The sequence below is a fragment of the Arachis hypogaea genome, chromosome 13, assembly GCF_003086295.3.
Source record: "Arachis hypogaea cultivar Tifrunner chromosome 13, arahy.Tifrunner.gnm2.J5K5, whole genome shotgun sequence".
In the NCBI taxonomy this organism is placed as follows: Eukaryota; Viridiplantae; Streptophyta; class Magnoliopsida; order Fabales; family Fabaceae; genus Arachis; species Arachis hypogaea.
In genome coordinates this window covers 12584935-12711261 of record NC_092048.1, presented here as the reverse complement: position 1 = coordinate 12711261, position 126327 = coordinate 12584935, and the positions used below count along the sequence as shown (strand labels likewise).

General features: G+C 32.9%; 14 protein-coding genes across 30 annotated transcripts; 7 read left to right on the top strand and 7 right to left on the bottom strand.

Annotated features, from left to right (window-relative positions):
* Positions 1-10908: 10908 nt before the first annotated feature.
* Positions 10909-13727, bottom strand: LOC112737288 (cell number regulator 6). The gene is made up of 5 exons (XM_025787121.3): positions 13550-13727; positions 13317-13429; positions 12546-12660; positions 11860-12137; positions 10909-11411 (listed from the first exon to the last, which is right to left on the bottom strand). The coding sequence occupies exons 2-5, from the start codon at positions 13419-13421 to the stop codon at positions 11163-11165; spliced, it is 747 nt and encodes a 248-aa protein (XP_025642906.1). The 5' UTR covers positions 13422-13429; positions 13550-13727; the 3' UTR covers positions 10909-11162.
* A 2747-nt stretch (positions 13728-16474) lies between these two features.
* On the bottom strand, positions 16475-17642 carry LOC112737287 (peroxisomal membrane protein 11B). Its single transcript, XM_025787120.3, has one exon. The coding sequence runs from the start codon at positions 17261-17263 to the stop codon at positions 16541-16543; it is 723 nt and encodes a 240-aa protein (XP_025642905.1). The 5' UTR covers positions 17264-17642; the 3' UTR covers positions 16475-16540.
* Positions 17643-18315: 673 nt separating this feature from the next.
* On the bottom strand, positions 18316-22341 carry LOC112737285 (uncharacterized). 4 transcript variants are annotated; one of them, XR_003168930.3, is made up of 9 exons: positions 22109-22341; positions 21844-21972; positions 21276-21315; positions 21021-21096; positions 20734-20934; positions 20357-20566; positions 19872-20274; positions 19712-19775; positions 18316-18511 (listed from the first exon to the last, which is right to left on the bottom strand). XR_003168930.3 is itself a non-coding variant. In XM_025787117.3 (7 exons), exons 1-7 carry the CDS (start codon positions 22314-22316, stop codon positions 19933-19935), a joined length of 1206 nt encoding a protein of 401 aa, XP_025642902.2. In that variant the 5' UTR covers positions 22317-22341; the 3' UTR covers positions 18316-19932. The 4 variants fall into 4 exon arrangements, 1 of the variants encoding a protein (XP_025642902.2); XR_003168929.3 differs by lacking the exon at positions 18316-18511 and adding an exon at positions 19460-19596; XR_003168928.3 differs by having other exon boundaries at positions 18316-19775.
* A 2818-nt stretch (positions 22342-25159) lies between these two features.
* LOC112737284 (conserved oligomeric Golgi complex subunit 7) lies at positions 25160-30915 on the bottom strand. The gene is made up of 10 exons (XM_025787116.3): positions 30423-30915; positions 29646-29735; positions 29426-29545; positions 29220-29321; positions 28849-29129; positions 28444-28589; positions 28156-28354; positions 27168-27840; positions 26139-26468; positions 25160-25701 (listed from the first exon to the last, which is right to left on the bottom strand). Exons 1-10 carry the CDS (start codon positions 30705-30707, stop codon positions 25429-25431), a joined length of 2499 nt encoding a protein of 832 aa, XP_025642901.1. The 5' UTR covers positions 30708-30915; the 3' UTR covers positions 25160-25428.
* A 6545-nt stretch (positions 30916-37460) lies between these two features.
* On the bottom strand, positions 37461-38726 carry LOC112732684 (uncharacterized). The gene is made up of 2 exons (XM_025781431.1): positions 38595-38726; positions 37461-38390 (listed from the first exon to the last, which is right to left on the bottom strand). The coding sequence occupies exons 1-2, from the start codon at positions 38724-38726 to the stop codon at positions 37461-37463; spliced, it is 1062 nt and encodes a 353-aa protein (XP_025637216.1).
* Positions 38727-41154: 2428 nt separating this feature from the next.
* Positions 41155-43200, top strand: LOC112737283 (heat shock 22 kDa protein, mitochondrial). 2 transcript variants are annotated; one of them, XM_025787115.2, is made up of 2 exons: positions 41155-42225; positions 42375-43200. In XM_025787115.2, exons 1-2 carry the CDS (start codon positions 42015-42017, stop codon positions 42791-42793), a joined length of 630 nt encoding a protein of 209 aa, XP_025642900.1. In that variant the 5' UTR covers positions 41155-42014; the 3' UTR covers positions 42794-43200. The 2 variants fall into 2 exon arrangements, with proteins under 2 accessions (XP_025642900.1, XP_025642899.1); XM_025787114.3 differs by having other exon boundaries at positions 41849-42228.
* An 18575-nt stretch (positions 43201-61775) lies between these two features.
* On the top strand, positions 61776-65057 carry LOC112737282 (putative glycerol-3-phosphate transporter 1). 2 transcript variants are annotated; one of them, XM_025787112.3, is made up of 3 exons: positions 61776-62166; positions 62714-63767; positions 63933-65057. In XM_025787112.3, the coding sequence occupies exons 2-3, from the start codon at positions 62789-62791 to the stop codon at positions 64481-64483; spliced, it is 1530 nt and encodes a 509-aa protein (XP_025642897.1). In that variant the 5' UTR covers positions 61776-62166; positions 62714-62788; the 3' UTR covers positions 64484-65057. The 2 variants fall into 2 exon arrangements, with proteins under 2 accessions (XP_025642897.1, XP_025642898.1); XM_025787113.3 differs by having other exon boundaries at positions 62164-62535.
* A 12763-nt stretch (positions 65058-77820) lies between these two features.
* On the top strand, positions 77821-82765 carry LOC112737281 (RNA polymerase sigma factor sigA). Of its 8 annotated transcripts, none has more exons than XM_025787109.3 (10): positions 77821-78365; positions 78756-79460; positions 80291-80489; positions 80576-80668; positions 81075-81203; positions 81292-81345; positions 81440-81517; positions 81622-81684; positions 81980-82092; positions 82491-82765. In XM_025787109.3, the coding sequence occupies exons 2-10, from the start codon at positions 78763-78765 to the stop codon at positions 82597-82599; spliced, it is 1536 nt and encodes a 511-aa protein (XP_025642894.1). In that variant the 5' UTR covers positions 77821-78365; positions 78756-78762; the 3' UTR covers positions 82600-82765. The 8 variants fall into 8 exon arrangements, 4 of the variants coding, with proteins under 4 accessions (XP_025642894.1, XP_025642891.1, XP_025642893.1 ...); XM_025787106.3 differs by having other exon boundaries at positions 78041-78365; positions 78686-79460; XR_011870223.1 differs by having other exon boundaries at positions 78048-78365; positions 78718-79460; positions 81622-81823.
* A 948-nt stretch (positions 82766-83713) lies between these two features.
* LOC112737280 (maltose excess protein 1, chloroplastic) lies at positions 83714-87956 on the top strand. Of its 2 annotated transcripts, none has more exons than XM_025787105.3 (9): positions 83714-84366; positions 84582-84748; positions 85382-85672; positions 85895-85984; positions 86386-86487; positions 86571-86689; positions 87099-87161; positions 87246-87307; positions 87548-87956. In XM_025787105.3, exons 2-9 carry the CDS (start codon positions 84674-84676, stop codon positions 87628-87630), a joined length of 885 nt encoding a protein of 294 aa, XP_025642890.1. In that variant the 5' UTR covers positions 83714-84366; positions 84582-84673; the 3' UTR covers positions 87631-87956. The 2 variants fall into 2 exon arrangements, with proteins under 2 accessions (XP_025642890.1, XP_025642888.1); XM_025787103.3 differs by having other exon boundaries at positions 83792-84366; positions 84575-84748.
* An 11770-nt stretch (positions 87957-99726) lies between these two features.
* Positions 99727-107750, top strand: LOC112737277 (DNA topoisomerase 1). Of its 2 annotated transcripts, none has more exons than XM_072213146.1 (16): positions 99727-100119; positions 100940-102374; positions 102512-102706; positions 103214-103294; positions 103967-104026; positions 104169-104263; positions 104342-104498; positions 104609-104734; positions 105229-105309; positions 105442-105532; positions 105649-105782; positions 106227-106295; positions 106399-106488; positions 106597-106700; positions 106779-106947; positions 107408-107750. In XM_072213146.1, exons 2-16 carry the CDS (start codon positions 100983-100985, stop codon positions 107474-107476), a joined length of 2913 nt encoding a protein of 970 aa, XP_072069247.1. In that variant the 5' UTR covers positions 99727-100119; positions 100940-100982; the 3' UTR covers positions 107477-107750. The 2 variants fall into 2 exon arrangements, with proteins under 2 accessions (XP_072069247.1, XP_025642884.1); XM_025787099.3 differs by having other exon boundaries at positions 100937-102374.
* Positions 107751-108616: 866 nt separating this feature from the next.
* LOC112737278 (cytochrome P450 89A2) lies at positions 108617-111523 on the top strand. Its single transcript, XM_025787101.3, has one exon. The coding sequence runs from the start codon at positions 109905-109907 to the stop codon at positions 111456-111458; it is 1554 nt and encodes a 517-aa protein (XP_025642886.1). The 5' UTR covers positions 108617-109904; the 3' UTR covers positions 111459-111523.
* Positions 111524-111625: 102 nt separating this feature from the next.
* Positions 111626-114953, bottom strand: LOC112737279 (embryogenesis-associated protein EMB8). The gene is made up of 8 exons (XM_025787102.3): positions 114368-114953; positions 114022-114150; positions 113769-113900; positions 113367-113509; positions 113159-113256; positions 112973-113067; positions 112598-112651; positions 111626-112141 (listed from the first exon to the last, which is right to left on the bottom strand). The coding sequence occupies exons 1-8, from the start codon at positions 114794-114796 to the stop codon at positions 111938-111940; spliced, it is 1284 nt and encodes a 427-aa protein (XP_025642887.1). The 5' UTR covers positions 114797-114953; the 3' UTR covers positions 111626-111937.
* Positions 114954-115341: 388 nt separating this feature from the next.
* On the top strand, positions 115342-120978 carry LOC112737276 (uncharacterized). The gene is made up of 2 exons (XM_025787098.3): positions 115342-117039; positions 119805-120978. The coding sequence occupies exons 1-2, from the start codon at positions 116513-116515 to the stop codon at positions 120442-120444; spliced, it is 1167 nt and encodes a 388-aa protein (XP_025642883.1). The 5' UTR covers positions 115342-116512; the 3' UTR covers positions 120445-120978.
* A 1684-nt stretch (positions 120979-122662) lies between these two features.
* Positions 122663-125924, bottom strand: LOC112737275 (uncharacterized). 3 transcript variants are annotated; one of them, XM_025787097.3, is made up of 5 exons: positions 125536-125916; positions 125240-125387; positions 124621-124865; positions 124314-124418; positions 122663-123540 (listed from the first exon to the last, which is right to left on the bottom strand). In XM_025787097.3, exons 3-5 carry the CDS (start codon positions 124805-124807, stop codon positions 122804-122806), a joined length of 1029 nt encoding a protein of 342 aa, XP_025642882.1. In that variant the 5' UTR covers positions 124808-124865; positions 125240-125387; positions 125536-125916; the 3' UTR covers positions 122663-122803. The 3 variants fall into 3 exon arrangements, with proteins under 3 accessions (XP_025642882.1, XP_025642881.1, XP_025642880.1); XM_025787096.3 differs by having other exon boundaries at positions 125240-125409; positions 125536-125762; XM_025787095.2 differs by lacking the exon at positions 125240-125387 and having other exon boundaries at positions 125536-125924.
* Positions 125925-126327: the final 403 nt, after the last annotated feature.

Here is a 126327-nt window from a genome sequence, read left to right as displayed (position 1 = left end):
TTTAAAATTTATAGTGGGATTTAATTTTATTCTTAAAATTTTAATAGATTCAAATTGGATCTCGAAATTGACAATCGCAACTCACATTAACTCTTGAGTTAATCTCTATTAACAATGTGTTGATTTAATACATTAACCTGTTGCGATTTGAATTCCTCACTTAGATTCTATGTGATCAAGATTTATTAGAATTCTAAAAGTTTAATTGTTGTTTTTAAAACCGCAAAATTTTCAAATTAAACTTATTATTGTCATCTTTGTGAGAATATTAAAAAAAAATCAAATTTTTAAAAAAATTTAGTAAGTTTTAGTCATATAAAATCTAGACAAAAAAATCTAAATTTTAATAAATTAATGTGCAAAATCAATACATTATTACAAAAATTAACTTAAAAACTAACAGGAGTTATTATTGTACATTTTAAAAACTGAATTAAGTCAATTTGAGTCAAATTTTAAATTTTAGAGACTAACTTAAGTATTAATTCTGTACTTTACAACCTTATATATTTTTATATTTTTATATTTACTTTTTTTTATTAAAATTTTATATATAATTATAATATTATATATTATATTTATTTATATTATATATATACCAAAGATGATAGAAGCAGATGCATACTGCCATACTCACCATCCGACTCCACTCCCATAATGATAGGAATACTATTTAAATCTAAACCAATTAAATTAAAATTATTCATCCAATCAAATTCAAAATTAAGAACCGATTAAAACAATACTAATTTATATTATATTAAATTTTATTTTTGACAAATTATATAAAATATATAAAATTTTAAATTTATTTTTTAAAATCGATCCAATTCAATTCCTACCACATAAATAATATAATATTATTATTAAATTTAAAATTTTACTTATAATATATTTAATTTATCTATTTTTATTTTATTTATATATTATTATTATTTAATAAATATTTTATGAATATAAATTAAAATTTATTTATTTATTTATTTTATCAACCTAAAATTATTTTTATTTTTTAATAATAAAATCTTGACTGAATATAATCTCTAATATTTACGATTTTTATTATTTTAGTCTTTTAAATTTAAAATTTATTATATTGGTATCTGAAATCTAGCTTTTAATTTATTATATTGACACACTAAACACATAACTAAATGACATCGTTTTATTTTAGAGAATAAAATAAAATAAAATTATTTATATATCATATAAATTATACATTATATAAATTCTTATTCGTCTGTTCGTTATTACTATTTAATCTTATGTATAATATGACTTAAAAAGAGTTTAGAGATCAATATAATGTCTAAAATTAAATTTCAAAAGTAAAATTTAAATTAACAAAATTAAAATAATAAAAATTATAAATCTGACCAACTATTTTGTGATTTAATCTAAAATCTTAATTTTTTAAAAAAAATGGAATAAATCCAAATTCTATTCAAATCTTAATAATTTTGATTGGACTAAACTAAATAAAAAAAAATAAAATCAAATTTAAATCACAACAAATAATATACTTTAAATTAAATTAATTTTTCTTTCAGAATTGATCTCAACCGCCAGGCGAACACCGTGCACAAAAATCCGACACAGACACAATCGACTCCAACGGTGTCAATCAATTATCCATCCTAATCACATTTGGCAGAGTGAATAGCCACAGGTTCTTCTTCTATTGCCATGCCCAAAGGACATTTATATATTATCAATTTTTTTTTTCGGAAAAAGTTCTACATCCATGTAAAAATTATATAGATGATATTCAAATAACTTTTACTCCACGTCATTTGCTTTACATGCGCCTCTTATAACGTATATAACGTATATAACGAATCCTTATTTTGCGTTATCAACGTTTTTCAACGTAAACCTCTCTCGCGTTCTTCTTCTTATTCTTATTCTTATTCTTCTTCAACCTAATTAAATTCGTTGTTCTCCTCTTTCGCGTTTTTCTTCTCTGCATTATGGATCTGGATTGATTCAACACAATTAGCTTCGTCGTTCATCTTCTTCGTTTTCTTCTTCGATCTGCACTTTTGAATTGAAACAATGAATGAATCAACTTCAAATCATTTGAATGAGTGCGATTTTGATGATTCTTCTGAAACGCATCAACTTGATGAGGTTTGGATTATTGAATTTTGAATCGAATTTAATGGAATGAAATTGCTAATTTTATTTGAAGTAAATTGAATAGAATAAGGTGATCTACATTTAAATTGAATTGAATTGAATTGAATTGATAATATGTAACTGTGAGTAACTCTGAGTAAATGTGAGTAATTTTTCGGTTCGGTAAGTACTAAAGAGGTGGTTCATCACGTGCATGTTTTCAGTTCGGTCCGCAAAAAGGAGTCTAAAAAAAATTAGACGAATATGTTCTGTTTTCTTCCCTAAACACTATATAATTATTTCACCGTAATTAAGATTTCGGTTCACCGTGCAGAACAGATGTGTTGTGGATGAAAAATTTGTCCCAAAGGTGGGAATGATTTTCAAGACACTAGAAGAAGCTAGAAAGTTCTACAAACATTATTCCAAACTTGTCGATTTTTCTACGAAAATAAGGAACACGACTCGAGACGGAGACAAGATTAAAAATCAACTAATTGTATGCACCAGAGAGGGGAGGTGAAAATCCAAGATATCTTCAACTTTGAAGACAAACCCTTCAGCTGGGTTAAATTGTCCGGATCATCGATTCAGTCAAGCTCCACTCTTTACAATACACCATATATGAATTATCCAAGAGAGGATTGTACAAGTTTTAGTTTTTATTAATGTAAATTTTTGTTCACCCATGAGCAAAATTCGGTTCACCATGGTTATAGCAGGTTTAATTTCTGAATGTTGATAGTCTTTAATGAATAGTCACTTTTTTTTTTGAGAAATTCTATATTGATATATGCAGTTTTTCGATTCGTCTAGTGTATTAATTTCTAAGTTGAATAATTAAAATTTGTTTTTTGGTTCATGGTTCAGAGTTCAGAGTTCAGGGTTTAGGGTTTAAGGTTTAAGGTTTAGGGTTTAGCGTTTAGGATTTAGGGTTTATGGGTTTAGGGTTCAGTTTATAGGGTTCAGTGTGTTTCAAACTTTCGACTCGCCCCGTGTATTAATTTCAGTTCACCGTGTTCATGTTTGAGGGTTTAAGGTTTAGGGATCTAGGGTTTAGGGTTCAGGGTTCAGGATTTAGGGTTTAGGGTTTAGCATTCAGGGTTCAGAGTTCAGTGTTTAGGGTTCAGAGTTCAGGGTTCGGGTTCAGGGTTTAGGGTTTAAGATTGAATCGAATTAAGTGGAATGCAATTGCTAATTTGAATTGAATTAAATGGACGGATGTGTACTGAATTGAATTGAATTGATAATATGTAAATTGTAGGCAGAGTTATTTGAATTTGATTTTATATAATGGATTATGTTTCATTCACTCAGTACTATACAATTGTTTCACCATGAGTACTGTGTTCGGTTCATTCTGCAGAAAGTTGTTTGAATTTGATTTTATACAATGGATTATGTTTCGTTTACTCAGTACTATACAATTATATTGTGTTCGGTTCACCATGAGTACTATGTTCGGTTCACCATGAGTACTGTGTTCGGCTTATTCTGCACTATTCAAAACTATTCTTCCTCACCTTCTACTGCTTCTTCACTAGAGATAAGGAGGAAAAGACAAAAAAATACAGCAGCAACAACAAAAGAACGACGATAAGGAGAAAACACGTGAAGAAGAAGGAACGCGAAAGCTATTTGAATTTGATTTTATATAATGGATTATGTTTCGTTCACTCAGTACTATACAATTGTATTGTATTCGGTTCACTATGAGTACTGTGTTCGGTTCACCATGAATACTGTGTTCGGTTCATTTTGCACTATTTAAAACTCTTCTTCCTCACCTTTTACTGCTTCTTCCTTCCTCACCTTCTACTACTTCTTCACCAGAGAGAAGGAGGAAATGACAAAAAAATACAGCAGCAATAACAACAAAAGAATGGCGACAAGGAGAAAACACATGAAGAAGAAGGAACGCGAAAAAGGAGGAGAAGGAGGAACACGAAAAAGAAGCGTGGAGAGAAAAAGCGTTGAGTAAGAGCGATTTTCGTGTATGTTAAACGCGTGTATTTCACGTTTCATTTAATGGTATTGAGTTTTTTTAGTGTTGAGCCAACTTAATTACATGGTTACGTGAATGTGTAGCGTCACCGTTTTTTCCTAAGAGAGGAGCTTATAACAAATGGCTTTAAAATTAAAATTAAGCGTGAAAAAAAAAAAAATAGTTCGATAATACATATGCAAACATATAAATGTGTCCACAAATTCTATTAAACAAGAGTAATCACACACCATCCGAATAAATAATACAGTAAGTTATAGAAATAAACGTCCCACTGTTTTGCAGCCATTAAATTTAATTTAAAAAATGAGCCACCCCTTAGTGTTTTTTTTTTTTTTTAATTATTTTTTTGCTAGCTAGAACCTACCAGTCATCATCGAATCATTGTCTACGTCAAAATAATCCACCTGGCACTTATCAAAACCGCAACCAGAATTTTCAATGGAACGCCAATCATATCATATAAAAATAAATTATCACGTTTCTAATGAAAAAAAAGCTCTAAACCATGAATTGACTCTGACAACAACCACAATAATATTCACATGTTATGTTACTATCACACACGTATCAATTAGCAAATCAGTAACTAGCAATTAAACAAGCAAATAATTATTAGCAAACTTTAGGCACCGACTATGATATATCTAATCTAATCTAATCTAATTTAATTTTCCCTATGCATCAATCTCTGTGATCTGTAACAATGAGTTAATTACTTAAGAAGCATGTGTGTTCAATTTAGCTAAATTAAATGCAATATGATGCTTGAAAAAAAAAATTGTATATACAATTCGATTGAATTATAATAATAATCCCTAATTAAATTCACTAATTAAAAAACTAATCACATTAGAAAACATGCTGATGAACTAACTAACCCAGAATCCTCAAGAACTCAAAGCAAGACTGAAAAAAGCTCCAAAACATGTTCTGCTTCTTCTTCATCTTCCTTTTCAACTCTTTGGATTCTCTTTCACTTCTCATGGACTCAACCACATCCCCCTTGTACACGTAACTATTGTTGAATTCTTGATGGTCTTCTTTGCCATAAAGCACGTCTTCCATGGATCCTTTCTTATTATCATTGGAGAACCTTATTAGCTCTGACATGGAGATGCTACGATTCATGCCGCCGCCGCCGCCACCGTCGACGCCAGAATAAAATCTTCTATCCATGGAATCCTTTAAAGGAAAAAAAAATGGAATGAAACTGAAACTATATAAGCTATTATTGTGCTTCGTTCAGTTTTTACTTTTTATCGCTCCTATTTATATGCTTGCGAGAAAGTTAGGTCTTTGAGGGACCCGATTTTTGTTGTTGTTTGAGTGAAAGAATCAAATGGCTTGGTTCTTTAAAATAATGAAAATTTAAAAATTCGTTAAATTAAATATGTATATATGACAAATCTTTAAATAAGCATTATCTTTTGGATAAGAACAACCATATAAAAAGATAGAGACAATATTCTATGGCTACATAGCTGGTGATAATCAACTTTTATATTTCAGTGGCACCGAGCTATGCAACAGTTCCATCTAATTTTCCAGATTGATTAGGTTTTTATTTTTATTCGTATAGTATATGAGTTTAATTTGAAATTAGATTGAATACAAAATTTAAAATAATTGGTCAATTTTTTTATTAAAGAATAAGTAAAAGTAATTTTATTTATATTTTAAAAATTCAATTTTGATATGATATCAATTATTAAATAAGTCATATACAATTAATTATAATTTATTTGTTAACCAAAAAAAGGTTGCAATTTGATTTCATGAATTGAATCCATGAAACTTTAAATAGAACATTCATAGTGTATATATTAATTTTGAATTTGAGTACACGCCACCATAAATAATACTTGCTTTTTCATAATTAACCATCAAACCCTGCATTATCATTTATGTCATTGATAGATCAGTTTCTTTAGCAAGTTAATTTAATTTCTAAATATGCAAGTAGGTGTTTCATTGCTCTTTGTACGTTCTGAAATAGCTGATAAAGACAGCATAATTTCCTTCATAACAATAGGCAAGTATGAAAGTGAACACTTCCAATCTTTCAATCTAAGAAATAATTAGGGAAGTAGATGGTTCAGTTTGGATAAACAGTTTAATTAAGTTACTTTTAAAAAAATAATTTAAATAATAAATGATTATATTAAAAGTAGCTAATAAATAAATTATTTTGTGTTTGAATTTTTAATTCTAAAAGTGCTTATTTTATAAAAATGTAATAAAAATAATAGTATTATGAGAGAAATCATTTTTTTAACTTCTTTATGAGCTCCTAAATAACTTTTTAGAAAGCTGTGTTTTTATTTTGAAAATTGCATTAGATATTAATACTACTACTTTTCATAAATTAAAAGTTCAAAAAAATTACTTTTTTGAAACTTCTCAAATAGACCCTAAATGAGATAGGATAAATTCTGAATTTGATAATATTGAATGCCGATGTAGTATACAAATATTTTTAAAAAATATATATAAATTTATGTAGCCAATGAGTTATAGCTCAAATGGCATAGATTCTCCATACTCAATTAAGAGGTCGCGAGTTCGAGTCACATATCTTTCCAAATTTTGTCAATGAGTAATAGCTCAAATGGCATAGTCTCTCTATACTCAATTAAGAGGTTGCGCAGTCTCCTATCTTTGGAACTATATTTCTTAACTAATAAAGTATGTTTTTTTATTAAATTTAATTATTTTTAGAATAAAATATAAATATTTAAGTAATTTAAATAGATAATCTGATATCTTAAACTAGACATTTAAATAAAAAATAAAATTTATTTAAAATGACCTAATTTTACCAAAAAAAAAAATACTCAATGTATACTCAACTATATTTTGATGTAAAACAATTTTTTTTTTTTAAATACGAATACTATGGACAATATTCATCAATACAATAAGATGAGATTGTCAAATATTATTACGTATTTTTTATTTAAAAATATATTTTTAATTAAAAATTATTATTTTAAAATTTTAATAATTTAATATTTGACATTTTTTAAATAATAAATAAAATTACTTAAAAAATAATAATTTTGTATAAAACTAACGATGTAGCCATTTAAAAAAGTTTTATTATTTTTTCAATGTCTATTTAAATTTATTGGACACATTAAATTAACAAATATCATTTTAAAAATTCATTATCTAATCCCATTTTTTTATAGGATTTTATTGAATATTAACCAATAAATACGAAAATCGGGTTGAATAATTCAGGTCAAGTAGATACATGCTTGTATATACCTAAACATTACATAATTAGGTAACTAATAAAATTAAGTCTTTATTTAATCAAGGGTGAATACCTATTTTAATTTCTGATAATTTTTTTTTAAGGACTACGAGCTTTTAATAAAAAATAATCCATTTTAAGTATTTCTAAGTCATATTTATGTAACACGTTAATCACTAATATATCTTTTATTTAATTTTTATAAGTAAAAATAATTTAAAAATTATTAATATTTTTAAATTTTTTATACAATAAATTTAGTTCATATATTTAAAAAAATAACAAAAAAACTAAATGTTTTGACAATTATTTAAAAAAAATAACAAGACTCCTAATAAAAAAGAAATTGTCAATTTTACTCAACTCGTAAGAAATAAATCAATAGTTTAATTTATCATATAGACTTATTCTATTGATATAAAAAAATATTAATAAAAAAATTAATCAGTCTCATAAAAATAAAATTTAAAAACTAAAAAAATATTTTTATTAAAAACCTCATTCCTTTCGAAGTAATTATAAAAAACAATATATAATTTTTCTCTGAAGCTAATGACAATTAAAATAATCTTTTTAAATGAATGTCCAAAACACACGTTTAGATTTAATATATCATACCTTTTTTTTTTTACTCTTTCCCATGGTTGAAATACAAAATCAATCCCCCACCGATCAATACATTTTAATTTAAAACAAATAATCTAAACAAAAATAATAAATCCGATCTTAAATCCCAAATTCAAAATTTCAAATTTTAAAGGCTTAAACTTAAATCTTAATTATAAATATTAAATTTTAAATCTCAAATTTTAAATTTTAAATCTTAAACATTAAACAGTTTGCCCTTAAACTCGAATTCTAAACTCTATATTTTTTATTTTAATATTTTAGTTTTAATAACATGTTTAATAATAATAATAACATTATTATTATTATTATTATTATTATTATTATTATTATTATTATTATTATTATTATTATTATTATTATTATTATTATATCTTGATATCAAACATGCTGATATAACATATTTTAGCAATAGTTTGTTTATATTTCTCCTTTACAATTATTTTTTAATATAAATATTATGTAATTAATCATACCTAAATTAATATTTAATAATTATTTATATTTAAATTTTTCAATAATTTTAATATTTGATTATATATCTTTTTAATAATTATTATGATTCTTTCTTATATTTTAATGAGTCAATCATCAATAATCAATAATCAATAATTTAATTATTTTAATTTTATAACAGGTTATATTTTGATACCAAACATATTGACCTGGTATATCCTGGTGTTAGTTTAGAAGTATTATGTAATCACTCATATTAACATTTACGCTGTGAATATTTGGAAGGAAAGAAATAGAAAAAAAAAAAGGAAAGAAAAAAAAAAAGAAGTTGAGTGAATTTTTATTATTTTTAGATATATTTAGATAGAAGAAAAATAAGAAGAAAAGAAATGTTATAAAAAAATAATTTTATTCTTATATTAAAAAATATTAAAAAAATAAAGAGATAAAATTGAAAGTAGAGAGAAAAATTAGTTTTTTCTCTATTTTCTTTTCAATGTTAAAGAAAAAAAAAATTAGTGGGTCATCCAATTTTTTCTATCTTTTTTTTCTCTCTCTAATTTCTTTTATTAACCAAAGAATGAAAAATATTTTTTTTTTCTTTTTTTTTTTATTTTCCTTTCAAACAAACATAACCTTAATAATGGATTATGTTGAGATTTGTTAATAATTCTAATATTTTATTTCATATTTTTTAGTAATTATCATCATTCTTTTCTATATTTACGTGAATCAATAATTTTAATATTTTTTTATATCTTTTTAAAAATTATTACGATTCTTTCTTTTATTTATGTGAATTTTAAATACAGTGTAAGTTTTAGAGTAAAGTATATTGATATGGTGCACTCTGATGCTCGTCTATATGTTAATGCTATTTTTGAAAAATATTATGTACTAAATAATTAGATTTGTTAATATTTAATAATTAATTATGATAAAATTTGTCAATCATCATTATATTATTCTAAAACAGATGTCACCAAAAAAAAATCACCAAAAAAAAAACAGATTGTATTATAGCACCAAATATGCTGATACGACGCATTTCATATTTTGGTGAGCGTTTGCATAAATTTTTTTTCTCAACTTTTTTTAAGAAAGTATTATAAAATCAATCATATACAAAGTAACATTTAATGATTATTTATGTTGAAATTTTTCAATAATTTTAATATTTTATTTCATATCTTTTTAATAATTATTATTACGATTCTTTCTTATATTTTAGTGAGTGAATCATCATATTAATCATTAATAATTCTAATTCTATAATAGGTTATATTTTGACACCAAACATACTAATGTAATGCATTTTGTTGCCAGTTTGAATACCTACCTCTTCTCATTTATTTTTAGAAAAATATTTGATAAATTAACATTTAATGATTAATTTTAAATTTGTTAATAATTATAATATTTTATTTTATGTCTTTTTAATAATGATTGTTATTTTTTTTATATTTTCATGAATTAATAATTTTACTATTTTATTTTATATTCTTTTAAAAATTATCACGCTTCTTTCTTATATTTTTGTAAATATTATATATAGTATTTCATTTTATTATTCATGAACATAAGTTTTAGATTCAAATTTAGTGACATGACGTATTTTGGTATCAGTTTACTAATAGCATTTTTAAAAAATATTATGTATTAAAAATTAATTTTTATTAATATTTAATGATTAGTTATGATAAATTTATAACTAATTATATTATTTTATATATTTTTTAATAATTATCTTGAGTTTTTTTTATATCTTTATAAATAATATATATCTTTTAAATAATTTTTTATTTTTTTTATAGAATATTTTAAATATAGTATATTATTATTTTTGTCTATTAAATATATCTAAATAGTTAGAGATTTGTTAATGCCTTTTAATAATATATTATTATTTTTTACTACTCAAATTATTATTATTATTATTATTATTTTGACAACATTTAGTGAATACATATAAATTCATTTTAAAATATTTTAGTTCATTTTTTTTATAAATATCAATTTATTTATTTACTGGATACAACAACTTTTCTTTATTAAATACAGGTACTTTGTGAATTTCTTTATTTTATAGATTGTTTGGTATTAATATAAATAATAAAAAAAATTATAAAATTATTTTATATAAGATAAATATATTTATGATAATTTATTTTAAAAATATATTTCAAATATAATTGTAAAAAAAGTAAATATATCTTATACGTAGTACGGTACATACACTAGTAATAGAATTTCGATGATATGAAACGTTAGAGGGATTTGGTGAGTAAGAGAGCTTTAGAAAATGATCAAATTTAACTTGTGTTCCCTAAAACGTTGGAAAACAAATATATAAAAAATTAGCATTTTTATTTCTAAAAATCATTGGTGAAAACTGAAAACTAAAGGAAGAGACTTGAAGATTGCTCGAAGCCCCAAAACAGATTCCGAAAACAAGGATTTTGATATAATCTGGCTTTTTAAACCATGAATGAGTTGTGTATATATGATAAAGAGAAAGCTCCTCCAAAGGGAACTTGTATGTATACTGAAAAAATGAAGCCATATCCACTTTAAGCTCCCTCACATGTTTTCTTCCAACCCAAGGGACAAACCTACTTCAGAGAATTCTCACAAAATGTGGTGAAAAACTCAAGGCAAATGTTCCAAAAGCCATGCTATCAACAATACTATATCCTATATAGCCTGCATTTCTAAATGAGTATGCTCGTGCTCGCCATTGTTAGCCGAAGATGCTTCGGGATTTTCCTTGTGATCATCATCGGTATGAGTAGAAGTGGTCATCTCTTGCGCTGGAGGAGGGTTTACGATGGTCATCTCCGAGAAAAGATCATCCGAGAGCCGGCCTTTCATCTCCCTGTGCTCCTGACACAAGGCGCACCAGTGCAAGCAGCAGTGCACGCAACATGCATTGCAAGGCGAGTCCTGCACTCACAGAAAATGTAAAAAACGGAGTAAAGACTCAAAGATATCAACATGTAGAAGTACCCTCTGCTTGGAACCACAAGGGGATTTGTCAACATGCCAGATTCAAACATTATCAAGTTTTTTGTGATGGGCAGTGCCTATCCTCCAAGTTTGTGAATCAACCATGGTATGTGTACACAGAATATTGGCTACCAAATCAGCCATCCATATAGAATACATATTGAAATACAAAATATACATTGAAAATGAGTTAAACAACACATGTATTTATATACAAATACATGGTAGCTGATTTTTGGTGTATACAACATTTTTTATTCTCCATTATTAATCGTAATTCTAAAGCAAGCAGAATACAGCAGCCATATTTCTCAGTAAATGGATATTTGTTATATGCCAGTTCAGCTTGGATTTCGACTAGTTTTACATAGTGACAAAGAATTACCTTCAAGTGATATTTCTTCTGCAAGGTTTGCCGAACTTGACCAGTGTAAATGCCACACATCCACCATGTAAAGAATAAACCCTCGCAAACAAGGAATACTGTCCCTGGATCAATACCAGGAACGAGGGAATTTGCAGCTAAAGTTGCTATGGCCAACGAAATGCCACCTTCAACAAAAATGGCATGACACAAGCATGGCCCAGTCCAAGGCGTGTCTTCCCTCAAGCTTTCTACATTGCGCCCAAATAACACACAAGGACAAAACAGCCCTGTCAAGCCTGCAATGAAGGTCGAAAGAATATAAACAGGAAGCAACTCTCCACTACAGTATGTCTAACCACGTCACTGCAAAGTACAAACTTCTACCATAACCATACATATCAATCCTTTGTGTTGAAAGAAGCATGGGCTGATCATAATTGATGAAACAAAGTATGACTGCGTTTTGCAAGAAGGACAACAAAGTGATCAAAGAAAGTGTTCGGTTAATTTTTATGTTACAATGATGCTGTCAAATGTCTATGCAACTCAGTTTCTGCCAACTAGTCAGTACTCAATGAATTCATGGTCATGGATCCACTCTAGCCTATATAGACTTAGTTTAGATTATATCAAACTGAAGGCAATTACAGCATAAAAAAAAATATTAACAGACTATTAACATTGACCATTAATGCATTACTTACAACTTTCCTTATCTTCAGTGCATCCAAAGATCCCAGTCGTCCAAGGTTCATCTGCCGGAGGCGAATAGCTTTCGGGTAGTGGCTGTCTACATTCAGGGCACTTGCGAACAGCCAACTGCACAATACCGAAAATCCATGACCAAAATATATATCTACATATTAGCAAACACACTAGTCGCCAAAAAAAAAATATATATATATATTAGCAAACACACTCAAAGCGCCCAAAGCAACGCCAACACAAGTTCTCAAACAGTTTCTTGCTGCTTCCACTTGGAAATCCCTAAAAATAGAGTGACATTTTCTTTAAAAAAAATAATACAGAAACATGATAACTAATCCTTCTGAGTCAAATCTAAAGCATTATCGTAAATCAGCCAGAAAATTCACCGTCCACAACAAGATAAACCCCACCCACATTCACATTTTGATAATCAACCTAATCACTGTAGAATTAGGTTTAGATTGCGAATAAGAAGTTGATACACCTCCAAATGTTTTCAAATCACGCTCCGCAACCGCAATTCAGCATCAATTGCAGCTGCACCAGATGCATTTATGATTTACCCATGATTTTCCAAAACTATAACTAGAACTGCAAAATTCAAAACCTTGATTTACACGATTTACCCCCTCTGGGAAGAAAATAACATAACAGAAACCCAATAATCAAGAAGGAAAATGCAACAATAGCAAATGTGAAAGAAATAACTGATTCAAAAGTAACATATAATGGAAAGGGGAAAGAAAAATTAAAATCTGAAATCTGACCTGAGGAACCTCAATTGGCTGATTGAGCTCGCCAGGAGTGATATCAACGAGAGGCCCATGATCTTTTCCCAGCTTCACATAACTCGATTGCTTCCTTTCCGCCATCAACTTATCTAACCTCACCCAAAAGAAAAAAGAAAATTGAGTGCGTTTGATGGCGAGAAAATGCAAGAAAATTGGAAAATGAAAAAAGAAAATGAGATAGATCTGAGGGATTGGGGAAACAAGGGAACCTTGTTAATCGAGAGCGAAGGAAGGGAATGAAGCAGCTTTTCTCTTGTTTTGTTTCAAGGCACTGCCTTTGACTTAACCGCCCTTATTGTTACGCCTCCTTCGTCCTTAGCTAAGAAGACTTTGCAGACTAGAAGACTTTGCAGTTTGGAGTATTATAGATTTTGTTTTCACTTTTTTTTTATCATAAAAAAAGAAGAAAATTTTTTTAAAAATTGCGCTTGTATTTTTTTTTATTTTGTAAAATAAAAAAAATTGTTTTTATTTTATATTTTTTTATTTTTCACAATTTAAAAGATAAATAATACTAAAAATAAAAAATAAAAGCACAAAAACACAAATTTTTAAAAAAGGAAATTGAGAATTTAATCAATTCGGCCAAGGCAATGTATAATTTATATGGATTTAATTTTAATACAGTGATAATATAAATGTCTAATAATGTATTGTTTCTTTTATTAAAGATAGGAGATTCGAACCCGCAACTTCTTAATTGAGTATGGAAACATTATGCCATTTGAGGTATAATTCATTGGCTAACAATATATTGTTGTGCTAATTAAAAATAAAAAATTTATTTTTATATTATTTAAATGTTTTATTTAACAACATTTTGATGAAAGAATTGTGTATGATATTTTACACGAATATATAAGTGTACCAAAAGTTCAAAATTAAAGTAAAGGTTTTTCTTTTTTAAAGTTAGAGTGAGGCTGGAATTCAAGATGTTTAGTTTATGATATTGTATATAAATATATATTATATTATATTTTATTTAGTATTAGTAATATATTTATAGTATATTTTAGTGTAAAGATATTAAATAGAATTATTAATTTAGTTTAAAAAGATAAAAAAATTAAATTTGTTATTACTCAAAAAAATTTTACTATATATCAAATAATGTGTTCATTTATTTTTATTTTATTGTAAAAATTATCTAGATCATAATACTAATAGTATATCATAGGGTTATTATTATTAATGTGTTAACTGAATTTTAATATTTATTATTTATATATTTAAAATAATGAGAATTGTTTATTTAATTTCATAATAAATGATATTTTTAAATTTAAATAATTTATTAATTAGTTTGTACTTATTATACCATATATTTAATAATTTATTGAAAAAATATTAATATAATAAATAAAAAATAAAAAAATATATTATTTAAAAAAAGACACAAATAAATTCCTAACCAATTTTAATTTAGAAATAATTAGGTCCCTGTCTATTTCTGAACCTGAGTATTTTTCGTTTAAAGTTGACGGAGAAATATCTGCAAAAACTATATTGTGTCACGAAAATAGTAGATAAAAATTAAAATGAATCGTTTTTATTTTGAGTGGTGGCATTATCATTATGATCAAGAGCCGGATTAATAGTTCACTCTTTTTATTTTTTTTATATAATGATGATACTATAGTCAATTCAATAGAAAATAGAAACCTTGACCAATGGCTAGCAAAACCCATTTTTAATTTATGTGGAAAGCGCCAGGATTTTGTTTCTGTCTAATGCAAAAGAATCGTGCATCTGTAGTTGACAATATTCCATGTAGGGATTCGTACAGAATATTTTTTTTTTTTTTTTATGGGTTGGTAGAATATCTTTTACTTAAAAAATACGATTATTGTGTTTAATTGCCAAACAAATTTATTGTTTAAACTAGTACTTTGTTCAGACTTTAGAGTGTCCGTTTTAAAAGATTTTATCTTATGATTATTATCAGGCGATTAAAAAATTTTCGGCAAAGTTCTAAGTAAAATAAAGAATGCAGTATCTTCTTTAGAAAATTATCTACCATAAAAGGTATTATGAACTTTATTTTTTAAAAAATAAATATAAATCCAAAAAAATTGGTTAACTTGATTAATAAGTTATGGAAAAGTCTACGTTACCAACAGCATATCTGCCAACTTCTTATAATTGTGTTTTATAGAAGTGTGTTTGTGGATGTGTCTAATAATTAATATATTTTAAATACATATATAAAGAGACACATCCAGAAAATATATCTATAAAAACACTTCTATTAAACACAGCTATAAAAAAGACATTTTTATTAGACACATCCACGAACACACTTCCATAAAACATAATTATAATTAAGAGTTGGCAGAAGTTGGCAGATATGCTGTTGGTAACGTAGCGGAACCGATAAGTTATCTTCTTAAATTTTAATTATTATATACAACATAATAAAATAAAAAAATTTTAAAAATTTTTAAAACATTAATTCTAATAATTTTAACTGTCAATCTCAATTAAAATATATATATAATATATATTAATTAAAATAAATAATTTAAAATATCAAAATACTGTAAATTATCTTCTTAAATTTTAATTATTATATACAACATAATAAAATAAAAAATTTTTAAATATTTCTAGAACATTGATGTTTTAATAATTTTAACTGTCAATCTTAATTATAAAAAAAAATATATAATATATATTAGTTAAAATAAATAATTAAAATTATTAAAATATTGGTGTTTTAAGAACATTTGAAAATTTTCTAATAAAATAAAGAATTAAAATTTATTTATTTAGTAAAAAGTTCTTAATTAATAAAGAGTGTATTATTCATTATTTAATAGTGTGTGTTTAATGATGAGTCAAAGATTTTGTCTCATTTTCTATTAAGTATTTTGTAAGGGAAAAAAAAAGAGTATTTTTGAAAGAAATAAGTAATTAAAAAGCATACTTTTCATTGGTGCAAACAACGAAAACTGAACCATACATAACCTATCCCCCACCCCAACATCACTACCAAAAAAAAAAAAAAATTCATACAAAAACATAACATTATGCTTGGTGATTTTAGTAGTCACTAGTCAGGGGAACTTTTGCAGAGAATTGCATTGAAAACCAGTATAATAAAAGAGTAGAACAAAATTATGAACAAATTAAGATAAATAAACATCCATATTATTATTAAAACTTTGAAAAATTACAGTAAAACTGGGAAATATTCGTGTTTATGAAGGCCAATTTCTATACCAACCAGCCCAAGCAGAAACCAAACCACTAATACCAAGTGTGATTGTGTGATTACAAAATGGATTTGGTTCAATTTCAGCAACTGCTATGAACAAATCTGCAACATTTGCTGCCACTGCCATTAGCCTCATTACTCTGTCACCTTTTATCTTCTGAACCCTTTTCTTCAATTCTTCTACTTCTTCTTTTGATTCTTTATCATCATTCTTACTATTATCATTGCTGTTTCTTATTCTCCTCTTCAGCTTCATCTCTTCCTTCAAACCTTGTCTCATCAAAATGAAGTCACCAATGATGAAGAATATGTACCCTACTGATTCACCAAATGCTGAAATGAAACTCATCTTCTTTGCCAACTTTGCATCAATGGTTCCAATCCTTGAAAGCCAAAGAAAATGGTCAAAGAAGAAGTAAACCATCTCACCAGCATTTCCAAGAACTGCTAGTAGCCTTAGAGTGTTTGATGAACCTGGATTTCGCCGTAGAGCGTTGAAGCCGGTTAAGAACCTTCCGGTTCGAAAGGCTTTTCGGCTTAGTCCTGATGCAACTTCCCAGTTCTTGAACCTCTTAGCCATGTCAGAGTCTGTGGATTCAACATGGTAGTTTACAAGCTTTGAGACATATTGGAATGTCTTCACAAGCTTGTCTATGCCATCTCTCTTTGCTAGGAAGATCACAAGTTTGTCTACTGTGTCATTCATGGTTGGAGGACCAAAATGGTAATAGAAATGGTTTTAATCATAGATAACTGAATTGGTTTCTTCAAAGAGGGATAATAATATTTAGAGAAGTTTAATTTAACTAGAGTCACAGAAGCTGGTTTTGTTTTTGGATAAGAGATGCTTGTAGTTAGACCATTCATTTTTTTTGTGTCACTAGAATTTTGTTGCATATTTGAGGACTTGATTTTGTTGTTATCTGCTGCTTAATGGTGCGTGTAAAGCTGGGATTCAATTTTTTTGTATTTGTCATTATTCAAAGAAAAAGATAGTAAATTCGAGCACCAATTCTAGATATAAAAGATAAAACTAACTTTTTAGTATTGAAGATTCAGTTTGTTCAACAAAACTATCTGAAATGAATAATTTATTGGGTAGTTTTACTAAACATTTTAAGTAATTAATTTTGTCAAACTAAGTCAATCTTTGCTGTATATCAAATTCAAATTAATTTTTATGTTTTTTTCCAAACTTTGGAATGAGGCTCAAATTCGCAACTTCTAGGTGAATATGAAGAGATTATGCCATTTGAGTTATAACTCATTGACAAATTAATTTATATTTTTAATGGTTAGAAATGCATAATTAAAAATAATACTTTAGTCACACCTAAATGATAGTTTATATTTTTTTCACCCAAAAAAAAAACGGTTACACCTAAAAAGATAAAGCTTTTATTTGGTTTAGAATAATAGAGTACAAGCTTCTAATTTTGTAAGGAATTCAGGAAAATATTTGCTTGTCCCTTAATCCGTAATTAATGTAAATTTTAACCCTCTTTAGTGAGGTTGTACTTTTTCCAGGCTTGCCTTAGCAAAAACTTAAATTTAATAACACACAAGTCAAGAAACAATGATTTTACTTTCATTGCTGCTCATAGTCATAGAGTAGTTTAAATTTCATTTTTATTTTTTACCCAACTAATTAAAATTTAGGAAACTATGAAATCATTAGACATTCAAGTGTGACGGAAGGTAACAGAATATAATCTAAGTTGTGAGATTCTAAGAAAAGGGAAGAAAAGCTTGCATCGCTTCCAAAATGCCAGTTTTATTAGCTTGAATATTACAATTATTCAAGACTGAAGAATGTACCAAAGTAACAACAAATTTGGACATTATATTCAGATTATTCTCCAGATAAGCCTTATTTTCGACTTGCTCCCGTTCTTCCAACAAGAGGCATCATACATCCCAATCCCATCTCATTGATAGTTTTCCATGCAAATGGCTACATAGAAAATCCAAAAATTAAAACAAAAAAAATCATGTGTTTCCGGTTCTACGAATCTTCAACTGAAGCGGCTCCCCGGCAAATCTTCAACAGAAGCATTATTTCTAACAAGGTTGTAGTCTAACAACCTAATTGATTCTATGCCAGATCCAACAACCTAATGGATTCCATACCAGATCCAAATTCGTCAAAATAGCTTCTTAATTGTACAACTACAACAACATAGATTTTCCTATTAAGTCAAATTGGATACAGGATAAGTCATTGCATCTTATGGTAAATCATTAGGATCAACTACTTATGGTGTACCAAAAACTTATATTTTCTCCATAGGCCAAGCTTGGACCATTATAGGCTCAGCATAGTGAAGGTTATCAATTTGCACTATGGCATATTTTCTTTTTATATATATATATATATAATAATTCAACTTTAAAAATATTTTTTTTCCCCAATAATTTACTTAATTAACATGTACTAAAAGTAAAATTACATTGTGAAATAAGATTTGAAATTAGAGTGCTTTAAAATGAGTTAACACCCAAAAGAAAAATCTTTAACTTTCACAATTAGTTTTGATATTGTTTTTCCTCTTAAAGGCCAATTTGGCTAAATCAAACCAAGTTTAGCAAAAAATCAGCTTTTGCTTCAACTCTATCAACATAGCCTACCTATTCAGCACCTCCAGCAATAGGAAACTCATCTACAATGATACCAGGGGTTTAGGGAATATAGAGTTAATTTATGTTATCATGACAGATATATTATAAATAGGACACCATGGATTTGGGAGATTACTAACAACAGATTCGGTATGTTACCCATATCTTCTAAACTGGTGCCTTTGGTATGTAGCTCAATGTCAAATGCATGTCAACAAGCAGCATTTTTAAACCCTGTGCTGGTTTATATCAACTTAAGAAGCAAAGTAATGAAACAAAAGGATTACGGGAAACCAAACATGATTTCTACTATGAACAAATATCATATTTTTCTCAGGATATAAGATTCACAGGTTACCTCAAAACATGAGAAAACCATCCCCCTCAGCAGCAATGACAACCATGCATGTAATTTTGTGTCTGACATCTTAAACCGATCAAATGACTTCTAGAAAATGCGAGTAAAGAAAGACTGGACTACACTTTCAGAGATCAGTCATGCAAGAGGAAAAAATTACAACAGTAAAATACCTACCTCAACCCTTTTTTCTCCATAAATAATATTGATGGAAGGGAGATTGTATAGTCTCAACAAAGCTCTGACATAAGAAACAAAATAAATTCACCCTTGATGATGAGAAAACTCAGGACTCCAAAACACATATTTATCTAAGTCTTGGGATATTAAGATCTACCTCTTTTTAATTCAAATTCCGACATCTATCAAGAAATTCCCCAAATTTGAGAAACCAGATTTCAGGAGTGCCGCCTGTAGTTGTGCCTAACGGGGGAGCGTGACCTGCTTTTGTTGTGGTACCTGTCTCTGCCTCCATTTCTTCCATTCCTCAACCTAGAATCCATGCCCCTTCCCCCATCTCGATTACCTCTACCATCCAGCTCCCGAGACCTTTCACGATCTAGGTCTCTATCTCTGTACCTATCCCTGTCCCTATCTCGATCTTTATCCCGATGCCTGTCCCTATCACTTGAATCACTTCGTCGTCTTCTCTCATGATCCTTCTCCCTCTGTTTCCTTCGCTCTTCTGCCTCTTTTTCCCGGGCTAATCTTTCTTCTTCAACAGCCTTCTCTTTGGCAGCCTGAATTATGATATCAATATATAAACATAAAAAACATTTCATGTATTTTAATTAGAATATGAGTTTAGACAACAAAATTGACCTTGTATTCGGATATGAAATCGCGAACCATGCCATAACCAACATGTTGCTTCCCAGTAATATGGGACTGAGTCCTTTCTGCAGCATCATTTGCCACAAGAAAAGAACCACATATCTCACATAGTGCCATCTTCTTCTCCTGACCAAGCATCAACACCTTATCATTTTGAGGCTGTGTTAATGCCGTTTTCTCAACATTGAGTGCATCCACCTATAACAGACAATTAAAAGCAATGTGAAGCTCAAAGTGAAAGTTGTTGAGATCCTCCCAAGATAAATATTTATAAGTGCTCTTATGCAATAGAGACCATCGAAACTTAAAAAAAAAAGATCAATAGTAAATGCATGCAAAGAAAGGTGTTGAATCATATTCAGTACCTTCCTCATAAGAGCTTCAGCTTCATCAACCTTCCCAGCTTCACCTAAAGATTCAACTTGTTCCAGAAGATTCTTTATCTTCTCCTCCAGCACGGATAGCTGTTCAGACTTTTCAGTTGTCAATGGAGGCGCTGGTGCTGGCTCCACCTCTTGAGCAAGACGTTCTCGCCCACGTCTTACTCTTCTATCCAAGTCCATTACCTGTAATTATAAAAATTGAAATTATTCATTAACATATAGAAGAGAATAAACTTAATTGACTGTCAGCAAACATGTAGGTAGCTTACCAATTTCTCACAGAACTGAGCAAGGTCAGCTTCAAATTTGGGTACGAATGCATCATGTCTTGGGGAATTCTCAAAGCTGATGAGAATCAAGTCAACAATGTTTAACATCAGAGACACAATGATTTTCTTACATATTCATTTAGGAAATAATGACAGCAAGAGGATTCATAGTATGCAGTCCACTATTAGAAATTTGACACGGTTCCTTAACAAAACACAAAACCTTATATGAATAGAATAGATCTACTTGTTCACCTTTCTTTCAACTTCGGATCATGTATTCTTGGGCAAGGTCCTGCAGCAATTTTATGCAAATATAAATAAAAATCAAATAAGTAATAAATAAAATATTACGAGCAAATAAAATCCATAAAGAAAGGGCACAACAGCGCACAAGGATCCTGCTTGATGGGCTCAAGGGAGAATGTACACAGCTTTATATTTAAAATCAAACTATTTGCACTAAGGCTCACCCACCCTCTTGTAAAATTGAGAACGTTCCTATAAATAAACTTCTAAAGAATTAATTAACTAACCTCATATAAAGCTAATTATGATGCAAAGCATAACATTACAAAATCAAGTCATTACTTCTTTACCTTTATTAACTAGGATTTCATTCAAGTGTGCCCTTAGGATGACAGATATGAAGATATAAGAATATAAACAAAGTTTCTAAAATTTCTTCACAAGAGAGCAACAATCTAGATTACAACAAATAACTCAAATTTCATCATCTGTCATAGAATCCATTAGTTATGGTCAACTCTCATCAATTCTCAATTCTCAGCAAGAAGCAACATAATCAACAAATAAAACTCACCAAGATCGCTGCGAGTGTTGACAAAGAGATCGTGAGGGCAAAACCGCACCATGTAGAATCCACACACTTCCTTATCGTCCCACGTCACTTCTTTGTATCCTTTCCTCTCTTCCTCCGTCAAGTTGCGAGCTTTTTCCACACAGGAACAAGAAACACACACCAAATTCATCAACTTGGAAGCATCAAATATCGAATTTTTATTTTCCTCAGTTTAGAAACAACGAGGAAGTAAATGTTTTGGGGAATGAGAGAATGGAAGAAGTACCTGAACCCATGAGTTCGTCAAGAAGAGCTCTCTGAGCATCCATGGCTGCAAGATGAGTGAGAAAGTGGCGATTGGGAAACCCTAATCCGAATCCCAAACGAAGGATGACTCTCTGTAGATGAGCAGAGAAAGATTGGCCGATTGGGGAAATTGTTAGGGTTGGCAAAAGACTGATTACGTAAAGACAAGTTAAAGAACCAAGACTCATGGGTACGTTATTCTAGTATTTTACTGGGCACGTAAATAATATATATATATTTTTTAGCAAAAACTAAAAAAAAATTATGAGAGGAGGATAAAAATTGAAAACAGAATTTTGATTTAAATGAAATATACAAAATACTAATTAGTAAACTGTATATTTTATGGGCCAATAAATTATAATTTAAATAATATAGTCGCGAGTTCGAACCTTCTTATTTTTAGAAAAAAAAAGGTAAATTTTATGGTAAAAATAATACTTTTTACTGTAAAATTTTAAATTTTTTTTAACAAAATTTATCATTTTAATAACTTGAAGATATCACTATAAATACTTTGACCTGAATAGACAAAATAAAATAAATGATAACAAATGCTTATTTAAAATCTTTTTTTGGTATCAACCCGAAAAAAAAAAGTTTTTTTAGTAAAAATGAGAAACAAACCTAAATTCTTTATTTACTTTCAAAATCTTATAAAAACACTAAAGATTAGAATCAGAATATTGTTTAAACACACCATTAAAGAATTATCTTGTATTATCATGTTTTTTTTTTTTTTTTTTTTTTTTGCAAATATCATAGTATATATTATTTTCAATGTCCACCTATGCATCCAAGTTTTGTTTACAATCAAATTTAATTGAGTTAGTCTAAATCTAACAAAAACTATTTTAATTACATGCAGCGTGTGTGCGCTTCACTAACGTAAATTAAACATCCGCTTCATAGACATTTTGCGTGCTGTGCTCAAAGAATATGAAAAACGGCTCCAACCTTCGTGCCTTTTCCTCAATCTTCTATTGGTGCTATTATTACGTTGCTGCATTTTGTTTTTGTTTTTTCTTTTCCTCCTCTTTTTTCATGTTATTGCAGTTACTTATTTTTTTTTCTTTTTTATTTTTTCTTCTCTTTTTTTTGGTTTTATTTTTCTTAAAAGAGTAAAACAAAAAGAATTATAATAAAATAAAATAAGAAGAAGATGAAAAAGAATAGAAAAATGAAGTAGAAGATGAGGAGAAAGAGGAAGAAAAATTTTGAATCGTGCCGAATTTATTAGAAAGATAACATTAAATTTCTTAACAATAGCATATATTTTGCTACAAAAGTCTAAAATTGTCTTCTTTAATGTCACATTTTTTTCTTCTTTTTATTCTTCCTTTTTTTTTCTTTTTTTTTTTCTGTTGCTCTTACTTCATCTTTTAGTAGCATTGCTTTTTATATTAAACTTATGAACATATTTGTACTGTATTACAATCTTATTTAGTTGAATAAATATAGGTTTACACTTATTGGATTGAATTTTTAGCGAAAATGAATCGAAATTTATTTTTTTTTCTTTTCTTTTTCTTGGTTTTATTCCTCTCAAGAAAGTAAAACAAGAATAATTATGAAAAAATAAAATGAAAAGCAGAAAATGAAGGAAAAAAAAAAAGATGAAAAAGAAGAAGATGACAAAATAGAAGATAAGAGAAGGAAGAGGATAAGAGAAGGAAGAGGAAGAAGAATTTTGAATTGTGTGCATCTTATTTAAATCCAAAATGTATCGAAATTTCTTAATGATGACGACACACAAACAAACTCATACCAAAATGCACCGAAATTATTACGATACACAAACAAACTCTGTTCAAAATAAATACAGACCAAGTGCACGTTATTTAAATTCAAAATGCACCAAAATTACTTAATGATGATGACACACAAACAAATTCGGTTCAAAACAAACCTTATTTCAATCCAAAATGTACTGAAATTATTTAATAATGACGACGCACAAGCAAATTCCTCCTCCTCCTCCGTCTTCTTCTCCATCATTATCATCTTTTTCTTTTCTTGTTCATTTTCTCCTTATTTTACTTTCTCATGATTCTTCTTCTTGTTTTATTTTCTTAACAACAATAAAAATAAGAAAAAATCAAATAAAGAAGAAGAAGAAGAAACACATAATACTGCAAAATCACTCGAAAGAGGAAGAGAAAAAGAAAAAAAATACAATAATGAATAGCAACAATAAAAGAACGACGATGAGAAAAAAACACGAGATAACGATAACAATAACAATAATAACGATGATGATGATGATAATGGTGGTGGTGGAGGTGGAGGAGGAAGTAGTGATGACCACAATAACAAAAGAAAAAGATGCCGAAGGAGGAGGAAGAGAATGTGCGTGACAAGGGTGAAGAAGAAGAAGAAGAGCGACAACCGACAGGAGGTGAAGAACGTGCGCGCGTGAATTTTGAAACACTTGGTTGGACTTGGTTAAGTATTTTGTTTGGTTGTAGAACTTTCTTGTTATCTTTTAGTATCTATTTAGCAGTAATTCATTCGTAACGTTTTAAAAAAAATTTTCCTCGCTATTTTATTACAGAAATTTTGAATAATTTGGAATCATGCTCCTTAGTCTTATGCTTTTAAGACATTAACGTTCATTCCAAACATATGTAAATGGTAAATACTATTACAATCTACCCCAACGTTGTATAAATATCATACACCACGGCTCCATCCTAAGCAGATAGCTTTTAACATGTTACCCAAAGTTTAGATCCATGATAAACCTAATGAATGTTAGTTCTTATATTTTATTTATAAATATTGCATTTCAAACTTTTGCATATAAATTATTCTGGTTCCACAATATCAGGATTGAAAGAAAGGGATTGCATATCCAGATATTGAGTTGGTTTATAAAATGAGGGGATTGAAAGAAGGGATTTGATGAAGCCATATAAAGCTTTAGTTGAGGTGGTGAAGTTGATTGCCTCGCAATGTGTATTTTGTGTAAATGAACAAAAACAGTAACGGAATCGGTTACATCCTCAGATTAGCATCGAGCACAAACGCGTTACTAAAAAAGCAATGATATACATTATTTGCTGAAAGACTAATCTTTTTTTCCAATATACACTATAACCATTATGCAGATTGTAAGCTTTATCTGACTAGTTACTAATTCAATATGCAAGTAGAGTCACATGCTCACCCTAAAACTAAAAAAGAATGCTAATAGTAGGTATTGCCGAAGTAAAAGAATGTTCTCTGCAAATCAAGAATACATTTCAAAAAGAAGAGGAGGGGGTGCAACTCAACTACATAAGGTTTGCAAGCAAACACTCATGAATCTAAATTCACTCGCCGCATCTTGCACACAAGGTTTGCTGTTGGCATATCTACTGAATCTGACTTGAGAAGATCTTTTAACTGGTCCCTTGACGCAGAGAGACAACTTTGGAATGTGGCCAAAACAGCGGGGATTGGCATCGACAAAGCGGATAGCACATTACTAAGATACTCAATATCAACTGACAGCTGTTGCGCTCCACGATCCGAAATGTGCTGAATCCCACGCAATTGCTCTATGTACAGTGCTGTTGCCCCTTCTGCGACCTAATAATATTTTAGTCCAAAAAAAAAAGTAGGTCATTATCTGTTTTTCATATGAAAAGAGGACGAATAGCCTGAGAAAGACATGATAATTGCAATAATTTCAAATAATCTGTATATTTGTGTTGTTTGCAACGGCAAAGAGGTAAACTTTAAAACCTAGTCATATCTTTCTAACTTTAGGGAATAAATTCAACTGCATTGCCAGAAAGGGAAGTTTTTACTCAAAAGAGGTGTTCTAAGCTAGTTGAGAGGCCAATTGAGTCAAGACTTGTATATCTAGGCAGAAGCTGAATTAAATGTGTTAATCAAGAATATTAACCTCAAACTGAAGCATCCACAAAACTGTAGGAAGAAATGCCACTCCTTATCCTATATTAAACAAAAGGGAAAATTGATTCTTCCTAACTTTTAAGCATCCATCAAAGTATGAGTTATACCTTGAACATCCATTCAGTTGCAAAGAACTGAGCTTCATCATTGTTTTCACTGCTAGAGATTCCCTCAGCAAGTGGCTCCAATTGTTGGGGTAGAGTAAGAAGGTATTCACCAACACTGGTCACATAGGACTGTGGATATGCACTGAAGGTAGGAAGATGAAAAGCACTTTGCTCCTCTACTGATGACCAAATTGGCAATCGGGACACATCACTGAGGCGTTGCCGTACTTTAGATATGAGGACGTCGTATACAAGTTCATTCACTGTATCAGCAAATGCTGCAACTCTTTGAGATGCATGAGGAAGTGCATGAAATCGGGGATCTTTAGACTGCAAAAACCAGAGATATTTTTACATAATGACAGAGACCAACAGAAGAAGTATATAAACTGAGAAGACAAAGTACGTAGGCGCATAGCAAAAGAATACCAACACAACTAAAAACAGATGAACTTAGAAACAAATTCACATTCATTGATTTTAACCTTTTTTGGATAAAATGGGGGTGAATTTGAAATTTTCAAGAATAACATTTTTAGTAATTGTTGTAGAACGCTCAAGTCAAATGAAAGAAAATCATTTTCTTTTTCCTTTTAGGTTCTCTTCTTCAGACAAATCAATTCATAGGCATAGAGGGGTGGAAACTCTGCACATAACAGAGGAAATAGAGATTAATGAGCCTGGGCAAAGGCACCAATTCCACATGAACATTGCCTAAACCTTGAGTCTCCTGTTGATATGTTTTCGTCAAATTATATATTTACCAATGTCAATAATTAGCATTTTTGTTGGAGGTAAACTATATTGGGGAAATTGAATCACTGCTACATTAAAGCACGCTGCTAGGGGATTTTAATGTGGACTGGAGAAGAATGTGTTAGAAGGGCAAGTGTGGAATTAGGCAGTATATTTCGAGGCTCCTCCAGATCTAGATATTGAAATTGAATCCCATATCCTTTTGTATCTATTTCTAAACCAAAACATATACTTAAGAAAATGAGATTGCAATAAAGTTAGTCTTATTTATACCTGATTCAAAAGGTTAAGGAGTTTCCTAGCCTTTTCCGGCACATCAACAAGCCGCAGAGCTGCCATATCCAAGGCAGCCCTTCCACCAAAATATGGCTCCCCATCTTCATTACTACTTCTTATTGTCTGGTTTTGGTCTAAACTTGAACCAAATACTGAAAAGGATAGACTCGTGCTCAATCTAGCAAGTGTAGCTCTCAAAGATGCTTCAAATACAGAAGACCTGCTTGTCAAACTATCTGCAACTGTCAGGATTTGCAATGCCCCTTGAACTATGGACCACTCCTCTTCATTTGAGATCAAATCAACTCTTCGAGCATTTGGGTTTCCATCCTTCTTCTCCGTTTCCTTCTTTATTGTACCATCACTACCATAATCGACACCACATACAGTTCTTAGTGACTTGAGAGTGTCTTGCAGAGTAGCAATGTACTGTAACATTATGTCATCAAGAGCAAGAATTAGCTCATCTGCCTCAGAACCTCCAGTGAAGTTGATGCATCTCTCCACAGCTGCTTCAAGAAGTATAATAACTTGCGGAATAGACTCCTCCATCCTGCGAACTGTTTCGCTGAGTTCTACTCCTTGGGCTCCCACACCTCGAATAACAGCTCCTCTTAAATCTACTCCTCCAATCTCTGAGGAAAGGATGGCACGCTCCATTTGTCCATACCTGTAAGATATGCCCATAAATAATGATAAAGTAATTAAAGGAATAATTCAAAGAATTGGAGAAAAAATTTATGTGTACAATGAGCCAAAAGATCAGTAAGGACGCCCCACTATTCATTTAGATTTACTTTTCTATGCCTCTTTTGTTTTTCTATGTTTTGAGGAACAAATCTGAGAAATATGTTAATACTCTTTCTCAGGCCCCTCTAATTTGTCAATAATAATGAGGCCACTACCAAAGCACTAGCAAACAAACTTCATTTATCAAAATTTCAATTATGCCTTTCTTATTATACATTAAAGAAAAAAAAAATACCTCTGTTTAAATGATTCATATGGCAAGTACACAGCTTTCAGGACATCTATTAAAACTCGGACATCAGAATCCGAAAATAAGTGTTGAATATTCCTTGCAAATGTACCCGTCATGTTGTGTAATTCAATCAATGCCTCTAGATGCTTAGTCTGAATCTTAATGCCCTTTTGCATATCTCCAGATAATATATCCAATAAGCCTGCAAGGATTAAAGAGTTGAAATGTCAGTTTGTATAAATTATACCAGTTTTCTCAGACAGCAAATTGTGTAAAACATCTAAGAACAACCTTTAGCAAGTGCTTTCGTTTCAGGAACAGCATCTCCAATGGCAACATTGATATGAGATACGAAACTGGAACCTATAGACATCATAGTCTCACTTAGTAGCCTTGGGACTAGAGTTTTATAATCTTCTGGAAAAGCAATCATACACCTGCAAGCAATAGTTAGTACTTAGTACCATTTTATTCTTGCTATTTTTTAAATAGAAAGATATGGTGAAAGAAAATCCAATAGCATCAAGGTTTGAGTATGATTTTATTCTTAATCTAATCCAGTTTGCTTTAAGAACTTAAAAAGTAAATGGCCAAAATTAACATATGACTGAGATGTTAACCCAAAAAGTACTTAATATTATTAGTAGCATTCCAACTATTTGCTTTATGGGTAAAAATTATCTCTAAAAACAATACCATTTCCATTCTTGTTCAAGATAAAGTAATAGTTCATCATAAAAGTTTGGCAACCAACTGGAGAACGATATTGTTGGCAAAGCTGACTGAAAATCACCACTACTTGATATCCTCTCCATTTCGTTCTTCTCATTTGCAGACTTATTGGCTCGGTCTTTTGAGTCAAAATCTTCCCAGAGCTTCTTTATTGGTTTTAAGTGAACCTTTGTGTATTGCGATTCTAAAGACTTAAATCTCCCAATTCTGATTAGAATTTCCCGCAAATCTTGGGCAGCATCAACCTGATTGACAATGATACAATCTAAAGTTACTACAGATTATATTTATAAGGCATAAGTGCATGGTTTCACAAAAATAAAATTAATAATAACCTTGCGATTCGATAATGCATCAGTAAGGCGGGGCTGCACCATCATGTCTAGCCTATCTTCCAAGACTTCAAGTTGCTTTCTTATGTTGGCAAATTCAGCAACCTACATACAAGAAGTGATGGTAAGTCAAAAACAACCCCCACAACATCTTCTGATAAAAATCAAATCACATGCACATAAAACATAACCAATGTGGAAATCAGTACCTCCCCAACAGCAGACAAGCAATGTCTCATATTAGCCAGAGTTTCTGCAGCATGAGGGAGATCACCACTAGCAAATACATCCTCCACAGTCGAACTTAATTGAGTTAATCCAGCAGCATCCTGTCATTACAATGCAATTAAAGATAGTTTGCTTTGTTATCTCATTGAGCTACATCAATGTGAACTTTTGACTCAAAATATGAAAATTAACAATCTTTACCTGCAATGTCTCATAAGCAGCTTCCATCCTCTGCTTGACATTGTCAACTTTAGCAAGGGCTGCTATAGATTCAGCGGACAATCCCTCTGCCTATAAGAAATAAAAAAGTTGAGCATGAGGAAAAGGTCAGGGTGGGTCTTCAGACGTATATAAATCGAACATTTCAACCATGAGTCAGCAGGAAGATTAAAAAGAACTCTTAGAATTAGAATGAAAAAGAAAGCACAGAACTAAAATAAAAGTGACATCAATGCAACAAAACTAACAATCCCATTGAGCTGATATAGAACCCGAATTTGAAACATGTGTTGCCTAAGCACCACGAAACCAAAGTAACAACTCTATTCCACGGAAAAGGAAAAAAAGAGAGGGAGGGGGGGGGTGCGATGAAAACTACAAGAAGTGTTATCTTAAACAAATATAAAGCAGCATAGAGTAAGCTTATAGCAACTATATTCAGAAAAAGGAATACACGGTTTCCCCTTAATGCATTCACATAACCAATCCAACACAAGCTTGCTCCGAGTTAGCCAGTTAGATCTCAGTGCAAATATTATGGTGCATAGTTCGTTACAAGTAACCACGTTTAAAGATCTATAACTTAGCACAACAAAATTCAAAATTAGATTAACAAATAACACTATGCATTGACTATAATCAACAATTCATTCTTCAGCACGAGAGATTGGAAAAGCTCAAAGCAAGACAAATATGAAATTCCCGATTTGATCTCAAATCTAGGCATAGCGAATCGCACATTATAGCAGACACACGTACCTTCTTGAGCTTCTGGAGGATGGCGGAGACGGCGGAGCGGAGAGAAACGGCATCGTCACGGAGTCGGATGACGTCACGGGTGGCGCGGGGGACTCGGAGGAGAGCGCCGGCGCTCTGTTCCTCGAGGGAGGCGGCGATCTCCTCGGAGACCATCTGGATTTTCATCTCCATGTCGACAAAGTGCTTGTCGACTGGCTCCTGCTGGTGACGGCTCTGGCAAGCGGCGTTGATCCATTTCTTAGAGTCGAAGTTCTCGCTTGAGAACGGACCCAAATCCAGCATCATCCTTTTCTCCTGGAAACACGAACGAGTTCACTCACTGAGCTGAAGATTGCGTTGGTAGATCCATGAACTATGTGTGGTTATGGAGGTTATGTTGTGTGCAGGAGTGGAAATGGGTAAAGTCGAGCCGTTTTTAACTGTTTTTAACGAGGCTGGCTTATATCCAGGATGTTTGGATACGGTTAGGATTATTTCTATGAAAATTTAATTTAATTTTAGGGTTGAAAATAATTAAATTACTTTAAATAGAATTTAATTTAATTTTATTATTTTTTTAAGTAATGTTGTGTCAATTATAACTGTTTAATTTATGGTTTGCATTGACTTGTGCCTTATCTCAGCTTTGTATCTGTCCTCTTCTATTGTATCCAGTTCTGCTTGTCTGATGGTATCATTGTTGGTTGTTGATATGTGTGCTGCTCTTCCTGATGCGAGAGCAATCTCGACTGGGATCATTGCATCGGCGCCATAGATAAGTCGGTAAGGGGTCTCTTTAGTGGTTGTTTGTTTTGTTGTATTGTAACTCCACATTATTTTTGGTATTAGTTCTGCCCATTCTCCCTTAGCGTCGCCGAACTTTTTTTTAAGTGCAATAAGAATTACTTTGTTGGCTGCCTCGGCGAGTCCGTTTGTTTGCGGGTGTTCTACTGATGAAAAATGATGTTTAATTTTGAAACCCTGCAAGAATTCTGCCAGGCTTTGATCGGTAAACTGTCGACTATTGTCAGTTATGATAGCATGTGGTATACCAAAACGGCAAATAATGTTCTTCCAAATAAAAGCTCGGACCTTTTCAACCCTTATTTTTGCTAAAGGTATGCCTTCTATCCATTTTGAAAAATAGTCAATTGCTACAAGTAAATATTTTACCTGCCCAAGGGCTTTAGGAAAAGGGCCGAGAATATCTAGCCCCCATTTGTGAAATGGTCAGCTTACCTCCGAGGTGTGTAGGTTCTCGGCCGGGTTGTGTATTAGTGGTGCGTGCTTTTGGCAGCTGTCGCATCTTCTTACCTTCTCGATGCAATCATTCTTCATTGTTGGCCAATAGTAACCTGCTCGGGCTACTTTTGATGCCAGGCTTATTCCTCCAATATGGTTGCCGCATACCCCTTCATGGGCCTCATTCATGGCGATCTTAGCTTCGTTCGTGCTTAGACATCGCAGTAGTGGTTGAGAGAAACCTCATTTGTATAGTTCTGTTCCTATGAGTGTAAAAGATGCTGCTCTTCTTTTGAATGCTCTGTCGTCCTTGATAATTGTTGGTATAGTCCCAGCTTGTAGGTATTGTTTGTATGTTGCTCTCCAGTCTTGTTCCTGTGATATAGAGAATATTCTTTTGTTGCTAAAGCTTGGTTCAGCTAGGGTTAGCTGAGATATAACGGAATCATGCATATATTTTCTAGTTGTTGCTAGCTTTGATAAAGCATTAGCTCGGGTGTTTTGTTCCTGAGCTATGTGTGTGATTTGTATTGAGGTAAATTGAGGGATGAGTTCTCTTACCAGTGTGTGATATTTTTCTAACAATTGGTCCTTTACCTGAAAATTTTCGGTTACCTGTTGTAGGACCAGTTGTGAGTCACAATATACTTGCAGGTGTGTTACATTTAGTGACTGTGCAAGTCGAAGGCCGGCGAGTAAAGCTTCATACTCGGCTTGGTTGTTGCTTGTTTGGAAGGAGAATCTGATTGATTGTTCCGCTTGGAGGTCGGATTTGTTCGTTAGGTATACACCTGCTCCAGATCCTTCTGAGTTTGAAGCCCCATCTACATATAGCTCCCAAGTATGTTCCTGATTTGTTTGGTCTGTTAACTCGGCTAGAAAATCTACTAGGAATTGCGCCTTTATTGTTGTCCGCGGCTCGTATGTTATATCAAATTTGGATAATTCTATCGACCATTTGGTGAGTCTTCCTAATACCTCGGGTCTGGTGAGGATCTTCCGCAGGGGCTGGTTTGTTTTAACGATGATTTTGTTGCTTTGGAAGTAGTGCCTTAATCTCCTTGCTGTGAGTATTAGTGCATACGCCAGCTTCTCCATGGGTGGGTATATGAGCTCGGCATTCTGCAATGTTTTGCTGACGAAGTAGACTGGCTCTTGCTTATCTTTTATCTCTGTGACAAGTACGAAACTAATAGCCTTTGGGGATACCGATAAGTATAGGAACAGTGGTTTTTCTAAGTTCGGTTTCTGTAAGATCGGTGGAGACGATATCATTGACTTCAACTTTTGAAAGGTTGTTTCACACTCCGTGCTCCAGTTGAACTTCGTTTGCCTTCTGAGTATGTTGAAGAAATGCTGAGAATGTGTTGATACAGTTGGTAGGAATCGAGAAAGTGTGGCTAGTCTTCCATTCAATTGCTGGACCTCCTTTACTGTTCAGGGACTCCTCATGTTTACGATCGCTTCACATTTTTCGGGATTGGCCTCAATGCCTCTTAATGTCAGCATGAATCCCATAAATTTTCCTCCTTTAACCTCGAAGGCGCACTTTTCTGGGTTGATTCGCATGTTATGTTTTCTTAACTGACCGAACACTTCTTCTAGGTCGGCATCATGGGTGTGTTCTTGTTGGGTTTTGACGACCATATCGTCAACGTATACTTCCAGATTCCTTCTTATTTGCTTATTAAAAACCTTGTCCATGAGTCGTTGTTAGGTAGCCCCTGCATTCTTAAGTCCAAAAGGCATAACAGTATAACAATAATTTCCTAATTCAGTTATGAAAGCTGTCTTGTCCTTATCTTTTGGATGCATTAATATCTGGTTATATCCAGAATATGCGTCTAGAAAGCTTAAAACGTTGTATCCTGATGCATTATCTATGAGTTTATCTATGCATGGGAGTGGATAAGCGTATTTAGGGCATGCTTTATTCAAGTTAGTAAAATCGACGCACATTCGCCACTTACCTGAGGCTTTTCTTACCATAACCACGTTTGATAGCCATGTTGTGAATCGAAGCTCTTCTATGAATTCTACTCGGAGGAGCTTATGGGTTTCTTCGAGGCATGCTGCGCGTTTCTCGTCTCCCATGTTGCGCTTCTTTTGGGACACTCTTGGGTCGATTTGTAATTTGTGGCATATAAGGCTCGGGTCGATACCGGGCATATCTGCTGGTGTCCAGGCAAAAAGGTTGGCATTCTGCCGGAGTAGGTTCGTTATCTTCTGTTTTGTTCTTGAAAGAAGAGAAGAGCTGATGTGAGTGTAATGGTTAATGTTGTCATCTAATTGTACCTTTTCAAGGTTGTCTGTTGGTGTTGGTTTGTCATGGAAGTCTCCTCTTGGGTCAAGTTCGGCGGTACCCGAGATGTTAGCGATGTTATATGTTCCTTGAGTCAGCTCGGCTCTTTGTCGGATGTCTGTTCTTATTTTTAAGTTCTCATTGTAACACTTGCGAGCTTCAATGTGGTCGGAATGTATGGTGGTTATCTGGTCCTCTTGTACCTGAAATTTGACACACAAGTGGAGCGTGGAAACAATGGCACCAAAAGAATTTAGGAAGGGTCTGCCCAGAATGATATTATAAGGGCTAGTGCAATCGACTACTAGGAACTGCACATCCTTTGTTTTGCTCATGGGATGTTCTCCTAAGGTCGTTTTCAGCCAGATGCTGCCGAGGATGGATACGCGTTCTCCCGAGAATCCTATTAGTTCTCCTGAGGATGGTAGCAGAGTTCGTTCGTGGAGCTTCATCCTTTTGAAAGTTGAATAGAAGAGGACGTCGGCACTACTGCCGAGGTCGAGGAGAGCTTTCTTTACTAGGAGGTCCCCTGCTTGAATAGAGATTACTACTGGGTCATCCAGATTATCAGAGTTTGTTTGATAGTCTGACTGTTTGAAAGATATGTTGGGTATTCTTGGTTTGATGGTCAACACGTCGGCTGTCCGCTGGAGTGTTAGCATGTCCCTATATCGGCGCTTTCGTGCCGAACTTGTTTGACCGCCGCTTACGAATCCTCCTGAGATGCAATTGATAATTCCCCTGGTTGGTGGGGGTTGGGGTCTGGCTTTTTCTGAGGTGTGTGGAGCTCGCTCTTGGCGTCAGTCGTTAGAGTTGTCTGAAGTCGTCCTCGCTTTGCTACTGATGTATTTGTCCAGGTGCCCTTGTCTTGCTAGTCTCTCCAATAGGTCTTTGGCGACCACACATTCATCAGTTGTGTGGCCGAACTTTTGGTAAAAGGCGCAGTGTTTAGATTTGTCCACAAATCACTGGTCTTGATATGAGCCGGCTCTGCTCGGTGGCTTTATTAGTTTGTTGTGTAGTATCTCCTTGATGATGTCTTCTCTCCTGGTGTTGAATCTCGTGTACGAATCATACTTCGGCGTTAGCTTGAAAGGTTTTTTAGTGTCTCTGGCAATTGGTTTATCCTCATCCTTTCTGTTCGACTGCCTTTCATTCCGCCGAGTTTCTCGCAACTCTTCTATTTCAATCTGTCCGGTTGCCTTTTCTCGGAACTCCTCCAGTGCCTTTGGCTTCGCCACTGCTATGGCTTCCTGGAATTTTCCCGGTCGTAAGCCACTTTTTATGGCGTGCAGTTGTACTTTGAGATTGAGGTCGGGAATCTCCATAGCTGCCATTGTAAAGCGGGTCATATAGTCTTTTAGGCTCTCATGTGGTCCTTGTTTAATAGTGCTGAGGTAGTCTGAGTCTCGTACATAAATTTTGGAGGCCGCGAACTGATTAATGAACAACTTGGAGAAATCATCAAAGCTCGTTATCGAACCTGTAGGAAAATTGGAAAACCACAACAGCGCAGCACCATCTAAAAAAGTAGGAAAAGAATGACATAATATGGGATCGGAATCACTATTGAAGAACATCATAGATTCAAATTTGGTAACATGAATCTTAGGATCTCCGATCGCTTTATAAGGTACCAGAGTCATAGGGAGTGTGAAGTTTTTGAGGCATTTTAAAACTCATAATTTCTTCAGAAAAGGGGTTAGCTCGCCGCCTCCCTGTTTTCGGAGTTTTCTCCTCTGTCTTGGCATTGGATTCTGATTGGTGTTCTTCTTGTTGGTCGGCGTTCACTTCCTTGTTGACATTTTTCCTTTTGCCTTTATTTTGCAGAGTGGCTAATAGCTCGGCCATCCGCTGATTTTCTGCAAGCAGTGCGGCGTTTGCTGCCATGAGGTCGAGACCAGCATGGGGATGCTGTTGAGTGCCCGATTGATCCGTCATGCTTCAGTTCCTAAAAGGCAAAAAAGAGTACAAGGCATATGGGAGTAAACTTGTGAATGAGAAAATCGAGGCCCATGGTGGGCGCCAAATGCTCCTGTCTAGTAATCTGAACCGAGGTACAACTTCTTCTTCAGTGTGTATGGAGCTTTCTGTCATACTTCAGCCGTCAAGGAACACCGGAGGAGGTTGGGACCTGCAAAGAGACTCCAACGCTCAAGTTAGTAAGAGTAGAAGATGAATATTAAATTACTCAGAATGAATAGTGTACCTCTTTCATGTCATGTCAGGAGTGGATGTATTTATAGGATTGTTGTGGTTACTTAGTGGGTCTAATATTGTGGTAACTGCTCTTTAGTGAGATTGTTTAGAGAGATTTACGGATAGATTCTTATGCCAATTTGGGTTGGCACGTAGTTGTTTGATTTGATAGGATAAGTCTGTTAAAAGACTAAAATACGTACTCTCCACATACTCTTGATATATCACGTGTTTATTTAGTTTTAATCATATTCCGATTTATAGTTTTACCTGAGCCGAATTATAGCCAATGAACGGATCAATAACATTAATTAAAAGTGATATAATTTTATTCTATTTTAATTATATTAATTAGTTGCTATAATTTGCTATTAATAATTTTTTTTTTTACTTGTTATGTTATTTGACCTCACACTAAATTAGTTCTTAATAGTTAATGTTTGTTTTTTGTTGTTGGTTTATCATCTATTCTATCTATTCAATCTATTCTATCTTATAAAAATCAAATTTTTGCACTTAATAATGGAGCTGACATGGCATGCTTTTGAGAGTGTTTCGGTGTTTTCCGATTCATTTGTTTTAACTCATTAAATACATGTTATTACGATAAACTAATTATATCAACTAATTAATTTAATTAGATATTTAAATATCATATAATTTATTATAATTTATATTAATTTGATTTGGTAATATTTTTAAATTTATTTCTTTTAATATTATGTTAATATTTTTAATTTATTAAACCAAATTTATTGTGTGTACTAATTAATTAATTAGTCATTAAATAATAAACCTTTGAATAAAATAAGCAATTGAGATCTTTTTAAGGCATAAGTATTGTTTTGGTCCCTAACGTTGATGGTCAAAATCGAAATCGTCCCCAACGTAATTTCCGATTTAAAATCATCCTTAACTTTTTTTTCATATTAAAATCATCATTTTTAATAAAATTTTTAATTTTATTCCTAAACTACCCCTACTTTAATAAAAAATTATAAAATAAAAAAAAATAAAACAACGCATGTGGGAGGGGAGGACGCGGGGGTGGGGTCGGGGGAAGGGGAAAGGGGGGAGGGAGATGGCGGCGGCGAAGCTTGGAGCTGCCGTCGTCGTGGCCGTCGGCGTTGGGGAACGCGAGGGAGAGAGGAGACGCGAGCCACTACCGCCGCCTCGCCGCCTCGCAACCTCGCCGCCTCTCCGCCTCTGGTTCTCTTCCTAGCAGCTTGACTAAAATTTTGGTCCTGAAACACATTAAAGAATGCAGTTGATGAATAAATGATAATGTAACCCTAACATACATGAAATACACACACTTACATCCAGGGATGGCTTCTTGCATCCTCCCCCCTTGTGTCCAGATTCACCACAGTTTGAGCATCTCTGGATTTGTCCCCTCCTAGACAAGTGGGACTGGCTGCTGTCCGGAGCTTCATCTGGTCCTTTCTTCCTCTTCTTGACTGGTCTGTGGCTAGGATTTCGATAGGGAGGGGCATGACATCATCAAAGTTGGTTATCTCCCATAAATCTGAGTCATTTAGATGATTGATGACTGAATCATAGCACTTGACATATGCAGCCTTCTTGTAGCAGTCATCAACAAATGCATCTATGTCAAGGCTCTTAAAATTGATGCAGCTTATAGCATGTGTGCAGGGTATACCACTAAGCTGCCACTTCCTACAAGAGCACTCATGAGCAGAAAGATCAACAGCAAATTTATTCAGTCCATTAACAACCTCATACGTTTGTGCAGCAGACCAGTAAGGCCTCCACTCACCAGCAGATCTGCCTCTCCTCTCTAGTTTCATCCTAATGCGAGGTAGAAGGGTACCATTAAAGTTTTTAATTCTTTCTCTATTAACATCCCATCTAGTCATCAAATAAACCCTGATATCCTCCAACATTGTCACTATAGGTTTCTCCCTAAACTCTACTATTCCACCATTAAAGCTTTCACACATGTTGTTTACAAGAGTGTCATATTTAGAATGAAAATTAAACCTGGACCTGCTCCAAAATCTTGGAGGAATAGCATTCAGATGTTTGTGTGCATCCACATTGATCTGCCTGATGATTTGCATCTCTTTCTCCCATTCCTTCCAATGTGTAGCCTTTGCACACTTCCACATCAGCTGTTTCAACTGTAGTCCAGAAAATTTCTTCCTGAAGTTGCTGTAAAGATGGTAGACATAGAACCTATGGTCTACTCCAGGGATGACTTCATCGAATGCAGGCAAGAGTCCCTAAGAGAGCAGGTAAATCCCATTTATCAAACAATGTAATCATACGTCAATGCATTTAGTAACCAATATTTTTATCAACCAATCTACTCAATCAATCAATTTACATATCAAACAATTTATTTATCAATCAATATATTTATCAAACAACATATTTATCAAGCAACATATTTATCAATCAATCAATATATTTATCAAGCAATTTACCTTCTGATGATCAGACATGAAGGTTATTTTCCTAATGATCTCAACTCCAAAATCATCAATTAGCAACCGGAGAAACCATGTCCAGGTGTTTTTGGTCTCTGCCTCCACAACAGCGTACGCGATTGGAAGCATTTGATCATTGGGATCCCACCCAACGGCTGTCAACAACTACCCTCCTTGAAGTGTCTTTAGAAAACACCCATCCAATCCCATAAACTTTCTACACTGCATGAAGCTCTTCTTACAAGTAGCTAGACACACATATACCCTTTGAAAGATGTAATAATTGTTTAACCCCTGGTGCTGGTCCTCAACCTCGAAATCAGGGGATCGCTGGACCTTGAGTGTGACTGATGACCCTGGATTAGCCCGTAGCAGCTCCGAGCAGTAGTCAGCAATCCTTTTATACTACTTTCGGTAAGCTTCCTGCATCTCCTCCAATGCAGCTTGTCTAGACCTAGCTGCCATCGAAGTTGTCACTGTCAAATTCCATTTCCTTTGTGCCTTGTTGACCAGGTCCTTTATCTTTACCTTTGGGTTACCTTCCACTTTCTTCCTAAAAACCCTACTCAACCAACCAGTATAGAGTATCCCTACCCTGTGTGACTGGCCACAGGTATGCTTAAGGTTCATTGACCTGAGCTGCCAAGTCTCTTCCTCACTCATTTTTGCTGCGTACAACCAAAACGGACACCCCTCTTGACAAACAGCCCTCACTCTCACCAAGTCAAGCTTTGCATACCTAAGTCCCCTTCTTGTTTGCACTGCATAAGCTGTAACAGTGTCCTTGAATTCCTCCCTTGAAGCATATACAGTTCCAACTTCCCATTTGTAAGTTGTCATGTCTTTCACATCTCTATGTATTGGATACCGACTAGCTTCATGGTTATCATCATCCTCACTATCCTCTTTCTTTGAACCACCACCAACTTCATATTCCAAATCAACTTCATCACTATTGAACCCTTCCTCATCACTGAAATCACCTCCTGCTACCCCTTTTCCTTTATCAACCCGATTACCATCAGTCCCACCTCGTACTTCATCAAATCCACTCTCATCATCGTACTCCTATTCACTGTCAGTAAACACAACATCATCTGCACTGTCAACCTCATCACCAGATGGAATGAAATCCTCATCATCGCTATCCTTGTCACTGTTTGATTTGCCCTGCTCCTCAACATACTTATCTCCCTCATCAACCTTCTCCACATTGTCCATTTTCCCCTTCTGACCCAGTTCACCCTGAAATATCACCAACTGCTTCTCATTATGTACCTCTTCATCATTGCCCCTCTCCACCTCCTGATTATGTTCACTCTGGCCTCCAACATCAAGAAACCCTACTTCGAAAAAATCTTCAGCATCCTCAACCTTATGGACCACATAGAGCTCAATGTGACCACTATTCCCCGCTATTTTACACATCTCAATGGCATCTCTGTCTCCCTCAAATAACTTCAGATCCTTCTCTAACCATTTAGAACTTGGGTCCTTATACCAAAAACCTGCAATGTTTTCCTTTGTGTACCCAAACTGTCCTACCTCAACATATGCCTCAAAAACAGACCAGCAACCCATATCGATATCTTCGATCACTGTCCTTTCTCCACCTATATACTCCAATGTACCATTGTCATATCCAAATCTACCACCATGGTAGACACTCAGGTTAAAGGTTTCCATCACCTAAACCCTGCAAACAAAAGTCACACCCAAATCCCATTTGTAAACTAACGAATACCCATGAGTGATTATGTAGTCCAAGCTCAAAAAAACCGAACCAAATGCAGCACACATACCTGATTCGAGATGACTAACACGAGAATGAGCTCCTCTCCCAGTCTTTCCCACGCAATGCAAATGCAGTGACGCTACTACTTCAGGCGAGCTATCACTCTGTTAGGGTATCATTGAAGGTGAAGGATCAGTTTTCCTTGGGGTAACGTTACTCAGAGAAGGAACCTCTTTCGCGGGAATATAACCCCAACCGTCAATTGGGTCAGGGGCAAAATTGGAATTAAATTTTTTTAATGTACTTGAGGATGATTTTAAAGTGTTTCTGAACGTTCGAGATGATTTTAATAGCAAAAAAACGTCAGGGACGAATTTGATTTTATCCCCTTACCTTAGGGACGATTTTAGTACTTAACCCTTCAAATTATTATTTAATCATAATATTACCATTAAAAATGCTTACTTAATTAGAGGAGAATACAAATGGACTAATAAATAGTAAGAAAATATTTAAAAAAATAAATCATTAAAATCACTTCCTTTTATGATATGTTATATGTATATATAATCACATTTAACTGTCTGTAACACACATTTACCGTACAAATAGTTATCAAGTTAATCATCTTCAGCGTTACTATCAAGTAATATCAACTATCACACCTAAGTTCTCCTTTCAGTCAATTTGATTAGCTCCAAATCTTAATCTAATCAGAACTCTCTTGAATTGTATCATTTACATGGCATAACTTGTTCTTAAAGATTATCATATTCCTTGCTAACTAAATCGGATAAATAATAAACATGAAACTGATACATAATACTCTTTTGTCTTTGTATCTCCTTGATCTTATCCAGCTTATTAAGTAGTCTTCTTTTAAGGTCAACAGCCATATTCACATTGTTCGTAGCTGTTGTTACCAAGAAGTCCACACACCTCACACGTTCTCAGGCTCGATAAACGGGTGTGAGAACTTTGTTGTTTTTCATCAAAAGCAATTAGAAGGCACCACCAAAAGATGTTAAATGCTATCCTTCTAGATCTTTTGCTTCGCTACAGTGAAATCTCCTTCTCTCTTGTCGTAGCAGTAGCAGATAATCATCTGAGCATTAGCATTCAAGTGTCCTTTCTGGTTTTGTAGTTCTTGTGATTTTGGATTAAGCTAATGTCTCCTTTAGATTAAAGTATGTCTAGATCTAATTTAAAGCATTAAAATTGAAACTTATATGTTTTCGGAAGAATTATTCTTCCCTCTTTTGTTTTGGTATTAATCTTGCAAGATGCGATGCTTTTGGATATTTTGGATATAATTCTTCAACTGAGGAAAGAAGGCCCGTCATACCAAAAAGCCCCTTTTTCTTTATCCATACCAAAAAGGGCCCAATTACATTTGGCATCCGGCTAGTGTGACCACGTGCTTTGGTACAGAATCACGACCTATTAACAGATTTGCTTGTTCCCCAAGTCTGCCACCTTCGCGAAAACGTTGCAAGCTCTGGAACCTTCTAGACTCGTTTCTGGCACCTTCTAATCACTCCTACTCCTCCCCCTCAAATACCCCCGACTCTCCTATTCCACTCTCGCAGTTACACACTGGTTGTTCCTGACCTCAATTCCAAGCCATATTCTTCAATTCTCTCCAAATTACAGTTTCAGCTCTCACTTCGTTTCCAACTCCAATGGCGTCCTCTCTTGCAGTGAAGCGTTTCCTCTCCTCTCCCCTCATTTCCAAGTCTTTGCTTCGTCCAGCTGCTGCTTCCGCTTCCCGCTCCTTCAACACCAATGCCATGCGCAACTACGACGACTCCGCAGATGACCGCAACCTCGACGTCGACCGTCGCTCCGATCGCACTCTCCCTCGCACTCCTCGCCGCGACGATTTCCTCTCAGGTAGTTGTCTTCGCTCTTAAAATCCACACCAATTCATACCAGCATAACTCTGATTTTACAAAACTCGAACTCAATTAGATGAATTAGTCAAGAATTTTTAGTGAAGAGGTTCGATTTCTAAATCGTTTTTCTTTTTTTTTTTTTTTCAGATGTGTTCGATCCATTTTCTCCGACTAGGAGCTTGAGCCAGGTTCTGAATATGATGGATCAGTTCATGGAGAATCCGTTCCTCTCTGCTTCTCGTGGAGCGGGAGCTGGACTTCGTCGTGGTTGGGACGCGCGTGAGACGGAAGATGCACTGCTTCTGCGCGTGGACATGCCTGGTCTCGGAAAGGAGGATGTCAAAGTTTCCGTGGAGCAGAACACCCTGACCATAAGAGGTGAAGGTGGTAAAGAAGGCGAAGACGAAGAAAGCGCGCGTAGGTACACCGGGAGGATCGACTTACCTGATAGGCTTTTCAAGATTGACCAGATCAAAGCTGAGATGAAGAACGGCGTGCTTAAGGTCGTTGTGCCTAAGATGAAGGAGGAAGAGAGGAGTGACGTGTTCAGTGTCAAGGTTGATTAGGAAAACAGAGTTAAAAAAATGTAGCCGAATAAGTTTGTTAGTTGTTTTGGTTACTTGCAAATATGCACCTTCTCTTTTGGAGTTCCCTTTTTCTAACTGTTTCCCATGGTGTGCATGGGTTGTTATGGAGTTGTCTCTTTTTTGTAAAAATTTCAGTGTAACGGAGGAAGCCTTTATAAGGCTATGTTTTTGTTATGAATATCTTCTGATATAAATCTACGTATTTTGTATTCAAGCCATCATTTGATTTTAGGGTGATATAGTTTGTTGATGGTATTGTGATGCTTGGAGATTAATGTAACAATTATTAAGATTCATGAGTCTATAGCTGATGGCTTGTTTAGAGTAACAAAAATTGGGAGGAAATGATAAAAACCTGAATAGAAACACGGCCTGATTCGTGGAAATCTGGTGGAGGTGTGTGCTTTGTTTTTTTTTATTTATTTACTAATATGTGTGGGGTTTTCTGGTTTTTGTTTCAGCCCGCAGAGCAATAGGAAAAAGCAAAATGATGTGGTTGCTCTGAAATGTTGTGCTAGTCTTTCGTCTCGTTTAGGATTTAAGGTTTACAAAAATATAAATTAAGATTATAAATTGAAAAAGTTTTTATTAAAAATATAAAAAGATAAATTTTTAATATATTTATTTTATATTTATTCAATAATAAAATTTAAATTTTTTTATTAATAATAAATTTATCACATATTAACTAAATTCCTTCTAGAATATAAAATATACTCAATAACATGAAAAGATTTTCCCTTTTAAATATTAGTTTATATATGCTTACGTATATTACAATATGTTTTGCAACTTTGCACGTATAGATCATTCAAACTCACGAGCTTAGACTTCTCTCTGTATTATCCTACATTTAAAAAGATGTGTCAAACGATCATCCGGTAGATTTTTTGTTTTTAACTAGAGCAGCATTACACAAACAAGAAAGAAAAGAAAAGCAGAACTCTTTGTCTCAACATTTTGAAAAATTGCCTCTTCAAGCTCTCTACCTGGCTCTAACCACTCTGAGTAATTTACTTTACTAGTAATCCGTTTATCAACAATGGTATTAGCTTCTCTTAGTATTAAAAGCTAAAATTGACAACTCAATTTCTGCTCACCATGTCTTTAATTCTCAAAATTAGATACTCATCCTTCAGAGTCCAGCCAGTCATTCCTAACTCTTTGGGCAGCAAGAACGGCATTTTTCGAATTAGTCTCGCAAGTAATCAATTTGTCTCTTCAAATGACAACACTTGCCAACTGACCAAAGAAGCGGCAATCCTGAGCAATTCTTGATTCATCTCCTTTTATCATCCCCCACCACACACCCAAATCTAGCTATAACTCTCTTTCTGCATAAATACTAGTATCACAATTTGTCTTGGCCTTACCAAAAAGAATATTTTTTTCTAAATTATTCTAAAAATTTGAGCTTGTAGGAACCAGTACTTATGATCATCATGTATGCAATAATAGCAATAATAATATAACATGCTTGCCGAATAATACAAATAATTAGGCATGTTTCTTTTAAATACTTTTTATTGAATTTTTAACCAATAAATGATATTTTTTTATGTTTATTGTATTACACAAAAATAAGAGTGCATTATATCTTTTGTTCTTACTATTTGCTAAAATTTTAAAATTATTTTTAATGTTTAATTTGCATGCATTTTATATTTAATACTTTAAAAATGATTAATTTTTTTCTTTTATTTAAGTTATTAAATTTTATTTTCAAGCTCTCTTTTCATTATTCTCGATATTAGAATAGTAGTTGATATAAAATAAAGAGAAAATTAGGTCTTTGACGATACGAAAATCGAACTAATTAGTCTTTAAAGAAAAGAAAATTACTAATTAAGCCATCTACGACACCAAACAATAGACATATTATATCTTTTTATAATTTATCATGTAAAATTTAACAGCGATATTCATATGCATTATTAACTACAGTTACGTATTGTTGAGTTTGGTAACGTAAATCATCACATAAACAACAAATTTGATAGCAAAATTAGTTTCGATAGAGTTTGCAAAAAATAGAAAATAAGAGTTATATAAAAACTTAGAAGATAACAAATGCTTGTTTGTCTAAAATGGTATTGTTTTTATGTTCATACAGTAATAACACATTGGTAAACTACATTTCGTTTTGCATTATTTGTTGACAAAGGAAATTCATTAGTATTTATTTTTGCCCACTAATTAATCCGAGACCCAAATCCTCAGAAATTTAATTATTACTCTACTCTGTTTATATTTTATAATTATTAATAGTTAATCTCACTTTAATAATATGAATTTTTCTCCATCTCCAAAAAACCGTTCATCCTTCGGAAAAAAAAATAGTAAATCACCCAAAAAATATCTTTAAATTTTGCAATTATTAACAAAAGTATTTTTAATTTATTACCACGATAAGAAACCTTTAAAATATTTAAAAAAGTGCTAAAATTATCTTATGAAAAAAATTATCTCTATTAGTGCTAAATATTAAGAATGAATGCTAATACGAACAGAACACGATACGACATAAAATACGTGAATACACGAATTTAGAATACATATTTATAAAATATAAAGTATTTTTTTGATAAATTGTAATAATATTTTGGTATTTTATTGATATTAAATATTAATTAATTATTTAATTCTTTGTAATGTTTTTTAATTATATAAAATATTTAAAATATTTTTTGTTTTAATAATTAATAATATATATTATTTCTAGACTTATTTCAGTAATACCTGTTAAGAATAAGGCTGAACACGCTGACATATGATGGTATTTAGGTGTGTCCAAATATGTTTAAATTTTTTTTATTTTTTATTAAGACACGGTTGGACATAAAAAATATGTGTGTCAGATGAATTTCGTGTCTAAAATATGTTCGATATACAGATAACACAAATTAAAAAGTGTCTGTGATTCATAGGTGCTAAGAATTAATACATTTTGAATTTAAAGACTATTTAAAAGTTTGTTGTTAAGTAGCCAATAAGTAATAACTCAAATGACATAGTCTTCTCATACTCAATTAAGAGGTTGCGAATTCGAGTCTTTTATTTTTGGTAAAAAAAAAAGTTTGTTGTTAAGTAATAAATTGATGTACATATAAAATAAAATTTGAATTTTCGTAAGTAAATTAGGGATTTAACGAATCTGCCACCTTAAATTGGAGGTTTTTTTTTTTTTTGGGTTCGAGCCAACTCAAGTTAGTTAATTAGAGAGATAATTTAAAAGTATATTTTGTGGTGTATTCTTAAAAAAAAAAAAAAAACGTTGACCTAAACGGCGCTGAAACAATATGGATATGGGCTTTGATTACTTCTAGTCCACAATGACGGCGACAATACAAAATTTCAAATCACAGAAAACAATAAAAGATTTGGACCTTATACAACACCTTAACCAAAAAGAGTAACTAGGATTGAACTTAAAAAAAAAAAAAGATTGAGTGGAATGATACGTGGAATCCTAGTGTTCTAGGTGGTGTCAATAGCCACTAGTTTAGCCACGTCATCTCGCAAAAAAGACTCCACGTTGGAAGGTGGGGCCCATATTTTCCCTGAGCGGATATCCGCTTCACGTAAGGAATTATACCTAACGGATATTCGCATATACTTTCCTTTTTCTTTTTTTTTTTCTAAATTTTAGTCGGTCAGGGCTGCCATCACATGACCATTATACCCCTATTAGCTTTTGTTGATTTTGCAATGCATGCCGTACTTGGTTGATGTCTATTTACCAAAATATCCTCCATATATTGATGGCACCCCGCAGTATATGGGAAATTTTTTTTCCGCTTTTTATTTTCCCTTGAACCCCCAACTTTTATGCATCAAGTAGAGTTGTTCGGCAACTTGCACTATCTATAAAAAGTGGTAGTATGTGTTTAAACTTTAAAGTTGATTATATATCACTAATTAAATGAGAGTAGCTACTGAATTGGGGAAAAAATATTGGCATATTATGGGTGGAATCATCCCTTACACGTTTACTATGTTAATATACGTAAGGATAAGCATTGGAATTTTTGTCACGATAATATACTGGACACACTCACATACATATAAATGTACATAAAAACAGAAAAAAAGATATTTTATATATAAAAAATTTAGAAAATTAAGATAATGAGAATTTTTTTTTGTAACAAATTTATTTTTTAATTAATTAATTCTATTTAACTACAGTCTTATAAGTTTATAATAAAAAAAAAATATTTTATACACTATACGTAAAAATATAAATTCAGTATAAGAGTTAAATAAGAGAAAATAATAATATAAGAGTTATAAGAGAAAATAATAATATATTTTTGATAAGAGTAGAGTCAAAATAGTATACCGGTGCAAAAATAGTAAAAAATAGTATAGTTTTTTATAAGAAAAAATATATTTTTAAGTTTATGTATAAGAGAATATTTTTGGAAAGTAGATATTTTTATAAAAATATCTTTATATAAAAACAATATTATAAATTGTTAAATAATTTGATATATTTAATTAAATTATTTAAAAAATATTTTTTTATATGAATATATTTTATGGAAGTATCTACTATTTTTAGAATTATTTGATTATAATAATGCAAAACTTGTTTAATTAGTCGTAATCACCTTATCGAGTTAGTTGAGTTCAAGATCAATATATAGGCCCGTACTCCATTGTTTTTCTTGGACGTGTTTTTATCTAATTTATTCTATATCTTTTCATCATGTGAAGTATATATATATATATATATATATATATATATATATATATATATATATATATATATATATATATATAATTACGGGGTTACTAATTTAGGCCACATTTTTCTTTTTTGCCTACATTTTCATCTTGATTGGACCATCGTCGAACATGATGAAGCAAAGTGCTAACATTATATAGGTAAGGTGAGCTATATTCTTGTCGTTCTGTGCATGTCAGAATGTGTGATTTTATAATAACTATGGAAACAGCACAATTTAATTATGAGTTTGCTTAGAATGTTAGATGTGTGATCAATTTGACAATTTGATGAGAAAAAAGAAAAACATATTCAAATGATACGTATTATAAGTTTATCAAAACTAAAGAAAATACGAATAAAAATAATGCGTATTACTATATAATATTTAATTTAGATGGATCTAAATATTATGTATCAATGACATTAATTAAGAGGTATCTTATTGGTTTCCAGTATATGTGTGTAGATTTAGAAATAAAAGAGATTCTATTTGGTTTCTGTTTCTACTTTTTAAGATTTTAGTATTCAACTATTAAGTTTGCTATCATATTATAGTTTAATACATAGAATATTTATTTTCTTGTTATCTATGTAAAATTGATAGTTCTTTGATACTTGTAAATGTCGTTTGGCTTTCCTATAATTGAACAATGTTTTTTTCTGTAAAAAAAAATACATTAATTAAGAATACTATTATAAAAAATATTTGACTAAAAATTGTTTAAAAGATAAAATTTTATATTTAATATATTAAATATAAAATATATAATAAAAATATGAGAAAGATTATTAGTATATAATTTTTAAAATATTTTTATTATATATAATTTATAAATAAATATTTTTGATTTATTATTTTTAAGACATAACTTTAAAATTTTTAATTAAATTATAAATATCTTGTAATTTCAGTTAATCCTATTTTTATTTTATATATACTCTTAATAAATAAAAATAAATCAACAGATAAATTAGTATCCATTGATATACACTAACAATATTTTTAAAAGAATGCGTTTAAATTGACAAATGCAGTTGCAAATTTAAATTATAATAAAAATTCAGGTGTATAAATTAATTAATCATTAACTGCATTTGTCTAAATTTTCACCTTAAATTATTTGCAATGTGGAGCCACTTCGCTGAAAATAATTAATAACGTGAACAAGTTGCTTACACAAAGCCTAGAAGTTGCTTCGACAGTTCGACCTTAGCTTACAAATTTAGTATTAGGTTCCAATAATTCGTGTCAATTCAATTCCCAACGTTGCTGGCAAAACAAGAGTAAAGAACTACGTTAATTATTGGATTACAAAGACTATATAATATATTTGAATTGAATTCTGTGACCTCTTGAATTAAGGCCCGTCCCATTCTATATCTGTTTCGGATATAATATTATCTGTCTTATTTCAATATCATGAAAGCGTCATAGTGATTTGAAAGATCATGCCGATGCAAATTGTATCAAAAAAAGGGGACCATAAATTGCAGCGCAATTTCATCAATTTTAATGTATATTGATGTTTCATTTTCAGCCAACTATATAAAATATCGAAAATGGAGGATAAAAATATCGTTAAATATATACGATATCCATACATAATATATATATTGAATATTTAGAATTTTAGATGCTAAATAATGTCAAATCAGAATAAATAAATTAATATATTTCTTTTAAAAAATAGTCAAAATAATTTGTGGCTGCTATTATAATTAGAAAAAGTATATTATCTCTTAAATTATCATTATAATTATATATATAAGAATTTTTATTTTTACAAATATCACTGTACGTTAGTTAGTCATCCATCTAAAATTTGTGAATCTAAAATAATATATAACACACCTGATTAACTACAACAAAATTTTATCTCACTAAGTGAGATTGACTACATGATATATATGTTTTAACAAATTGATGGTGGTTTATCTAGTGGTCTGGGAGCGAAACCTACTCCTCTTTGCAGGTACCAGTTTTCTAAAAATGCATCAAAGTGTCTTCGATTAAACGGGTATTGAGATTAAAATAAAAAATGAAATTTGTAAATCAATAAAAGGAATAAAAAGATAAAATTTTCAAAGAGAAAACGTGCTGAAAATAAAAGAATTTGCATTGAAATTGAAAAAAAGCAGTAAAATGCCTTTGATTGGATCAAACGATTTTGACATAAAAATTTAAAGATGCAGAGAAGAATAAATTAAACAAAGAAGATAAAGAACACTCAGAAGATAAATTAACTTGAAATGTAAAGTTTACAAATGGATAAATTAAAAGAGTGAAAACATGGAAGGAATCTTACAGAAAAGTTAACTCGATTGCAGACTCAGAAATTTCCTAGGATATGAGTGTGCTTGAATGTTTTTATGAGTTCAAAATTTCAACCCTTATTCCCTAAGACTTCCTAGTATTTATAATCTACTTTAGGTAACTGACAATTAATTACAATTAATTACAAGATCACAGTCTTGAATGTAGTTTTCTTGGTAACCGTTCCCGCCGTTTGATTATGAACGTTTCCCATGATTTTCTCGCGTGATGGGGCCTTTAACTTCTCCACTACCATAACTGTTTGATCCACTTATTCGAATGTTTTGTTCGATTACCTATCTTGAATATCCTATTCGATTAGGCCTATTCGATTTAATAAATCAATCGTAATCGAATCCACATCGATTACCTCCAACCCCGCGCATGCACCTTTTCGAAAACTATCTCTACCTTTTTCCGAAACAATTTATCTTTATCGGAAATATTTTTCGATCAACAAATTGCCCCTTGGATTAATGTGTTTGCATTCGATAACACTATCAGAAGATGAAACACTTAATCCAAATTTAAAACTTGTAAATCAGTAATAATTACCATTTTTAACTCCCCATTAATACTAACCCACTCGACACGTCTCCTGAGACTTGCGCTTTCTCTCCCTACCACTTCATCTTCCTTGCGAAGTTACCTCTATTCGTATTCCTTCTACAGTAACGTCTACAGTAACACTTTAAATTCATCAATCTCACCCTTGTTCAAATCTTTCCGAACTCATTGCTCTCTGAATCCCTCTTGCATCAAACTTCCTTACAAAATCTCTAACTTTTCGTTTCCTTTCTCTTCATTCTACCATGGTCGCTTCTTCTTCTCATGCCGCTACCCAAGACAAAGGTAAAGGGCATGCAGAAGCACAGCCAGTTTCACCAGCCCTCTGTATACTAAATCAAGTCAATGATGAAGTCATTGACGATCCTCAACTGCAAATTAATGATACCAAAATCTTAATCCCCTTCACAGTAGGTGCAGACACTCATTGTTTCCTCGAATCGATTGAATCTCTAGAGAGGGCAAACAAAAAACCTCCTTTCTTCTCTAGTGCTAAAGGGGAAGATATGTTGATTAACCAAGCTTTTAACATCTCCCAGTTCATCAATAAAAAACCCTTCAGGAATAATCCAAAGATTAATCCTCGAGGATTCAATTTTACAGCCTGGTACCAACACCTTGAACCCACAAAGAATGCTGACTGGAGGGCTTTAGGAATACAGAAATTGCTAAGGCTCTCCCATTTCTCACTTACAACACTCCCTTGGATGATTGGAGCTGTGACTTGCTTTCGGAACAGAACAACCAACAACTTCCACCTCCTTGTGGAATGATCAGAATGTCCCTTTTGGACGTAACCGCTATTACAGGACTCCCAATAAATTTTACAGACTATATTCCTAACATGTAACCTGAGCGCCAATACAATGTTGCCTTAACCAATTCTTACAGTGATTTCATTGCTAATAACATGGGTGAAGAAGGAACTGACATTACAGATGATGAACATATAGTCTTTTTGTTCTATTGGCTGAACGCAATCCTTTTCTGCTCCTGAAGCGTCCAGATGTCGAAGCTTTTTCTTCCCTTGGCTGCTCTGCTTCATGAAGGAAAAGTTCTTAACTTGGCCAAACTTCTTCTAGGTCATGTTTTCGAAGAGCTTGGTCACTTCGTTCATTGTCTCTGAGACAACAGTATAATCAGTACAGGTGGCCCTCTTTGGCTTCTCCAACTATGGCTCAATGCCATTTTCAAAAAATTTATAACGAAGCCTCAAAGTGGTGGTACTGATAAATAACACATCGAAGGTTTTCGATTAGTTGATTACAAACCCAACTTCCCAAATACACAATCAGATGAGGACCGATTCTGGGCTATTTTTTCTCTCTTCCATTCCTGCAAAGATTTTGACAATGAGGATCTAGATTTCACCCCTTTTTTGCGTCGAAACCGTGGTCCTGCATGGCTCGATCGCTTGCTCTTCCCACATGATACAGAGGAAAGTGAACTAGCTAATCGAAGCTGGACAAATCTGCTAGCTGTTCAAGTAATTCCTATAGGGTTACCCCAGCACAAAAAAGAAAAGCTCAAGGTGATCCTATATGCTCCTCATTTTACAGCCAGACAATTGGGATTTTCACAGGCCATTCCAATCCCTTTTTCTCGAAACAACAAGCCATTTTGCCATGTTACTCTACCTTCTCAACATGACCTCGATTTCCTCCTCGCAACAAATCAACAACACAAGGACCATTTTAATTTCCTTGTTTACGACCGCAGTTCATATGTTACTAAGTCTTGTCTTGAATGGTGGACTGCCTATTATTCCAGATACAATCGTACTTTAAAGGCAATCCAGCAATCTGCCATTTGAACAAACCCTATTGCTGAGGGTTCTCCCAAGAAATCACAAAAAAGAAAAGCTGATACCACAACCTCTTCTCGACAGCCACAACACAAAAGTCGAAGGACTCCTACCAGAACTTCCAGAAAGGTAACCATTATCCACTTATTATTTTGCACATAACCATATACTCCGAACTAACACATTTTGAAAATCACATCTATATATTAACTCCTAATTCCTTACCAGTTACGATTGCAACCATCAAATGAGAGTTCTGATGGGAGTGAATAGAACATTCGGAACATCCTTGCTGCTTTTCCCCAATCAGAAGACACAGCTGACTCAGATCCTGGCTCTCAATTAGTTCAAAGATCAAGACTTATTCTGGTAACACAATCGTCTCTATATGTGTTTTATTTAAGTTGAAATAAATTTTAACTTATAATTGTGTACCTTTCATATTCAGCCTACCACTGCTGCACATTCAATTACATCTCCTGTGGCACCTGATCAGCCACCTCAACAACAACATCTTGATCCAGGACATTCCACGTCTCATGACAACAGATCTGTCGCAGCACTCTCCAATAGACACTCAGATACTTGAGTCGAACTCACCAAACAATTAGGCTGCAATTTCTGCTGAGAACCGAGTAGCTTCAAACTCCGATTATGTCTCTCGAGTTGTTGAAACAACAAATTCAGACTCATCTCGATCCAAAGTCATAGAAACTCCTCAAGGGTTCTCCAGCTCTCCTCAACAAGCTGGATTTCAAACTCCCTCTGGATCAGGATCTGGAAATTCAGGAGCTTCTACCACACCCACTAGTGCTACATTGGCTAACATGATTTCCATTTTAAATTGAGTTATTCAAGAAGACGAAGTGCTTGTTCCTGCTCCAACACTTCCTAGACCTACTTCATCCAGTCCTTTATTCGAGTTAGATGTTGACACTCGAGAGCAACTCCGGTTACTTGTCAAACTCTTGGATCATCCGCCTGCTACATGGATCAAGGATACCCTCCTCAACCAACTTTTATCTGATTTCTTGAATTCTACTTTTGAATTTCCAACTTCTACCCCGTATTCTGCCATAGTCCAATAAATCAAAGAGCTTGCCAAGAATAGTATAGCCTCTCAATATCAACTTCAAGAAATTGAAAATTAAGAGGCTAAAATCAAAACTGAAATAAACAGTTGTGCTTCTGCTCTTCAACCGAAAAAAGCTTCTCGTAAAGAATTTGACCTGAGGATCACCCATGTCATTTCTATTAAAGCTTTTTATGACAAGGAAGAAATGAGGCTTGAAGCAGAACTGGCCCAAATTAATGAAAAACTTGCCAAAGCATGTGAAAGGCGGGCTGAAATAGGCGTTCATCTGACTACTGCCCAGCAAGAACAACATCAGATCATTCAAGAAATTATTTCTAATGAGACCAAGCAAGAAAAATACGAGAAACAGTTTGAACAAGTCCAATTCGACAAGTTCAAGCAAATTGAAGCACTCTCCACTTTGGACAATAAAAGGGCAAAGCTGCGTTCAGACTTGGCAAAACTCCTGACACCTTGAATTTCTTTCTTTTAGACTTTATTTCTGTAATGGTTTTTATTTCTCTAGACTTATGCATGTTTTAATTTTAATTTTATCCAACAGTAATATCGCTTCAAGTATTTTTCTTTGATTGAGTTAATTATTTTTTCTGACTCGATATCCTTAATTTGATAAGCTTTTTCAGAATATGTCCCTATCACTTGAAAAGGGTCTTCCCAAGCGTGGGACCATTTGCCAAGAAATTTCGATTTCTTTTCCATTGGCAAAATAACTTTCAAAACCAACTCGCCTATACCAAAATATTTTTCCTTGATTTGACGATTATAACTTCGAGCAATACTTTCTTTTTGTCGAATTATATTTTCAAGTGCCAATATTCGCTCTGAATCTAATTCATTCAATTCATCAAACATCGCATTCCAATAATCATCAATTGGCAAACTACTTTTCTTTGACACCCTCAAAGTATTTAAATTTATTTCTAATGGCAACAACACATATGGCCATAAACTAATTTATAGGGTGAAGTACCTGTCGAACCTCTTGGTGAATTTCGATAAGCCCATAATACCTAGCTTAAAGTCTCATGCCATGTTCGAAGCTTATTTCCGATATGATTTTTTATCAAACTTATCAGTATCTTATTTGCTACCTCTACTTGCCCATTAGCCTGCGCATAATAAGGAGTTGAAGTAACCATATTGATACTCCTCGAGGCTGCAAAATTTTTAATTCACTGACCAGTAAACATAGTTCCTTGATCAATACTTAATGTTTGAGGAATCCCAAATCGATGGATAATATGTTCCTCGATAAAGTCTATTATTTCACCTTGACCAACTTCTATTAGGGGAACTACTTCAACCCATTTTGTGAAATAATCAATTGCTACTAAGATAAACTTGTGTTGTTTTGATGAAGGAGGATGAATCAATCCAATCAAATCTAAAGCCCAACCTCTAAACGGCCATGGTTTTATTATCGAATGCAACTCAGACGCTGGAATCTGCTGTATCGAACCATGTTTCTGACATTCTTGACATGCCTTTGCATAATCGATACAATCTTTTATCATAGATGGCCAATACACATGATTGCGATATAACACCCATTTCATCTTCTTTCCTGCCTGATGAGCACCACATATCCCATTGTGGACTTCACCCAAAGCAATACTCTGATCATCTAAGCTTAAACATCTCGATAAACTCCCATCGATCCCTTTCTTATACAACTCATCAGCCATCAAGACAAAATTTATTACTTTCAACTTTATCTTTCTATCGACTGGAATACTGGGATCTTTTAAGTATTGAGCAATAGGCTTTCTCCAATCAGTACTTTCCCATTCATCTACACACAAAACTTCTCTTTCATTTGCAGGCACTAAAATTTGATGAGCACCAGCCAATTTCTTGAGAGTTTCTAGACCAATCCTAGATCTCGAAGCGATTTGGGCTAATTCATTAGCAATTTCATTATGAACTCTGGGAATGTGAACCAAAGAAACTTTTCGAAAAGAAGTTAACAACTCCCAAGCAGTTATTAAGTATTTCTGTAACGTCTCATTATTACACTTAAACTCCTTTGATAACTGCTTTAATACCAATTGAGAATCCCCTAATATTTGAACCTCCAAAGCTCCATTACCAATTAATATTTCGAGACCCAAAATCAAAGCTTCATACTCTGCCATATTATTCGAACAGGGATATTTTAATTCGAACAAGAATTCTGATGGAATACCCTCTGGTGAGATAATAAGAATTCCATCCCCTGCGCCGTCTTTATGCTTTGATCCATCAAAATATAACTTCCAATAATCAACTTCTACATCGATTATATTTACTCCCTGGTCATTCAGATCTTTCAAATTATCCACAAGAAAATCTGCAATGACCTGTCCTTTTACAGCCTTGGCTAGGACATATTACAAATCAAACTCTGTTAATGCTAACATCCATTTCCCTAAATGCCCTCGTAGCATTGGAAAACTTAACATATATTTAACGAGATCAGTTTGCGCTACAATTTTTACCGATTTAGCCACCATATAACACTTTAAATTCATACAGGTATAATATAGAGACAAACACAATTTCTCTATCGGGGAATACCTTGTTTCGATATCAGTTAAAACTCGACTAAGATAATAAACGGCCCGCTCATGCTCGTTTTCATCGTCCTGGGCTAACATACACCCAATTGTGTGTTCCAATGCTGTGATGTATAATTTTAAGGGCTCATGTGGACGAACATTCGCCATAATCGGAGCTTTAGACAAATAAGCCTTAATCGAATCGAACACTGACTGATGTTCAGTCGTCCATTCGAACTGGAAATCATTCTTTAGTTTTACCAAAAGCGCAAACACTTGAGTTCGATCGGAAATATTCGAAATGAACCTCCGAATGTAATTTACCTTGCCTAAAAAAGACTGCACTTTTTTCTTCGATTTGGGTGCGGATAGTGCTAAAATTGCGTCCACTTTATTTTTATCAATCGCAATCCCCTTTTTATGAACAACAAAACCCAAAAGATTTCCGGCTGACATACCAAAAGCACATTTTAAAGGATTCATTTTTAATCCCTTCTTCCTCATGGTAACGAACGCCTTTCTTAAATGGTCAATGTGCTGATTTACTGAAATCGATTTAACCATAACGTTATCGATATACACCTCCATAAAATTTCCAATAAACTCATGGAAAATAGCATTCATCGCCCGTTGATAAGTTGCCCCATCATTCTTCAAACCAAAAGGCATAACTACCCATTCATACGTGCCCAATGCCCCAGGACAACGAAAAACAGTTTTGAACACGTCATCTTCTGCAATGAAGATTTGGTTATATCCTGAATAACCGTCCATAAAACTAAGAAGTTCGTTTCCCGCTGCAGAATTGATTAACATATTTGCAATAGGCATAAAATATTCATCTTTTGGAGTAGCATTATTTAAATCTCAAAAATCAATGCATATTCTTAACTTCCTATTTTTCTTCATTACAGGAACAATATTTGAAATGCACTCAACATAACGTCCAGTTCGAATAAATTTTCACTTTAATCAAGCGTTCTATTTCTTCTTTAATTTTCTCATTGATTTCTGGAGCGAAACGTCTTGGAGTTTGGTTTACAAGTCGATCATTTGGTTTTAATGCTAATCAATATTCCACAAGTGAACGATCGAGACCAGGCATCTCATGATAATCCCAAGCAAAACAATCCTTAAACTCATGTAAAAGATTAAAGAGTTCAGTTCGAAAAGGATCAACAAGACTTTTACAAATATATGTAATTCGAACATCATCAATAGTCCCCAGATTAATTTTCTCTAAGAAATCTTAAGATTCAAACCCTTTGTAATAATCATCATCTTTTATTGAGTATTTCTCAAAACCCAATGGTTCTAAATCATAGATACAATCAAAAGTGAAATCAATAGAGTCATCAGAAATAGAAGAAACTTGATCATTTAATAAATTAACATTACTTTGATTTTCTACACAATGAGCCTCTACTATTAAATCGTAAGTCCGGCTTGCATCATTACTTTCATTACAAGAAGTAGAAAAATTATAACTAAATTCGACTGAAGACATCGAATCAACATTATCATAACTAGCAAGACTACTAACCCTATGTGATACAACTTCATCAGAAGAATCATCTTTATTTTCTACAGAATGAAAATTACTTAAATAATTACGTAATGTTACCAGGTAATTAGAAACTTCCTCAACCTGGTCCATAGAACAGTCTTCCCAAGATCTTCAAGAGAGACAATCCCAACCAGTTGGCTCAAAACCCAACTCTGGGTAACGTAACTTCACTGAGAGGCCTTCCGATGACAAGTAGCACCCTTCACAATTATAAGGATTCAGTGCTCGATCAACATTCAAAGGCTTTAACTTACGATTATACATCCTAAAATCGGCATGCAGCTGTTCGACATATAAATTCGAATCTGCCTTGACGATTTTAGGTTTACCATCCTTAGTCCACAGAAGGACACTCTGATGTATAGTAGAAGGTATAGCCCCTACACCATGAATCCAGTCTCGCCCCCAACAAAGAATTATAACTTGCCTTTGATGGAACCACTACAAACACGGTATGTCTCTCCGATGATTCGACCTTCACAGTCAGAGTAACCAGTCCTTTTGCTGGTGTAGAAGTCCCACTAAAGTCCGTCACAGCAATATTTGTGGGAACTAAATCATCAGGATGTTTTTCCACTTTCCTTAACATCCTCTCAGGCAGAAGACTTATTGCTGCCCCACTATCAATCAGGACTTTGTTTATCTTGAACCCATTCAAAATGGTAGTAATATGAAGTGGACGGAGATGAGACATTTGTTTTTCAGTGGGCCGAAGGAAATACCCCGGTTCATCCTCAATTCGAATGAAGGAAAAAGCTTCCTCATCCCTCATGTCATAATCTTCCTCTGGGCCGCCTTCATACTCACCCGGATACTCTGTTGAAATGATCGAAATTGTTCCAATCATGTCATCATCCCCTTCGTGAAAATACTCTTCATCAACATCAACCTCTTTGTTTTTATCGACTCATGAGGATTGGGTTACTGCCTTGCCTTTTTCCATCTTTGCAGGTGATAGAATCCCTTTTGGATAAGTCTCTCCATCAGAGGGAAAGACGATCCGAGAATGCACAGAAGGCGTTGCCCACTTGCTTACTTCTTTGCTCACTTCCGACTGAGGTCTTTTACTTTGATTGAAATTTCTCCTTCCCCCTCTGCCTCTGGGATACCCTCTAGCCCGACCACGATAATAAGGGTATTGATTTCGAGGAGGTCCCCGATGTCCCCATTGTGGATTGCGTCGATACAGATTAGGGATGGCAATTTCCCCCGGCGGGGCGGGTATCCGCGGGGAATTACCCGCTGGGGGACAAATTTGGGGATCATTTTTTCCCCGCGGGGACGGGAGACGGGTATCCGTTTAATAAACGGGGTGGGGCGGGGAGAGAGGTACCCGCCCCGTGATACCCGTATAATATCTGTAAAGATAAAATTATATAAATATCCTTATATATATATATGATGGAAACCTAAAAACCTAATTCACGCCTCTCTATCTCACTCCCTCACTCCCTCATCAGATCGCTCTCACTCTCTCAGATCTCACCCTCTTCCTCTTCCCTCCTCCCTTGCCGGTGTCGCTCTGTGCTTGGTTCTCACAGCGTTGGCGCTGCCTACACCCGTGTCGCCTCTACTCCGCAAAGACAAAACTGCTCCAGCCATGCCTCTGCCATCATCATCTTCTTCAGATCTGTCATCACCAGCCATGCCTCTGCGTCTAGAGGAGAGGAGAGTCGTCTTCACGCTGCGCGCCTGAGGAGAACCGTCGCAATTTTCATCACCGTCCAGAGGAGAGTTGTCTTCATTGTTGCCGTCATAGGAGCGAGATCTGCCTTCGTCCTCGTCCAGAGAAGATCGTCCTTCATCGTCGTCAGAGGAGAGCCGCTGCTGCTCACCTTCCTCCTCTCACTGCGCCGCTCACTGCTTCCTGGTCGAAGCTTCGCCTCTGGTCCGCCTCTGCTTTGCCGTTTTAATGTATATTTTGATTTTAATTGATGGAATTCCTTTGGTTTGAATTCTGTTAGTGTGAAATTGGATTTAGGATTAGGGTTTGAATTTTGTTAATTGGTAAATTTGGATTTAGAGATTGATTTTGCTGCTATGAAATTGAATTTAGGGTTTGGAGTTTGAACTCTTACTGGAAAATTGGGAAATTGGATTACAGTACTGCGTTTGGGTTTAAACTATGTATCTTTTATTTTTCTTTTGCTGTTTTTTATATGTTTTTGATTTTTTTTTAAAAATCTGTGGATATCCGTGGAGACCCCGATCCCCGGCGGATACGGAGTCCCCGTTACCCGTCGCAGGGACGGGGCGGGGACGGGAACGGATTATGGGTGGCGGGGGCGGGGGACGGGGGGCATGTCCCCGCCCCCATGGGGACCCGTTGCCATCCCTAATACAGATGGTCCTGTCTCTGGAACTCCTGACAGTTTCGAATCCGTTGAACACCTATTTCCTGGGATCGGTTTAATGGTGTAGTCATACTTGGCTGAGGGGTTTTAGAACTCTGACCCTTTATGCGCCGTATCGGTTGTCTTTGGCGCGCCTGCTCCTCTTTATGAGCCAATTCTTTCTTCATTCCCTCCTTCTCATAGGTTGTTGCTACTTCAGCGTCAAAAACAGCATTACACTGCGGACACAGAGATATGTCCCGGTCTTTAATCTTTTGTTGAACCAGAAAATCCAACAAACCATCCCCTGCTCTGGGATACACGAATCTCACTTGCGACTCAAAATCATCCAGAGCCACATCAAAATCATAGGACATGCCAACCATGTTCACTCCAAAGCATGGCTCGACAAAGCTGGCATCAGCATCGAAGGGATCAACATCAACCTTCATTTCTTTCTTGCCATCATCGGATTAAAATTGTCCTTCCATTATTGCCTCCTGAATTAAGTCCTTTAAATGAACACAATTGTTAGTCGAATGACTTGTTGCTTGGTGAAACTTACAATAAGATTTCCCTTTTAAATCTTTCACCGAAAGTAAGGTTCTACCCTCAGGCAGAATTAATTGTTTATCTTTAAGCAACACATCAAAAATCTGATCAGATTTCGAAATATCAAAACTATATTTCTTTCCACTTTTTAGTTTTGAATCATTTGACTTTTCATTATTCGAAAGCTTTTCAAGTAAAGAACAAACATATGGAGGGCCTTTCTTAAGTTCGACCAAATCTACTTCTGTTTCGAAATCTAATTCTTCTTCTAAAGACTCCATGGTCACATAGGCAACTTTTTCTTTTCGAGTAAAATGTTTACTCTTTGACCTTTGTTCACTCCTATACTTCTCTTTCTCTTTTTATTCAATTTTTGGTACTTCATAGTCAATTTAAGATTTTCATATTAGATGTCATTAGAATTATCAATTTTCAATTTAAATGAAATTTGTATTTTTTTCTTAGAAATCGACTCGAAAGAATATTATTTATTTTTTATATTAGTTTTATTTTTTTTATAACAACTGCATTAATTGAAAGAACTTTTACTATGAATCTCAATAAAAATTAGTTTCTAATTGTATGAGAAATAAATTTCTAAATAAGTATTTACTTGTATATATATAAGAATAATACTACACATCCAAGTCTTTTTATAAACTAAGTCTAACCAAGTTAAACAACAAGACTTAAAATAATACTAATCATAACTGATTTTTGTTATCTTAGACTAACTTAGTTGGACTTGGTTAACAAAAAAATATAAATGTATTACATCATTCTATATAAAAAGAGATATTTCAATTGTTATTATTAAGAAAAAGATTACTTAATTTGTTTAAAATATAAAACTTAAATTAAAAAAATTAAATAATAAAATTTTAAATTACATGTTATTATTTAAATTACTATTTTAGTGTTTTAATTTATAAATTATATATTTTAAAAACTAATTATGTTATATATATATAGAAAATAACCACATGTATATATATTGAAATAAAAATATATATTAAAAATAAATTAAATAATATATATTTATACACAAATATATAATAATTAATAAATAATTTAATAACTAATTTTTATATACACATAATATTTTTATTACAAAAATTATTATTATATTATATATATATATATATTTTACTTCTACTATTAAAATTTTTTAAATTCGTCCCTGGACATACTAAATATTTGGGATTAATATCTTGCTCATACTGATTTTTTTCAATAAATCAATTAATTCAATTTAACAGTAACAAAATAAAATAATATTCACTGTCATTTTTTTAACATTATTCCCAGTTATATATTTTTTCTATTCAATGACCTGATAATATTCGAGAAGATAATTTCATGTGAAAGAGAAAATAGAGTCCCACACTCACCGGCCAAGGCACACGTAATAAACCTACCAATTACCAAATATAAAAAGAAAAAAAAGAGAGAGATTGAAGGAATCATGGCACGTTCACAATTAAAAAGGGGAGGCAGTTCAATACCAAAATAACAGCCGAGGGCAGTTTAGTCAATTAACAGAAACAGATGGCAGCCTCGTAATTAAACCGAAGACGTTATCACTACGGCAAGTGGTGTTAACCGAAGAGGGCAAAAGGGTCATTATAGTGAATAAAAAAACCATTAACGTCAATCATAAGTAAGGAGCATTCCTTCACACGTTTTTGCCTCCGAATTTCTCAAAACCCGCTAAACAAAACAAAACAAACGCAATAGTAACTTCCACGAACACAAGTGGTGTAATGGTGTTCGGAGTTTGAAACTTGTTCAAACGTCAACAACCCCAGAATTTCCACCCAAGTCACCTTCCACTTTGCTTAACTCATAAGGTATCATACATGTTCTCATGTTCTATTTTATTTTATTTATTTTTTAATTTTTTTTTACCATTTCTGACTTGGTTTTCATTTTCATCTGTTTGATTTTTTTTTTTTTTGGAGTTGAAAGATTCATTCTATCATTGGGTTCCTCAATGTTCTGGGTTTTTCTTTCTTCTTTCTTTCTTTTTTTTGTGTCCTAAAATTTTGTTTCCTTTTTCAGAGTATTTTGTGTCTCTCAGTTTGTTAATTACTTAATTTATTCTCTTTTGAGTCAAATGCAACTCTGGCTCCTCTGAAACTGGATCTTCTGCTCTCTTGATTTGCCTATATTTCATCTTATACTGAATTTCCCAATGATGTCTTCTATATAACCCAGGGGTTGGAATTATATCTTAATGTTTTACCTTTTGATTTATTTTATTTTTATATTGGCTTTTAATGTTTGAAGTTGTAATTTGATTATCATGGATCAACTGAATCTAGTTCCTTTAAAAGCAAAGATTTAGAATACTCTTGAACATCTATTCATCTTATTTTTCTTCATTTTTTTTTTCAGTTCAATTCTGTGAGGGGAGAAAGTTCAGCTTCTACTCTTTTGTTGCAGCTGAATTGAGATATATAATATAATTTCATGGGTTCAGCACCAGAATTGTCCCTTAAGAGAAGTTCTAGTAAGCTACTTGGAATTAGGGCCATTGAATACTTGAAAGGTGGTCCTGTTTCCTTCAAAACCCACCAAGCAATTGTTCTGATTGTAACATTTTTGGCTTATACTAGTTACCATGCCACCAGAAAAACCACAAGTATTGTGAAGAGTGTTCTTGATCCTCAATCATCAGATATAGGATTGAGTCTCCCGAAAAAGAACAGAATTTCTTCAAGTGTTCTTGGTAATGGTTGGGCACCATTCAATGAATCAGATGGGACTTCCCTTCTTGGTGATGTGGATGTTGCATTCCTTTCCTTTTACGCATTGGGGATGTACTTTTCAGGACACTTTGGCGATCGATGTAATTTAAGGATTTTTCTTACTGTGGGAATGCTAGGAACTGCTTTGTTCACTTCACTATTCGGGGTAGCTTATTGGGCAAACATTCATAACTTTTACTATTTCTTAGTGGTTCAAATGATTGCTGGATTGTTTCAATCAACCGGATGGCCTTCGGTTGTTGCAGTTGTCGGAAACTGGTTTGGAAAGAGCAAGAGAGGGTTGATCATGGGAATATGGAATGCTCACACGTCTGTTGGGAACATCACAGGATCCTTAATTGCTTCAGCTATGTTGTGTAATGGATGGGGATGGTCCTTTGTTGTGCCAGGACTTATGATGGCTTTCGTCGGCTTGATGGTTTTCTTTCTATTGCCGGTTGCACCTGAGTCTGTGGGAGTTAGCAGAGAGGAAGATGAGTGTAATTCACCCAAGAAAAGTGGAGATGAAGAAGTGAACGAGCCTCTCTTAGCGCCGGAGAATCCGGCCGAGGAAGAACCAGTTGGCTTCCTTGAGGCCTGGAAAATACCTGGGGTTGCCCCTTTCGCACTCTGTCTGTTTTTCGCCAAATTGGTTGCATATACATTTCTTTATTGGCTCCCCTTCTATGTTAGCCACACAGGTACTTCAATTTTCTATGCTAGGGAGAACAAAAAAATCAGTCAGAACTTGTCTTATTTAAGTTAATTTTTTTTTTGTTACCAAATATTTCTAATAATTCATATAAGATTGTATCTTTATGTTTTCAAGTAGTCACAATTTCTCATTTATGTTCATTATCTTGCAGCAATTGATGGCAAATATCTATCCAGTGAGACATCAGGGACATTATCAACTTTATTCGATGTTGGTGGGGTTCTCGGAGGGATTCTAGCCGGCCACATTTCCGATCACTTAGATGCAAGAGCCATAACAGCAGCTAGCTTCATGTATTGTGCTATCCCTGCTCTGTTCTTCTACAGAAGCTATGGTCATGTTTCATTGATTGTGAATGCTGCATTGATGTTCATAACCGGTATGTTTGTGAATGGCCCTTATGCCCTCATAACAACCGCTGTTTCGGCTGACCTGGGAACACACAAGTCATTGAGGGGGAATTCGCGAGCTCTAGCAACCGTCACGGCTATCATCGATGGAACAGGTTCTATTGGGGCTGCAATAGGACCTCTATTGACCGGTTATATATCGGCCAAGAGCTGGAGTGCAGTTTTCACAATGTTGATGATAGCAGCTTTAATTGCAGGGCTGCTTCTTACTAGGCTTGTAATGGCTGAGGTGGCTGCAAAGATCGAAGAGTCGAGGTCCAACAGAGCACCGGAATGCTCCCTCGATGTTTAAAACTTTGAGGAGTTTCTGGTATACTACCTGGCTGTGTAATGATGCGGATAGTTCTTGTGAAGCATCATTTCATGGCTTCAAGTGATCAAATTCATCAGATCATGCCCTGCAGTGGTTGAAAATGGAGATGTTTAAAGGTTTTTAAACATTCTTCATGTTATTGGAATAACAGTTTCCAATGTTATTTGTATGTACATCTTGTGATAATAGTTACCTCAATTGCCCCCATTCTAGTATAGATTAATATAGTGTTGTCCTTAGAAATGAGCTTTGTCAAGAGCTTCTTGTAGTTTTTTGAATATGAAAACAAAAAAAAAAAAAATCAACCACATTGTTTGTGAGATCAAGAATCAAAGATTTCAAGTGTGTTTACAACTTGATCTTGGCTAGGATTTTTTCAATGGATTTCATTGATGGGGTGCAAAGAGTTGCAATAATGTAAAAAAATATAAACTCTATATGTGCCCCCTCAATTTGACTTGTATCTTCTAATTTGAGGAATGTGTTTTGGCCTTCTATTTTGCTAAGTTCTTATTAGCATTTCTTGATATTAGAAATCATCATATATTAGAAATTTTGAGTGAATTAATTCTTAGTTTAACTAGTACTTTTATTTTCACTGCTCCACCTTATTGTGCTAAATTTTTTATTTCAAAAAAAATTTACCTACTAGGTTGAATAATAAAATTGTCACTAAATTAATTACTATATATTTGTGTATAAATATACGTATTATTTATTTTATTTTTAATATATATTTTATATATTAACATACAATTTATATGAATAATTAATTTAATAATTAATTTTTAGTGTATATATAATATTAAAAAAATTTTAAGTATATCGAAAATGTCGGTATTTCAGTTATTTTAACCGTTAATTTCAATTAATATATATTATATATATTTTTTATAATTAAGATCAACGGATAAAACAACTAGAATGATAGTATTTCGGGTACCCTTAAAACTCTTTCCATAATATATTCGGATAGCAAAATCAATAATTTGGTCTGCAAAGTTGGTTCAATCATTTGGCAAATGCACAGATCTCAACAAAAACACAAAGGGTACAAGTACAATTATATTGATGGATATGTACAAGATATTTGGACTGTATAGGAGATTGATTTGGTTCATTTTCTGCTACAAATTGAGAAAAAAATATTTCATGGTACAAGAAACAGGTGAAGTGATATCTGATTTATGAGCATTATTATGCATGTTTGTCAGTGAGTGAATCATGAATTCTTTTAAATTTTTAAATAAAGGTGTGGGCACAAAGGGAAAATGGCCCACAATTTGAACAAGTAGAGGAAAATAGCTTTGCTAGTCCCCTTACAAATTGTGATATGGTGAGGTGGTCCAGAAAGAATGGTGATTCAGATGATGTACTGTGTTCCATGAAGCTTCCTGTTGTTTGGTCCTTCTTTCACATCTGCTAACTTTAGTAACGAGTGTGATAGAAACTAGAAAGGATGAGAAATAGTTTCTTCCTTACCTTAATTAACTAACTGGCAGGTTTCAAATCTTATTTTGTGCATGCAATAGTCTATTAGTCAGCGACAAATTTTTAAATGAAGTTTCGATTTGCTATGAATTAGTCAATGTCTGTCGGACTAAAAAATATCGTAAAAAACAAAATAATAATAATAATAAGAGGATAATTTTATAAGGTTATCTAATATAAATAATTTTAAGATTTTATTTTTTTAAATATCTCAATTTTTTCTTTATTGGGTTAGATTAATTTTTGGTATTTTGACCTAACCTGAAAGAGCTAAGAAGTCGATAACGAGAAAATGAACCAAATCAATCTCCTATATTAATGATTTGTTCATATATTGGTTTTGTGACCTAACTTGAAGGAGCTAAGAAGTCGATAGCAAGAAAAATGCTATAAGATCATCCAACACAAATTCAAGATTTTCTTTTTTAACTAATTAAAGGTATACCTTACATTTTCTTTGTATTGGATTAGACTAATTTTTTGGTCTCTTAACCTAACCTGAAAGAACTAATTAAGAAATCGATAATAAGAAAATTCTAAATTTTTAACCAAATTCACAAGATAAATATTTTGAATGTATTTCATAAAGACATATCGTTAGGTCTATCTTTTTCATTGTTATAATAGTATTTTTATTATTAGATAATTTATATATATTAATTGAAATTGCAGTATGTTATGACTTTGATGGTTTGATCGATATTAAACTTCAAATTTTCATTAATTAACAAAAATTGTCTAGTCATACTTGCTCTTTTTTTTCCCCTATTATTGAACTAACATTATCAAGGATTAATTAACACTATAATGATATGAACAGATTTCAGTGGAAAGCGCTAGTACAATCACACCATTAAATGTGCCTTGTTTGTATTATATGTTGTGGAAATTATTTTAAGAAGTGTGAAGAAAAATGGCATTATGAAGAGAGAGAGACAGTTATGGAATAATAATAATGGATGTTATCCATGGGAAAGTTGCACCTGAAGTTGATGGTATTCATATTCATAATCCAAACAAATGTTGGCGTGTCTTCTGAAATGATATTATGATAATATTAATAGGGGGTACTTATGGCCACCAATAATTCAAGCATAGGAAATTGAAGATATATAGTGACAATATATAATGTCTCACTATTTCAATATTAAACGTAATGAATTGAATTAGTATCATATTCTTATTCATATATAGGGATTGGATTTCTCTAACATAGACTTCTTACACATTATTATAATTATTTGATTTGCATACACAATAGTAAATATTATTATTTTATAAATAAAAATAATTAATTTTTAAATTTGTTATTTAAAAATGATCTAAATAACTGCAATTAGATGATAACATGAATTTTTTTATATTATTTATTGGTACATCAAAATTAATCTTTATATTTGAGAATATAAGAATTTAATTTCTGTAATCATTGAAAAATTTTATATTTATATTTAATTGTATATTATCACATTATTAAAAAGTAATTACTTTTCAAATCTATTACTTGAAAAATCATTTAACTAACGTATAAATTTTATTAAATAACTTTATAAAACTATTTAAAATTCTACCATAAAAATTATTTTTAGTGATAAATTTGTAGTGATAATAACATAATGATCACTATATATTTTATTTAATTTATATTTTTTAGACATATATTTGTCGTTATTACTAAATATCATAGTAGCAATTATATATTTATTGCCGCCATTAAAAAGATTTTTATTGACAATTATATAATTGTTACTAAAACCTTTTAACAACAAATTATAAAATGACTACTAACATTCAATTGTTGATAAATATATTAGTGACTCTTATTTTTATTGTCACTAAAAATAAGTTTTTTAATAGTGATAATCAATACATTAAAATAATTAAACTCTACTTAAGAACCTAAAAACGACCAACAATCACATAGGATGCTAGAAATGTTATTAATCGCAAGTACTAATCCCAACTATCGATAATTTAGTCAATAACAATTAACAAAGAATAAAATTAAAGACAGGGACGCCTTTATTATCGGGTAAATTACCTTATATTTTGTTCACTCCTTCGTTCATTAGTGTTTATTTTCACAATTTAATAGTAGGGGTGGGGTGATCAGTCACTAAGCATGCAGTTAGTGATTTTCAAACGATGATTGTGGCCGAAAGTAAGATTAATTAACTTGGTCTCGTTAATTTCCAACCATGAATTTGATACGTAATTAGTTTGTGCTACTTTGAATGAGACATATATAATAATAATAACCTTTTAATAGTATTAACCAATGAATTGCAAGGAACGTTGGGAACTTGAACTTTGGAATTTACGAGATTAAATAAGGTAATGTAATTAAGTTGGGTTAGTCTAATGATTAATTCACTAATTTGTTTAAATAAATACCGTAAATTCGAATATTATTTTGTGAATACAGTAATTTATTGACCAATAGTAAACTGTTAAATAGAATTCCAAATTTATGACGAATTAATTTATTGGTTTGTCGGGTTAAAAAATTCTGTAAAAAAAAAAAAAAAAGTTAGGTGTGGCCTTGATCAGCACCTTGAACACGACGTTTAGATATCATTATAACCACTACTGTAAAGGTTAATGATATCATTAGCTTAGCTTATATTTTAATCGATGACACTATTAGTTTAATTACTCAATTGAATTGCATACCAATTTCGTTTTCTATTGCTCTTCGTCTTGGAACCACTCAGAAATTAATTAATTATTTCCAATGAATTAAATGATATTTGCGTGGACGTCGTTACAAAGGTTTTTATTTTAATTTATATTAATTAAATAATTGTATTAAAATACAAGGTTACTTTGTGTTTCTTTTTGTCTTCTCGTTTGATCGTCATAAACTATATATATTTTTGTTTTCTATATAAAGTGGACGAGATATTTTTTTACTTTTGATGAAGTTAACAATGAAAAATGAATAATGAAAGTGAGAAACGCATTACAGATCTTTTCATAACAATAAAAGATAACCATATTTCAAAAATAAAAAGATTTTCTAATCTTAAACACTAATTATGATCAAAAGTATTGCTATGTCTTATTAGGAAAGTGAAACATTTATAACAACTAATTATCTCTCGTTGCTTAAAACATTATAAGGGGTTAATTTGATTTTTTTATATTATAAATTCATTTGTCTTATATTTTAAAAGATCAAAAACTAATTTGTCAATTTCTTTGTTAGAAATTAAAAATTGACATTGGCTAGGATCAAATTATTTTTAGACGAGCAAATCTTTTTATGAGAATATGAGATAACTGAATTTCATTGATCAAAAGTACAAATATATACAAAAGACAATTCGATGATAGTGGAAATAAAGGAGATATAGTGGAAAAAGATAACAAAAAAATGGTAGAAAGAAGAAGGGAGATGCCGCCTGGGCTAAATGATAGCATGGTGTTTCCAAGACATATTCCTGCTGGTTAAGATCAATTGCCCTTTCAACGGAAAACGACTCTTCAAACAAGAGAACTTGAAACCTTAGCAAATGCCAAAGGAGTTGCATCTAGGTTCATTACCAGTGGTTGTTTCTGTTTGTCTTTTTTGTTATTTTGGTAATGCAGCGAGTTACTGTCCAATATTAAAGATTAGAAATACGACACAATAAGGTAGCCACTTATTTTGAGGTATACCTAAGATGGATAATGTGTAATGGGCTTGTGTGAAAAGGTCAAAGGTAATGGTAAATGCGTTAAAGAAATATATTTATGTAAAAATTAGGTTTAAAAATACTTGAAGTGTTGGAAGCTATTTATAGAAAGAAATGATAACTTAATTATCATTTATTAATATCTTATCTAAAATTAGTGAATAATTTCTTTTCTTATTGCATAGAAAGTTAACCTATGTTAAATAGTTACTTTATTGAGGATAATAATTTGTGGAAAGTTGATGTGCAATGAATTATGCGGAAGAATAGAGAAGAAAGCAGAGAACGAAAATTTTGTGCAACAAAAAAGATTTAAAATTCTTAGTATATCAGTAATATTTCTTTCAATTATATTCATTTAGTTATTCAACTAATATATATATATATATGACTAATAACTATAACAAAAAACAAAGCAGGAAAATAGTCAACTAACACATAAATTAATAGTACATCAAGAATAAGGAATTATTTATTTCATTCTCTATAGCCCTCCCTTCAAACTCATAGTGGATTGAAGAACTACTCTGAGTTTGTTCTTGAACTTCTCAAAGGAAGTAGTAGATAGTGGTTTAGTGAGCATATAAGCAATTTGGGAATTAACTAGGATATGAATCATACGCAATTGCCCTTTAGAGACTCGATCCTGGTCAAACTGCAAATCGACCTCAAAATGATTGCTTCGAGTATGAAGAATTGAATTGGCAGAAAGCATTACAGCACTGAGGTTGTTGCAAAACACAGTAGGCGCAATAAGTTAAGGAATACCAAGTTCTTGTAGCAACTTAAGAACCCATAGTATTTTGACTCCAACATCTGCAAGACATCTAAATTCAGCTTCTATAGATGAGCGACTCACTGCCATTTGCTTTCGACTACACCAAAACACTGGGTTATTGCCAAGAAAGACACAATATCCATTAGTAGACCTGTGATCTTCAATGTCACTCGCCCAATCTGCATCCGCAAAGACAAGAGTACAAAGATCAGTAGACTTTTGAAAACAGAATCCATGATAATACACACCTGAAAGATAATGAAAGGTCCTTTTTAAAATTGTCCAGGGATGTTGCTTGGAATTTTTCATGAATTGACTAACTCGATTCAGAGATGGAGATCTTTGGATGAGTTAAGGTTGCATATTGCAACCCTCCAACAAGAGACCTACAGAGAGTTGAGTTTTCATATGGTTCAGACCCTTTAGAAATCAACTTGAAAGAGGATAGCATAGGGGTGGGGACAGGCTTGGAGCTAAAGAGGCCTACACGTCTTAACAGATCAAGAATATATTTTGATTGTGAAATGTGAAGCTCACCAGTGCCAAGCATATTGAATTCTAAACCAAGGAAATAATTCAAACTACCTAAGTCTTTAAGAGAAAATTTAGAGTTCAAGTCAGTGATTAAAGCATCAATTTCAGTCTTGCTATTGCCAATTATAACAATATCATCCACATAGGCGAGTAAATATGTAGTAGAATGTTTAGTATGTCGAACAAATAAAGAAGTATCAGCCTTGGTATTAGAAAAACCATAAGTGAAGAGATTATAACTGAGTTTAGCAAACCAAGTTCTTGGAGCTTACTTGAGGCCATAAATGGCTTTATCAAGCTTGCGCACTAATGAAGGGTTGTTGGACACAAAGCTAGGATGTTGTAACATAAAAACATCCTCAGTTAAATCACCATTCAAGAAGGTGTTGTTAAAATCAAATTGGCGAAACGGCCAACCATATATAACAGCAAGGGAGAGAATAATCCAAATTGTAGAAGGATGAATCATAGGGCTATAAATTTAGTGAAAATTGATTCCTTCAATTTGATGACACTTTTTGGCCACCAAACGGGCTTTATATTTTTTGATACTATTATCAGGACCCCTTTTAACTATATAAATCTATTTATATCCAATAATAATAGAATTGGAAGGAAGGTTAATGAGATGTCATGTATGATTCTTGATCAAAGCATCATATTTCTCAATCATGGCTTGGTGCCAATGAGCAAAGGATAAAGCCTGAGAAGAGTCTTAGGAGGATATTGAGTGAGATTAATGTTAGAGACAATAGCTAAATCTTTGGATTTAAAAGCATCAGATTTAGATCTGGTAATCATATTATGTGTATTAGATGATTTAGGAGTAGGTGAAGAAGTAAGAATGGTAGCTTTGAATAATTGAATTTCAAGACCAGATATAGCTATATAATCATGACTAGCATGCTGATCCGAAGAAGTATAGGGAACATAATTAAAGATAGGTAGTTGGGATGTATCAATACATTGATATTAGAAGTGGAATCATGATGAAAAACTTCATATGTGTTAAGTGTATTAATATTAAGCGTAGAATTAGAAATAAAAGAAGTGGAGTCTGGTGTGATAAGTAAGGAATTAGAATTGGGAATAAGAGGTATAGGAGGCACAGAGGTAATTGTATGAGACAAAGAAGAAAAATCAGATTTAGCAGAAGCATTAGATGAAAAGAAAATTGAAGATGAAAATAGTTTTTAATCAAAGATAACATTTGTTACAATTAAAATTTTTCCTTCACGAGTAAGACATTTGAAGCCTTTGGATTGAAGAGCATAACCAAGTAAAATGCATTGTTGAGATCTAAAATCTAGTTTATGATGGTTGAAAGGTCTGGTGTTGGGGTAGCATGCACAACCAAAAACTTTGAGTATGTCATAGTTGGATTTAATGTTATGAAGCTTCTCATAAGGTGATGTAAAATCTAAGACTTTGGTGGGTAGCCTATTTATGAGGAAAGCAACGATAAGAAAAGTTTCTTCTCAATAGAGAAGAGGCAATTGAGTAGTAGCTAAGAGAGCCAAATCCATCTCAGTCACATATCTGTGTTTGCGTTCAACAACTCCTTGTTGTTGATGTATGTAAGAACAAGAGAGACAATGAACAATACTCTGATCTTGTAAAAATGTCCTAAATGTGTTAAAAAAGAATTCTTTGTCATTATCAGTTTGAATGGCTTTGAGAGAGTAGCCAGTTTGTCTTTCTATCAATACTTTAAACTGCTGGAAAATAGAGAAAATTTGAGACTTGGATTGCATCAAATATAAACAAGTATAGCGTGTAAAAGTATCAACAAAGCTCGCATAATAATGAAAATCGGATCTAGAAACTGATAGAGTAGGACCCCAAATTTTAATAAACACAAGTTGCAAATGAGAAGTGTATTCAGTTTGAGAAAGGGGAAAAGGGAGAGCATGCATTTTTGCTATGCAACAATAGTCACAAACAAAATAATCATTAGCTGAATTTTGATTAATAGGAATATTACATTGTTTGAAGACGTCTTTTATAATAGAGTTAGAAGGATGTCCAAGCCTTCTATGCCATAAAGCAAGATTGAGATTACAAAAAGCTAAAAAAATATGAACAAAATTATGATTATATAATGGTGTTGGCACACATAAATTACCACAAGAATATAGTCCATGTCTAAGAATTTCTTGAAGAAGTGTTTACTTGTTGACCTGAAATTTAACAAAATAATGGAAGGGGTGAAATTAAAAAAAAAAACGTTGTCTAAACAAAACTTTGATACATTTACAAGATTCTTTGCAATTTTAGAAATGTGTAAAACATTCTTAAGAGTAAAGAGATGATTATTATAAGGATTAAGCAAAGAAGAAAAACCAGTATGTTTGATAGAGATATCATATCCATTTGTTATATATAGTTTGATGGTAATCAGTGGCTAAGAGAAGGGAGGTTGAATCTTAGCCCCTTTTTGCTGAGTATTACTTTCTGCCTTTTATGATAGCTTCAGGAGATTTTTCTGTTTTTTGTCTCATAACCAGTCAAGAGACATTTTCTTTGTCTCGTAACCAGTCAAGAGATATTTTTCAATTTTGTCTCATATGCAACAGAAACAGAAATGGAGTAGAAGAGAAAGAGAGAATCACAACAAGAAGTATCCTGGTTCAACTGCTAAGTGCAATGCAGCCTACATCTAGTCTCCATCACAACAGTGATGGAATTTCACTATAATCAACTGATTACAGACACCAATTCTTTCCTAGAAACTACCCATTCCTATCCGAGACAAGTCCAGAATCTATCCCCAAAACTGAACTTGACTTGGTCACCTACCAAGCTTTCAACCGCAAAGTACTAACCCAACTTGCAAGGGAATCCCCACAGGATCATGAAACATAACACAGATGTACAAAGAAACTCTTAGACATCTATGGCTTTTTCTTTAATTTTTGCACTCTCTGCATTTTTCCTCTCACTGGCTTTTTTTTACAAACCTCACTCTGTTTACCTTTTTCACCATGAGACTCAGACAGATAAAACTAAAGAAAAGAATACAAAATGAAACACATTGAAGGAGAAGAACTTCTGTTAGCTTAGGGTAGCTATGAGAACTCTGTGCTTACTCTCCTTGATTCCAACCCTTGGCTGTTCACCCTTATTATAGAAGGGGAAGCTTCCAAGGTTGAAACCGGTTCAACCAAACCATCTTCTTCTTCTTCAATACAAAGGCCGGTTCAGACACAGAGAAGAGAGAGGAAAAACCGAAAGCAAATCAACATGCATGTACCTCTCTCTCATCCCTTCTCATCAAGCTTCATCAATCTGAACCTTCCATCTTGACTTTGTTCCCAAAAAAGAATTCTGACCCTTAATGAACTATTGATCCTTGACAGCTCCATCTGTTCCATTTTTGCTTCTTCCTCCATGCAGCTACAGTAGCTACCTTCTGTCTTGGATGAACAAAAGTGGAAACGAGCTTCACCTCAAGGATCTTCTTCTCTAACCGAGACGGATTACTACTACTTTTGGCATGGAGATCTTGAAACTTCTTCTTCACATCTTGTCTTTAGTGGCAAAAATCTCAGCCACACCATGCCTTAGATCTTCTTTTTACAAAGGCCATCATCAACCTAGCCATTTGCTTCTTCATAGCTTCTCTGTGATTTTCTATGATAGCTTCTACAATCTTCTTTCTCTGATGGAAGTGACAACCGAAACAAGAGAGAGAAGAGAGAAAAGTAACAAGTAAACTTTCAATGGAAGTAATGAATGATATTAATTTAAATTTAATTTCCACTTCCATTCTCCTATGCATAGTAACGTGTGGAGTCATTGAAAGCAATCAAATCACTTTTAATTTTCTCTTTTCTATTACCAATGCATGCAATCAAACCAATTTAATTTTGAATTCAATTCCACAAGAGGAAGTAGGTAACCGAACTCATCATGTTCCACTACTTCCTTTCTTCTTTCAATTTCGAACCAAAGCTTGTTGGTCTCACATCAAAAATTTTGGGCTCTTCACATGATACTTGTCCCAATAAGCATTTGCTTATGCATCAAAAATAATTCAGCCATAATGTTAAAAATTCTTTTTTGTACTAAGGCTGAATATTTTCTCAACATATTAGACTTATGTTGCTTTTAGCCCAATAATCAAATCTGCACAATAGCAAAATTATTAATCAACCAATTAGAAAAAATCAACTTAATAATTTTGCAATTAATTATTTTTAACAATGTTTGATCATCATTATATTTCAAATTTTCCAAACTCAACATAGTTGACCAGGCCCAGTATATTCAGCTGAAGAGATAAAGTTGGCAAAATTATGTGTGAGGTAGCGACTTGTACTAGTGTCTGAGTACCATGCAGTGTCAGCAACGAAAGAAGTGGAAATAAGGTAGGATTGTGACTGGTGAAAGGAGGATGAGGGAGGAGGGAGGAGGGAGGAGGATTATATGAACTAGTATTGACTGAATTAGAAGACTATCCATTGTATGTTTGATCAAATCGATAGAAGTAGTGTAAAGTTGAATCGCTTAGACGATTACACACTTGGCAGTAAAAACAATTTGTTGCTTGTCATGAATTTCTTTCACCATGTGCAAATTTTCCACCACAAGCACTTCTTCGTCCTCCAAAAATTCTTCCTGTAGATCTTGGATTGGACAAATTTTATTGAGCTAACTGAGTTTGTGCTAATCCAATGGAAAGTTGTTTGAACTTTTCAAGCATTTCTTCATAAGAAATAAGGAGAGTTTCAACCTTTCCAATGATAAAGAGTTCATGTTTGGTTTGAACAATTATAATGCAGTATGAATAATTTTCAAGAAGACCATCACATATGACTTCTATATGTGTTTCATTCAGGACATCATATCCAAGAGCAGTGAGAGAGTCACCAAATTTCTTGATAGTAACAAGATATTGGTTGATGGTGAGAAAGTTTTTCTTGACATTCTTGAGCTGAGTTCTTAATTGCTTAATCTTTGATTTGGTAGATTCAACAAATATTTGATAAAGTTTGTGCTAAATTTAAAGAGCAGATTTGCAATGTACAATTTTGAACGAACCATTAACAGATGCAAAGAGCTAAGAAAAATATTAAAATCATTTTGCATCCATTCAGTGTACGTATTTGAGATGGTACCTGCAATTTTTTCAGCATTAAAGGCATATTTTGCAGGTTCTTTTCCTTCAATAATATGATATTCCAAATTCTAACTCTTAATTGTGAAGAGAGTTTGTTGTTTTCATGTCATAAAATTAGTATCACCCAATTAGTCTATAATAAAATTGAGTGTATATTTGTTGTTGTTGGTTGTAGAAGCAGGAATAATGAGCGCCATGAATTCAAGATTCAAACTTTTGATACCATGTAAAAAGTTGATCTGCAATAAATTGTGCAAAAGAGATAATAGAGAACAAAGACTTTGTGCGACAAGAAAATATTTGAAATTCTTAGTATATAAGTAATATTTCTTTCAATTGTATTCACTTAGTTATTCAACTAGAGGTTATATATATAAGGGTGGAAGTAGTTAACTAATACCTCAACTAATAATACATCAAGAATCATCCCAAGAATCAGAAATAAGTTATTTCAGTTACTAGTGAACTTTAATTCTCTACATAATCAAACTAGAGAACTCTTTCTTGCTCCCCAAGTCAAGTCGAATTCGGATCTTGATATCCAAACTCTTGATCGTAAAAGTGATAAAACCTTATGCTTTTGGGATGTCTATCTCTAATTTTAGACGGATTATTTTAAACTTAATCTAATAATAATTGTATGTCTATTTTTAGGCCATTACCATGTCATTTAGGCCATGGTATCAACACTATTTTATAATTATTGACAACAACAAACTTTAATTTTATAGGAGGTAAATCAATAAAGTAGAAATCTGGATGAGTTTCCAGACTTTCTGTGACAAGCTAGTTTGCTCCTCTATTTTCGTTTATCTTTTTCGTTTATCTTTAGATGGACTTGAATAGTATTGTATGGGCGAATTTTTCTAAAAAACATTTCAAATGATATTATTTGTATGATCAAATGATTTTTTTATTTATTTTTTTTGGATGTTGGATCCAACGAGCTTTAGATGTGCTTAATTTTTTTTTTGGTTAACTGTTTTTTGTTTTTGTATTTGGTTTTTGTTATGGACTCTTTTTGTTAACGATGTGCAAAAAGTCACAAAAGTAGTTTAAGTCCTTTAGATGTTTGGGTAGCCCATTTGGTTAATTTTCGAACATTTAGACCTCTCATTACTCAGGCTGGTTTTGGGTAACGGACTCAGGCCTAAACAAATGACGAATAGGACCAATATAAAAGCCCATTTACTTTTTTGATGTACAAAGCCCATTTAATTTTGGATCTAAGAAGTAAAACCCCATCAACTTCTTAGTCCAAGAACACAAAGCCTCTCACATGTCTGCTTTATTTTTCAAACTGGCCATTGGAAGTTGAGGCCCAATACTTTTTAATAATTACGTGTCATTTACATTTACCAACAAATTCCAACCACAAAAAATTAAAAAGAAATTAACTTTCATACACTAATAATATAAATAAATTTTATAAAATATTTCTCATATTTTATAAAGATAATTATTTTTTAATATTTAAAACATCATCAAACAATATGAATCTTGATTAAATAATAGTATAACATTTTTATATTATATATACATTAAAATAAATTTAAAAGTAAAATAAAATAATAAAGTAATAGTGATGTCTAAACTCATTGTTATTAAATTAAATCATTATTATATGATTAAACAAATTAATATGAATTCAATACATAAGACATAAGCAACAAGCACATGGAATTATAGTGGCCAACTTACCTAATAATACCTTGGTCCTTCCCCCAGTAACAGGAAAAAATCTGAGAGTCAAGACTTAAATTAATAAGCACATAGAATTATAGAAAAAAAAAAAACCGAAAAAACTAAAAAAGGGAAAAAAATTATGAAAATGAAGAAAACAAATAGGGGAACGTGGAATTAAGAGAAAGACAAATCATCACACACCACTCAAGGCTGGTCCCAATATCTCTTCTAACCAATGATATCTCTCTCTTCCATATCTTTATCTTTTCATTTTTTTCCCCTTCAAATTTATGTTTCATTCATTTATTTCTCTGTTGCTTTCTCTCAAACATAAATTAATTAATTTTTATATGATAGTGATAATAAAAGAATAATTATTAAAAAAAAAAAAGAGAAAAATCTAATATAGCAGCAACGTTATTTCCTTCCACACCAACAGTTATGTGAGTGAAGTCTCTTCCTGTGAGCTTGTTCCTTGTGATTCTATTATTCTAAATAAGAACTACTAAGCTAATACCTTTTTGGAGCAATCATCATTCTCTGAATTGCATTTCTCTTTCTCAGTTTACTCAGGTACTTCATCAAAAACATGCCATGCATCATTTTCCGTTATTGCACCTTTTATGTTTCAATTTTTTAAAAAAAATGCAACTTTAACTACACCCCAATTCATTTATGTGTTTGTTTTTCATTTGGGAACTTCCGCTTTTATATGCTGTAACTTTATAAGTTGTTTCAATGGATTCTACACTAAAAAATTGAAGTATATGGATCCTGAATTATTTGTTTCTTTGATTTTCCTTACTCTATTAGTGTTGTTTTGCTATTTCATGGATAATCATATAGTTAGAACTTAGAACAATTTGGGAATTTTCTGAGAGCTGTATTTTCAGCTGACACAGGTTAAGAATTATTGACTTAATAGGGAAGTTTGATGTTACTCACACATAGTTATTAGGGCAGTATAACAATGGCTACTGCAGCAGTTATTGGACTCAGTGGAGGCAAGAGGATTTTGAGTTCATCATACCATTACTCTGATGTTACCGAAAAGCTTTCATTTGGCACTGATTTTGGATCCACACACTATCAGATTGTTCCAACAAAGTCTGTAATAATTGCTAAGAAGCCATCCAATTACACCCCGACCTTTGCAGCATCGAATCGCCAAAACCAGTCCATCAAGGCTCTTCAGGAACATGTTGATGCCGAGGCAGCCGGTACTTCAGATCCATTGTGGTTTCAAGGATTCAGTTCCAGTGACTTAGAGTTGGAAAGCTCTGAAATGGGTTATTCTGTGGAGGCTCTTCTTTTGCTGCAGAAGTCAATGCTGGAAAAGCAGTGGAACCTTTCTTTTGAGAGGGATGTGCTAAACGAGCATTCGAGAATGGATAAAAGCCGAAGGAAGGTGGCAGTAACTTGTTCTGGGGTGTCTGCAAGACAGAGAAGAATGAACACCAAGAGGAAGGCCTCGGGTAAAACCAGCGCAACGATCGAACCTTGTACTGCTATGCAGCTGAGGTCTGCCATCAGTCCAGAGCTGCTTCAATATCGTTTGAAGGGCTATGTGAAAGGAGTAGTGAGTGAGCAATTGCTCTCTCATGCTGAAGTTGTAAACCTTTCAGAGAAAATAAAAGCTGGACTTTCCTTAGAGGAGCATAAATCCAGGTAATTGCATGTTTTTGTTTCTTATTTTGGGATCCTATGATTCACTGAAAGAAGAATATATCTTATTTATAGCTTGCTTATCATATCCCATATGCTGCAATTTAAAAATTTAAGCATTCTTTTTGTCCCAAGAATGTTGCATGTTAAGTAATCTTATTCACTTGAGGAAGGGAAGGGTTTCACATAAGCATTGAAAGTTAACAAACTTGAATGATCAGCTGATCATTCTTTTACTTCATAGCTATGATAGAGCATCCAACAAATCCTCCTAAATACTAAATGATAAATGCTCCTAAACACTAGTAATTAGGAGGATGTTTAGGATGATAAATTATTTCCCTTTATAGAAATCTTATGTTCTGAATGAATATTAAGACCTTAAGAGCCATCAGTGAATTCTCTGCAACTTCATGATTTTTAAGTCTCATTTTCATGAGAAATTCACTGTTTTAATTTCTTAAGTCAATGGCAGAGCCTTAGTTTCAGTAATAAGTTAATGCATATATAGAACTTTTTACAGACGGAACATGGACTACCATTTTGAATTTTCTTTCATCTTATTTAACTAAGGGCAATAGGAATATTTCCTTCACATCATTGTTAACTTTCAACAACATATTGCTACTAAGAGTTCTATAAGGATGGAGTACAAATCATTATCTTTTATAATCAAATAGTCATGTTGAGTGTTCACACTGTTCTTGATATGTCAATTCTTTTGCATCCTTTGAGGAAACTTTAATAGGTAGTTTTGTTATGTGACTTTGTTTGCTTCTTTAGAAAAAATTAACTGACCTCAGTTACCTATAAACATTTTCTGTGAGTATCAGAATGAAGGACAAACTAGGATGTGAGCCCTCTGATGATCAAATTGCAGCGTCATTGAAGATTTCTCGGGCTGCACTACGAGCAAAAATGATAGAGTGCTCTTTGGCAAGAGAAAAGTTGGCTATGAGCAATGTTCGCTTAGTTTTGTCTATTGCTCAAAGATATGATAACATGGGAGCCGAAATGGATGACCTTGTTCAGGTGAATTACATAGAATCTCTGTCTTAACCTCAAGTTAGACTTTTTGTCTTCTCAGTTGTGCTTGACTTGATGTATTTTCTGTGTAGGGTGGTTTGATTGGACTTCTTCGTGGGATCGAGAAGTTTGATTCTTCAAAGGGGTTTAAGATTTCAACTTATGTTTATTGGTGGATACGTCAGGTGAGGCTGTGTGTTCTTTTTCTTTAGACAGCTTCTTGTGTGTAGATTACACATACTTTTAAAATCAAGGGAAATAAGGGTTGCATATCAGAAAATATTTAATGAAACCTCTTCAAAAAATTTCTATTAAAGGCTTCCATTGGTCTCATAATTTGTGCAAAACTTGAAATTATATAAGCATATATTTTACAATCAACAGAATTTGTTTAAACCTTTGATATTATATATCATATGCTCCTATGCTGTCTTTTTTATCTAAATAACCAATTTAGTTATAGAAAATTCATCTATTTCCATTTTATTAGGATTGGGATCATATAAACTTGTGTTCTAAGAAATCCGAGCAAGGATATTTTACAACTCAAATTGGTCTGTTTAGCATGGATTATGTTTTCTCTTCTGACAGGGTGTTTCAAGAGCCTTAGTTGAAAATTCAAGAACACTTAGATTGCCCACTCATATACACGAAAGATTATCTTTAATCCGCAATGCAAAGTTTAGACTGGAAGAAAAAGGAGTTACTCCAACTGTGGAAGTAAGTCATCTAAAATTAGAACTTCTGTATCAAATATTTTAGAATTTTAAAGTATTGGTAAGCCAACCTGAACTGCTTTCTTTTGCAGAGGATAGCAAAATGTCTTAATATGTCTCAAAAGAAAGTCAGAAATGCCACTGAGGTAATGTATCATAGAGTTACACGACCCTCGTATACATATTTTGATATCCTACTGTTCTGTTGTTGACCGTGTGCAATTTACATGCATATTGCAGGCAATGAGTAAAATTTTCTCGCTTGATAGGGAGGCGTTTCCATCTTTGAATGGTCTTCCAGGAGAAACTCATCATAGTGTAAGTGTTAAGTCTTTACTAGTACATCAAGGATGATCATTGGAACTGGTTTCGGCTTTATGAATTGTTATCAACCATCTCATTTGTTTTCTGTTTTCTCCCAGTATATTGCTGATACTCGCGAAGAGAACATCCCGTGGAATAGAGTAGATGAATGGGCACTAAAGGTATGTAGGGAAGTTTTCATTTTAATGCCTTGTATATTGTTCCCTTTTTAAGTGCATGTATAATGATCCTTTAACTTAGCTCCAAACTGCATCTCCATGATTTTCACAGTGAACACTATGATGGCATTGGATGATATATGTAAGCATAGTAAATTGGCATCGTTTAAATAATGTGTTTTCTTCCCCTAAAAGGCTCAAATTTGGAAATGAAGTTAATCTCTTTTCAGGCAGAGAATCCTGCATAGTCATTTCTGAACTTCCATATGGTTGTAATACCTGTTGTAATCGTTTACAGGACGAAGTGAATAAACTCCTTAATGTGACCCTTGTGGAAAGAGAGAGAGAAATCATTCGACTCTATTACGGATTGGATAGAGAATCTCTTACATGGGAGGATATTAGTAAACGGTGAGTTTCAACCATGATATCCAACTTGAATTGGAATATTTGCAACTATAAATTCACATGTGATACATAATATTTGGTAATTGCTCTTGCCATGCTGGTGCACTTCATGGAGCTTTATGGTTAAATTCCCACTTTCATGTCACTTACACTTTACATGCTCTGAAATGAAGCTTCAATGTATCACACTAACTACACTTAGTCATGTCACGAGTCAATGCTAAATGATGCTTTTCGGACAATCAAAAGTTCTCCAACAACTTCTAAAGAAACTATGGTCTTCGTCCCAGTCATTCGTTCCGCTGTCAAAAGTTAAAACTATTTGAACGAGAAACCTTTCGATGGTCGTATAAATAACATTTCTAATTCTGTTGGCGACTTGGTGTTCTTTCTCTGTGCAGGATAGGGTTGTCAAGAGAAAGAGTAAGACAAGTTGGACTTGTTGCATTGGAGAAACTAAAACATGCTGCAAGGAAGGGAGGGATGGAAGCCATGCTTTTGAAACATTAGACTTTGGACTCATTGAGAGACATGTTAAAAAATGTATATATACAGAAGGGAAGTGTGTACCTAGAAAATTTGACTTCCTGATTGAAAATAGATGAAAGAGGCCATATAAGGGAACACTGAAAATTTGTAAACCCCATCATAATATCAATTATTGTCTATTGTAATAGTTTTTGTTTTTATCAATAGGTTGAGGGATACAATCTATGGATCTCAACTTTCTATTCCAGAATGATGAGGTCACGTTTATTTTTTTCCTTCTATTTGTAGGGGGCCATAGTCCCAAAAAGCCAACATAGCAATAGATCTTAAGTGTGAGCTATCTACCACATGCTAGGTTGCAATATATGCACACATACTTTCCATCATAAAAGTAACATGTGAAGAATCATCACAAGTTTTATGGAGAGATTTTCTGTATAGTGGATGTGAGAAGAATCAAGCATCTTTCTTTACATGCATGATAATGCATTCCTCTTTTGAGATGAATGATGGTATGATGCACAATTAAATGATTGAATAAGATAACTAATATTCCTTCTGTATCAAAAGTTAATTGTTTGGGGCATCTTTATAAATGATTGTTCCATCAGATCAAGAAGATCCCACTTTCATTTGTTTATTATTTTGAGATTATCATAGCTTAGAAAACAAGGAAAAGGAAACACATTTTTTCAAAATTCAATTTAAGGTTTGATGTTGGTTAATAAATTATTCAATATATAAAATAGTATTTAAATTCCTGATATTTGTTTAAATAGACTTGATTAACCTAAGTTGATTATTATTTTTATATATTTGACAACATATCTAATTTGATAGTTTGGGTAGGTCGGATAAAATAGATGAGAATCCTACCATATATGTAATTCCACCGATTCGGATGGTCAATTCACTCCAATCAGAGTGAATATGTTTAACAACGGAAGGTTTTTGTCTCAATCCAATCTATACTTTGCTATCTTCGCTTTGAAATTAATTTGGGTTGGTTGAGTGGTCAGCTCACTTGTCCACTTAAATAAATGTTGTGGGTTTAAATCTCACCTTATACGTACAATAATTTATTTGTCAACAACAGACTTTTAAATAGAATTTAGATCTGAATCCGCAAATATACGAGTAGTATTGCCAGCGTAACTTCAATTGATCTACTCCGTTGGACATTTGAAAGAAAAAATAAGGGCCCTTAACGTAACTCAGCTTCAACGGTGCAAGTTGCTGCAAGATGCGTCAAAGTGCAAGATTGCAGATGCAGTTAAAGCTGGAAGCAAATATGAAATAATAATATCCACGTGGTAGTCTTGGAGATCCTCATATCTGCCACCGTCCAATCCCCGTTTTCCAAACCCCAACACACACTTCACATTCTTCGCTCCCTCCAAACTCCTATTTCTATTCACTCACTCACTCTCCTTTCTTGTCTCATTCGAATCCCAATCAGAATCATCGAGTAATAATATCAAACACTTGGTGGGCGAATGCGAGCTTCAACCAATTCAAGTCATGGCTCATCAGTCTTGTGTTGTGTCTCATCCTCCACCTTATGCTCCTCTTAGACACCACCAAAGTCAACATCACAACCGCAACAATAACAATAACAATAACATTAACAACCTCGTACAATTCAAATATCCCACGCTGCTTCTCCCTCGCACACATCATCATAATGCTTCTGCGTCTGCCTCCAACCTCTTTGCTTTTCCAAGGCGCAGAAGACCCAATATCTCTCTCAATGCTCTTGATTCTGATGCCCCCGATTCGCATCACCAGGTACCTCTTTAACCCCCATTGTCACCATTTTTTTCGTTCCCGAATTCAGTGGCACCTTGTCATTGGGAAATTTTGGATTTTTATGTAATGGGTGTATATGATTGTTGAATAATTGGATACACGTTTTAACCTTTTTTGCAGTTTTATTTTGATTTATCATATTACAGTGGTGTTCTCTTTTGGGATTAACTTTGTGCATTGTTTGAAGGGATCAGTTAACTTTGGGAGAAATGAAAGCTACCAGCAATGGGATTCTCTTACAGCAAAATTTTCTGGAGCTGCCAATATTCCTTTTTTGTTACTGCAAATGCCACAGATTATACTCAATGCTCGAAATCTTGCAGCTGGAAATAATACTGCTCTCATGGCTGTCCCATGGCTGGTAGGGTGCTGCCTCAAGTTTTGTAATCCCTTAAATAAATCCCAATTAATCCCCGGAATCAGTCATAAGGAAATTCTAGTCGAACGCTTTAGTCCTAAAAATTTTAATTATCAAATATTTACTCCGTAATTTTTCTTGTTGAATTATTATATTTTGTGTGATTTACACATTCCTCCTTAAGGGTAGATGATATAACACATTTTGCACGTTAATTTGTCATGCCTACATGTACCTTCCTTATAGAGAGTCAGTGTTATGTTTAAATCTCAGGGGAGATTAGTGTGTATTTTTGGAAATAGAAGGGTGTTGTGTGTATATTAAGATAGGTGAGTGTGATTTACTCCCTTCTTCTTTTTTGCTATTTTTGTTCACATCTGAGGACATTTTTTTAACTGAATAATTGAGTGTAATCATGTTTTACTTCATTAAACTAGAGTAGTTGTTTCCAAAGCTTGTGTGAATTCTCTTCGCTTGGCTGAAATATTCAAGTTTTAACCATTGTTTCAAATTATGCTATAGAATTGTAAAGTTTCAGAATTTATAGATTCCGATTGTCTTTATTCAGTTGTTCCTGTTCTTCGTTTAATTACCTCAATGTGAAATTGATCTTACACAATAAGGGTGTCAATGTAGGGAATGCTTACTAGTTTGCTTGGAAACTTGTCACTACTTTCATACTTTGCCAAGAAGAGAGAACAGGGAGCAATGGTAGTGCAGACACTGGGTGTCGTTTCAACATTTGTGGTCCTTGCTCAGCTGGCATTGGCAGAAGCTATGCCTTTGCCGTACTTTTCGGCGACTTCAGTTGTTGTGGTGTCTGGTCTTTTCCTGAATTTCATGAATTACTTTGGTTTGCTAAATGCCGGAATCTTTCGATTGTGGGAAGATTTCATTACTATTGGGGGTTTATCTGTGCTTCCCCAGGTAATACTTTCCTTTTACCCCCTCAATATAAATCAGAGAATTGTATCAATTTCATTTAATTTTGTTAAGTAGTAGTACGACATAATCACATTAATTCAGTAACAACTGCTTATGTATGTTAGTATCATCTCATCTTGCATGCATTGGTGCACACTGGCAGATAACAGCTTTATATCCTTTTGCTTCTCATATTACGTTGTCTAATTTATAATCTGGATACAGATAATGTGGTCGACATTTGTCCCCTATATACCTAACAGCATCTTGCCCGGGGCAATTTCTTTTGTGATAGCTGTCTTGGCTGTTACCATGGTAATCTTCCTATATCCTTTGTTTTCTGTTTGATTATGTCTTAACTCTCAACTTAGTCCAGGTTGGATGAGTATGCCATCTACTGCCCCTAGTGCTTCTATCTTGATCTGCTGTACCTTGTAAACATTATTTTCTAGTTCGCTTGAAACTCTTATGATTAAGTAACATTTAAAAAAAAAAGGTTTTTGGTGAGCAACAACATGCCTTAAAATGAAAGCCAGTCATGATTATGCACTTATTTCACCAATTCATGCAGAATAGGGTATTCACAGAAATGGGATCCATATTGTTACATTTAAACGTCATATTATCTATCAACTGAAACTAAGAAATGCATAATTTAGTAGTATAGGCTTTTACTTCCATTGTCATGTTAAATGCATAGTTTTTAAGATTTGCAGGCAAGAAGTGGAAAACTTTCTGAGCAAGGTGTCAAATTTGTTGGAGGAATATCTGGATGGACAGCTACATTACTTTTCATGTGGATGCCGGTTTCCCAAATGGTAAATGTTATATACGAGAAATTTTTACAAGGAGCAGTTCGATTCTTGTATTTATGACCTTTGTGACTTTTCTTGTTCTCTAGTGGACAAATTATCTCAATCCCGAGAACATGAAAGGCTTGTCAGCAATTTCTATGTTGCTAGCTATGATTGGGAATGGACTTATGCTCCCACGCGCACTCTTAATCCGTGATCTCATGTGGTAATTCTCTGTTTTCTCCTGACATGTACATTTCATCAGAACACCATATTTACATACATGACATTTTAGAACAGTTTTATCATTGAGCCCTTGACCAAATAGCACATATCATTACATTGTTTGTACTCTAAGGTAATAGGGTACAGGTTGCTACTTTTCATAGTAGAAAGCAAAGTGACTTGTTGATGCATGGAATTCTAATCCAAATTTTCATGGTTATACTATAATTAACAGCACTTTTGTTTACTCTGCTCCCGTTGACATGCACATGGCCCACCTATAGTTTCTTGATCTTCCACCATTGCCTTCGTGTTGTTCTTGCTTCAATTTTGGTGTTGTGTATTTTTTTTGTAGCTACTTCTACATATAAAGTCGGCTCTTCATTGGTTAAAATGAACTGTAATTGTAGGTTCACTGGTTCAGCTTGGGCTACCCTTTTTTACGGATACGGGAACATTGCATGCCTATACTTGTAAGCTAATCTAAGCTCACTTTTCCCCTGCATTTGTGTTTTCTTCAGCAACAATTATAAACTAATATTGCGCTTTCTTTTCAGGTCAAACATTATCAGCAAGGAATTCTTCTTGGCAGCAACTGCTGGTTTGGTTTCATGGATAGGTTAATTACTCTCCTGGCCCTAATGATAACACACAAACACACTGAAACACAGTCACACACTCATAATAATACATTGATATGATTCATAACTCAGATATTATAGGTATCCCATCTCCATATTGCAATTGTAGTCATTTTTTTCCTCTCAATAAATAGACTAGGAGCATTATACCAAAAATACAATATTTTGTGGAGATTGATTTTATTTTATTTTATTTTATTCCTTGTGAATTGTGATAGGAATGGCTTTCTGGAGAGATTCTGTAGTGCATGGTTACAGTTCACCTTTGACTTCCATAAGTCACTTAGTTTCTGGATCATGAAAGTCCAAGCTTGTATTGTTGCTGCACTGAAGCTCAAGTTATTCAGCCATAGATTAATCTTTGTTGAAAATTGACATTGCCACGCTTGGTAGATACAACAGTTGTATACAAACTACTGAGTTTTTATATATTATACATATATTACTTATAGTACGTTGGATCATAATTAGTATTCCTCTCAGCTCTGAGGGCTGAGAACAATAATGTTGTAACTAAATAAAAAGGTTTAAGGATCTCACATTCAAGTTGTGATATAGCATTGCTTTGCACTTCTAGGACATAAATGTATTGATGAGACTAATTCCTTTATTCAATTGTTTCTTCAATTGCTTGAGTTTAATTACTATACACTTAATGTGTTATACAGTCATTTACTCACTTAATCAGATTCTTGTATTTTGAGGGAAGAGTATAGTATTATGTTTACTCTCTATTTTTTTTTTTTTGGTCAACACTCTGAAATAATTAAATTTTGTCAAATTTGTAATTAAATCATATGATTATCTTAATAATTAAGTGTTGCTAATTATTTTATCAACCATGCTACTACATATACACTAAAATATAGTCACTAAATTAGTCTTTTATAGAGAATATATGTTGAAATATAAAATACATATTAAAAATGAGTTAAACAATGTATGTATTTATATCAAATTCATGGTGATTGATTTTTTATATGTGCATAGTATTTTTGTTATTTAATTGAAAGTTTGTGCATATGCAATTTAATAAATAATATATTTTCAAAATTTTTAAAGCATATTATCATACTTTATAAATAAATTATTAAATTCTTTTTAAAGTATGTTAAGTTTTGCATGTTTTTTAAAAGAAAAATTTAATACACAATCTGGAGGAAGAATGTTAAGACTTTAAACATACTTTTGATTCTACCTATATATAGTAGAGGATAATCAAACATAAAGCATCTTATTTTAAAACCAAATTTACACAACTAGTTAGTGTATCTACCCAAACAAAACAAAGAACCCTTCTTTATTTTTTCAAATTTCAAGGTTCTATTATATAAAAAGTTATACAAAATATACGAGATTTTAATATTAATGTATTATTATTAATTTAATATAAGTTTACATAGATATTCATTTATATTTTACTGCTTGTAATTTGTTTTAGATAATTTTTTAGTTGAATATTTGAATCTCTAATAAATTTTAATTACTGTATATTAAGTTGGTGTTTTTTATTTTCAATATTTTATTTTTAGAATTTTGCAAAAACAAAAATAAAGAGTGATAAAAATAAAAAACATTGAAAGTAAAAATAAAAAATCAAAATATAAACTAAACACAAAGGATTGATTATATATTTTTAAAATTTTTTATTTTATTAGACAAATTAATTTTCAAGTTTTATGTTTTTTCATTGAGGTTAATGAAATTCACCTAGAAGAAGAAGATTGATCATATAATTTAAAAAATTACTTAATGAAAGAATTTAACATGAAAAATAATATCTAGATTCACTCTTTTCAAGTTACTATTGAGCATTTGTTCTTTTTTTTTTTTTTTTTTTTTGTGCTCTAGGTGTACTCTGGGTAGTCTTATACTTTATTAACAAACCATTTTAAGAAAATGAATGAAGTTGACAGAATTTTGATTTTGTTTGTTGCAGAAACAAAAAATCATGCAAGAGAGGTAGTTGAGATAGATAAAGAGTACTCTTGTCTCTTGGAGAAGTAGAAGGAATACAACAGGAAACCACAACTAATCAATGGAGGAGATGGAATTGAGGTAATTCACAGAGTTCTTGCAAAGGATGGAAAAAAGGGTGTTAAGAAAATAAGAGGTAAAGGTGGACCATATGGGTTACAGAGTACCAACCTATCAATAGCAAGCTTGTAGGTGAGAAACCAAACCGCCTTTAGGTTTGGAACCTTTTTTACAGCACTTGAAGTTGCTCTTACTTATGATGAAGTAGTAAGGGCCATGTATGGCTATTGGCCTATTGCACTTGTTTGAACTTCCCTCGCTATCATGGCATAGAATCCGTAGGCTCCAATAAATCATTGTCTGGTGTAAGATCTGATCAGAAATTATCAACTGGACCTTTTTTAGATATTTTGAATGATGGTGATTTTGCAAAAGTTGAAGGATTTGATGAGAATCTTAACGAGTCATACAAAAAATTTAAGTTTTTCGAGGTAAATAAATTAAATGGAAACAAAAATAAAAATGGGAAGGAACTAGAAGTTTCTAGAAAAAGTAAAGAACTAGAAGGAGAGTTAGAGGAGGTTTTGAAGAACTCTGGCATAGTTGGAGAGTATGATAATCACATATTTACATGCCAAGGATCCTAGTTGCATGATTATGAATACAGTTATAGCTCTTGTGATACTACTAAACAAGGGTTTATAGTAAAGAGTGAAGTGTAAAATTACAAATTCTGTATGAGTTAGAATGCATAAATCATCGTTTTGGATACCTGCATAATATGATTTCAAACAGTAATTTTTTCACCATTGACAACAGGAGTCCTTGGCTTTGGCAGGACAGTTCAAGCTTTTTGTCCCAATTTCATATTTTTTTATTTGATTCGAGATGTGATTGGTCACTGATTAAGTGTGCAAGGAGGAGGATTCTATTCTTTGGAAATGATCTCATTCACTTATATAGAATTGTTTGGATATTTCTTGGAGTAAGTTTTTAACACTATAGTGCAAGACTTGTTAAATTTTTGTTCCATGAAAAGAGTACATCTGTTAAGGATCTTGAACTTGTCTTTGATAGTGGCAGCTCATATATATATATATATATATATATATATATATATATATATATATATATATTTGAATTCAAAAGTTTATCAAGCCATTGTTGATATGGTAGACAACGCCGACATTTTATTGAATTATTGTGTATACGATACTTTTCGACACTCACTATTGTGTCAAATCATGTCTTAATAAAAAATAAATTTTTTTCTCCGTATACGTAATAATATATATTTTTAAATGAGTTTAAAAATAATATATTATTATTTATTAAAATAAAAAATATTTTAAATATTTTATATAATTAAAAAATTAAAAATAGTTAAAAGTTATTTTATATTTTACTTGAAATACAGGTGACTAATGATTTAAAGAAACAGAAATTGAAAGGAACTACTGATTTATTGAAAGGATGCAAAGCCTTTTACATCCCTAACATTGAGCTTCTAACAAGTAAAGAATTTGCAGTTTCAACTACCACTAAAATCTTATTTAATTGACACATGAAAATATATGTTCGGGATTCTAAATAACAATGAAGTAGGTCTCAAAAATCTTAACATTATAGGTGGTAAATCTCAATGAAAACCAACAATATAAATGCCAATCACATATTTCTTCTTAGTTTGAAAATTTGATGGTAATACATCTTTTTTCTTACGTTGTACTCTACAGAGATCTCACTACAAGATAAAATTGTGATTTATGACAATGAGAACAAAAAGTTTGGATAGGTTTTAGCCAATTGTAACAGGCTTAGGTTATAAGCCCTTTTTCATATTTCTTTTATTTTGACAGCAAATAAGTCTCAGATAATTTTTTTACCTTATTTTCTTTCGATTTTTAACAGTGGATCGTGAACTTAAAAGTAAATTTTTTAAATTTATAGGTTGTAATACGATACAACAGACAAATAAATAAGTTATTTTAGCTTAGGATGCTCACATGTGAATAAAATAAAACATATGATTAACCATGGTACAACATATCTATATGCTTAGTACAATAATATGTTATGTGTTATAAGCTAACGTTAATAAGTGTAACTAATAGAGAAAAGTGTTAAGCAGAAAGATTTTAAATGCCGTTAATGCAAGATATACTATCAAGATATGGAGAAAGTAACTGTAGAAATTATGCAGCTTTGCTAAAACAAGTACTCTAAAATAAACAATGTACAATCACAAGATGGTCAATTCATACACAAGCAAGGTAATATTAGTGATGGCAAGAACAAGAATTTAAAAAATATCAATCTATGTAGGAAAATAATCATCTAGATACTAGTAATGCTTTTGGATCAATTGCAAATGTGTCCGAAAATGAGGTTTTGAAAATTAATAACACTAATAGTAACTTTAAAATATTAATAAAATATAAGAATTCATCTCCTGAATAGTCTGAATAATTTTATAAATATTTCTTCCATATTTTTACTCGAGAGTACATAAATTATAGTAAATTTTTCTATGTTTATTATTATAATAGATATGAACATTACACAAGTTTGACAATGTTTAAAAGTAAATAAATATTAAAGTCATATGAAAATACTTTTTAATTTATTCATATTTTTATTTTAAATTAAAAAGTTTCACTAAATAATAAAATAATTGATTTTAATTTTTTAAATATTGTCAAAATTTTATAATCATCATAATAATTAATATATCATGTGAACTAAAACATTAAATTCCTAAAACACAATTATTTAACTATACTTATTTTTTAACTTTTTTAAAATATGCAAAATATTATTTTAGTTCTGGTTATTTTTTTATTATTTTAGCCTATGAATGATACTTGATAATTTATTTTTTCAGTACTTTCTCATATTAATTTTTAAAATTTATCAATAAAAAATACACTTCAAACAAGAATTCATAAAAATAAAGAATTATATACATTTAATATGTATTTTTAAGCTATAAAGTTGAAATAAAACTTTTAATAAAAACTAAATGTAGACAATGTGTGTACTCAACAAATAAATTGATATAACTAATAAGTATTTGTGTTTAATTGATAAAAAAATTTAAATTTTTTACTTTAATAATACGTTGAAATTTAAATTTTTATATAATTTTTATTAAAATATTTTTTAATTATAATGATAAAGATACTAACTTGCTGAATCAAGAGTGTTGTCTGTTTATTGTCATTCTTGTGCTGATACATATAAATAAGAAATTAGATGTCTTTAAAAGAATTCATTCACTATAATTCTATTAATGTGGATTTTTTTTTTCCTTGTACATTAAAGAGAACTTTTCTTTGAATAATTTTATTGATAGACATTCAAAGATAGATATTAATTACGGTTAGTCATACTTACTAATAACTCTGGTTTCTTGTGTTAACTATCCAGTGCTATCATTTAATATTTTACCATCTCAATACTTACTAATAATGTTTAGGACAACTTAATTATACAAACATCAAGTTGTATATTCTATAGTTAGAATTTCGATTTAATTCTTAAAATTTATTATTTTCAAAATCTTGAATAAGTTTATCAATTTTAAATGATTTATAATTTAAATTTAGTTAGAATTTTATGTTTTACAGGTTTAATTTATCTTTTCAATTTTACATAAAATCTTAATTTTTTTCAAATTTTATTTATATAATTACATGTTAATTCTCTTGTTGTGATCTTAAGTTTAATAATAATAATAATAATAATAATAATAATAATAAAAAAGACAACTACAAACCCTAATCTATTGTGTAAGGGTACAAAATAATGGATTATCTTAAAAGAGCATACCAATTAAAATATATTTTTATTTAAGGATCAAATTAGTTTACATCTATTAAGATTTACCCTCTGGCCACTGATGCTTTTATAAGAATTCAACAAATGCAGGATATTTGAACATGCTTTAGGATTAGCTTTACATAATAAGATGGAATCATCAGCAAAGAGGAGGTAGTTGACCTTGGGACATCGCCTATGTATCTGAAGACCTTGAATTAGTCTGTTTTGTTCTGCCTTGTGTAGTAAGAAGGAGAGACTTTCTGCACAGAAGAGAAAAATATAGGGAGATAGAGAATCTCCTTGTCGAATACCTCTATTTGGTTTGAAGAAACTATAAGGTTGTCCTTCCACAATAACAGAATAAGAAACAGTTGTCACTAATTCTCGAATCCACATGATCCATTCTTTAGCCACAACACTCCCTCCACTACTCGTACACTACTGGCTAATTCTATAAATATTAATCATATTGGAGTTCAGGATAAATACCTTGGTTTGCCTTCTACAGTCTCTAAATCGAAAAAGGCTTCTTTTAGTATGATCAAAGAAAATGTTCAGAAAAAAATCCAAGGGTGGAAGCGCAATCTTCTATCGTCAGGTGGTAGACACGTATTGCTTAAGGCAGTGGGAGAAGCTATTCCTATTTATACATTGTCTTGCTTCAAGTTGCCTGATGGTTTAATTTCGAAAATTCACTCTCTACTTTCTCAGTTCTGGTGGGGACAAAAAGGTTCTGAAAGACGGATAACTTGGATTAGCTGGGACACTATGACTCGCCCATGAAAAGAAGGAGTCCTTGGATTTAAAGATCTCAGAATCCAAAATCTGGCGCTTTTAGGCAAACAGTTTTGGTGACTCGTAACACAGCCTACTTCCTTATTATCCAAAATCCTAAGAGGTAAATACTTTAGCAATGGTAATGTTATAACGGCGGAAATTGGAGTCTTACCTTCTTGGGGATGGAGGAGCATACTGGAAGGCCGAAAGATTGTTGAAAAAGGTCTTAATTGGGCTGTGGGTACTTGAGAGAATATCCGAACCTTTGAGGATCCTTGGCTGTCTCCTTCGTATCCTTTAATGATTTCTGACATGCCAAATAGACAGGCTATTTCTGAGTTAGTTCCAAGAGTTAAAGATCTAATTACTAAAGATATGAATTGGAATCAGAATCTCGTTCAAGAATTATTTCACCAAGACGTTGCAAACAGGATTTTGTCAGTTAAAATTCAGCAGAGTAGAGACAAATTGCAATGGAATTTGAACAAATTCAAGTAATATGATACAACTTCATGTTACAGAATTGGCTATTTATTTTACCATCCGCCTCTGGAGCTTTGCCCTAATTATATGCAGTAGAAAAAGCCATGGATTGATCTATGGAAGTTGAACTTGCCTCACAAAATTAAGCTATTTATTTGGAAAGCTCTCCATGGCCGGCTTCCGGTGCTTGCTCAGATTCATCACCGCATCCCATCTATATCACCAATATGCCCCTGCTGTCATGAAGCAACCGAAACAGTCACTCATTGTTTGATCGATTGCTCTAGAATTAAAGATGTATGATCTCAGAGTTATCTTCGTGACTGTCTTTCCCCTCAGAGTCCTAATAACTTTTGGACATGGTGGACTGCATCAACAGAGATGCTTAACCCGTTGAAGAATACTAACCGTAATCCTCAATTGCTTGCTATCATTTGCTGGAACTATTGGAAAGCTCGCAACCAGTTAATTTTTGAAGGTTCTACTTCAATGCCGTCTGCCTTCTAACAAGCTCTGTCAAGTTGCTCCCGTGAAATCCAAAGAACTCCCAGTTTAGGTCGTCATCTCCACGAGGCAAGCTCTTAGTTGCATTCAATTTGATTTATCATTCTTTCTTCTTTAAGATTTTTCTTCTTTTTTCGACCACGCACCGTTGGATGAATACTTTCAGTGTAGTATTTTTGAGAAATCCCCATCTTTCATTATGCTGTCCTACTTTTGGACATCTTTGTATTCTATTTTTCAATAATTAATGAAATATAATCTATTATCTTTAAAAAAAAATAGTTCACATTTTTATAGGGTGAATTATAGTATACAGAGCAAAAAATCATACAAATTTAAAGATATGTTTTTTGTTTATACACTTATAACTAGAGCTGGCAATGGGTAGGGTAGGGTAGGGTTTGGACCCTACACCCTAATCCTACCGCGAGTTGAAAATTTTATTAAAACTCTATCCTACCCTACTCGCAGGTTGAGAATCTCTCAACCCTAACCCTACCTGCACCCTAAAATTCTAAACCTTACCCTACCCGCAGAAATATTAAATTTTTTCAAAGTAAATATAAAATTCAATCATTTCGAATTTTATACATATTAATAAAATAAAAAATAAAAAACTAATGCTTTAAATTACTAAATTAACTAACTAATTTTAATGGTTATTTATTTATTGTAAATCATTACATAAGAGAGGTTGTGGGTTCAACTTTCACTTCCTTCATTGTATACTCAATTTTTATAAAATATGTGTTATATATGAGATGCGGATAGGGTAGGGTACACCCTAAACCCGTATCCTACCCTACCCGCAAGCATATTCGGACCGTACCTTACACTACCCTACCCGCAGCGGGTCGGATAGCTTATCCTATCTGAATGGATTGGACCGGATTGAATACCCGCGGGTAGAATATGAATTGCCAGCCTAGTTATAACATATGGCTTGAGTGGCTTGAGTGATGTAATAATAATGTAAGAAAGAGAAAATAAATTTTGTAATTATTACAGTGTAAGTAGAGACTATTATTTTTGTTACGGAATAGTAAAAACGAAACTTTTGGAAATTAAAGGATTACTTGTGTTAAAGTTTTTTTTAGTATAGTATTAAATAAAAATTATTACAGAACATCGTTTATACTATATGTAAAATAAAATAATTTTAGATATAAATTAAGAATATTTTTTTAAAAATAACAGTTAAGACATTGTTTTTAATTAAATTTATTTGAACAACTTAAAAGGAATAATTGACAAAGATAATACTAATTTAATATTAGCTGAGTTTATTTTATTTTTAACAAGCAATCAGCATGTAAAAATAATATTCTTAATTTTTTAAATAATTTTGCTTTGAATAAATTAGTACTTAATAAATAAATATTGAAATTTTAATTCAGGACATTTTATTGAATAAATTAGTTTTTTTAATAATATAAAAAGACAAATTAATTTCTTCTATTTTCAATTTTTGTTAATTTGATTCTTTTATTAAATTATTTTTAGAAAAATAAATGAAACTTGTCACTTTATAAAATAGGATTTAGTTATTTTGTTTCTTAAGAGTATATGTTAATATTATAAATTAATTTTTTTATTAAAAATAAAAAATTTAAAATTTTAATATATTTATTTTATATTTATTAAATACAAATATTTAGAATATTTTACTAATAATAATTTTATTTTGTGTCAAAAAACATATATTAGTTGAATTCTATAAAATATACTATAGCTTGAATTATTTCTTTTTTATTAGAGGTAAATATATTTAATATTTTAAAATATTCAAGGCTAATTTGATTATTTTAAAAAATAATTTGGGATATTACTTTCTTAGTTTGATAAATTACATATAATAATAAATATTTGATATTATATATATTATTTGATTAAACTATCGAAATCGTATAATCCTCTTCAAATCATAAGTAGAGGAAGTATATTTAATTATAATAAGTTTGATTTTGTCTATATTAGATATATCATTTTTGTGAACTATTAGATTTTATTAATTGAAAATCAAGTGATTTAATAAAATAAACGTACCGAATGATTTTAATAAATACAAATAAAAAACCATCGAAAATTAAATATCTTGTTATTAAAGAATAAAGAATAAAAAAACATTATATTGATATTAAGTGTTAACCATTAAAATTATTTTTCAACACCATATAAAATATATAAACAAAATTCTAATATTGTTTTCGCCTCTCATTTTATTTTATTTTATTTTTTGATAAACAACAAAACCTAAAATAAGATAAAAATTAAAGAAATGAACTTTTCTGTCTCAATTTGATTTTTTGATGTAATAATTAAAAAAATTGCACCTTTTTTGTTCATACTTAAATTTCTCAAGCAAACTCAAAAAAAAAAAAATATTCATAAAAAAATTTAAAAAAAAGTGGCTACAAGATTAGTTTAGCTGGTTTTTATATTTCTTAAGTTATCCTAACTCATAACTTTATTAAAATAAAAAATGAATCAAATTATAATTGAGCCTAAAATAAATAAAATAAAATAAAATAAAATAAAATAAAACATAAAATAAGTCTTAAAATAAATAATAATAATAAAGTGATGCCTATTTGATCTACCTTGACTAATAAGAATTTTTAATACAATTTGTAAATAGTAAAACGTTTAGGTTTTTATAATCGTTAATCATTGTCTTAACTAATTCTTGATAATTTTTTTAGACAAATAATTTAACCATGTTTACAAAACCTTCTTTTATTCTCTTAGTTGTTACTTTTGTAAGTGGACCAATTGGCATATGGCAGTTTTTAGTTTATCCCATAGAGCTTGTATTATTCATTTTCTTCTAAAAAAGATTCGTCTTCGAACCTGCATCAAAATCAAAAGAAGCTAGGTTAAGACATTAAAAGTAGATGTCACATTATACTCACCTGAAAAGCCAATTTTGTAAGCATTGTCATTGATCCTTTCTAGCACTTGAAATAGACCATCATCCTTAAGGTCTAACTTGAATTTTCTTTGAGTAGAAACCTCTCATTTCTCAAATGAATCCATATCCAGCCACTAAATTTAAAGATAAGTTGTCTTCGATCTTTATTTACTCTTTGAACGGTCAACCTTTTTTTTTTTTAATTAACTCAGTTGCTTTCCAGTGCATTACTTTAACTTTTTCAACTTTACTTTCTCCATCCAAATTAATAAGATCACTCAAAGACAAAAGTAATAAGTCTAAAATAATTCAAAAGGATTAAAACCATAAATAAGTTCAAAATAAGAAAAATCCGTAGAAGAATAAATAGTCCTATTATAAGCAAACTCAATAAAAAATAAACAATTTTTCAAGTTCTCAAATTCTTACTAACAACAGCACGTAATAAGATCCTTAACATTTGATTTACCATTTTAATTTGACTATAATAGAGTATAATAATTTTGTACCCAACTTACCCTACAACACTTTCTAAAAATTATTCAAAAGTTTTACGTTATGATCAGAAACAATAGTTTGGAGAACATCATATAAGCACACAGCCTCTTTACTCAACCTGTCTATCATAACAAAAATGCTATTTGTATATTTCTTAATTTTAGGCAAAATAAAAACAAAATTCATATAAAAATATTAACCTATAAATATATAGAAACAGATAAATTAAAAAATATATAAATTATGTGATAGATTTAAATTTACTCTATTCACATATAAAATATTTTATCTTATAAATTTTGTACAATAAAAGATATTTTAGAAAAAAAAATTAAATATCAAAATATTTCTATATCTCCTTTGTATAATAGATAGATTATGATTATTTGATATGATTTGAATTAGTAAATATCAATATATATATATATATATATATATATATATATATATATATATATATATATATATATATATATATATCATATGATATATGTTTTTGTTGCATATAAAAAATATATTTCATGGCTGAAAATTGTATTTAATTTAAATTGTGAAAATTGGACTATCTAATTTTATTAAGTTGCTTGAAATTAAGAATTTAATTGCTAGATATATAAATTTGAAAAATTATTTGAAGTAAAATTAAAATTATCTTTTATCAGTGAAGATAATGTAATTTTAATGAAAAAAAAAATACAATTCATATACTTTGACTAAGTTATATATCATGTTAGAATAGTTTCCGTTAATTAATAAAAACTAAACATAAATGTAATAATGTCTTGATTTTGTTTAACATGTTTAATTATTTCCATGTAAAAATAAAAAGAAAGCAAACTAATAAAATGTTAAAATGTTTATAACAAATTAACAATACACGTTATAATTATTTTTTTAATATATACTTATAAATAAATATTTAACAATTTTTTATATATCATACGAATACTATTCTTTTATAATTATCATTTAAAAAGTTGTGAATAAAGACGTAAAGAAAAAATAAAAAAATGTGTTATTATTGTTTAAATAGTTAAATATGTATTATTTTACCGTTATATATAATTATTTAATCTACTAGTATATTACAATAAGAAAAGAAAAAAGAAAATAAACTTGAGTCAATAATTCGAACTGAGAATATTACAATTACAGTCTTTGTATTTATATTGGAACTCTCTCTAATAAAAGAAAAAAGGACACCTATCACTAGTTTGAACCACAAAAAATATCTGTATAAAATCTGTATAAAGTGAATCTTTACACTAGTGTGACTCTTTTTATAGTTACATGAATCCAAATTATTAAATTGCCATTGAAACAAAAATTGGGCTATAAAAAATTGGGCCAAAACAATGAAACGAAACATATTGGGCCGTGTTGAGATATGGGTTTGGGCCCATTGAAATGGGTAGGGTGAAGGGGTATTGGGGGGTCCGAACAAAGTGGGCAGTAGAAAAATGAGAAGGGGTGAGATATGGAGGAGGAAAACGTTAGCTGACCAAAGTCACCGGACGCTGAACCTGACACCTGTGACCCCTCTCTTTCTGTTTTCTTTCAATTCATTCATATAATCGTAAGTTCCCAAATTTCGCTGAGTTCAACTCGACTCGACTCACCCTAACTCGTTCCCTTCCCTTCCCCTCTCATTTCTCTCTCTTTATTTGTTGTATCTGTCAGCTACCCTCACCTCACCTCACCTTACCTTACCTTACCTTCGCACTTCTCCGCCATATTCCTCTCTATCTCTATCTATCTATCTATCTATTCACTCTTCACTTCCACCACCGCCATTCCTTATTCTTATTCTTTCTCTCTGTGAGTATGCTAATTAGTTATTTAATTCTTTATTTCATTGCGTTTTATCTCTCTTCAATTTTATTTTATGTTTAAATGGCATGGATCTTTTGCTTATCTGCATTTTCCCCCCTTTTATTACATGCACTTGTTATTCCCCTTCTTTTTTTAGCTTTTCTCTTGTACCGATACCGCCCCATAAGCTTTACGCACTAATGATTTAATTCTTGATTGTTTCTTTGTTTTTCTTGGAGGTTAATTTCATTGACATTTTTAGACTAGTTGTTGGTGGTGATGGTGGTGGTGGCGGGTGTTGTTTGGGGTTAAAATGTCTTACATGTCCCCTTTTTGTTCTCTGCTGAAATTTGGTATTGGGTTATGTGAATTTTAGCTTATCGTTTATTGTGTTTTGCTGATACTTAGTTTTTTCGCAGCTTCTGAGAGCTTGGTGGTGTGAATTAGGAATTGGTGATTTTTCATTGTTCTTCGTCTTTATATAAGAGGAGTTGTGTTTTACTTTTCCCCTAATAGAAAAATCAAATACAACTTGAGTTTGTCTCAGAAAGTATTAGGGTTGTGGGGTTTGGTATTGTTTTTTCTTTTGCTTTAGGGTTATATTGTTCTCCCCCATGTGAATATGTAAGAGCAAGTATGGATAATTGAGGAGTCCAGAGTCCCTTTGTTTTAATGGGCTACCATATGTTATATTCATTAGCTGTGGCAAATGGATGAGATTGCTTACCCTTATCTTGGAATTGAAATCTACTGCTCCTGCAGCGCTGTGTAAGTGATTCTTTATTTGGTTGTTATTCTTAATGTAAAATTCTTTTCTTCACAGCAGAATTATATGTGATGCGCATGCCAACACTTTCTAAAGTTGAATAATGGCTGTTGAGGCTTCTGACAAACCAGTTTTGCCCAACAAGTTTGATGATGACGATGATGATAATATGCCATTAACTATAAAACGGTACTCATCGAATAAGAAAAGCCAATTGCATTCAGATGTAAAGAAGTCAACTTCACATAGTCAAGATGGTCATACATACAAGAGGATTTCTGGCGTGCCTTCTTCAAATGGTCAATCTTCTAGCTCTAGTGCACAGAGGGGTAATAATTTCTCATCTGCTAAGGCTTCATCATTAAGATCCCCCCCATCTTCAAGCTCTAATGCACAAAAGGGTAGTGCTGCTCCATCTGCTAAGGCTTCACCATTGAGATCACCCACATCTTCAAGCGCTAGTGCACAGAAGGGTAATGCTGCTCCATCTGCTAAGGTGTCACCCTTGAGGTCACCATCGTCTTCAAGCTCTAGTGCACAGAAGGGTAATACTGTTCCATTGGCTAAGGCTTCGCCTTTGACATCTCCTTTGAGATCTCCTGTAGGTGTCTCAAAACGACCAAATTCACTTGCCAACTCCACTTCTGCCAAGTTGCCTATGGCGAATTCAAAACCTCCTCATCCAGCAGATAAACCAAAGCCTCTTATTAATCAGAAAGTGTCTGGTGATCTTAAAAAGGAAACAAAATCAATCAAAGATTCTTCAAAGAATTATTCTGAAGATTCAGAGGATGAGGAGGATAATAAACCATTGAGTGCTAGGTTGAAGGTGAACAGTAACCACAACAAAGCAACCCCGGTCATCATCAAGAAGTCTGTTGATGATTCTGATTCTGATGATAATGTCCCTTTGTCAACAAAGATAAACTGGAATGCAAACATGGGAACATCTAGTAGTAATTATGACAAATCTGATCAGAAAAAGCCTATTCCGAAAGTTCAGAAAGAGCCACAAAATGGTTCTGGTGCAAGTAATAAAAGACCCATAGATAACAGTAATTCCATGAACTCTTCTGCAAAGAAGTCAAAGATTTCAGAGCCAGCCTTGTCAGTGAAGCCTAAGCAAAGCTCTCTGAAAGTTGAGCCAAAGGTAGAGGATGATGATGATGATGTACCTATTTCCCAGAGAATCAAGAAATCGGCCACATCAGCTAATAAATCATCTTCTATAAAACAGGTGACAAAGATCACTAAAGTTAATAAGGCTAGTACCAAATCTTTTAAGAAACAAGCCAAGAACAAGAAGTTGAAAAAATCAGGAAGTGGTTCAGAATATTCCAAATCCACTAAACTTCTTCCTAGCTCTGGTGATGGCCAGAAAAAATGGACAACTTTGGTTCACAATGGCGTCATTTTCCCACCTCCTTACAAGCCCCATGGGATAAAGATGCGCTACAAGGATCAAGATGTTGATTTAACTCCCGAGCAAGAGGAGGTTAGGTCTTTTCTCTGGAAACTGTGTTCTTTCATCTTCAAGTGACTGATTGCTCTTGTTAATTAATGTTCTTCAATTTATAAAGTCTGTTTCCTTAGAGTAGCTGACAGTATTATGAACTAAAATACATATTGCAGGTTGCAACAATGTATGCAGTCATGCTAGAAACAGATTACATGCTGAAAGAAAAGTTCAAGGAAAATTTCTGGACTGACTGGCGTAAATTGCTAGGAAAGAATCATGTAATTCAGAATTTGAAAGATTGTGACTTTAGACCAATTTACAACTGGTACCAAAGTGAAAAGGAAAAGAAAAAACAAATGACTGCAGATGTAAGTTGGTAGCTTTTTTATAGACTTCTCAATATTTTCATTATTAATAATAGAATTTGATATATTAAAGCATTACTTTTGCTCTTAGGATTTCTGGTTTGCATCCGATATATGCATGCAGTGATTTGTTTTAGAGAGATGTAATTTTGAATTTAGCTGTACGTCTGTGTAGTCCTAATAATAGAGTACTTCATGTCTTTGGTCATGCTCTACATAGTTTGTTGATCTTGCAAGATACAAGTTTGTTGATTTGTTAACAACTTCCGGTAGGGAGTAGAGAAGCAACTAGGTCAATTTGCAATCGTCCTGCTAAATTTTACAGTTTTGACCCGTTGTCGGCCCAACATCAGTCTCATTTTTAAGGATCTGGGATTAGATGTTCTATGTTTGTATATCTGTACAGAGTTACATCTGCATGTATGTATGTTCGTATTGGCTACTTAATTAATCTTTGAATTTCATAAGTCATTTATTTGATTGTTAAGTGTTAAAGCTGTTCGTCTGCAGGAGAAGAAGGCCTTGAAGGAGGAGAAAATAAAACAAGAAGAGAAATACATGTGGGCCATTGTTGATGGTGTGAAAGAGAAGGTTTAGTCTGGTTTCCCTTTTCTCAAAAAATATTTGTCAATTTATCTTTTGGATTTCTTTCTTAGGATTTTCTGGAGAATTTATGACCTGTGATCAGGCCATTATATTTTGCAGGAGAAGTAATGTGTTACATTCTCTTTACTTGGTCTTGCTTTAGAGGTTGTTAGGAATTTTTGTTATCAAATTTGAATGTTCACTTTCACTTTATATTTTGATCTTTAGTTGGTGCTAGATTGGTCTGCGAGTCTGGACCACTGGGGCACCAACAATCCTCCGATTACCATTTCATGTCTTTCCGTGTCTATTATCTTATTGTTTGGTAAATTGTTTTCATATCCTTCAACTTAAGGAAGTTTTGCTGGTGTAACTTGCAATCTAGTCTTTGGGTTTTATCTATCAATATGAGTTTCACTCTAGTATTAAGTCAATGGCACATTAGAAATCAAGGCAAAAATTGAGAAGAATGCACGTGCAACATGACATCATTGTGTTTATATTGTTAATATTTCAGTATAATTGTTTGTGTTTTTATATCTATTATACACATTTTTCATTCAAGCTTTCAATTTTTAAATATATTCTCATAATGCTATTCATTATAGAAAAGAGAAAAAAGGGGGCGGTGGAGGGATCAAATTACGATTAGTTCTTATTACATCTTTATTATTTCAGGTTGGTAATTTCAGAGTTGAACCACCAGGATTGTTCCGAGGCCGTGGGGAGCATCCTAAGGTAATGATACATTTGACTGGAGTTTGACGTGCAGATTTTCCTGATTTGATTGTTTCATTCAAATAGTGGCTGCATCTCCAGAACGTTTACCCATTTCAGTAGCTTCCATTACCTATTCACTGATTGCAACGAATTTTATCAGATGGGAAAATTGAAAAGGCGCATTCATCCAAGTGATATCACAATTAATATTGGAAAGGATGCTCCAGTTCCTGAATGTCCTATTCCTGGCGAAAAGTATGGGCCTATCAAATCTTATCCAAAAAGAGGACTTTTGGCTCTGTTTTTATATCATTAAATTTTGTAATCTTACAGGTGGAAGGAGATAAGGCACGACGATACAGTTACATGGTTAGCCTTTTGGAATGACCCAATCAATCCAAAGTTATTCAAATACGTGTTTCTAGCAGCTAGTAGTGCCCTAAAGGGTCAAAGTGACAAGGAAAAGTATGAGAAAGCCAGGATGTTGAAGGTGCTTGCATGCATTGCTAGATTATTTGAACTAGTCTTTCTCTTGCACACTGTTTTTGGATGAAACTTAAATGGAATTCAATTCCATTGGTTCTTGATTTCTCTGTGCAGGATTATATAGAGAACATTAGGGCTGCTTACACAAAAGATTTTAAGAGTAAAGATATTACTAAGCAGCAAATTGCTGTTGCTACTTATCTTATTGATAAATTAGCTCTGAGGGCTGGCAATGAGAAGGTATAATCTCTATCTATTCCCTCTTCACCAAAACATTTATATACTGGAATATATATTAAATCTTCAAGTCAATTTGAATGAAAATCACTTGTTTGTGTCATTAAAGTTGTCCATATTCTAAATTGAAAATCACTTGCATGTTTTATTTGATAGTTTTGTTTTCCAAATATTTCTAAGATGTCACATAAACAATGGGGCAAAAATGCAAAATCTGAGCTTGTTTGTCAGTTGTTGCAATAAAGTCCCGTGTTGTTTGGGATGAGATCTTCTTGACCTTTTGATTGGTATTTACTGAAAAAGTTATTTTGATGGATGGATTATATTTCTTTGTTGATTCAAAGGAGGTTATTCTCATAATCCTGGCTGGAACTACAATTCTGTGAAGTGGATTAATTGGAATATTTTGAATGTGTAATCCTGGCATGGTCTCTTAGTTTATATATTGCCTTCTTCCTCACATATTGCTTCAAGTTTTCATGTGTTTTTCCCCTCAGGATGATGATGAAGCTGATACTGTTGGTTGTTGTACATTAAAAGTGGAGAATGTGACCAGAGAAGCTCCCAACAAACTGAAGGTAATTTTCAGTAAGGGTTGATGAATATATGTCCTTTGGGGCATTCTAAAATTTTCCCAATCCCTCTCCTAAGGTGGTTTATGATCAATTTATACTTGATGGTTGGCATATTTCCTTTTTGTTAAATTACAGTTTAACTTCCTTGGTAAAGATTCTATCAAGTATGAGAATACAGTTGAGGTTGAGCTTCCTGTTTATGATGCAATTTTGAAGTTCCAAAAAGGTCAGGAACTGTCTTCCCATCACTAAAAAAAAAAGAAGAGAAAAAGACAAAGAAACTTTATTTGTTACCATTATAAGTGAGAAGCTTTCAAATACATTCCTGTTATTAATTTTCAGATAAGCGCCCCGGTGATGATCTTTTTGACAAGTTGGATACAAGTAAATTAAATGCTCATCTGAAGGAACTCATGCCTGGCCTAACTGCAAAGGTCTTCCGTACATTCAATGCATCTATCACGTTGGATGATATGGTAAGAACTGCTTTATTGAAATGGCATGTTCTGTGTAGTAGCAATTGGCATTTGTATATTTTGTTAATAATTCTATGTCTGACATTGAAAGTGCTCTTTTGTCCACCCTTATCCATTCAGGTTAGAGGGCAATTTTAACTATTGAAATTTTCTATTAGATTTTAATTTTGGCACCATTGGAATATTGGATTACCTCTTTTCATGTCGAAGGTCATATAAAAATGTACAAAGCACAGAACTATATAATAGCTCTGCCAATACACATGGGAAAAAACACAAAATCTTCTCTTGGAGCTACTCACCCATGAAATTCTATAATAAATCCTTGTGCTTCTAGATATATTCCAAGTGGAAGGTTCATTTCTTTTGTATTTATGATGATTTCTTGTGTTGGATTATATATGGACTTGCATGCTTAATTTTCCGGGAATCATGTGACAACAGTTGAATAAGGAAACTAAAGAGGGTGATGTTGTCGAAAAGATTCTTGTTTATCAACATGCAAATAAACAGGTAATTTCACTAAGTGATCAATTCTTTATACCAATGATATTGCATTTGTGTAATTTTTTTTTTTTCATGTTCAAGTTTTATTGACTTGTGTTTTCCGTAAAAGGTTGCAATCATTTGTAATCATCAACGCAGTGTTTCAAAATCTCACTCGTCACAAATTGAAAGGTTAACAAACAAGATTGGTGAGCTTAAGGTAATGGACTTGTTACTGGGTGAATTTCTTGATTGATATGCTTGAATTTTACAGTAGACTTGCCTTGTGGCTCATAAACATATAATTGGATTTGGCTTAATCTTGTAGGATGTTCTGAAGGAGCTAAAGACAGATTTGGACAGAGCAAGGAAAGAAAAGCCCCCTCTAAAGGGTTCAGATGGAAAGACAAAAAGGAACTTAGCCCCTGAAGCGTAATATACCTTTTCCGAAATTCTTAATGATTGCTTTGGTTAGATGTGATGTATAATTTTGGTAAATGTAATGCACAGGCTAGAGAAAAAGATCTCTCAAACCAATGCAAAGATTGAGAAAATGGAACGTGAAATGAAGACAAAAGAAGATCTGAAAACTGTGGCATTGGGCACGTCCAAGATAAACTATCTTGACCCTAGGATTACAGTTGCCTGGTGCAAACGGCATGAGGTTCCCATTGAAAAGGTGCTGGCTTCTTTTCTTGTATATGATAAGTTATTTTGTTGTGTTTCAGCATATTTTTGGATAAAATCATTAAAAATCAGTTTTTGCATACCTGCATTAATTTTAAAAATAATCAAAATACTAGTTCACTGCATCTTTTTCTTTTTTCTTTTTTTTTTTATTTCTTTTTCAAATGCAAAAATAGTAGTTTCACAGGAAAGTCAGTTTTGAGCTTTTCAATCATATAAAGATTAGAACTAAGATCACATGAGAGAAAATAAATGTTCCATAGAAGTTATCCATGTGTCTCCCCAACTGATAAAACCAAAATCCAGTATGGGGGCTGCTGTTTGAGTGCTTCCTAATTGATGGCATGTGGTTTTACACCTCAAATTATGCTTATAGTTCCCTTTGGTGAGCTGTGACCTGTGTCATCTTAGAACTCATTTTGTCACTTAAATATTTTTTGTGAAATGCTCAGATATTCAACAAATCGTTGCTGGCAAAATTTACTTGGGCAATGGATGTGGATCCTGAATTCAGATTCTGAGATCCCTAAATGGAGGGCATGTTGCAATGCTGCTGGGGGAAGACATTTCTTTCTTACTCATTTCTTCTCTATAATTTTTATTTTATTTTTTTTCTGTTTTTCTCAAGTCCAGCGGAAATTAATGTTGTAACTCATCTAATCTAATTTATGGGGTGAGTTTCCCCCTTTCTCCATTTGACTGGTTTTATGTTTAAACCGCCAGCCATTCATAGTTAAGATTTTAATGTGATACACATTGGCAAATGTGGAAAGAGTTAAAAGTTTTGTACTTCCATTCTTCAATTTTTATTTATTTATTTTTTGGTATTCTATCATTGGTACCATCTCACATAAGTGAATTTCAGGCTTTTAGGATATAACACTCGACAGTAGTACCCGATGCAGATCACAATGGAGTTTAATTGCTTTGATTTGGTTAGCTCCTTAGGTTTAGTTCTTTACTTCTTAGCTATGATCCACGGACACGGGACACGTTCGAATTTTAAAATCTTATAAGGTACGGGGACACGCATACATATAAAATATAAAGTATTTTTTAAATAAATCGTAATAATATTTTGATATTTTATTGATATTAAAATATAAATTAATTTTTTTAATTATTTTTAATATTTTAATTTAATTATATTAAGTATTTAAAATATTTTTTTGTTTTAATAAATAATAATATATACTATAACTAAATTTATTTCAAAAATATATGTTAAGAATAAGACTGGACACGTTGACACGTGATGGTATTTAGGTGTGTCTAAGCGTATCCGGAGAAGAATTTTTTACTTTTTATTAAGGCACGGTTGGACACCGCAGACACGTGTGTTGGACGAGTGTCGTGTCCGAAATGTGTCCGAAAACTCAACAAAGTGTCCGTACTTCATAGCTTCTTAGTGTTTCATAATTTTAACGAAGGATGATTTATTTGTTAAAATTTTTGTTGGCCCATGTAATAAGTAGTTATATATATTTTTTCAATAACATTTGAATTCTAGCTTGTACTAGTTTGGTTACTCATTTCCATTTATTGCAAGGACTTAGAAGGACATGATGAAGCGTACAAGTACAACCTGAAATTGATTTTGTCATTTGCTACCTACGTCTTTACGAAAGAAGGGAAATGAAATCTCAAGCCGATAGTTTTACTTGAATATATATATATATATATATGCACACTTCAAGTAGCATCTGCATCAGCAGAACACTGTACGAAGAGCATGGCCAGTAACAAAGGTCAAGATTACAATCCAAATCAAAGGCAGCTACAAAGGAAGACCCAACAGCTATCAGAAACATATAACCATCAGCTAAGAACAACTATAAGAAAACATCTGGTTCTATGAACCCGTATAACTACGCAAACTTTGTATGATCCCTCCATATTCCTTTCAAAAACTAACTTCCATTTTCATCTTCATCAATTCTTCTAGCTCCCCTCCTCATTCTTATATTTTAAATTTTAATTACTTCACACATGTTAATCACTTCAGTGCATATCCAAGTTCCAGAGCTAATGTTGTTCGCATATATATTTCAAAAACGCTCTTGCATCCCAGAAATCACACATAATCATTGCCTTTTCATTTTCTCCTTAAATATTGCGTCATTTCTTGTCATCCAGATTGACCATAACACTGCAAAGAAAGCAACACTCCATTTCTCTCGTCTCCATTTTGGCATCATCGATTGAGTTCCAAGGTTTGAAGCCACTCACCCCAAAGTTTCCATGAAAACCTGCAATTGATAAATAAGTTTTCTAACCCATCCTTCTTCATTGCTGCACAAGACACATACCCAAATCTCTACTTATATAATATTCAATTATTCATCCTGCAAAGGCTCTCTTTAGTGTTCACAATTCCTACGTGTACAAACTATGCAAACGTCTTAATTTTCAGTCATGTGAAACTATAGCTTGTAATGTCCTCGGTGATCTGATCCTCTTGGAAAGCGCATGTTTGGTTTACATGTCACTAGTTAGTTTAACAGTTAAACTAGAAGCTTCACAACATGGAGTGTAATTTGTCCAGCTTTTCAAAATACGTGTCATGCAGGGCCAGGTAATTTATTCTACTCGATAGGCTTTTTTTTTCGCAATCTTGATATAAATCAATCTTATACTTCCTTTTCTTTGGGTCAAACAATGTTTACTTTTTGTTATTAGAAAACGTCCAATTTTTTTTATTAATTGCAAGTTTTTATTTTTATTAGAAATGCGGCAAATGAAGTTCTTTTAGAAAATGTTAACCAACGTAAGATGTATTTATTTATTAGCAGCTAATAAACATACATGGAACATTCAATTATAGGGTAAATGTAACGCTTGCAGGTGTTACTATTAGTAATTAGCATGGTACACTTCAATTTTATTTAACTCACCCTTTTTAAGCTTCTTCTAACACATACCCTCTTGTGTTTATTGTCAACCAATTTGATGCGGAATAGTAACATGGAAACTTGGTTCATCTTTGTTATGCTCTTTCTTTGTGTCTCAATAATCATCAAACGCATACTTTACCTTGTGTTTCCACGGTATCCCCTCCCTCCGGGGCCTCCAAAAGTGCCTATCATAGGTAACTTCAAATTACTCCAACGATTCAATAAAGATCCTAAGACTGTTCTTGAGAAACTTCACGCCAAATATGGTCCAATCTTTTCTTTTCAAATGGGCTCTCATACCGACATTTTCATTGCCAATCGATTCCTTGCGCACCAAGCATTGATCCAAAATGGCAGTACCTTTGCGGACCGCCCTGTTGCTGTTCCTACCAAGAAAATCATTAGCAGCAATCAAAATGACATCCTTTTTAGCTTCTATGGTCCTGTATGGCGCGCTCTCCGGCGAAACCTCACTTCAAATATCCTCCACCCTTCACAGGTCAAGTCCTATGCAAATGCACGCAAATGGGTTTTAGATATGCTTCTTGATCGATTAAAACCTGAGTCGGGGGCAAGCAACCCCATAAGGGTCATTGATCATTTTCAATATAGCATGTTTTGCTTGCTCAGTTTTATGTGTTTTGGTGACAAGCTTGATGAGAAGCAAATTAGGGAAATCGAGGATAGTCTACGCACCATGCTCTTGAGCTTTACTAAGTACAATGTCTTGAATTTTTGGCCAACAATCACAAGGATATTGTTTTGGAAGAGATGGAAGGAATTCTTACAGCTAAGAAGAGACCTAGAAGCCTTGTTGATTCCTTATATTGACGCTCGAAAGAAAGCCAAGCAAGAGAGACTTAGCAAGGATGGCAAAGAGGACAACATAAATGAGTTTGTTTTGTGCTATGTGGATACTTTGTTGAATTTGCGACTCGTGGAGGAAGATGAAGGGAGCAAGCTTGATTATGGGAATATTTGCACATTATGCTCGGAGTTTCTAAACGCAGGAACAGATACTACTTCGACGGCATTGGAATGGATCATGGCAAATTTGGTGAAGTACCCTCAAATCCAAGAAAGACTTGTGGAGGAAATTAGAGAGGTCATGGTTGAAGGAGAGAACGAGGTGAAGGAGGAACATTTGCCAAAATTGCCATATCTAAAGTCTGTGATTTTGGAGGGTCTACGACGCCATCCACCGCTACACTATGTGGCTCCTCATAGAGTAACCAAGGATGTGGTTCTGGATGGTTATTTGGTTCCTACCACTGCCTCTGTAAATTTCTTTGTGGCTGAGATAGGTAGGGACCCTACAGCTTGGGATGACCCTATGGCCTTTAAGCCAGAGAGGTTCATGGACAATGGAGGAACAACTTTTGATATAATGGGAAGTAAAGAGATAAACATGATGCCATTTGGTGCTGGGAGGAGAATGTGCCCTGGATATGGTTTAGCAATTCTCCACTTGGAGTATTTTGTGGCCAATTTAGTTTGGAATTTTGAGTGGAAGGCTATGAGTGGAGATGACATTGATATGTCAGAGAAGCTGTTATTCACAACTGTGATGAAGAATCCCTTAAAGGTTCATATATTGCCTAGGAAATAATTAGCATCAATTATTAGTTCCATTGTTCTTAATACAAAAGTCTATATATTCTTCCCCTCTTTTTATGCTTTTTCCTAGCTATCAATGACTTCTACATTGATCCCACCAGCAACATATCCAATAAATTAGTTTAAAAGAAGAATATAGTAATGAAATCAGTAACAAACTTTAAAATGAAACGAATTATGTGAATTGAATGTTAAAACAATACAATTACACTAATCTTGTTTAATCAATATCTCTATTTACCTCAAACTAAAACAATTACAGTTCCAATGTACTCATAAAGAATGCAGTTCTACTTTATTGAATGGTCTGTGAAAGGATCATGGTTGATATCAACCCCCTGAGCTGCAAGGGTCCAAGTTCTGCAGTATTCCACACAAAAAAATGAGTGTAATTGCTTCAATACAGTATTCCAGAATGTACAGCGATGAATGGTGACATCGGAAGATTGTAATGTCTTCATTAGTGCCATGCTACACTTCAAGATGGTGCAAGGCTACTTTACCATCAGGATTACTACTAGTTTTTGGGTATTTGACTTCCTCTGTTTCTAAATATTGAATGAAATCCATTACCAAAGGATCAGTCCAAGGAGCTCCAAATGGAGCTTCATCACCAGCAATCCACCCCAGATGGCCACCTTTTGGTGTAACTATTAACAAGCAGTTTGGATTTTCCTGCCATGATAAAACAAATTATACTCAACCAGGGAGTTAATATAGAACAAAGAACATGGAAACCCCAATACCACAAAGACAAGAAAACAAGATATCTTTCTATTCTAAGAATATGTTGTTTAGTACATATATGAAAACTTGATGGTCGACTATTAACTTGTTAAGAGTATCAATGTATACTTAGTAATGTAATAAGAGGAAGCAACGACATAAAAACTAAAAAGCAATTAAAATAGTGTGGTCACCATGTGAATTCCATTTTTTATTTTTAATTTTGTCTATCCCAACGTCCAAATCGTACCATTTATGATTTTCTCTACTGTTGAAAAAGATCATTACATTTCCATCTATGTACATCTTTATTCCTCCCTTTCCCATTTTACATCTCCTTATCATTTACCAATAACATTCTAGTGAAGAAATGGTAACATTGAATGGAAAAGAAGCTGCAGATACCTGGATATCTTCACGAGGAATTCCCCTAGCAGGAGCAATTGGATCATTTGCTGCCTGTGAAGAAACAGATTGTTTCTGGGTTCAATAAGTTTATAGCATATACAGAGGGAAAAGGTCACTGAAAAACAACCTATTAATTATGCTCAAAGTCGTGAACTTGTGTTTCACAGGGTGAGTTCTTGTGGGATATCGCAAGAAAATTCTAATAGGTAATATAAAATAGAATCAATGAATGTAGGCGGCAAAAATACGATGGAAAGGAACATGAACCAAGATAACAATGCAAAAAGCAGCTTTTGTTTAGATAAAAGAATGGCACAACGAAGATCAAAAGAATAATAGATAACCATTTTTTTATTCTAAAAAATTTTGTACCTGGATGCAAAGCAGAGGGGTTTGAACATGTTTCACGGTATCTGAACTACTTGAACTAGAATAGTATTCATCCACAGACTTGAATCCAAAAGAAACTGCAAAATCTTATAGATGAGTATTCAAGCATATAATAATTCACAATCCATATCAAATTTATATGGTGTCTAATAAGTATGAGGCACATACCACGGGTTAGTCCATCATCAAACTCCCTAACAGACTTGGCATTGGCTGCCATAGGAATGTTGTATTCGCCACCAATATCTTCAAAGAGTAAAGCATGCCTGCACCCAGCCACGAAAATGAACAAGGCATCAATCATACTGTAAAGTGCAGCAATCGATCCATCAAGTAGAAAGAATAAACATCAACAACACATGTAAGTTTTTATCACTTGTTGAAAATCGTGCGAAGGGACTTTGCGAGAGCCTTGTCGTAGACATTGTTAAAGCCTTTATGGAAGTCCTCATCTGCCACAACCAAATTGAAAGGATTACACAATGACACAGCGCCAGAAAGAGGGCAATTGTAGCCTTCCTGAAAGCAAAGCAAAAGAATCATATAAAACCCAAAATTAATTCAATTCGGATATTAAAAGTTTGAATGCAATCAGAGTCGGATGATGTGAAACTCAATAACACAAAGACAGCAACATTCTATCTGTCAAACCAATCATCGACACACTTCTATTTTCCTGATCCCTAAATACAGAAAGCATTTGCCTAAGGAACAACAAATGCATAGTTCATAACAATGTCAAACTTCAGGTTATGAAAAAATAATCATTCTTACTCACCTGACCCAAGTAACGAACAAGAATATTTGCGCCAAGTGACCAACCAACTGCATACACATTGGCATTAGGGTATCTACCAGTGACATGGGCAACAACCTCGCGAATATCTCCCAGAAACGAAGCTGAATAGAACTGCACATCACTATTACCACATCACATCACATACAACACTAAAAGTTCTATCAACACGGATTCAGATTCGGTAAGAAATTAAAAAAAAAAAAAAAAGAAGTATAACACAAGCAATAATTACCTGAGGAGTAGTAACAGGACTATCCCCACAACCACGGCTATTGAAAACCACCACGCGCCACCCTTTGCTCCGAGCTTTATTTAACATGTGCCTCACATAAGAATCTCCACTACCCCCAGTTAATCCTGGCTGCAAAAATAAATACATAAATAAATCACAATTTTCAAAATTCCATTATTATCTTCAAAAAAAGACAAAAGGAAAAAAGAAAAGAAAGAGACACTTAAGTTGAGAGTACGAGTGCATTGAATTCGTTAACTTACTGGCAGAGGTAACCAACCAACTAACTAACTAACTAATTCAGTTATAAAATCAATTCGGTAACTGATTCAGTTACATAACGAACCAGCAAAATGAGGAGTGGAGCATCGGGCGGCAGACGGCGGTCGTCACCGGAGACCCAGTCAAGGGCGACGGCACCACCGTCTTGTGTCCGGAGGCACTGACGGCGGAGTCTTATGTCAGGAATTGAGCGGTAGAACGAGGCGGAGATGGTCTCGATGTGGCGGTTCCATCCGAGGAAGGGGAAGGGGTGGTAGGGGCGAGACAGCACGTGGGAGAGAGCTGGAAGGAACTTGTCACGTGCTCCACCGAGGATTTCGAAGGAGGAGTGAGGTTGTTGGGGTGTAGTAGTAGACATTGGTGAGGCGGAGGAAGAGGAGGACAGGTGGAGGGATCTGATTAGTGCGTTGGGGAGTGTGCGAGGTGCATATTGTACAGAGGCCACCACCAATGGGAACGTCAATGAGGTACCTGCAGTCACTGCCAATGCCATTCCTCTCTTTTTCTGTTTGCTTTGGAGTTTGGACCTTTTTAGTTTTTACAGTTGGACTCTTTCTGTACCAAGTGTTTATTGAAGAGACTTCGAGCCTCACCCTATGTTGGAAATTTTGTATACGTGGTAATCTGTTAGGCCCAAAACAAAATGCAGTACCAATACCAAGGTCAAGCATTGACCTTCTTAAACTAAATTGGTCATAGCTCATTAACCTTCCAATTCCGCTGGGAGCATGCAGCAATCCATTGACATTAGTGGCAAACTTTTAACTGAAACTCCGACCCACGATAAAATACTGTTGGATTAAGGATACCGTAGAAAAATATTAACCTTTTTATTAAACCATTATATCTACTTCATTTATAATAAATATTGTTTTAATATCAATAATTTTTTATAAATAAATATGCAATTTTTTGTGTTTAATTAATTAATAATAATTATATTTTTATATAAATATAAAAAATATTTAATATATAAATAATATTTTTATTCTAGTAATACTTTTCATCTATTATAGCTTATAGCTTTTTTTTCTTTTTTTTCTTTTTTTTTTTAATTTTACTTTTTTTGGACGATAAGATATAATGTTAAGTAAAGCAACACAATAGTAGATGCTTAAATGATAATATTAGATAAACAAAAAAAATAGTTAAAATGTATTTTATTTAATTTTTATTAATTATTGTAATAATTAATAAATATTAAATAAAATAAATTTTGACTATTTTTAGCTAATTTATTTTAGTTACATTTAAATTGTTTAACAGGATCATGTATTTAGTTAGATCTTTATTAAAAAAGATGGTTATGTGGCAGATGATATTAACTTCTTTGAACCAAAAAGTGATTTTTCACGAGAATAGGAATTAATTGTTAATTTTCAGCTCACAAATACTTAAGAATTTAAGACTAGACAAAGCAAATAAAAGAACAAAAAACTACTACTTGTAGGAAATTTTGTGGTTTATGATAAATAGTTAAATACTAATTAAATATTTCCATTTTAGACATTTCTACACTAATTAAAGAATCAATGTTAAAAACCTAAGAAATAAAAAATAAAAAATATTTGTTAAATATCATCATTCTATAAAAAATTTCTAATAAATATTCTTAGAATATATTGAAAAAGAATACAAATATAAAATTTTTAAATAAATGATATATGATATTAAATGCATAAATTTTACTTTCTCTGTAAACAATTTATCTGTTTATATTCTTGACAGATATCTTTTCAATCCCTTATATAATTAGCATGACCTAAAAATAGCACTAGTAAAAACAAATTTTTCATATCACAACTCACACCACAAATAATAATATACATTGATGAACAGTCACCAAAAAAAATATATTGATGAACCAATCCACATAGGTCCGACCCGACATCAACCGGTTCGACATTTGAGTAAAAGAAATCAGAAACAAAGAAACCGAGACAGGCCCGTCAATGCTCTGCGAGCACGAGAGTGGTGAGCTGATAAGTGCATTCTGTCTGAAATTATCAAACTCTTCAAAAGAATGCATCAATGGTTAAACTAGTCACGTAAATACAAACAATCCTGAATTCGGAGACCCTTTCTCCTTCTTTTCTTCTCTGCATTCCAGCTTAGAAAAGAAAACAAAGGGGCGATCCATTGGGAATACTCACAAAATCTATTTTTCTTTCTTTTTCTTTTATTTTTTTACATTTAATTTTGGTAAAGAATGGAAGAGGCAAAGGCATTGCAGCAACATCAACAGCAACTACTGTTGCAGCAGCAGCAGCAGCAACAACATCAACAACAACATCAACAACAACACCATTTCATGCTGTTACAGCAATTGCAGAAGCAGCAGCAACAACAGCAAGCACAAGCAGCTGCAATCTCTCGATTCCCTTCAAACATCGACGCCCACTTGCGACCCATAAGGCCCCTCGGTCTCCAACAAAATCCTAGCCCTAACCCTAATTCTGCGCCTAACCCTAACCCTAACAATCCCATCCTCAATCTGCAGCAGCAGCAGCATCACCAGAACCCTAATTCCAATCATGTCTCACAGCAGCAGACCCAGCAATCGCAAACACAATCTCAAACGCAGCAGCATCAGCAACAACAGCAGCAGCAACAACAACAGAAAGCGATTCGCCCTGGGAACCAGATGGAGCTACAGATGGCATACCAAGATGCATGGCGGGTCTGTCACCCTGACTTTAAGCGACCATTCTCTTCTCTTGAAGATGCCTGCGAGAGGTTCGTTTCAATATGCATTATGAAAAACGGTGCTTTTCTTTTTTCAGTTTTTAGCCTTTTAATTGCTAAGCGAAAATTAAGGAAAGTGCGGTTTTTGAGCTTCAGTTAGGCGTGTTATTCCCCCTCCCCCACTCACAATTTAAAAAACATGATACTTTTAAGGATCAAAGTTGATTAGTATCAAACTGCTTATTTGGTGGTTGTGGATTTAATGATGTGAGTATTTTGTGGGATATACTAAGATAATTGTGCCAAGTCTTCGGTATAAAATAAGAGTTGTTTTTAATGCTACATTCTATATAAGTTATTTGTTTAGTATCACCTAATGATTGTGGAAGGTGGTGTTACTTTGAAGCACTTGGCCTCTCAGCAGTCTATATAATTTTACAAGTGGCTGGTGGTTGTTGAATAGGCTTGTTTGATTAGTTAATGTCCTTTCCAGAAAATTAGAGAGACATGTTGGTTATTGACAAGTTGCATTTGGATTTACCTGGCATTAATGAGATTCAGTTTATAATCTTTGTTCTCTCTTCAATCCTTCCTTTTTTATGGTTTTGTTTATGCTTTTAGTATAAGAGAATAGTCTTTGAAAGGGTATAATGCCATTTCTTGTGGAAAAGGCTATTTAATTACTTATTGTCATCATTTTAGAATAGTTTGCAGCTGAGAATGTGAGTGTAGCTCTTAAATAAGTAGTATTCAAAACAGGGCACAATACCTTACACACATAGAGATGAGTTGGTAGTGCTTTGTTTGGTGCAACACCTGGAAAGTATTTTGTGTTTGAACTCCTCAAGGCAGCGGATCTGATATGTTTATGAAATTGTATAATTTTAATTATATATGAGAACTGAGAGTATGATAAATGTTAGGACTTAGGAGTACTCAACAGATAAAGATAAGGTAACACCAGTGATGTAACTTTTTCTTCTTTGAAAATTAAGATTTACTAGTTCCAAGTGATACTATTGAGTGAACACCTTTTTCCTTTACACCTTAAACTGGGATGTGATAATTGTCCAATCCAATAAATATCAATTTAATTTGTAAATAATACAGACACATGTATTGGATGTTAGCGTTGCTTGCTTTCATTGAACCATTGAAGAGATTCATGTTACTGTGGATATTAATAGTGGTGCTTAAATTGTATTATAATGTCATCAACTGCCAATTATTTGATGTTTGAGCCACCTTTGGCTGTCCGTGGCATTCTGCTCATGGCCAAGTGCCTCACACTGGTCACAGGGTGGCTACACCTTATTTGCCATCCAATAAGCTCAAAAAAAGGCTGAGAGCTACATTTTGTACTAATGTGTAAGAAAAGAAGTATATCAGGTCTTTTTTGGTGGATCTTAATTTTAGCTGGGATTAGAAAGATACTAGAAGTAATATTGACCTTGATAGTGCAACTTTGATTAATTTTCTTTTCTTCAAATTAGTCCAAGCTGTGATTCAGCCAGAAGTGTCAATGTTTTTCTGTCAGAATCCGATGGTATCACTTGTGCAGTTTCATTCATTGCAACCTGATCCTTTTTTTGGAACTGCCATGCACGTTCTGCAAATTCGTGTTGCTTACCCATTTTCTTTCCTTTGATATTAATTTCAAATCTCTTTCTCCCGTTTTTTAAAATCTTCTGTTACAAGTATTTGATGCCATGTTAAGTTTTCTCCCTTTGTAGCTTTGCCCTTCTTATTGTTTAGCATTTGTAACTAGATTCTACTTCACTTTCTTTGTCATTGATCCAACTTTAAGCTTACTATTCTTAACAAACAACCTCTCGAGTTATTTGTTTATGTTTGGGACTAGTTATTATCTGTTTGTGTCCCTATTTCTAACTTTTGTTTATATTGTATATTTTGATTAGCAGTCTTAATTCTACAGAACCTATATCATTGTCATTTAGATCAGAGTCAATAATTCCTTTACCATGAGTCTGCTAACACATTAATTTACTTAAATCAATATGGAAATAACATTTGGAGTTGCTTTATGTAAACTGAATATTTTGAAACTGTTTAGTGAATTTTTTTAGCCAAGAGATTTATGGGGTATCTTGATAAGCCTGATGTGCAAGTCATGTAGGTAAGAGGACTTACCTGAATGAATGAAAAAAAATTGTGTATATTAATCACTTCATGTCTTAGTTTATAATGTTAGATATATAACCATTCATGTGTCTTTATCTAACAGCTTAAACTTTTGGGATAAATGGTTTCATAACATGATATCATAGCTTCTATAATCAAAAGTTCTAAAGGTTGATCCATGTTACTTTCAAGAATTTCAACATAGGCAAAAATAGACCTATGCACAACTCGTGCTTCAAGCTCAAAAAAGAGGTTCTTGCGTGAGGGGATGTGTTAGATACATAAGCATTCGTTAACCATTACCTAATAACTTGAACTTTTGGGATAAGTAGTTTCATGACATATAATTTATTATTTAATTTAATGGTTTGATAGATAAATTGTAATCAATCGTTGGAGATGGGGATGCATGTAAAACTTGCTACATGTCCATCTCTCTAAGTATTTGTGTATCTTTCATTGGATTTCATTGAGATATGCCAATGTTCAATTTTAGCTTACATCTAAGAAGAATTTTGATTATCAATATTTTATGGTAAAACGACGACTTGTGTTGGGATTTTGGAATATGGGGATTGTATTTAACATCTGTAACTAGCCAGAACTAGTGCAATGAAGTTTGATCTTACATGGATTTCTTATGTTTCAGAATTCCCTGAATTTTCCTCATGCAGATTATTGCCATATCATGTTGTGGCAGACTATGAAGCAGAAGAAGATGATAGGATACTGGATTCTGACACCACCGGCCAGATGCTTTCACGGTCCCAGCAGTGGGATAATAATATTGCTGCTAAAATTGCTGAGTTCACAGCAACTTTTGAGAAGCAGGCACTTGCCTTCAATATAATAACCCAAAAAAGAGGTTTGGGGGAATTCCGATCTGAGGAGAGATTGATGTTTGAGCAGGCACTTCTTCAGGAGGAAAAGCGAGCTATGTTGGAATTAAGAGCTGAACTAGAGTCCAGGGAGAAGGCTGGTCGTGAAGCCCACGAGGCTAAACTTCGGATGGCAATGGTCCAGGCAGAGCAGGCTCGGGCTGATTCACAGTCTCATGCTGAAATGATGTCTCGAACCCCAATAAGAGGGAGTGCACTTGGGTCCCAAGGGAGCGACATCGCAATCGGTCATGACATGAGAGAGCAGGATCAGGGAGGCAACGCAGGTGAGATGATGAATGGATGGGGAAACAATGCTCAGAGAGAAGAGAAGGAGCCATCTGATGATTTCTTAAATGATGAAGCTGAAAATGGGGACACTGGCACGCAGGATGGCTGGCGTGATGTTGGTGAATTTGATCTGAATGCTAGGTGATTCTCGACATAGATCGATGAATAAAACCTTTTGACTGATAGAGCCTGAAGTAAGGAAACAATATCCATTTTTTTAAAAAAATGATTATTCTGGGCATCATATTGATCTTCAAGCTGCTATCTTAAGATTGTTTTTCTCAATCTATGTCCATTGACAAGTGCGGAAGATAAAACTGTTAAGCCAATATTAGATTGGATGAATATGAAGTTACGCTCGCCACATAGTGCAGTGCACATGATCTCCATCATTATGTCCAAAAGAATGTTATATCCATAAGCATACAAATGTTCAATCAAATGTATATCTCTAGTTTTATGGGAAACTGGTTTCATTGTTGCTGGTGATCTAATATGTTGACTACCATTTTTCTCATTTAAAAGATTGAGGTAAAACATGTAGTTTAATTTCCTTGCTCTGAAGCAAAATTGTTTTCAGTTGCTCGTGTGCTGATGTGCATGGCAATTTGACTAGCAAGTGTTGGTAGTTCCTGGCAAGTGATGTCAGCTATTAATGTGCAAGAATTTGTTTACTGAATGATGTGCACTTTCCGATAGATAAAATTCACGTGTAATTTTTTGGCATGCTCTGATATCTTTAGTATTTTATGAATCAAGAGTCACAGATGTCAAATTCTTTGTTTTTTAATTAATTTTTAGAATAAGCAATCTGTTAAAGATCTTATTTTATTTTGTTTTTATATTTTTGGACAATAATGCAGTGTATTTGTAATGAGAAAGCGAGATGCACTATATTTTATTAAAGAAATGATATTTGTACTGTTTTTGGTGTACACATTTTTTTATGGTATCAAGCGTATTTTTTTTCACTTATTATCAATAATTTTTAATATAAAAAATAATGTATATAAAATTACTACATATAACATTTCTCCCAATATTATTTTGGGCGATTGCAGTCACAGAACCTACATGTGGTTTAGGAAGTGAACCTTCCAAATAAATAATTATGATAGCGATGTTAAAATTACGTAAGTTTTGCGTCACGGCTTCAGCTTGTAACGTTTCGATGTGAAAATATACATAAACATAAAGTTCGTGTAGTCCATACCAAGAATGTGTGTATTGAATGAAGGTGTTCCACTCGTTCGGGATAAGATGTTGCATCCTTTATTAATTTTTGAGAAATCGTCGTTAAATGTAATGTTACTTTATAGTTGCCAAGTCTTCGTAGCTGTACTTTAATTAACGTTGAATAGTTAACCAAACCACCTATATGGCTATATCTACATGCCATGGAGACATTGAACACTATTCCATGTAGACTTCTTGGGTAGCGTTTGGTGGAGAGACAGAGACAAAAAGATTGAAACTGAGAGACAGAGACTAAGAGACAGAAATTGAAATAAATTTCAGTATTCTGTTTGGTGCAAAATGGAAGACAGAAATTGAAACAATAATGAAACTCTAATTTAATTTGCACAAAAGGTAAAATTGGAATTAATTAGTTGAAATGAGGGTATTTTAGGTATAAAATGTTATTAAAGTTTCAGTCTCTATCTCTAAAAATTTTAGTCCCTTGTGTCCCTACTTTTTGAAGGTACTGAAATTGTAGAGACAGAGACAGAAATTTTAGTACCAGTCTCTGAACCAAGAAACATGATATTGAGTCTCAGTCTCTACCCAACAGACTCGAAGCTTTCCCATGTTTTTGGCACTACATCTCATATATCCCGCCATCCCGCAACATAGGGAAGGTAATGGCAGAGAGGACCAGCTACTTTTCTCTCAAATGTGAAATGTGAGTACTAAGTAGGTGACGCATTTATTTAATGTTGGGGTAGCATTAAATAAGAGATGCCGTATCCTTAAAAGGTGACATCCTAGTTTTAGTGTCTTCATTGTCTTCTTACCAAGTTGAACAGGTTCCCTGATTTGTTAGCACAGCATTCTAAGAGTAATATAACAGTAACCTTAGTTGGAGGGGCTACAATCGAAAATTTAAGCTATATTTGACTCAATACTTGGAAGAATTTATTTTACTTTGAAAATAAATAATGAATGAGTTATTTGAAGCATCAATAAACAAACAAGAGAACTCCACATTTAGAATAGGGGAAAAGGCAAGTAATGCCTAAAACATGGAAAATATATCACTTTGGCCAGTGTAAGCTTACTCTAGATCAAGAGGAAAAAACGGTAGAGTAACATCGACCGACCAACATTCATCTTGCCTTTCGTTCATTTCTCTCAAGCACACATCGCACAAACTAGAAATATATTGCCAAACAATCAAAAGTAAGCTAATTACAGTGAGAAAATAAAGAATGAGGGGAGGCAGTGACAGTGAAGCTTTGTCAAAATGTAAAAGATGCAAAGAATTCACATACTTCTAATAGGTTCTACAAAATGTTAGGCAGCTGAGAATCCAATCTATGTTGCAATTCCCTGATTTTCAGAGACAACTCTGCCTTTTGTTCCTTGTAGCTCTGGAGCAAGAATTCTTTCCCTTCAATTACCTCTTTCAACTCTCCTACTTGCTTTCTAAGCATCTCGATTCTCTCCTCGTCATCCCTTGTTTTCTCAGGGGACTCCAAATTATTCTCCCCATCTAGATGGCCATTTGCATGGCCATTTCTAGCCTCAGCTGGCCAGGCAGCGACGGTGGAAGATTTATCGTGTGGAACACGTCCAACACAGTGATCAGCGATTGCTTTCCTCAGACGTTGGATCTCTCTCTCCGAGTCAAATAACTCTCTGTTTGCAGATTCAAGCTGCATTTGCAAATGAGAAGATAGTCCGAGCTGAGCATTGAGTGAGCTTTGCAATTCAGCTATTTGATCTTGCATCTCTAGGATCATATCATCTCTTCTCTTCAATTGTTGCCTCAGTTTCTGTATGACTTCCCGCTTGCTAAAAATATCGGACCCAGATTCAGATACACATGGAGAATCTGAGCAGTTTGAATGGTGGAATGGCTTCGAAGGCAATTCAAGACGGTCAGGAGAGCATGCCCACATGACACCATTTTCCTTGTTATATTCAGTAGCAGGAACAGTCACCAAAGGGAGGGCACCATCAGATTCACTCAATGTCTGGCCGTTTGGTGGGCACTTAAGTTCCATATGACTTCCAGTTCCTATACAGTCACATATACACAGTAAACAGCACCATTAATATAAGGATAATGGAGAACAAAAAAATGGAACCAGATTCACAAACTACAATCACCAATGCTTGTTTATCCAAAAGAATGTGACTAAGTAATGGTTTTCCCCATAAAATATGATCACTAAATAATGGTGAATGATTCATGTAAGTTTACTGGCATTTCTCACTAAGTAGTCAACTTCAAATCATGGCCATCAACTCATTCACATAATCACATTTAAGACCTTTACGTAGCTTGAAATCTCTGAGCTAGTTGTGTAGTTAGAATGACTTGCGGATAAGACATCTGAAAATACCAAATAAATAATTTTATCTCCACTAATGCAACTTTTTTACAACCAACACGTGGTCTACAGATTGCTGAGCTTAAATTTTGGTTCAGAATATTTCTTGTCCCCAATATTATCTAGAATTTCCATAACTTATTAGCATATATATGTTAACAAGTAGGTACCAGAGACAAAGACAAGATGAAAATGAAACAAACAATAGATAAGAGTGAAGAGAAGTTTGATGATGAGCATAAGAGGATTCTATTAAACTCAAAATAAAACAATTAGGCTAACACAGGAAAAGAAGAATATGAGAGACGAGTAGATAAATGAAACAGAGAAAGTGCAGTGAAAATTTCCACAAAATGAACAAACAATATAAGGTAAACTATCCAAGGAAAGACATAATACTATAATTGACCATTCAACAGTATGCAAATAAAAATGATCTTTCGAGCATAAATTAAACCTGAATTGCAGCTGAAGCAGCCATGATTATCTTGTGCATGGGAATATCCATTAGACTGCATAAAGCAATTTGGGGATTTCCTTATGTTGAAAGGTTTTCCATTTCCTGAATTTTGAAAACAAAACTATGAAGTTACAATCCATTATACATATCAGAGTCTCAGACAAAGTACAAAACTATGCAAACTGCATGAGTAAGATACTGTTTCTCAATTTGGATAAGAGATTATCAAATGAAAGAAAAGCAAGGTACAGAACATGAAATTGAAAATTTTAAATCCTCCTAACATAACACAGGACATAAGGACCTTTTGGAACACTAGCTGAATTCTGCTTTGGCTTTGAGTCAAGTGCCTGTTTCAATTTGTAACCAAGGCGAACAGATAATGTACTCAACAAAGCACCGGCAGCAATAAGAATCCAATTAGGCCCTTCAACTTGAGTAGAATGATTTCCTTTTTGAACTCTAGACACCCCACCGTTCTGCGGTTTCATTTTAATCTTAATATGTTAAAAAGACCGAATACAACGTTGTGGGTTGCCCAGGTAAACCCTACAGAAACAGTAACCACCAAAGATTCAGTTTCATTACCAACATTTGAAAAACATGAAAAACGTGACTTAACAAAAATTAAACGAAAATAAAACTCATTAGTACATATCTAACAAAAAGATTCCTCGTATCATTCTATCACCACAAAAGAACAAAATTAACCTTCTAAATATTTTATGTAATACATGTAGTTTTGCCCTAAAAACATATACCCCCCCCCCCCCTTTTCCAAAACGTTGCCTTCACAGCTAAATCCACACAAACTTTCCAAATAGATTTTTAATTTTGGGAGTAACATTAAATGCTAGAAACATAGACACTTTTTAAATTTCAAAAAGTTCATAGAAATAAGAGGAAACTAGAAATCTCAGCACCTTCAGAAGATCTCAACCGTGTGTTCTCCATAAACCCTTCGTCATTTCTTATCCCATTTCCAACCACAAAATTATAACATCGTCGCCGAAACTAGGTCAATTAAAAAAACCACGCTCCACAGAGAAACCAGTGCAAGCTTTCTAAATGCTAAGATTCAAATACTAAAAACCTAATTAATAGGGGAAAAAAAAAGAAGCAACACATAGCCAAAGGAGAGAAAAAAGACAAGGGGAAGAAAAAGCAGGATTAGAATAAGAAGTGATAGGAAATGAAAAGGAGTGAAACGGAGCTGTACCTCTAGGACCACATGGTGGCGCCGTCGTTGTAAACGGAGAAAAAACGGTGGCGAAAAAGAACGAAGTGAGAAGTGAGAAGGGTTTTCTATTTTTTTTTTAATTTATTTACTTCTTTTTTTATTGAGAAGAAGGATGTGGAGGGAGTGCGGCTAACGAACAAAGCCAAAGGAGAGTGTAGAGTGAGAGAGAGAGAAGAAGTGTGGCGTGATTTTGGTTTTTGTATTGTGTCATTTGTGTTCGGAAAAGTAATATTTGACTGGTACAACAAAGAGAAAAAGAAAATAATAAAAAAAAAAGAATAAATAAAATTAGAGATAAAATGAAAAATGGAAGATGCGAAAAAGAAGAATATCGTTACAGAAGCTTGGAGGTTAAGAACAATCTCGGCAGTACATACTTATATTTTCTTATACTTTATTGTTTATTCCCTGTGTGACACACACCAGAACACATACCCACACCTACACGTTCCTCTTATCATAAGGTCATTCTGAAATATCAATTTGTTTGTATAAAAATATCAAAATGTGAAAGTTATTTATATAAAATAGTTTAATTTTAATACATTGATATTAAAATATAAAAAATATATATATTTATTTAATTATATTTATTTTTAAATTATTATTTATATGATTAATATAAAAGATAATTATTTTTATTTATATAATATTATATAATTAAATATGTAGCTAAAATCACGTTACAGTATTAAAATTAAATTTTATATAAAAATATAAAAAAAATTATGTAAATAAGTATCTAAAATTACAGAATTTAAAAGAATTGTA

Bases quoted from the DNA above. Each gene is read 5' to 3' on its own strand.
- LOC112737288 (XM_025787121.3), bottom strand. From the start codon at position 13,421: ATGGCGGAAAGGAAGCAATCGAGTTATGTGAAGCTGGGAAAAGATCAT. The intron at 12,138-12,545 runs GTAAGTAATGCA...CCTTCATTGCAG, and splicing joins CACTGAAGATAAGGAAAGTT to GCTTGACAGGGCTGTTTTGT. The intron at 11,412-11,859 runs GTAATTCTTTGT...CTGTGAGTGCAG, and splicing joins AGAAGAAATATCACTTGAAG to GACTCGCCTTGCAATGCATG.
- LOC112737287 (XM_025787120.3), bottom strand. From the start codon at position 17,263: ATGAATGACACAGTAGACAAACTTGTGATCTTCCTAGCAAAGAGAGAT.
- LOC112737285 (XM_025787117.3), bottom strand. From the start codon at position 22,316: ATGAGTCTTGGTTCTTTAACTTGTCTTTACGTAATCAGTCTTTTGCCA. The intron at 21,097-21,275 runs GTGAACAAGTAG...GATTCTCATCAG, and splicing joins GATCCGAAGTTGAAAGAAAG to CTTTGAGAATTCCCCAAGAC. The intron at 20,275-20,356 runs GTCAATTTTGTT...ATCATAATTCAG, and splicing joins ATTTCATATCCGAATACAAG to GCTGCCAAAGAGAAGGCTGT.
- LOC112737284 (XM_025787116.3), bottom strand. From the start codon at position 30,707: ATGATGCTGGATTTGGGTCCGTTCTCAAGCGAGAACTTCGACTCTAAG. The intron at 29,736-30,422 runs GTACGTGTGTCT...TATTTCTTATAG, and splicing joins TCCTCCAGAAGCTCAAGAAG to GCAGAGGGATTGTCCGCTGA. The intron at 27,841-28,155 runs GTATTTTTTTTT...CATATCTTACAG, and splicing joins TATGAATCATTTAAACAGAG to GTATGGACAAATGGAGCGTG.
- LOC112732684 (XM_025781431.1), bottom strand. From the start codon at position 38,726: ATGCTTCCAATCGCGTACGCTGTTGTGGAGGCAGAGACCAAAAACACC. The intron at 38,391-38,594 runs GTAAATTGCTTG...CTGCTCTCTTAG, and splicing joins TCATGTCTGATCATCAGAAG to GGACTCTTGCCTGCATTCGA.
- LOC112737283 (XM_025787114.3), top strand. From the start codon at position 42,015: ATGGCGTCCTCTCTTGCAGTGAAGCGTTTCCTCTCCTCTCCCCTCATT. The intron at 42,229-42,374 runs GTTGTCTTCGCT...TTTTTTTTTCAG, and splicing joins CGACGATTTCCTCTCAGGTA to ATGTGTTCGATCCATTTTCT.
- LOC112737282 (XM_025787112.3), top strand. From the start codon at position 62,789: ATGGGTTCAGCACCAGAATTGTCCCTTAAGAGAAGTTCTAGTAAGCTA. The intron at 63,768-63,932 runs GTACTTCAATTT...ATTATCTTGCAG, and splicing joins CTTCTATGTTAGCCACACAG to CAATTGATGGCAAATATCTA.
- LOC112737281 (XM_025787109.3), top strand. From the start codon at position 78,763: ATGGCTACTGCAGCAGTTATTGGACTCAGTGGAGGCAAGAGGATTTTG. The intron at 80,490-80,575 runs GTGAATTACATA...TTTTCTGTGTAG, and splicing joins AAATGGATGACCTTGTTCAG to GGTGGTTTGATTGGACTTCT. The intron at 81,685-81,979 runs GTATGTAGGGAA...AATCGTTTACAG, and splicing joins TAGATGAATGGGCACTAAAG to GACGAAGTGAATAAACTCCT.
- LOC112737280 (XM_025787103.3), top strand. From the start codon at position 84,100: ATGGCTCATCAGTCTTGTGTTGTGTCTCATCCTCCACCTTATGCTCCT. The intron at 86,690-87,098 runs GTAATTCTCTGT...CTGTAATTGTAG, and splicing joins TTAATCCGTGATCTCATGTG to GTTCACTGGTTCAGCTTGGG. The intron at 87,308-87,547 runs GTTAATTACTCT...GAATTGTGATAG, and splicing joins TGGTTTGGTTTCATGGATAG to GAATGGCTTTCTGGAGAGAT.
- LOC112737277 (XM_072213146.1), top strand. From the start codon at position 100,983: ATGGCTGTTGAGGCTTCTGACAAACCAGTTTTGCCCAACAAGTTTGAT. The intron at 103,295-103,966 runs GTTTAGTCTGGT...TTATTATTTCAG, and splicing joins TTGATGGTGTGAAAGAGAAG to GTTGGTAATTTCAGAGTTGA. The intron at 106,948-107,407 runs GTGCTGGCTTCT...TGAAATGCTCAG, and splicing joins ATGAGGTTCCCATTGAAAAG to ATATTCAACAAATCGTTGCT.
- LOC112737278 (XM_025787101.3), top strand. From the start codon at position 109,905: ATGCGGAATAGTAACATGGAAACTTGGTTCATCTTTGTTATGCTCTTT.
- LOC112737279 (XM_025787102.3), bottom strand. From the start codon at position 114,796: ATGGCATTGGCAGTGACTGCAGGTACCTCATTGACGTTCCCATTGGTG. The intron at 114,151-114,367 runs GTTCGTTATGTA...TTATTTTTGCAG, and splicing joins CTCCACTCCTCATTTTGCTG to CCAGGATTAACTGGGGGTAG. The intron at 113,901-114,021 runs GTAATTATTGCT...AGTGATGTGCAG, and splicing joins GTCCTGTTACTACTCCTCAG to TTCTATTCAGCTTCGTTTCT.
- LOC112737276 (XM_025787098.3), top strand. From the start codon at position 116,513: ATGGAAGAGGCAAAGGCATTGCAGCAACATCAACAGCAACTACTGTTG. The intron at 117,040-119,804 runs GTTCGTTTCAAT...TTCCTCATGCAG, and splicing joins CTTGAAGATGCCTGCGAGAG to ATTATTGCCATATCATGTTG.
- LOC112737275 (XM_025787095.2), bottom strand. From the start codon at position 124,807: ATGAAACCGCAGAACGGTGGGGTGTCTAGAGTTCAAAAAGGAAATCAT. The intron at 124,419-124,620 runs GTCCTTATGTCC...TTCAAAATTCAG, and splicing joins TTCAGCTAGTGTTCCAAAAG to GAAATGGAAAACCTTTCAAC. The intron at 123,541-124,313 runs GTTTAATTTATG...GTGACTGTATAG, and splicing joins CTGCTTCAGCTGCAATTCAG to GAACTGGAAGTCATATGGAA.